The following is a 118,413-nucleotide window of genomic DNA, read 5'->3' as shown; positions in this document are numbered from 1 at the left end:
TAAAACCTGTTCCCCAAAAAATAATGACGGACGAAGGTTTTGGAGTCAGTGTGCAAACATGATAAACATAACATGATAATATATTTTGTTTTAAACTTAAATTTTGGACGAAAACAACTGACTTTGTGTGCAAAGACTTTAGGAGTTATTCATACAAGTGCTGTGATTTGATTGATCAAATGTATGTTGAATTAGCATTTTCAATGTGGCGACCGTCAATGAGGGGCTTCAAAATGCCTCCTCAGAAACCAATTGTTGATGTCACTGAGACTACGTCCATGTTTTATACAATATATATTTGTTATTGGGAGTAACTTCTATCGTTCCTTTTTTAATTGCAACCTTGGAACAATTGTGTAAAGAAGTTGATTGTGCTTTATGTAATGGGCTACAAACTTGAAACATGCAAAGAAATGTGATTTGGCGTGGATATGGGGTATACAGTGTTGTTATGCACCCCTGCTTTCAATCTATGATAGTCTGAATTAGTATTTTGCTCTGTTCATGTCACATTAGAGTCAGTGTGAGTTGAAGTAACCATTTTCTAACTTGTACTGTCTGTAAAAATTTCCCAATTCCAGTAAAAAAGAATTATGTAGGCAGTAAGATGACGCACTGTAATTTGTTGACAAAAAAGGGAAACAAACTGTCAACTGAGGTAATCAAATCAAAATCTTACAGATAAAGCATTAGTAATCATTGTACGGTATGGTGCATTAGAGTTCAAACCCTTTTAAAAATTTAGTTTAAAGTCCTAACCAGTATTTCATTTCAAATCAGGGATTGTTTGATACATCTAGTGGAGAGTTGTATGTGTTAGTCAGGCAACAGTCGTCCTTTTAATTATCCTCTATTGTAACTTTGTCCACTGACAGCACAATGTTTCAAACGGCCTCGTTAGCTTTGAGGCACACAAACTCTCTCTCTTACATAATGGTGATGAGCAGTAGTTGCAGTAGTTGACCATAAATTCATGTATATGAGCACAGTTAAGTACAGCTGCAGCCTTGTCGCTGTTTAATCTGATGAAGGTTAACTAAGAGCTCAGCTGTGTGGATCTAATTATGATATCTCTGCCAACTGTCACATTAACCCCTCTGACAGATAACTGTTTTATGTATTGAACAGATGCACCATGCCCCGCCCCACTCATGTTACATTTGAGGCAGAGGGATGGGATGTTGTGTAAAGTTTCATTCTTATTCTTGTTATTTTAATGAGATATACTGCCAATAGTACAAATATTTTGTTATTGTATGTTGGTGGAGTTTTCATCTATGACAAATGGTTAACAGACTGCATCAACACGCTTTACACTACAAAACAGTATGCACACAATCACACATACAGTCATCCCCTTATGCATGTAAATAGACGGTATAATACATGGAAATGCTGACTCGACGTAACTTTCAAACATTCCAGAAATAGGCAAAGAGTGATAGCTGAGGAAGGCCTTAAAGGTATAATATACAACTATCAGTGTAATGTCTAATAGATGTTGCATTTTAGGACCAGTCTCTCAAACAAAAAACATAGCTGTCCTGCTATGATTCCCCTCCTCCCCCTCCCCTCCCTCAGTGTTCAGACCAAGTTGTATGTAAGACTGATCTCCATTCTGATCTGCTGCCCAAAGTTGATTTGGTTTCTTATTTCTTTTAAATATTTTAGACTAAAACACGTCTGATGGTTCTCTTTGAATTGTACTCTTGTGGCGAAACCCTAGACTGTAAACAATAGTGGACGAAGCCTGATTGACATCACCCATTGGTTTCAGACATTAACTACTAAGACCAAAATCTTCTCTTTTTTTTTAACCAGGCTGTCAACATGTAAATTCCTGCTGTCAAAATTGGCATTTTAACATAGTGTGTGTATGGGACATGGTTTTAATTCAAATTTTGCATGATTACATGTCAATTTACTAACATCCAACATATTGTAACCTGTGGGACATAAATCAAAGAAAACAGAAATCCTTGATGTATCCGTCATTGAAGGTCAAGCAGGATCAACATAACATGGTAAACTGATGTTAAAGACGGGCACATTCCAACAGACAGAAGAAAAACTTGACCAAATGAAGGTGATACCATGAGGAACAAGGAGAACTTGGAGCAACATCAGTGATAATGAACAAACTGCTTATGATTTCAGAGGAGGGACCTTTGGTGGAGAAATGGTCATTTTTGATTTTTTTTTAGGAAGGATGATTTGATTTAATAGTTTCCAGAATGTGTTGTGAAGTTATGCACACAAACAGCCAGCAGTGATGTCCTTTAGAGACTGTTCTTTTTGAGTTTTATTTCAGTCATGAACTTCAAATTGAACTTTTTGAAACCGTTTAACCTGCTTTTTCCCGACTTAATAATGTGTGTCCTTTTGCCACCTCTGGATAATCTAAAGTGATTTTTTTATGTTTTCCTCAGCCAAGGAGAAAATGTTTTTGTTGCTGTTGCTTTGTCAGCTTGTATGCAAAATGACAGAAAAACTTAAACTCCTAAACTGCTCTACATATGGTGGAAGGAAGAGTCATCGTGAGCAAAGGACAATATATTACATTTTGGTGTTGATCTGTGTGTGACTCAAATGAAAAATTGTCATGTCTTTGCCACAGATGAAACTCAGAAACAGACATTTTTATCAATTAAATTTGAATTATTTTGGATGCCTATCATTTTATCGTAATCATCTTGTCTGAGCTTGATGAAGCTCTCATTTGTTTCTATCAGATTAAGTCAACCTTGGCCTCAGATGGTCTCTGTCCAGAGCCGCTGCCTCATCCCTGAGGTCCATGATACTCTGATAGTCACAGCTGGACTCGGACCAAAGCTCACAATCCTATTACAACACTACCATCTTCCCAGCCCCAATCATGCTTTAATTAAAGTTGTCAGTCATGGGACCAGAGACCAAAGAGCACCAGTGAATTAGTAGTCAGTGAGGGAGGTGGAAGAGTTTTTAATTTGTGGCAGTTATTGAGCTCACTCTGGGATGTTTCAGTGATACTCCAGGTTATTTACAACCTTTACATAGATTTGTCCACTACAGTAACTTCAAGTCATTTTCTTTTTCTTTGTAAGAATCCCTGTATACTTTGCTGTAAACTGTAGGGAGTCCATAAATAAAAACTTTCCGTACATTGAATGACTTGCAGAAAATGAAAAGCAGCCATGGGGGGCATAGTAACACAATGCTGCAAAAGTGATGCTATTTGTGGCACAAGCAATGGCTGCCAGTGCAGAGCTATGTAATGTTTCATGTCTAGATGAGGTATTGACTGTAAGCAGAGATGACTGGATGTAATCTCAGAGACACCATGCAATTTCTGCAGAGCCAATAAGACCATCCGAAGAATCAGCAACACATTTTATCCTGCTGGACACTGGACATGTGACCCACTTTTTTTCGTAACTCTGAAAAGAAAATATGAGGCAGGATTAAGTTCTAGTATGATCCATTTGAACTGAAAAAACCTAATTTTGCAGTTTTCACCTAGATCACTTATTCTTCTAACTGATCACTCTTTTTCCTTTTTATTCGAGGCTTTAATATGCAGATTTAAATGCATGATGACGTTTAAAGTCATTGATGATCTTTCAGTAGAATTAGTTTCCCTCACATGAATCCTCCTGATGAATGTTCACCGCCTCGAATATATGTTCTTGTTGTATTTATTCTCTGACATGTGAAGGGGCCATCTGGGATTTGCACTTTGTTCAATATCAGTTTTACTTTAAGCCAGAAATCTTATGCAATGTTTTTTTTTTCTCCATCAGTACCCCTCCCTGCCCCACAAACTGTGGGAATACAGTTACACAAGCGCTGTTGAGGGGAAACAGTTGGCATGCCAACTAATCCAACTCCAGCCGAGAGAAAAAAATACACAGAAATCAAGGGATGTCTGTTTCAATTAGGATAACATTCGGATCATTACGTAATAATCCACCACTAAACATGCAAAATATCTGAGCTAATGTTCTCTTTAGTGGTGGACACAGCCAGCTGTGGTTTTGTGTGGTCATGAAATTACGAGCATATCGGTTCAGGGTGGATTTTTAACACCACATTGTGTACTTAATACTGCTCTCTGGTCCAACCAACAAATCCAGGAAGTATTAAGATGATACTGTATGAGCGAACCATCCAGAACCCCCAACTTAAAAAAAAAAATCCAGACTTTAATTTAAAAAAAAAAAAAAAGTTACGCATTCAACGTGTTACTCAACTGTTTTTTTTTTAAAAGTTTATTATTTGATAATTATTACTGATATTCTGCTACTTAGTTAGTCTGCTACTATTTGAAGGCTTAAACCATAATTGTGCATGACATTTTGTACACTGATCTTTTTACTTTTATTTTTTATTTTTTTAATATTTATACTTAATATAACCAGTAAAAAGTGTTAGATAAATAGAGCTGAATAAAGAGTATTTCCTTTTTAAAACATAGTGGAGTACACGCAGAAGAAAAATGGAAACTAAGTTTAATATGTAGTGTTGAACCTTTCTTTGCATGTGTTACCACTAAACATACCACAGCACTATGGCGTATTACTGTAATGAAATCAGATCAGACAGAACTTATAAGTGACGATCTCTCACAGTTGATTAAACCAAGAAATCACACATTTGTCCTCTGTGGTGAATAGAGAGGATCAAGCTAAAGGTATACAAGATTATCCAGATGGGAGCTTACATAGAAGCTACATGGAAATTGATTTGATGTCTCATATACTTATAGCATTATGTATACTCAGTGACAATGTTTTCTTTTTTGCTGCAGTAAGTTCAAAGGACGGCTGGAACAGGAGTCACGCACAGTCCATGAAAACTGCCATGGAGGCAGCCAGTGGAGGAGACAGTGAGGTGCTCGACCTTGTAGGTATTTAGGGCGACAGTTCTGTCCAAGCATTAGTTGAAGGGTCGTATCTTAACCGACCTTTGTACTAAAGCATATTGAAAGAAATGGCCAGATGTGAAGCTTGATGTTATCCTTTTACCAAATCTGCATCATTTTTTTTTTTTTACAAGAACTTTTTTGGGGGCTTATTCCTCTGAATTGAGACAGAGTGAAGCTGCTGTAAACCTTTAATTCTACAGTTGAACTGAGACTCAACAGATGAATGGGTTTGCGGTGTGTTTAATGGGAATACTAATATTGTCATAACAATACCATTGCAATTTATTGTACAACCCTCATAGAAATGATCTATTTTTCAGGATGATATTATTATGTTTGGGACATTTTTACTTTTCAGTAATCAACTTAAATATTTAGGCTGGTTGCACCATGTAACTATAAACAGCTTTATCAAAGCCAATTATTGTTCAATTGTAACAATCCAGCCAAGCTAATGTGTCGCCCCTTAAAAGCAAATATGTCGTGACAACAGAGCTTGAAGATGACTGTTAAAAATGTTTGAAGATATGTAGGAGCAGCTTGTCTTCCCTGAATATACCCATGAAGCATTCTGCTGACATACACTTAGATTTCAAATGCGCCATGTAGGCTATGATTTGATTTGGAGCACATATATAAGTTGCAATGCATTATGGGGTCAAGGTGGCTCATGCAAACAAGTGCTTCCAGCTTGCAACTACAGCAGAAGAGTGCACTCAAACTGTAAATGTTGGATCATATCCGCAACACCTTACAAGGTGTGATTTCCACAAGATGTTCTCCTAGTTTTCTCATATGACCAGACATTACAATCTGTTTCACCGTGTTGTCTTCTATTATCACTGCTCAGTGGGAAACAAACCTGCAGCCAGAAGAGTGCCACAGGCAGCACACACACACACACACACACACACACACACACACACACACACACACACACACACACACACACACACACACACACACACACACACACACACACACACGCACACACACGAACACACACTCATGCTGCAATTGATTTTAAAAATGCTCTTTATTAACTCTATTTACCACTGAATTGAATTCACTGTGCTCCTGGTGATATTGGCTTCCTCCTGTCATGTGTGAAAGTGATGACAGAGGAGGAGGAGGAGTAGGACGGGAAGGGAGGAGGGGGGGGGGGGGGGCTATCATGATCCACATTATGTAAATAAGGTGCAGGGGCATGTGCCAGTTAAACCGCAGTGCCGTGCGGAGCGCGAGGAAGAACAGGAGGCTTTGGACGGCAGGAGACGGGGCCGTCGGTAGATGGCGGTAACCCAAGAAACCTGATCCAGCGGCTTCTCGGGCTCCCTGTCTCAGTTTGCAGCACTCACACTGAAGGCAGAGGAGCTGAACACTTTTGAAGGACATTAACAAAAAAACACACACACACACACACACACACACAGGAGAGAGAGAGAGGGAGAGAAGGAGAAAGAGAGAGAGAGAGCGAGAGAGAGAGATCTCACGGCGAGACCGGAGCGCGGAACGCTTTTTTTTTTGCCGCAAAGACGAAGGAGAGAAAAACGGGAAAAGTCCAAACACCATGGAAGAGAAATCGAATTCGTTCTCCAGCAGCAAGGAGGAGAAGGCGGACGGGAATAATGTTTTTCAGAGACAAGACTCGATACAGAAAAATAACACGGGCAGCCAGAAGGACCATGGCAACTCCGTGGGCTTCAAGGGGGAGCGGGAAGAGGCCATGGTCGGCTTTGACGATCTGGAGGCGGCGGCCAGGCAACACGGGTTTATGCAGAGGCAATTTGGGGCCATGATGCAGCCCGGAGTCAATAAGTTCTCCTTACGTATGTTCGGCAGTCAGAAAGCGGTGGAGAAAGAGCAGGAGAGGGTACAAACGGCCGGATACTGGATCATTCATCCATATAGCGATTTTAGGTAAGGGCTGGAAAAGACACCTTTACTCCTCACCCCCCACCCTCACCCATCCCTCCTCCCGTCACCCTAGGGTCTGCAAGATATACACGTTCACACATAACGCTCTGTCATTGGCACACACACACACACACACACACACACACACACACACACACACACACGCACACACGCACAGCCCAGAAGCTCTAATCTACCTCTGTGTTCAGGCTATAAGGATCCTCAACGCGCTCCGTCTGAGTGTGTGTCTCATTGCGGTATTTCTATTCTAATATAAGGGAAGCGTTACTGCTGTAAAGGTGTGTGGAGGAGATGTCCTTGGAAAAGCATGCTGAATGTCATCATTTTAAACCCACACACACACTCGCAGGGGAAGGCGCACGTTTTCTGTCTGGAGCCACAACAACACACGTACACACACAAGAGCCAGGTCCTCATTGCGACATGTCCCTGTGTACCTGGACACAACGTGACAGTGGCAATGCACCATCACGGGTGTAAACATTTCATTGTATGCGGTCGGTAGACAGCGACGGGGCCTGCACACCGAAATATATGCACAGAATGCGGAGAAAAAAATCGTGCAGGAAGACGATTTAGGGGGGAAAATGTGCGTGTCTTGCATTAATTAGCCAAAATCAGCATTAGAATATATTGGTAGAAATGCACAAAACATTTAGCTGCACTAATGCATGCGGGTTGGACAGGAAATGTGATGGAATGTGTTTGAGAGGAGCTGCAGGAGCATCCTGCAACCCCTTCCTCTGTTGGCTTTATCTAAATGTCACATACAGTAACATTCTTTAATTTTCACTAAATACAGTATAGATACTGTACATTCAACTACATTTACATACTTTAACATTACAAGACTTAACGTGTTATAAATGAACAAGAATCAGCATTAAACCATGCTTCATATTCTATTATAACACTGTACAACACTCTTGAGGCAAAGCTGCTACAAGTAAATAACAATACATTCACAGTTAAAAGTTTAACAGTGAATCTCAATAAGTGTCCATTTTTTCCACCTAATGAATTCCAGACCATAGTGCATTGAACTATTGTCCTTAAAGATTGGCAATGTAATGACAAACTGTTTTAAAAACAGCCCGATGGAAACTGCATCCATGTGTGTAGCAGATGAGGCCGGTCAGTTTGACTCTAGACAAACTGCTTCTCATTTGTTTCACATTTCCAGCACGATGACTCCAAACAGCAAAACAAATGAGATCAGGTAGAGCCCAAGCTGGTTCTCCACAAGCTGCATGTTTACAGTTCACCACTCAAACCAATTAAGCATCTCATCTGGCCCAGTCTGTGCACCAGTGTCCCCCGACACAGCTTGATGGTGACAATCATCTCTGTTTTCCACTGAAGCTTCATGTAACGTGTCGGGGCATGTGGTACTGGCCTCTGCCTTTAACACGGAGCTGTCCATGGTGCTGAACTCACAGCAGGCCTCAGTATGTGCAGGGCTCAGTTTCAGAGACTGTACGCTGAATTTTAAAGTTACTGGTCCTCTTCCTCAGACCTGTGTAACTATGGAGCACTGCCTCGCTGTTATTGATACACCAATATTTAAATAAAAACCATTAGATGTTAGGATAACACTCCATAGTTCTGAACTGCACTCCTATAATTAATCCTCACTGGGATGTCCTGTACCCACCCAAACAAAGAAGCAGGCATATGCACACGCCCATCTGCACACACAGATGTACAATGACAGTGGGCATGGATTAAAAGCCCGAAACAACAGTCAATGGGCTTAACAGTCTCTGAAAACAATTATGTAAGGAGATTGCCCCCTCTGAAAAATGACTAAAAGGCAGGAGCTGAGCAGTTCTGTCATATTGGGTTGAGTTAAGTTTAGTTTATTTGTTTCACACAAACATTGAAAAATTAAGGTGCTATGAAAGCATGTTTGTGGATGTTGTAGAAACCTGTTGATAGCGTGTATGAAAAAACCCCAAAGACACATGAAAAATCATACCAACATACAAAATCACAAGTGCAACCTTAGTACAAGAATCTTATGTATTAAGAAATCAAAATTTTGACTTGCCAATGGAATGACTAACCATATCTTAAAGTGGTCATTATTGTTTCCAGTTTTATTTCTTTTTGGCAGAAGGCACTTTCTGAGTATCGTTTTTGGAATGACAAAAAGGAATTGAATAAAAAGATTCAGAAGATAACTCAACGGTATTTGATTGAAAACCAACAAAACATTTATTTCCAGTAAACTTTCTGGCTTAGGTGTGTGTGCTGTATTTTTAAACTACGGTGGTACAATTTTGGGTCGGGAAGCACGGGAATAAAAAGTTCCTCATGGGAAATGATGGATTAAGTCCATGTATGATTTAAAGCACAGTCAGATTATTGAAACGAGGAGACAAATATAGCCGTAAGTGGGCATCTTTTGATGTTATCCTAGCACAAGGAGATTGGCCAATTTATTTCTGCTGTATTGGAAACTGTTTTAGTGATTGCAGCCCTCCTCAGGTTCCTTCCACATGACATTTTCCAAAGGGCGGTTTTCAGAGGCAGTCCTTGTCCTCGAGCCACTTTAGAGACACAGTCCCTCTATACCAGAGAAATTGCCTCCTGGCTTGAAAGTGCTACGGTGCTGTGAGGTTACATCCCTTTGCTTCAAGCTGCCTCTCCTGCTGGTTCATAAATGATGGAGGTGAAGGGTACACTTTGTCTGGCAGCTCCTCTTGTACTGAGGCTTAGAAGGTAATCTGTTCCTCTACTTTAGGGATCAACTTAACCATCTAATTATTTTTGTCGATGTGTTTTTTTTGTTGCTGCAGAACTTCACCACTAGGAACCCTTATTGTCACATCATATATTAAACATTTAGTGTGGCAGATCCATGCATACCCCAAAACAGGAAACAAAACACACAGCGTGGTGCTTTAATGAAAATTCTTACGTAAGAACGGTCCCTGAATGACACCACCATTCACGTGGGCTTTATATCGCTTTGTGCGAGTGTTTGAAACTTAATATCCGATATATTCTTTATACACAGTGGCTGCTTAAAGTTTAATGGCAGGTTAGTAATATTCATTATTCATAGATTTTCAGAGAGGCCTCATGCATGGCCTCATCCACCTCTGCTTATACTAAGGAGAGGCCTTTGTGGTACTCTGAAAGACTCTCAGTGATGTCTTCTTTCAGAGTGGACACATGGCTGTGCTCTGAGCCATTACAAAGTAACATCTTATTATACTCATACAGTAGCTGGTAATATGTCCTCACAATCACTTTTCTCGTCTTTTTAAATTGCCCTGCCACTTAAAGGGTATTGTGCAGAACGTTAGGAACATTACATTTCTTTTAACCTCTAGAGGTCAGATAGAAATGTGTGTTTTTGTTCTTATAAATGACATTCCTAAATGTTAGATTTGGGATGTTGGACGCCCTAAATTTAATCGTACTTAAATGTGCAGATATAAGGATTTTTAGAAGTTTCATTCTGTGTTAAGATAAGCCTTATAATAGATAGAGGACGTTAAGTCTTCCATAAATCCACATTTTCTCACTGTGAACATCCATTAAGTAGATAAAAGTTTGGAGCACTTGTTACTTCCCACATTGGACAGGGGCAGACTGAGTTAGATTGTGTGGGGTTCTCTTGGCTGCTTGACAGGAGAGCTCTGGACTTGATTATTTTGAAACTTATGAGCTGAAAGGAACAGGAGCAAAATTGTTCCGATAAGGATTCTTCTACCTGAGCCTGATCTGGTTCTCTGATCCGTTACAAGGGTTATGCGCTAAAGTAGGACCATTAGAGCTTCAGGGATTGTCTTTTTGGAGGTTTCACCCTTCCTGTTGTAGGTAGGTTCAAGGATGCAGGTGACTGCAGCGGCTTGATTATCTATGTTCAGCTACTGGTTCAACAGGAGCTTGGGTCATTCTAAGAGGTGGACCTTTAAAGCAGGAGTTGAATATAAATGAAAATAAATGATGTCACATGTGTGGTTGGAGCAAACTGCATTGGCCCACCTCGTGGCCTGCTGTTCATAAAGAAAGGGGTAAAATGCAATTAAAACCAGAACCATCTGAAAAGCTCTTCATTCCTCAGAGACGAACTTTGAACTTGGTAAACATAGTCTGTCTCATGCAGCCTGGCTTGCAGTCTACCATTTTCTAGCTTCTAAATCTAGTAGTGAAACAATGTTTTATTCATTAGATGAGTGGGTGTCTTAGAGGTCATGAACAGTATAAATACCACCTACTCAAGCCATCAGAGGAATAGAAATGTCATGGAAATGTGGGCACGTCGTGGGCTCTCAATTTCAAACCAAAGCTTTTGTTTGGATTCATATAAATATATAATAACATTTTGTATGACTATACAAGTTTTGATAAAAGAAGTTGTTTCAGAAAACTTTTGCGATGCATGACTTCACACCAGATCATAAACTTTATTTTTTAGGGCTTTATCTTTACATTTTCCCATTCTATTTCCCCTGTTGTCATAATACTACTCTGTTTTAACTATAGTGAAGTAAAGCTTAAATTAACTTAAATAGGGATGTTCCTAGCGACTTATTTCCCTGTTGATTAAACACACATTTAAATTCAGAATATTCCACTAGTCTGAAGTTAAGAAAACATTCACAATTAAAGACAGTCTAGTTAACACAGCTAAAAACAGGAACACAGTGTCAGCAGGTAGACAATGTCAAATCGATGTGCCGAATGTGTCAGACGTTAGCAGTGCTAACACCACCAGCAAGTGGTTTTATTCAACCTTCACCTGACACAGCTTACATCCAGTACAACCATTTTCCAGATCTTAATACTGCCAAACCCCTCCGCACTACAGATGCCATCAGTCCACTGTACTCGTTTACATCAGGCAGCATAGTGGAAGCTACAGCCCCAGCTAGTGGCTAGTGGCTGCGTTAGAGCTTACACACAACATTTGACCCGCATTGGCGGCCTGAATTAATGAAATTAATAATTAGTTTAACCAACTAGTAATTGTGCTGCTGACTAGAGAGGGTAATGATGTTTCATCGATAGTCAACTCAACACACTTTAATCACAATCTCACCCTTATCTTTTGTTTCCTTCAAATATGGAATATTTCTATTCAGTCTTGTTTTATTATGAAGCAAATTAAAAAAATAATTATTGCAGATGTCTTTATGGCAGCCTCTTTATAAGCATTTAGATATAAATAACATTCGTTTCTGACGTGTCAGAGTAACAGGCATCAGTAGACTGAAAGCCTGACAATAGTTCAGGCTAGTTCTAAGTGATCTACTACCATCCAAACTTAAGAGGAATAGCTAGCACACATAAATCAAAGCTGTTCTGCACTTTGATGTGCCACTCAGGGTGTTAAGTCAATCTCCATTTAAAGAGGCCACTCAGTAGGCCCCGGTTCAATGCCTGCTGGTGTAAAAATACCTATAGTGGATATTCTGAACCACCTAGATGGCTGCTGTGTGATTGAAGCGAAGACAATTATCGGACACATGATCTGTGGATATTTATAAAGCCAAGGCCCCATCTTAACTCATTCAAACAGATCCATTACTGCATGGACGGTCTGCCAGCCAGACAGGCAGCCTGCCAACCAGCCAGCAAGTCCATTTTCATCCTGAACATCAGCGGCGCACAGGCAGCAAGGCAGAGCAGAAACAGGCAGCGGTGATGGCGTCAGTGGAGAGTTTTTAGCATGAGATAGGATTCCTGAAAGCATCTATTTTCATTCATGGCTGCTCTGCCTTTATCGAGGCCCGGGACACGTGGTGAATAGAGCAGAGCGGGGTGCTGATGAATCACCGCTGACTCTGTTCATCACAGGACAGAGGGCAGAGACATTAACACAGTCAGAGAGGGTCTCCTTCTAAGAAGGCCCTTAATACTTACAGTAAGTGCTAGCCTAGCAGCGCTTTTCTCCGTGTCCTTGAATCATAACTTTGTGCTCTATCTGACAAAAAAGAGGTTTGATAAGAACACTATCCGACATAGCTGTCATAGCTGAATCTATTACTCATCATATTACGCCTATTGTAGGATAGCATGTGAGAACTCCTAGTTATCTGCATATCCACACACCTCAGTCTTGAACATTTTTCCTTTCTTTTTGTTTTTATTTGTTCAGACACATTTACCATAATCACACAGCAGCCATTTCCTCTGACGTCAAAAAACGAACCCTCATGCAGTTATAATGTAAATAGTCTTGTCCTCTTTGTTGTTCAGCGAAGAAATGTAGGGAAAATTGAGGAAAAAAAACCCCAAAGTTGACCATTTCACTGCTGCTAGACTGAGAAGCAACTGAAAAGAGAGTGATCAGTGGAGATCTGCAGGCTTATTTTGGCCATAATTCAAGGTTAAACAAATATTTAAAAAGCTGTTTGGTCATATGGACCACGCTCACAGTAGAATTCTTCTGCAACGCCTAAACGCAGAAAAACCAATAATACACCGGAATCAAAATGAGTACACAAAAAGGTGATAACAGCTAAGTTATGTCTAGTGTTTAAAGAGACCAAAGGAAAACTGTAGTTCACTCTGATTGCTGCTTCAAGTACATTCTATTGATATGAACTCTTTCTATTTTCTACATGTTTTCTCTCTTGCATTACTGATTTATGTCTCGCTCTGCAGGTTCTACTGGGACTTGATAATGCTCATCATGATGATGGGGAATCTAATCATCATTCCTGTGGGAATAACCTTCTTCTCAGAGCAGACTACCACCACCTGGCTGGTCTTCAATGTGGCCTCGGACACCATCTTCCTGGTGGACCTGGTCATGAACTTCAGGACGGGGATCGTCAACGAGGAGAGCTCTGAGATCATCCTCGACCCCAAGGTCATCAAGATGAATTACCTGAAGAGCTGGTTCGTCGTGGACTTCCTCTCGTCCATTCCAGTGGATTATATCTTTTTAATAGTAGAGAAAGGCTTTGACTCAGAGGTATATAAAACAGCCCGCGCCCTGCGAATCGTCCGCTTCACCAAGATCCTCAGTCTTCTTCGTCTCTTGAGACTGTCCCGACTCATCAGATACATTCATCAGTGGGAGGAGGTGCGTATGTTTGTCTTTGTGAATATCATCAAACTACAGAGAGTATAGATTTGAAAGCAAATCAGGAAAGAGATGCTGGGGAAGGTTTTTATGGTTTAGTTTTTTTTTTTGTATTCCTCTGTTTGGGTGCTTTCCCCAGCAGCATGGTAACAACCTTGAAAGGTTACTGCACAGGATATGACTGTGCACGTATAAAACTAATAGGTGCTGTCAATCACCTCTAGTCAGGGGGCTTATCTATGGATAACAACTGGTAATGCCAGTCTCGGCTCATTGATGGGTGAAATTAATTCATTCCTCCATTTTTTTTTAGACTGAAAAGCTCTACTTCTTACTATACGGATGGTGGTTTGTATGGATTCAGGCATACATTTCTGTAGTGTACCTTTTATGTGAAGAGGTATCCAATAAGGAATATAAGAGGCGACATTATCTTCTGTCTCAGTGATCCGCTGGTGAAAGCAGTTGTAGTTGCCTCTTGTGCATTTGGTGCAAACATCCACAAGGTCAAACCCCACCGGACATAACTGAGAGTGATATGTTATTACTCTCCATTGAGTCATTGCACTCCCTGACTCAGACTATTTAACAAAGCTCGACTCTCCCCCTTCTCCTGGTAACAATTTCATTACGCACTGATTGATAGAAAGATTGTGCTTCTCTGCATCGTGACCGAATCACTCCAGCAGATGGATACTTTTTGCACGTCATGACCAAAGCAGAATAACATCCTATCCTATTTGTAACGTAACAGAGATAAAAATATAAATGGCTGACTATAAAGCCCTTATTTTTTAATGAGCTACCCGCTCTCTGACACACCTCGTCCTGAGCGTCCTTGCCCCACAGCGCCCTTTTTGTCCCTTGCCGTCTGACTGTGCCTGTCGTTATAAGCGCTGTTATCCAGGCTGTTTGTTACACTGGATCAAGCAAATTGTGTTGTTGTTAGGGTCCAATTTGAGATTACATTCTTGAGAGGACACAGACTGCACTGTTTGAAGATATCTCTTTAATAATGGAGATTCAAAATGTTGCTCAGTTTTCAGAAAAAAATAAAGTACAGTCATAAAAGACGGAGAAAATATACAAGCTAGGGATGGGCATTTACAGGAATCTAAATGCTCCACTTCTCACATTATGAACTAGCACTCGGGTACTCTTGGTTTTTCTATTTTTTTTACCACAAAGTCGGACACAGACCCTCTGGCAGACACAGACGCTATGTTTCCTGGGGTTTGTCGCTCATCAGTACTGTGTTTCTGTACGACATCAGCCTTTAAATCCCCGTTCTGAATTAAATGAGAAGTGATGTTAAGATATGACTCCATGGAGAGAGCTGTCCCAGAGACTGTAGTAACAGACACTGATGTTTAGCACAATTCTGCTGCTCTTTCCTTATACATCTTTTCCACTCTCATAACAGTTGTTAGCCGTGATGGTACAGTAACTTGTACTCCGGCTCGACAAACGCCATCAAATCGCAGAAGTCTTCTTCTTCCACAACACTTAATGGGACCATATCTCCAATCACTGTTATTTCGTTATTAGCTTGTCTGTACATACGGCTCATGTTCTCCGCTATGGTATCATCACAACGACGTGTGCTAACAGGGTTAGCAAATGATATGGCGGTTGTCTGTCTCCACTGGATTCTCCTTGTGTTTTAAGATCATGTGGTTAATGTGACTAAACATCCAACTACAAGTTTAACGCCACTTATATTGCACTGTACTTTATCTTCATCTTTTTTTTCTTGTATGTCCTCTCGTCTTTGGAGTGTTCCTATAGAGTAACTGTAGCTGCTGAAAAGCAGTTGTAATGCGGCTCGCTGCACCGCGCTTCACCTGCTGCGTATATGTTAAATAAAGCTGAAGAAGTGACACCTCTGTGTACCGTTTACCATGTTCTCACTTCTAGTATTTTCAGCAAGGCAAACCCAGAGAGATGGTTACACACCTAACGCTAACTGAGTTGAACGCAAATGCATGCACAGGTGTGCGAGTAATGAAACGCTACCCGGGTAATAACATCAACTCGTACTCGAGTACTTGTACAAGCAAACTAAAAGCTATACTGCTGAACATTTTGTGCCCTAAACTTATTACATAAATATTGAAATCTTGCAGCTTGTCCAATTCCCCCTGTTACGGATCAGTGAACATTATGGAGCGAGAAGAGATCATCTTTGTGCTCAAATACCTGTGAGGCAGCAGACTTTTACAGTGTTTATGCTGGCTTATGTTTTATTGTTAGTGTGTGTTTTAAAGTGCGCCGTACTGTATTACCCTGGGTGCATTAATGTGGCATTTAGAAAACAAAAGTATTATTCATGCTTCAGCAAAGCCGGATTCAAGCTTTGCTTAAGTATTTGAAATACGAGGAGAATATTTCAGTAGAAAGAGATAAAAAATAATCCCTGATTGCCAGATGTACCATAGAAGTGATATAACTGTCCATTTCTGTAAAGGATTTCATGTTAATCAATATTTTTATAGAAATAAATCAGAGGTGTTAATATGAATCAGAAACAAATGAGATGTAACTTTATGTTAAAGCACAGACATGTCTACACTGCAAATCATTGTATGTTAAAATCCTGTAAAAGAGAGGATAAGGAGGTGTCTTGTAGAAAAAACATTGTTGGTTATTTTTCAAACCTGACTTTTCAGAATTTAAAACTCAAATTTGTATTTGAGGCTGGATTCACGGACACATGCGACCCCTATTCTGAAAGAGAGCTTATCTTAGACATGCACAACATGTGGGATGTTGATTATGAAATCCAGTATTCCGGTATATATTGCTGCTGTTTAGTTTGCACAGTGGGAGGATGAGATGGTATGGACCAGGTTAGAAACACAAATAGACGGTGCCTCAAGGTTAATGTGATTCTGCAGGGAGCATGCAGGGCGGCAGGCAGTGCAGTATGTGGGGATGTGACAGAAATGCTCGGATATAAGAGCAGAGCTTACAGCCCTGCACTCTCAGCTCGTCTCCCTCACGCTCCGTCATTCCTCTTTGTCTCCGTCCTGCTTATCAAACTCTGCCTGTTTCTTCCTCTCTGGCTCTGCTCCTCGCGTGCCTGTTCTCACTCTCACAGCATGTCATACCGCTCTGCTTTAGCCCTCTTTAGCCCCTCTCTGGATGTTGTTGTTTCTGACTCCAGTATGCTCAAAAACGCAGTATAGAAACTGGAAACAGTTATTTTGGTGTGGCCTCATAAACTGAATAATAATACAACAGTGAGTCAGACACATCTACAGGAGACTCGAGAGGAAAGAAAAGGCATTGGGTGGAAAAATTCCAAGCTGTCGTACCATGTTAGGTGTAGGATGCTGGATTAGCGCAGTAATGGAGGGACAGATTCAGTCTCCTGCCATCATAGTGGGTTTCTAGCAGCGCAGCATCATTACATCAGCTTTGGGATGGACTCTGTTAGTTAATCAGACTGTGAGTTTGGACTATAAATCATCCTCCAGCCTGTGTATCCGTCACTCCTTCATCTGTCGTGTGCTCCGTGCCCCTCCACCATCTTTCACTTTGTCACCATCTCTTCCTTCCATCTGCAGTTATTATATATATCAGCGCAGGCTGGACAGTCAGAACTGAGCTAAGTCAGATTTGTTGGTTCATCAACACTGTCTACTCGAGTTCTTCCTCCATATTTCTCATAGATCTAAATGTCAGACACGGCAAAGGTCTCCAGAGAGAAAAATCTTTATCTCTCAGGGCTGACACCCCAACAAGGTTAATTCTTATCCCACAGGAGAAGATTTTTTCTGTTTAGTCTGATCAGATCTGGAAATGCACTGTTAAAAAAAAATATTCCCAAGAGTAAGCTTTATCTGTGTCGACATCAGTGTTGTTTCAATACTTATACAAGTGTCAAAAAAGCCTCCCTTACTGCCTACAGTGGAGCGAGTATGGCAGCTAATGCAAGGAAATAGTACCATATTTTATGATTAAAAAATATATATATCAACTAGATTCTTCTTCTCCAAAACAATAAACTAACCAGCAATAATATAATTTACGGCTGCCATCAGCAACTACAAAATTTCAGCTATCAGTGTTACATAGTCAGAAATTTGAAGACCGTATAATTTATTGTTTTTAAGTCAAAAAATTAAAACCAATATAAAGCTCCAAATAAAGAGGCTTATTTAATACCATGTTTTTTTTATTTTTTTTTATCAGACTAGTCAGAGGGAAACTGGGTATCGCCCAATTCTTAAGTCTAGGTGGCCGATTAGGAAAGGAAAAAGGTACCCGAATATTTCGCCTGAGGTAAAGTCCTCTTATTTTGTCTCTAATTTTTCAGCTTTCATTTTTAAAGTGCTTGTGCCAAAGAGAGGAATCTTGGACCTCTGGAAAGTGACTTCTGCGTGTTCTAAATAAAAGAGCTGAGTGTACACAGCATTAGTGGCCACAGAGGGACTGCTACATTTAATTTAAGCAACTCACTTGAATGTCACTCATTAGAGAAGGAGAAGTAGATGACTCCATCTGGCTGTGCCAATTAGTCAGAGAAATAATGACGTCGGTGTAGAAGTCTGAATGAGAGTACTATCTCTAAAAGATGGATCCTACAGGGTCTGAATTCAGCGTATTTTTGAATTCTACTATTCCTATCTGCATGCCTGATTCTCTGTTTGTTCAATCATGCATTCATTTGTTTGCGCACACATAATTATTGCATTGCACATTGCTTTGGGAAATTGCAGCGTTCAGTGTGAAGGTCATGCAGAGTAGTAAATACGCTTAATGCTCAAACACCACAATTTAGACCGGCACTAACCAAACAGAGGTTCACTGTTTGCACGTCTGGAAGGAACTTGATTTCTCTTGTTTCCTTGTGGCCATTTAAACACCAAACTTTAAGTAATTCTAAACGACATCAACATGGTTTCACTGTACAATATCTGTGGCTCCATATTGTGTAACCTGCACCCTTTCGTGAGAGCACAGAAAGTGTTTGAGGCATTTTGAATGAGCTTTAGAAAGGGCAGTAAGAAGTGCAGACTAAGTTACATCTGGTGCCTAGGGTTATGCTTTTTCAAGGGCATGTTGTTTTGCTTCTTTGACATGGTTTTAAACATCTTGGCACAACAGTGCACTTTGTTTGAACTAATCTTTACTTTCATATTAACCTCTAACTACAGACCTCCTCAGATCTAATGGGAGTTTTAGCATCTTTCATCTCATTGTTTTGGTTTTAACCCCTTCCAGCTTTCATTTATCCCTTTTCCAGCTGTTGTCAGTGAATACAATTTGAGAAATACCATTGTGTGCTATCTACTCAGCAAAAAAAACAGCGATAGGTAGCATGGGAATGTGGTGAAGTCTTTACAGAAGAATCTGAAGCACACAATATTTCTCTCAGGAGCTCGGGGAAACCAAGCATGAGCAAAAAGTAGTTCATTAGATGGACAAAAAGAGGATTTGAAATGAATGATAATGTTGCTCTTGAATATTTAGCATCTGTCTGCAAACATTTTACAACTTGAAAAGCAGCCATAGTGTAGGACATTTCCTTCAGGAACTGGTGGCGACCAAAAAGGAGCAAAAAAGGAGAATAGATTTAGGACATGATTTAATCAGCTGGCGAGAAAAAAGTAAAAAAAAGTGAGTGTTTCTCCTTTTTTTGCTAAATGCATCCATGTTCACATCTATATTAGTTTTAATAAAAAACCCTAGTCATGGGTTCCTAACACTCACCTATATCAGCCTGCAGGGAAACATATTTAATGGCTATTTAATAATTCAATAAAATAATGAGCACAGTAACAGGGGCATTTTTTGCCCTTTTATCTGTAATTTCAGGACTTTTCAGATCTTTCAAGGACATTACTGCCCCCTGCTCCTATTCCTTTCTGAGTCTGCTTCCCTCATGTTTTGGTCTTTTTTATTTCATGTCCTTTCAGATACAGAGCTAATTATCCCAGTGACCTCACAGTCCCAACCTCTGCTGTAACGTTGACACAGTGCTGAAATCTTCATGTAACCAGCAGAAGCTCTCAGATACCAGTGCTAAATTTGGTTCAATGTTTTCAATAATAAATGCAAAAGCAGACAAGGAGTCAAGGTTTTCAACTGCGGTAGAGAATCCCCTTAGCTCCCAGTGCCACATCTGGCTCATCACAGCCACCAGACCTCCCACCAGATCCCAGCCCAAGGACGAGGGCTCAGGTTGGGCTTGTGGCAGCGTACCAGCCCCCATGGGTGCATGTACCCTTTCTGAATCCCCGGGCAGAATCTCTCCTTTGCTGTACGGTTTAAAATATATCCATTACAAACCATTTTAACTAAGAGCATCTTTATAGCATCACATTTAATTTCTGATATAAGGTATCACTAAATCTATTTAATGTCTTACTCTACATAGAGGCATATCTTCTAACTTCATACTGTGTAGTATTCTGTCTATGTTCACTGACGGGTACATGATCACTGATGATTAGGATTGAAATAGTCAAAAATAGGAAGTGCAAGCTTTGGGCTCAAGATTTTGAGATGCCTTGTCTACATAAAGAACACATCACGGGCTACAATGTAAATATTGGATATTGTAATAAATATAAGCGAGTATAATGTCGGAACTATAATAAATTCAAAATTTTGTAACAAGCATGCACTGTTCAAACAAAGGACATTTTAACAACATCACACCCTTTCTGTGAGTAATTATCAAATACACTCCTCAGAACAATGAATAAATATGTAATAAGTCTTTTGACACATTGCCTGTCCAGCTCAGGCCTTGTTTTCATCTTTAATTAAACAGATACTGCAGTGTGTCACTGAACATGGTGTCTGGTCATGTTGCAGAGTCAACTGTACTTTGATACCGTTTGATACATTGGATACTCACACTTGGAGAGTTACACAACACTTCCCTCATCATGTTGTCAGCATAAACAAACTACACTAACAGGAAATGAGGCAATGTTACCAGTTGCACCATCTTATGTGATACCGGCTACTGTAGATACATCACAGTACTATTTATATTTATTTTCTGTGTCAGAAGAACTGCACAGCCTCATCTATAAAACATACAGTAGGGTTCCTGTGTGATGCACTTTATGCTGTGATGAAACTGTATCGTCAACTCGTGCCATTGTGTCATCAGCAGAAATGAGTTGTGGTATAAATATGCCCTGAAGAGCCGTTTTCATGAGCGCCTGCCAATCAGAGGCTCAGTATACATTCGAATATCATAATGGGGCCTTCCCTTAATCAGTGATTCATTTCATGAACACTCACATGCAATTAGAAGTATATTCATAGGAATATGAACTGAATGCGCATGAGGCACTTAGCAGCTGTATGTAGGAAGTGGCAGCTATGCTAACCCCTATGTGCAGTTTCACTTTGTCGGCGGCAGAATCATGAGGCTGTCGTGTGCAAAAGTACAACCTGTTTCTGTGAGCACTAATGCAACGGATTGAGTCATGTCTACATGAGCAGATGTGTGCACTCATTCACCTCAAACAACAGTTAGTATAAAAGGATAACTGTTTAGATTTGTCTTTATTTATTTGTTTTTTAAGATTTATTTTTGGGCCTTTTATGCCTTTAATGGAGAGACAGGACAGTGGATAGAGTCGGAAATCAGAGAGAGAGAGAGTGGGGAATGACATGCAGGAAAGAAGCCACAGGTGGGATGTGAACCCGGGCCGCCCGCTTGAGACGACAGCCTCCATACACGGGGCGCGCGCACCAACCACTGCGCCACCAGCGCCCCTAGATTTGTCTTTTTAACTCCCTCTGTTTTGCTGTTTTGTTTACGAGACACAGGAGACCGCAGAGCATGATGCAGGTGATCTCTTTAATTATAGAGTCTGCAGGGAGACCTCGGCCGTGGCAAAGGTGCACGGTTGATTCCCCGGCTAAGTCGGTAAATTGATCTGAAAGGAGGAAAATGTGAGCCAACTGACCTGGGTATCCAGTTCAGTGCGTGGGAGCAAGAGAGGAGACTTTACAGACACTGGCTAAATTTGGTTCCCGTTGAAATAGCCCACACTGTTGCGTGACAGTGAGACCACAGACCTGTTTTTAACTCTTCCATCTTTATACATAGAATGTCAACACTCTCACTGTGGAGGTGTGAATTTTCGCCTGCACCTTTACACCTTGTCAGGTTATTGTGTGTGATAAAAAAAAAAAAAACAGAGCTGTAACCATTTATTACTCTGTTGCATACCCCGCCTGTATCCAACACAAATCTTTTACAAAATCAGATGCAATAATGTAAAGAAATGTATCTGCATGTGGGTTATTCCCATTCATATTTTCCAGAAGAAGTACATTTCTTTAAGGTGCTTATGAAGACAAAAAGAAAATACTTATATTTGAGGAACTGGAAATATAAAATGATTGGCCATTGTGCTTGATAAATTACTTATGGAAAAAACAGACACTGTAATAGATGTTCAAAAACATTTTCTCAACTTTGCCAACTTTACTGTTTGTTAATAGGATACCTTTATGATACAACTAAACTACTATTCTTTGACAGTTTTAGGCTATACTACTGACCCTCATTAGATGCAATAGTTTACCTTTAACTGTTTTTATGACCTGGTTCAGTACACTAAAAGCTAACTAAAAAAATATTAGAAAACCTTCAAACAAGCTAAGCTAACCTAATGTTAGCTGCAGCTCAGATAGCGTCCCCCTGACATCCTGTGTGTGCCTGATAACTTATTTTTTTCACGTAAAAACTATTTTCTTTTTTGTTTTCACCCGATTATCTAACATTTCATTGAAAAAAAAAGATTTAAAATGTTTAATTTTACCGTCATCAATTGATAACATTTTTTCTCGCTCTAGCTTTTGTTAAACTCTTTGCTAGCTGTGAACTATTCTTCCCTCCTGCCCTTGAACAGTAGCTGCTAGTCATACTACACAAACTGTAGGTGGGCTAATAGAGATTTGTCATATGAGCATTAACTGGCGTCACTTTAGGCAGAATCAGAGGCATTTCTGACACCTGTATCAGTATCAGAACAACTGCACTGTATTTTAAAGATTCATTTATTAATTTGTTGATTTTATTTTGTTTCAGCACTAGTTGAAAACAAATACTCCCATGGTGGTTAGGTCAATGAACTGACCGAGGGCACAGGCAACGTAAGGTGAGAAAAGGAGATCACGAAGAAGTCACTGTGTTCTGTAATTTGCCACCTCAGCAACAGACAGGTTGTGGCTAAAGGAGATTAGTCGGCCTGGGTTTATACAGTCTGAATAGTCTATGCCAAGTCAACAGAGCCTTGAGGCCACCGCCCCTGTCTCATGCAGGGACACAGGTGCAGAGGAGTGCACACACAAACACACACGCACACACACGAACACAGACACACCCACACACACAGAAGGTGCGCTGAATCATGAAGTGCTGAATCATGTGTGCGATTGAATGAGAGAGCAGGAGAGAGAAACACTGATGGAAACAGATAGAAAGAGAAGAAACAAAAGGAAGAGGGCCGTGTGTGTGTTACACTTTATCGTTGTGCACGTCACACTGCAGCAACAGTAATTCCCGTACTAAGTTACCCTGATTGATTTTCTATTGTAGTGACCCTATTTCTCTCTGTAATTGCAGCTTGTAACCAAAGTGAGCACACAGGTTTTTAGAATGTGCGTGTTTGCAGTTCGGTACACGCAATCGACCTCCTCTCTCTTAAAGCTCCACGTACAGTACATGCAATTCATCACAGTGACAACGTGAGCCTATAGAGAAAGTTAACATGCATTCATCATAGAGAACAGCAAATGGCATTTATGGGAGGATAATTAAAGGAGCCTGGCCTCATTATCGTCTTCTCTCCAATGGCATTTAATCGGAGGAAACACGTACGGGAGTGCAGAGAATGTGACGTGCTGCAGGAGTCCGCGTCAGAGCTGCGTTTGAGCTGAAGCTGGGCTGATGACTATTTGCAACTGTTTCCTGTTACGTGCTTTGGTTTGATGTGATGTGATGTGATGTGATGTGTGGGGCTCAGGATTGTCAGGAGAATGTGTCATGTTGAGGTGTTTGTGTGTGTGCATCCGGATATTTCATACAGAGTAGCCTGAAGGCGGAACACAGAAATTTGCTTGCACAACGGATCTGTTTAAATGCTTATTGAATACACAAAGATACATGTCATTTTCTGCAACCAGAAACTCTGTAAAGATCAGCCAGCCATCCAATTACCAAATACCTTTTGACTGCAGCAAATTATGGGGAAAAAAAGACTAAACAATGTGTGTGTAAAGTTCAGTTTTTAAATATTGTCCCCCTGATATTGCCAAAGTTTTGTGTATCTCAAGTATGTAAATTAATTCGATCTAGTACCATAACCCATTGGTTCCCCAACTGGAGTCTGCGCCCCCCACCCCCCATGATGGGGTTCACCAAAGACCTCACCAAAGGGGGCTGATCTATTCTACATGCAAATGAGGGGGTCTCTGAGGGATAAAGGTTGGTAACCACTGCCATAACAAATAAGCCCCTAAAATCAACAGGTCAGGTAGATTATTGAATGAAAACAGAAACCATAATCTTGCTAGATTGTAATGTCAGGCAAAGCCATGCTACATGTCAACAATCAGTGTTTTTCTACCAATATGTAAGTATGTTTTTCTTGATGGTACCAGCAGGGTACTCCAGGACAGCCTATACTCGAGACTAATTATCTTAATCTGTGTCAGGAAGGAAAAAAATGGTAGTGGAACATCTCTAGTTTGGAGGCATCAAAACAATAACTTACTTTGTGGCACAACTCAAAATAATGAATATTTTGCGTTGAATGTTAACGGTCTCCGAGAATAAATCACAACATTGCTGGGTAAACTGAAAGGAATTCTGTGAGGAGAAGCAGCTAGCAACTTCCACTTTCGAGCAGGTGTTTCATAGCCTAGATTCTGAATCTGCTGCTGCACATGAAGGTGAAGTGAGGCTGCACAGCTGGTTGGATTTAAATTTATAGTCCCACCAGGAAGACCTGAGGACATTGGACCTTGCTTTGCTGACAAAGGTCTGCTTTGACTTAGAGGTATGTTGAGGACACTGAAGGAGGATGTGCCTGTGCCTGGAGACAAACACGTCATTTAGAAAAAGAAAAAAAAACATTCATCAGCTGTTGATGAATGGATATGATTCTTTCTACAGATTTCATGTTTTTTTTTTTTTGTAAGGCAGCAACCTAAAAGCGCAGTTTGTGATCTGATGTCCAGCCGATGTATGATGAGTGAAGCTAACTTTTGTTTTAAATGCATCATAGGAAGAGATATAAATCATGGAATAATGCACAAAGGTCAGTCACTTAAACGTTTGCTCCCTGCCGCTACTTCTTGTGCCATTTAATTTAATCAGAATGTCTATACCAGTTAGGCATCATAATGCATTGCAAAAATCTTTCTGTATACTTACACATAACTATGATTTATTCAGTAAAAGATCTTGAATGGTTTTTGCAGGTGCAGATGGATTGTGGACTGTTCATCTGAGCCTGACGGACAAATTCCAACACTAAACTGCAGCTTGTGTGAGCAGACAGTTGGCATATTAGCTGACTTACACCAAACTTAATTCCCATTTATTAAGAGGTGTGGTGGATATTTGATCTGTGGGTTCACAAAGCATTTTAGACCACCAACAACAGTCCCAGAGCTGAAGATCGGTAACATAATGTGAGGAAACTAAGCCGCAGCTCTATATGATGTCAGTAGACAGAAGTGAAGTGTGGATGCTAAACATCCATAATTGGACAGATTTCATTTGTCACTAAAGCCGGGGAGAAGAAGCACATTCGCTGTCCAGTGCAGCAGCACTTGGCTTCGTGGTAGTGAATTCACTGTTCCCTCTTCTTCTCTCTTGCATTTTTCATCAGTGTTCGGCTGTAGAGTGGTGTTTGTGAATGTTTCATCCCGTTCGGTTGAGCAAACCTTAAAACTGCAGCTCCCCTTTTCATGAAAAATGCTAACAGATTAGCATTTTTCATGTTAGCAATGGCCATATTTTGCATCTTTAGTATTTAAGTTTGGCTTTCTGACAGGATAGCATGTGATCGTGTTTGTTCTGTATTCAGAGAAGATCATTTTCGCTATGGATTGGATGTGAGTGATGATAAACATGTTTTTTTTTTATTCAGAAGACGCTCAAAGGCTATTGTAGCCTTTGTTTGGGAACCCCACCCTTCAAACAGTACTGCAGAGCATGACCGAGCAGGCTGTGGGGAGGCGAAGCAGACATTTGTTGTCTTGTTTGAGGGAGTTGCAGCTTGCGGGGGGCTAAAGAGCTCTGTCACGTGTCTTTATGTGTGACAATCTGCCTGTCACACATTTGACATGTTGTGAGGAGAGGGACTGTTAAACTAAGAGGCAGCAGCAGTGTCAGAACTCACTAACATCAATGTTAAGTACACTCGAATAATGATCAGTTGTTTTTTTCAATTATTTGCATTAAAAATACAAAAACATACAAAATTTGAATTGCCCCCCAGGGACAAATAAAGTTTTTTGAATTGAATTGAATGGAGTTATTCAGATGTTTATCTTCATATTTGTAAGGTGTTAACTGGATTTGAGATTTACATTATTCTTTATTAAACTATGCTGAATCTCACATTGATTCTTATCTGGTCCTAAATTTAGTCTTATTGATTTTCTCCAAATCTCTCTCTCTGTCCATTTCCCTCTTTCCCTGTCACTCATGCACACACACATGTACATCAGTGAAGTCACACACCCACACACACACACACACACACACACACACACACACACACACACACACACACACACACTTAAGCCTAATGGACTCCTCCAGTCCAATTTTGCCCAGCAAACAAAAAATGAAGGACAATGCTTTTCCCCTCACATGCTGCCTGTGTTCTTGTCCTCTCTGTTTTAAGACGCTGCTCTTTGACGATGAACGTAATGTGCTTTGAGTCATGCTCTCGCTCGGCTCACTGGGGGAAGCTCGCTCTCGGCCCACGGGGTGCAAAATCCCAGCATCCTCTAATGCCTGAAAGAGGGGAGTTATTCCCTCTTCTGCTCCTGTAGATTTAACCCATTTTTTCCCTCGCCAAGTCGCAGGGCGCTCCTTCTGTTGCTAGTTGGTCTCGTTAACTGCAGTAGAAAGTGTTAATTGGTCGACCATATGGTTTCGAGTAAGGGGTTAAATGTCACACGCTCGGTGTAGAAGCAGGAAGAAAATAGAGCTTTAAATACGATGATGAGAAGAACAGCTCTGCTTTATGTCTGTGTTTTATTAAATGAGGAAATAAATATTTTATCCCATACTGGTAAAAACCTGTAAAAACAAGGAGGTCATCAAATGAACACCTTAATGGTAATGCCTGCATAGCAACTCCACTAAACACAATTTTATTAACGTTACAAATTTAAAAATGTGGATTGCAGTGGCAATTCATTATTGAACGTATCACACACTCAAGACCAGAGCCTGTGTTATCAATACTTAATAGAAAATGAATAATGAGAGGGGAAGATAAGCATTGAGCACTGAATTAAGACTGCAAATAATAATACAAATTGATTATACTTCCACAAACAACCAACTCTTCCCTTATGGACATTATTTTAAGGGACAGAAAAACAGATCTTGTACGAAGTTTTGGAATTTTTTCATATCTTAGACAAATAAGATGGTTGTTTTTTTGTATCCTCCAGACTTGACATTTGGGCTCTTAAGGCTCTAACCAAAAATAAGAGCTTTCAAAGATTGAACAAATTGTCCTTATTGCTACCAAGCATGTCGTCCATCTATTTTCATTTTGAGATTTAGCTCCTCTGATGGATTTAAGATTGCTTTCTCTGTGAATCAGCCTTTATAATGAGCAAGCCTTTGTGATGCTGGAATGGGAAATATGTTTTTTTTTTAAAAAGGGCATGAGAAACACAAAAACATGCTTCCATGAAACTCGGAGATCAAAACAAATGTATAGTGTCCCATGTCATGTGAATGGAGCTAAGGAAGCTATGAATATGGTTCTTAAAAATCTGTTTTCAACGTGCAGGTCAGCTGCAGTTAAGGGCACTCTCACTTTGGATGCCAGCATTTAATGACATCACCTCTGTTCATGTTAATGATAGAGAGAAACCAAAATGTACTGAAGATTTAAGATACATACAGATCTTCAAACGCATGTTTTTCACCAAAAGCTGCCATGAGCGAAAGAGGAAGAAAGCACTTTGTTTGCAATTAATGGTATTTCAAAATTTAAACGGAATCTATATTGTTTGTTTTTTTTGTATTATAAAATCAATATTTAAAATTCCAGTAGAACCCTAGATGTTTGAAAATAAAAAAAAAACAAGCTGCTGACAGATCACATTCATGGAGTCGCATAAGTCAGCCTTTAGTAACCAGGCTTTATAGGTCACTTTGTATTACACTGTCACTGCGAGCTGATGTATGACATTTCAAATGTTGTATACTCCTCCACTGGGAGTACCTCCATTTCTCTCTGGCTCTGGCTCTATGTCTGTCTCTGCCTTTTCCATTTCTTACAGTCCCCGTCAGTCTGTCTTTCCGCTCGGCCCTTTTCTTTTATTTGATGTTAGATAACAACAGACGTGTCCGCGCAGTGGAGACACAGAGACGGAGAGGTAGTGACACCGAGAAGCAGAGACGGAGAAGAAGAGGACGGTTTCTCAGGACAGGAGGCACAAACTTTTTTTGTCATTTGCAAAGAAAAGTGTTTTTAAGCCCTAAATATGCCGTGGAAGACAAATAGAAGCAAGTTTTTATGCAACACAACTCACTGAATCAGAGAAGCGATACATGCAATGTTTTGTTTTGGAGCCTGCAGGGGTTCAACAAAACTAACATCTGCTGCTACTTCCAACATCTGCTGCTTATTTTTTTTAGCTTTATTCTGATATTCAGTTCAAATATGATTTTTTTTTCTTCTCATATTAACCCCATCCATAGTAAGAAAGCAGTCAGTGAAAGCAGCTTTGATCTTGTTTCCATGCCTGTGGGATATCCCCAAGTCTCCTTCAGCATGGTGTGCAGCGTACAGTGAGCAGACAGATGACAGATACAGTCCTAGGAGGGGGCTGAGGTGATAAGTGTGGAGATTAGGCTAATCTCAGCTATTTTTGCTCCCTGGGCTGTTGTCAGGCGGAGGAATGCGGCTGGGGGTTGGAGGTCGCGGTGAAGTAAACCCACCACCAGGGATCACCAATGCATGGGTGATCCCTGGTCGCTAGCTTGGGAAAAGCTCTCCATACTCCACTGATTCTCCTTAAGGCTCATAATGATGCCTTGTGGTATTTAGAGGGGTAGCAGCACCACTCATCGCACACATCCGGTAATGATGCCTTGTGCAAAATAATTAATTAGTGACTAGCGAAGCATTTAGGGTTCTTCTTTTTTCACTTCCCAAGAGTTAATGTAGTAGAGGATGGATTTACTGAAGCACCCTCCATCCATCTGCTGCGTCGACAGCTGTGCTCATCTTCTATTCGGGCCTCGCTGTTAATATGAAACCAAACTATTTTATGTTGTTTGTGTTGGTGTATCACTATAGGGATGAACTATTTTTACACCATGGCGACAGAGTATTATGGATGCCGTTTGTTACTACAACACTGATAAGATAATGTTGCTTATCAAGTGTAGTTTGTCATGATGCCACCGCTAACAGAGCTTTGATTTCTTGCTCTATTCTTCATTATGACTGCCTATAGGTTCATTATGGTCACACAACACTTCCCTCAATCTACCATGTTTTATTTATACAATGCCAAATCACTATTAAAGTTACCATAAAGAGCAGGTCTGAATACTCTTCATCATAGTATTTACAGAGACCTAACATGAATGAGCTAGAACCTGGCAAAAAAAAAAACCTTGAACTCAACAAGACTCATTGTTGGACAACCGTCTTCCTCGACTAGAGGGGTTGAGAAATGGATGGATGGATTTAAACAAAAAGAAAGACAGGGATTTGTACGAAGAGCAGCAAAAATAACAACAGACACGACGGACTCAGAGTCGCGTTGGGCCTCATTTACCGATGTCTCCAAACAAACGTGTTTTCTTAAATTTGTTCTTCAGAAGACTCAAATTTACGTTTTTTTAATCCCATGAATTTTTCTCGCCCCGCGTCCTTGGAAGATGAATTCTTGTGAGGTGCACAACACAATTTCTGAGACACTTTGACAAATTGATTTATAAAAAAGGATACATGGAAACTTGTTGTTTTTGTAAGTTTGTTTCTTTTGATAATAAAACTGTTTAAATCACCTCTTTAAATCATATTTTAATGTAATCAAAGATAGCTCAAGTATGTCATCAATCAAATGTCCGTAAGTGTGTTTAGATTTTGTTTTAACTAGAAACCAATCCCAAAAAAACAAAAACAATCTTCTAGAGATTTGCCTAAGTAGGCTTAAAGAGTGGATGATGAATGAAGCCCGAAGAGTTTTCTGTTTATACTTCTTTTTCTTTTTACCAAATTATTGATAAGTAGAAACATGTCTACAGTTTGAACCATCCCCCCCTCCCCCCCATACATTGTTGCGTCCTCGCTGTAAAGTGCGGAAGGGTCCTTCATGTTGATGTTTACACGAGCACAGCGGGTCACCCTGTGAAATCCGGTCAAATCCCTCCTGCTCTCACATGTGCACTAATCTTCCCCGACTGCCTTCTTAGCATAACCCCGACTCAGGCTACAACTCTCGCCCTTCCTCTCTTTCAGTCTTCCCTGACCCTTGCAGAAACGGCATCTTGCTTCTTCTGCTTCCCTGCCTTCCCGCAGTATATATTCACCTTGCTGTTAATCGTACATTAAATTCAAAAATGCCTGCACAAGTCCCTTGACTTGAACTCCAAAGTTTAAAAGTCCTTTATTTGTATTGATAGATTAGATGAGAAGATTGAGTCCACTCTGTGTATGTGTGAATAATACAGCCAGAGTTGAGAAACAATTAGCTTAGCTTAGCTGAGCATAAGTCCTGGAGTCAGGGGAAAACAGCTTTGGCCTGTTTTGACCTTGGGCCTGTTCAGTAAACAAACATGTCAAATCCAGAAACTGTGGCTTTACATTGGGCTTTGTGATGCAACTATTTTTTTTTTTCCGACTGTCGCCAACTTCAAACTTGGGGAAAAAGCCAGGTAAGCTCTTTAGTCCGGTAACTGTGTTTTTATTTAGCCAAAGTTAGCTAATTGCTTCCTGGCACGGCCCCAAGCCTTAAGACACAGACACAAAAGCCCTGCATGTCAATCCTTTCTTCAATCTGTTGGCAGGAAGACAAATAACTGAATTACTCAGCAAAAAGCCAACAGTTACCATCAAAAAAAAATCTTTTTAATATTATTCTCAGTATTTAATTAAGACCAAAAAGGAAACTGAGCTATAAAGGAACTGAACTTACAGTATATGCACCGGGTGAATAGAAACCTCACTTGTGTTTTTTTCTGGAATCAGCTGGATTTGTAAATGACGACTATGTTGATATATTGATAATACGTTAATGACATATTCACAACTTCATTCTGATGTGGCCAGAAAATCTGTAAGTTCAGATGTAATTCAACCAAGATGTTATATGTAATATTAACTCATATAGAGAATTAGAGCTGGGACAAGTGATACTATATTACCATTATTGTATCACTTGTGCCAAATATCGATGTCTGAATAAAAAGAAAATACAGCGCTCTAAACAGATTTCTCTGTCAATTTCAGTCAGTGCGTCACTGGTGCTTTAGACATGGACAAGGGTGATGTGAAGAGGAGTTAATCAAAGACCGCGGGATAATGTTGGTGAGCGGTGAAGTGCAGAGATGAAGCATGATAAAAGAGGAAACTGACGTCAACAAAAGCTGTGAATGAGATCACTAATCCTGCTTTAAACCTGCGTAGAGGGCAGTACATGTTCTTCAGTTTATCAGAAATCATGATTAATGAAGATATGATTTGTGTTGCAGTTTATCAGATATCACAAAACTGCTGAATCGTGATACTATCGTGGGCCACGTACTGTATAGCATATTGTTTCATTTCTTGAGTTATCCTACAAGCCCCCCCCCCCATTTGAAAAATACTTAAAGAATATTACACACTAAATAGGGAAGAGGCTTTACTATATACATAAGAAGATGTGATAAAAGACATGGGGAATGTTGGTAAAAAAAAATGATTTAAAAATTGTTTGAGTGAAATGTCATGATGCATGCAGAACACAATATCTAACTTTACAAATTTTACTTTTATGTCCGGTGAGCAGTTGTTAAAATACATTGCTTTTGTTTTTTTTGTTGTAGTTTTACATCTGCACCTTCGACAGACAAATAAAGCTTCATGAAATAAAACCTTTTTTTTTCCCCATAAAAGAAAGTATATACCATTAAACACTTAACAGAAATCATCTGTTTGCTTTACCGTGGCGGCCAGCTGTCTTTGTCTCTTTCCTTATTCCCCCCATCAGCCCTCTGTCACAGCCCGACAGACTGAGGACACTGATTTAATTCCTGGAATGATGTTGTCAAACTGTCGCCCTCAAACAGACTTGCATAACCAGACAATTGGAGGGGAAAATGGGTCATGTGGGAAAAGAGTTGTTGAGTCTATTGGCGTGCTTTCTGAACAATATGTCCGCACATATTGCAACAGTCTGATTGCACTGAGGCATTATCACGTATTCCACTTGTGTCTGGTGTTGTCATTCATGTGTTGACATGTTTTCTTAGAGCGGCGCTGGTTTAATTTTGTTACTGTGCTCAGGTTTCAGGTACAAATCAATAGAACATAAAACCTCCTGCTCAGCCATAAATACATTTAGTTCTTCCTCTGATGCCAAAGCCTTTTTCGTCAGAGAGGAGACTTTAATTGGGATTTCTATACGAATGTGCATAAATTAACCGCATACATTAATCCCTGCAGACTCTCAGAATAATGCAGAAAATGTGACGGTAAAAAGGGCTTATCCTAATGGTTTAGAATCTAAAAGAAGCAAAGGATTCTTGTCCAACTTTTGAACTCAATATTTTCGCTCTTACATAAAAAAAATAAAAAAAAACACAACATTTTCCCAAGTCCATGCAGAAAACATCCTGAATCCCATCCCCGTAGCCGTGCAAGCTTCTGCCCCAGAGAATGCTGCCCCTGCCAATGCCGCTCTGAATGGTTGAGCGCAGATTAAGGCAGAACTGTAGTGTTGAGGTTATCACGCTCACACGACCAAAATAGACGCAGAGCGGGTGAGACAGCGGGCAAGGCAGCTCCGCTCGCAGTACAGTGTGATGTGCTTAGTGCAGGAACGAGGAGAAGAAGAAGAATACTGCTGACAGACAGAGAAATGATGGAAAACAGAGCGGATGAAGTCCCGCAGGAAAGAGCTACATGTGCAGAAAGAGTGTTTATTTAAGCTCGTGATTGACGCATCTACAAGGGAGGGCTTTTCCAGTTAAATTAACGCACTGATTGATGGTTAGAATGGGCTTATCTTGTAAAGAACCGTATCCTCCCCAACACCACGCCTAGCATCTATTTGTATCTGACAGACTCATGTTCAGATTTGATGTTTGAGAAGAAATTAATTATCTCAAATATGTTTCTGCTGCCTTTGTCAAGTATTCAATACTGTACCTATTCATCTATCTATTATTTGATATATTCAATCTATATCTAAGAAACTCCCTAAAATAGTTTTAAAGAAATTCAAAATTGTGACCTCAGCGTTGGAAAATAATCATCCCCGGTCTTTTTTTTTTATTGCTTAGTAAGAAGGAAAGCCAGACTTTCAAAGAAAGCCAAGTGTGGGTAACACTTCAATGTGTTATTCCCAAAGAGTTTTAATGTGTTGTTTAGAGCTACAACTCTACTCCGTGTGGCTTATCAGTTTTGGCGACAGCAGTGGTGCCGATATTTCATTGACTTTGCAAGAAATACTTTGAAGGAAAGAGACTGGCTTTTTTTGTTGTTAAGTTGAGTTTAGGAATTCAAGTGAAATCAGGTTTGAACAACTTTAAATAGTAATTAAATATATAAATACATGGCACAGTGTACAGCAGGTATGTGTAAGGGATGTAAAGCATTTTGTAATTTTAAAGCATTTTTTCCCCATAATTAGTTCTACGTCTGATAGAAAGTAACACAATACTGAAGAGCTGATCTTAAAGCTATAGGAGGATTTTTTAAGCTTGTTATGAAGAAGACTAAAATCAACACATATGTCTCTTTATGATCTACAAAAGCAAAAAAAAAAAAAACCATCAGCCACAAGATTGATTCATTTTACAAGGTAGTTTTTCATGCCTGAAGCCACGGCCTGGGGGTAGGTGTCATACAAAGTGTAAAGCTGCATTCTGCTGAAACAGCCTTTTTTTCATGTTTTCCTCAGCAAAGATTTCTGATGTGATATATTTGTCTGTCAAAAGAAAGCAGGGGAAGACCTTTGTTCAAAGACACTACCTACACATATTCGGTCCAAAATCAGCAAAGAGATTAGATGTAGCGCTCCACAGGTGTCGACTGAATTGACACAAACCAGATGTTCCTCACAGGAGCTTTAAGTAAATCATCAAGGTGTTGAGGATGTGAGGATGTTGTCCCTTCTTTATAATTCTATTCCACTTCATTTCAGGGGGAAGCATTGTACTGTTTTACCCCAGAATTAATTGTGTATTTGCAGCATGCAGGGCAGGAGTGTTTGCAGGGAAGAAATAATGACCTCCTCTTTAAAGTGCGTCGCTGCTACATTAATACATCACTACTTGTTTTCTGCCTCTGTAAAGGCCCCATTGATCACCACCTGCATTTTAATTAAGTCTCTGGCTACAAATTACTGTTGGGCCTCATTACCTAAATGTACTGCCGCTCGGAGCTGAAGATCCACAGCTTTTTATGCAGGGAAACATGTATGCGGTTGTTGTTTTGTTGTACACTGACTTCTCATGGCTTGGCAACAACCCAGTTCCATATATAAGATTATATTCCTCCTCTTCCTGTGTCATCTTCTCTATCCTAGTCTGTACTGTAGACAGATTTGTAGACTGATGAGCTTTCAGAGTGTACAGCATGCTGCCTGAAGCACTGAAATAATGCCAACTCTATTAATGTTTATTTATTGCTGACCTCTACATATATGAACATGATTACGCATAGGGCATTGCAGTCATGTGAAATGTAATTACTTCCAGCAAGATGCTTTTCTTTGGGGGGGATACTGCAAGTCTATTTCCAGCGTTACACTGCATCCTGCATGTACGTATAGCACTCACAGTCAGCTTTATCTGCTGTGACATTAATTGTCTTTAGGAGGGTTTTTTTTTTCCGTCATATGGCCATAAACAGAAGAGTAAATAAAACATGCAACTCACTCAATCCCAGCGAATTCTCTGCCCGTGATTATATGATTTTCAGTTCCAAGTTGAACTGCAATTTTGTGATTAAGAAAAAAAAAAAAAAAAAGCAGGCGAGATCCAAAAAGGAGATTTACAAGCTGATTTTAAGCAGGAGAATTCCAGATTTTCCTGAAAGCAGTTGTGTCATCCTTCAATGTAATAGCCAGTGGTGGATTTAATCCCCTCAAATTAGTCCCTTGCTAATCCTCACTAACCTCAAACAGAGGTCACTCAAGTCCAATTGCAAGATGCATAATGAACGCTTCGTAGTTGTGCGTTGGAGGCTCCGCCGAGCATGCTCTTCTTCACGATAACGTCAGTGTACACAGCATGCATCATCCTGACACATTGTGCTGGCCTTGACCCCTTTCAATTAAAACACTTCTAATAACATTCATTTTGACACTGACAATTATTAAAAATCAATACCCACCCACCACCAAAATGACCTTTGTATGACCTTCGTTTGGCTTCCTTAAGAATGAATGCAACAGTTCTAAATACAAAATAATATATATGGGAATTTTTTAAGATTGTTATAATGATTGTTATGGAACTATAATTGCATATGTAAACAACACGTGAAAATGTACTCTACTCTACTCGCTGTTCTGCACTGTTGAATGGTTCCAAATATGAATGAGCACCGTGCTGGCTCCACACATCGAGCGTGTGACCTTGTGCCGCTATCACATCACATCTTGGCTGTGTTTCTCTCCTGTATTAGAGGATTATGCTGAACTTTAGCCTCGTCTGCGGTCAAAATTTAAGCTTCATGCACTTAATTTTGAGCCTATATTTTGCCAATGCCAGCTGTGAGTAATGGTGGTGTGTTTGGCTTTCAGTCCGTGCTACCTATTTCTCTGAAACACTTGCAGCTGATGAGAGCTTATAGCACCAGAGGGAGGGAGCGCTACCGAATGGATTCATGGTGTCTAGGACTTCTGTTCTTGTTGCCAGGGTAGAGAAAAATGGTTTGATATGATTTGATTTTACTGTTCTCCTTTTTAAGTGAAAACTCAAGTCTGTAACATGGTTAACAGGATCTCTTTTATCTTTACGTCACAGGTACACTCTGCATATTTACAGAACAGATTCACTGCAACAAGGAAGCAGAGTATGTCAAAATGAATCAACACGTCAATGAGGGAACAGTACATCAACACAAACAGACCCCAGAACTGTAGAAAACAGGGTCTACGTGATCGAGGTGTTAGTGTAAGCTTATAACGATGTGCTTTTTCACACTGAGAAGGGCGACCACACTCCAGGCTCACAGGGTTGAATATCATAAGCCAAGAATCCCCTGAGAAAAGCGACTTGATTTTATATTTCACTTTTTTATTGTTTCGGTAAGATTCATTTCCTGTTTTATGTTTCTAATAATTGTTGATTAAACTTTTTAATTGACAAAAACCAGCAGTTTGAAGATTTCACCTTTGGTTCTGGGAGATTACCTCGTGCAATTGATACATTAACTATTCAGCGTAAAAATATTGAACAAATTTAATCATGAAAATAACTTTTGTTGTTGTCAATTTTTTGTTATTATTATTGCCCAGTATACTTTCCAGGTCCAGAGACCTTTTTTTTTTTTTTTAAATCAAGCTAGTCGTGTTCTGGTTGCTAGTTTGTATACACACACACATTGTCAAAACATTGTCAGTACTGTTGAGCGTTCCTCTTCACAACTGGCTTCTCTCACTTTGTGTGTTTGACAAAACAGTGGCATGCTTTTATTCCTCAATAAAGCCTGAGGGATGGTACAATGTGTGCATGTTTGCTAGTTGTGGAATCGAGGACGGTTTAGCATCTTTAGTTTTGAGATATATATCCTTAGCATGACATTCATAAAGGATCATAGGCCACCTGAAAGCCTTCAGTTCCTTCAGTAAGTCACACTCTCACCCAAAGACAATAAAATGTGGATGTAGTTTAGGTGCTGTCACCTATTGGTTTTCTGCAGAGGTGTTATGAAGCCTTGTGTTGGCATTCGCAAAATTGGAAATACAATCTCCACCCAACTTTAAAACCTTCTAAAAAGAGACAGCCAAAGAGATTGTGCTTCTGTGGGCGTAAATGTAACATGTAAGTTGACTCAGTCACGCCCAGATGTATCACATCACAGTAAAGGAGATCCTGTATGACCACTGATCTACACCTGGAGCTTCTATAATTAAGAGCTCTATTTTTAGACAGCTACCGCTCGACTACCTGCTGCCACCAGCAGATTTGTGACTGCGAAGTACAAACCTAAACAAATCCCACACTGTGTTAATGAGCTCTTGCATCTTTTCACTGTGCCCTAAGTGTGACCCAAAGGTTGTAGAGGCTTCTCAGCAAAGGGAACGATCCCTGGGAATTTAAGACTCTCTCCATATGTTTGCAGAGTCTCTTGTTGAGTTTCTTTGCTTATGAATCTGTTAAAAGAGAAAAGGCCTGACAAGCAGTCGACACTCTTCTATTTCTGCCTGCTGTGAATCATTTGTAATTGTCAAAGAGGGACCAAAGTGTTGCTTTCTTTTTTCCATCATGTTGCAGTCCTCCAGTAACGTCTACTTCTTTTAGATACATTTACATCTTTCTGTCTTTTTTTTGTCTCCCCTCTCCCTCTCTGTGTCTGTTATCTACAATTATGTCATCAATCTATGATGAATGTAAAGACACACAGTCGCTCGACATAGGGACAGGGAGCTCTTCTATATTAAGAATAAAAATGTAGGCAGCAGAAGAGATACTGGGAGAATTGAGACAGCCACCCAGTAAGCTAGTGGCTAATTTTAGCCTGTCAGGGCAGTGCACTGTTTCTCCCTGTGGATGAGTTGAACCATAGAGGGATCTGAGCATCAGCTCAGCCTCTTGTTCTCTCATCTGTTCGCTGTGTGGACACTGTCCTTTGTGCAGAAAGGTTACAGGACAGTCACAATGGACCGGGGTGGAGAGATGTGGATTCAAAGAGCTTTATCAAACACCTGGGGTTTAGCAGATTTTGCCTACATGTGGGGAAAAAAAGGGATCAGAATTAAGGCAGAATACATGTCAGCACAAAATGAGGTCCATGCTCAAGCCCTCTTTTGGTTTCTGGAGTGATTGCACTCTCTGAGAAGAGGAAGTCAGAAGCCTTTGTAATTTGGATAGAAGTGGTCACTATTATTCCAAATTCTGTGGAGAATGCCAGATAATGCAGAAATAGAACAAAGGATGAAAAATAAGAGAGAGATAACACCACAAAAAAGATTGGATTTGATGTTAAATATAGAGTAAAAGAGAAAATCAGAAAATAGATTTTATGTTCAATATAGCAAAGTACTGCTGATTTAATCTATTAAACAATCTCCTATTTGAGTAAAAAAAAAAGGCAACTTAAAGCAGTACAATATTGCATAACTAAAAACCTATCTCTAAGCTTTTATTTATTGAAATGAGTGATTGAGAAATTGCTCTGGTTCAACTCAATAACATTTTAGTTGGAAATAAGCTTTGGGGAAGATTTCACTCTGTCCTCAGATAACATCACATCACTGGGACTGCACTGATAACCATGTTGAAGGATTGTTGTCTAAAATCTGATTTAGGTAAAACATCCTTTTTGTATTGCTTTTTTCTTTGTGCTGCCTTTGATAGGGTCAAAACAACGTTCTTCGTCTTGGTACAGGATTGTGTTTTGGACGCAGACCTCAGTTAGTTCAGGTCATAGGTCAGGGGTATGTTGTTTCCACTGGTGAAGATGAAAATTTGGAGTCCGTCTATGTTCCATTCTTAATGAAACTATACCGTCAAATCCATACACTATAAAAACAAGGGCATAGTCTCAGCGAGTTTTGTGGTTACAATGTTTGAAAGGCTTTCCACCTCAACTTTGATCAATCTAGAAACAGGCAAAGAGATGGAGCGGAGGCGGGCTTTAAGATTTTTGGAAAACAGATACAACGCTCCCAACTGTCTGTCAACTAACACAGAACCAAATAGATTGACGCTGCTTTAGGCTAGTATTCTGAAAACAGATGGAACCAGCCGATATCAAATGTATCCACCGCCTCGTCACTTTTAAATCAAAGTTTAAATATCTGGTTTCTCCTTTAACCTTTCTTGATACTTCTCCATACTGCACAGCTTTGTTCCACTTGGGGCAGCTTACAACATACTGTTATACTTTTACTGTATGTCACATATTTTACTTTGAATTTATCCAAATTTTACTCGTGTTATGTTTTTTGTTAAGTCTTAATGGTTTTGTTATTATCACTCATACTTTAAATGTGGTCAGAGAGTTTACATTTCGCTGCCTTTGTAAAACAATTGAAAACAGAATTGCCCCTGTTTGAATATAAACTAACAATGAAGCCGTCTTGCCTTTTCTTAAACATTTCAATAGATGATTGATCGTGCAGTGTATACTGTGTGACATCATCCCTCTTCATACCTCCTTTTAATGTGTTTATCCCTTCAAGGAATGCTTTTTTTTTAAATTTGCATAATTTACATTTTGGAAAGTCTGTTAAATCTTTTATAACTAGTGAAGAAAAAAACACCAAAAATATAAGATTCTTATTAAGTGATTTGGTTTGATTTGTTAACCTAATGGCAGTGTGGTGCACCAAACCCTGAGGCCCAATCAAATTCCTATTACACTCAATCAACTGAAATAGGTAGTTAACAGACAATGAAAAGCCATCAACTCAAAAATAGATAATAATGAGCTGAAATCTCCTCGACAAATTGGCAGATGAGGCAGGTTTATGTTGCAAAACTCACCAATCAGCAATTACCGATCTTTTTTTCCTCATTTGACTTTTTTTTTTAAGGAGAAATTTAGAGGGTGAGGGTAATTACGGAATAACTAACCTGGAGAGAAGAAATGGGACTCACGCTAATGGGAAATTCCGAATTAGCGTAAAAGCCAACCAGGCGTGTGTCATTTCTCTTCGCTCGGATCCCGTGTAAATGAAACTGTTTCACACTGTGGAGTTGCTTACTCACCCAGCTGATGACTTTCTATTCTGAAACGTCCTGCTCTGATTACATAGCCACACCTGCAGTAAGACTCGCCTCAGCTCACGGTGTTTTATACACACATACTGCCTGATTACCCCCGAGGTCCGCATATCTTCATCATTCAGTATTTCAATAAGCTCGCTCTATGAGGATTTTCTCTCCGCTGGTCAGTTTGTTTTGGAGAGCAGCCATGTTGAATTATGCAGCTCAACATCTGTGAGACGCACACATGCACACAAACACACACTTAGAACTCTCTGCCACACACACAGACACAAACATGCTCACCATGCCCTCCACTTCAAAGGTGACTTTGTACTTTTGTGAACATTGTGAGTGTCTTTTTATCTAAAGGAGTCTTTTTCTTATAATATACTAAATCATGTGAGGTTTCAGAGATACTAACAGATCTAAGTGTGACCACTTTGTCAGCGTTGTCTTTCGTTTCTTCAAGTTGCATGAATTTGCATTTTCAAACAACAAACTAAATATGAAGGCGGTCTAACCGGGTCTTCTCTGTCTCTCTTCTGCAGATCTTCCATATGACTTATGACCTGGCCAGTGCAGTGGTAAGAATATTTAATTTGATAGGGATGATGCTGCTCCTGTGTCACTGGGATGGCTGTCTCCAGTATCTGGTGCCGCTCCTCCAAGACTTCCCCCCTGACTGCTGGGTGTCGCTAAATGGTATGGTTGTAAGTATTACCCTCTCTTCTCTTTTGTTTGTTATTTTGCCATTTGTTCATACTGTATGAACTTTTTTTTGGTCAGAGCAATTTAACACAGGGTATCTTATAATCGCAAATCAAAATGTGGAAAACTTCTTGATTTGTGGTTGAGGAGGAATTATTTTGAACTTGTGAAAAGTAGCAATACTCCAGGGAGAAACATGTTTTAAAAGAGTCCTGCATTCACTCAATGCAGTTTTTTAAATTCAATTCTGATATTCAGTTAGAAGACGTATTTTAAGAATATTATTAAAAAAACAGAAACAAGATGTAATCAAATCTGAGAACATTTGGTATGTATAATTAACATTTGGTGTTGGATCTCTGCAGTTTGAAGGGCCAACCTCAGAACACATGCTGTCAGAGAAGCAGAGGCTTTTCCTGCTGCGTCATTGTACACACAAACTCACTGGATGATGAACGGCTTTTAGTTTTAAAAACCCTTTGGTGTCTCACAATTATATAACCGTCGACCCAAATGTCAATAGAAAAGAGCGAGAGGTGATGGAAGAGGAGTGTAACAATATGCAAAGCGTCGCCCTTTTCACCCTATCCTTTTTCTGTCACCGCTCTGCTTGCTTGCAGGCATCGTGCTGAATTCTTTCGACCGCTGTTCAACCAACCCTGAACCACTTGTTCTACCGCTGCCCGGTGTAAACACCACTTCATCTGCCAGCGCTGCCAGAAGCATTTAGAAAACATACAACGCCGCATATGGCTTTGATTAGAACACACATTTTGTAAACTACTCTCGGTGTGAAAAGAGTCTGATTTTTTTCCATGTCAAAAGCTTACAGTTCTGTAAGATGCAAGTAAAAGCTACTGTAGGAGACCAACCTTACAATGATCTGGACTGCAGAGCCATCGGGTAGAGATCGGGCTGGTAAATAAATGAAATAACGGACGCTCATGTTGAGTGACATCACGTTCAGGTGCCGAGTGTTGAGCCCTGTTGGCTCAGCTTCTCGTAGATGCTTTTCTTAGGGGGGTGGAAGGGTCCAAGTAAAAAAAGGTTGGGAACCACAGATCTCACTGATATCAGCCTATCGTAGATATATCTGTATCATTGAGGTCTCCCTGTATGGACAATATGGAAATTATTTATTTTCCGAGTACAATGTAGAAAAAGCTTGAGGTGATGTAAAAAAAGATGTCTGCAGCAGATGGACCACAGAATCAAATCCGAGCAGGCATTTTTGAGCACAAGAACTTGCTGAAAAAGTTGCCTTCTGAGTACCTTTGCATTGTCCTATCAGTGCTCCGTAAGGATCTATTTTTTTAATTGATGTTCATCCAGCTCAAAACATTTGAAACAGTGAAACCTGTGGCAATATCAGTTGCTTAAAAAAAAAAATGCTCCTAGTGTTAAAATCAATAAGAAGGTGTCGGGTGTCGGACCTTAATCATCATTTGTTGCAATTTTCTTTGTTTTCCTCTGACTTCTTTTCCCAAAGAATTTGCGCTAATGTGTTAAATGAACCTTTTTTTTCATACATACAGTTTAAACTCAAGTCTGGCATTCCCATTCCCATTACCCTGAGAGGATTTCAATACAGTAAATCGTTTAGTTTTTGGCATTTATTGGCCTGTCTCCTCTCTGTCTTTTTATCCCACTTATTTTCTGTATATTTCTAACTCCCCCCCCCCCCCCCCCCATTTCTCTGACTGGGGGTCAAACAAACTACGGTTTCTGCTCTCGGAGCGACATGACAGTGTAGAAGTGTGTACGGCCCTCCTGGGTAATGCTGATTGTAAATGCTTGCCCAAGGAGCTCCTCTGTCTGCTCATCTCTCTCTCTCTCTCTCTCGCTCTCTCTTTCTCTGAGACTTAGATTTCCGCTCTCCATATGCACACTGACGCCTTCCAGGCATCAAGCTGGAGGTGCAAATGTCAGCTTTCCTCAACGTCACAAACTCTGTATCCCAGTCTCATATTTACTTTGAGGCAATGAGTTGCCCAAGTGAGCCCGATACCAACTAGCATGTGTTATTCATCCAAACAGACATAATCCATCTCTGTTTGCACCAAAATGAATGTGCAGTGAGATTATTTCCCACTTAACTGTCACTATTCATCCGTGCTAATGGGTATGTACAAAACAGGACAAACACATCCCTAATTTACTGCAGCAAGCACACAATTATTAAACTTCCCTCTGTTGGCACTGCTCTGGAGCTTAATTACTATCACGTGTTGCTCTCCTTCTCAGTTTAAATCAGATATATTCCCTCTCTTGTATGCAAATCAATACCAAATGGGAGTCATGTGAACGGCTAACTTACTGCCCCCCTGCGCTGCGCAGCATCATTCACGCTGCGGAAATCTATAGCCATAGCGCCACATCGTAAATGGACCTCTGAAGCCGAGAGCTAATGCTCTGTCGGAGAGGCGAGTTCAAATGACGACTCATTAATCTCAATCCTCTCTCCTTAGTGGGACAAAACTGTGGAATCATTTGTGTTCAGCGTGTAGAGACAACATAACAAAGATGTCTCCCAGCGCCGAGCAGATAGAAGGATTGTGGTGACACGTTGCGACTGCAGCTGCAGACTCTCGCACCTAAATATAGAACCTCACAGAGTTCGTCTGTGCGGGAATCTGAAGGCACAACAACACTTTCACGTCTCAGCAGTTTCTGTTACTTATATTCCTGGATTAAGATTTCCATATTTTTCAGCATTCCAGTTCAATTTTACCTGACGTCTTGTCTTATTCTGACTTTGACAAGCAAGGAGACGGATGGAAGAACAAGTCTGTTAATCAATACGTTGATATAAAAGCAATCGACATCTATTGATGATTTATTTTCAACGTGTTTATTAGTCATCGGAGTATCACAATAAAAACATTCTCTGCTTCCACCTTATCAAATTAAAGTGTTTGTAGTTTTTGATATGACTGAATGAATGCATCTTTATCTTCGTGCCAGGCCTCATATGGCCCATCTCTTATTGGATTATTTAGACACATTTAAAGAAAACCTTTCCTGATGCCATCACACTGACACAAAATGCAACTAATACAAAAATTGTAAAAAGATGAAGTATACAATTCAACACCAAAAACACTGGTGTAACACGATAAATACCTGATACATAAAGAGAGAGCAGGAGGAGCGGTAGAGAGAGAGAGAGAGAGACTGTATGTTTTCAAATACGTACATTAGTTCATTCAAACCAAGGGCAACGTTATGCTGTGGAAGATCCACTGCTATTATGCAAACGTTGTGTGTTTCCTTCTGTTCAAGGCTTTATAAAAAAAAAAGTTTATGAACAGAAAATAGAAGTTATTAGGTTTTTCAGACTGTTGGTTGGAACCTGATATTTAATGAGTGCTGATTCAGGACTTCTCAGGGACTCACTGCACCTACAACACAATGCAGTGTCACAATAACTAAAGTAAAATGAATCCTAAAGTAGAAACAAGTTGTGTGTGCGGATCTGTGAGTGAACAATGATGTTCACAACTAATTCTCAAATCACACAAAATAACCAAACCAAATGTGAAAAAAAGAACGATTCTCCCCCACCTTCATTTGTTATCACTGCAAATTTGCTTTTCAGAAACTTCTTGTGCCACTGCGAATGAGTCACAGGAATTTAAAAGCAAATGTAACCCAATCCACTGGAAAACTAACTTAAGTGAGACATATATAGTCACAGGATACATTTAGAAATGTGATCTTTATGTAAAGTTCCTGTGAGGATGATTTTGGTGCCACCTGTGGACATACTGTAGCGGGACCTCCTATCTCTTTACATGTGTTTTCTCATCCTGCTTTCTTTATTGATTTCTGTCATTTTGACTGATTGAGGGATTCTTGCCATTTAGAAAAATGATCCTCAGACTCAGCCATAAATGAGCCATATTAGAAGCAACATCTTTACGCCTGTGTTTGTTTCACTAGTAAGTGAGCTCATGAGTATCTAACGTAGTGTTACTGACTTTGATGTGCTAGAATGAGCAATTTGTGAAACCTCTTCCCTGTGGATCTGCGCAGAACTAGAGGCCTGTGTGCTAAACGTGGCCGGCCAAATCCGAAGTGAAAAGCCCTGCCTGCATGAGAGATTCCTCTTCTCACACCGTCACAACACATTAGTGCTCATGAGCTCAAAGTCTTGATGAGACTTTTTCCCTGTGTTACTGCAGGTAAAAAACACATAATGTGAGGAGAGAGGGGCTGCCCAGGTGAAGGTTGTGAGTGTCTCTCGGCTGCTTCAAATTCACGTTGCGTCACATTTTATTTTCTGTCGCGTGTTGGCTCTGTACTTTGTGTCTCCAGCTGTGAGAAGAAGAAGAGCGGGCCCGACTAGGACTGCAGATACTGCTGAGTGCTGCAGTACATGCAGGGTACACCACTGTTATCTTCCTGACTAATGGCCTGAGAGTAGCTTCTTACTCTTCAGAGGCTGCTTTTACTTAATCACCAGAGCAGATAGTGCTGCTGTCGCTTTGTCGGCCCGGGCCAGAGGGTGACCTGCTGCTGCTTTGGTCTGCATGTACAGAAGATTGAACAATGTGTGTGTAAGAGTATGTTGTTTGTATCAGTGTGCTAAATGCTTCTCTTCAGGCTTCAAACTATGAAACATACAGACGGTTGAAGGTTATTGGGGTAAGAGCAACCCGTCTGCAAAAATTAAAAAGTTAAATCACCAAACAATGAGGTCCATCCATTATCTAGACTGCTTTTCCTGTTCGAGGTCTCATGAGGGGGTGGAGCCCATTTCCAGCTGTCATTGGGCGAGAGGCAAAACTTGAGCTATTACATAAAAATGTTAAAATGTGAAAATCTATCTAAACAAAAAATGTAATTAAATAATATTTATACTCAAATATTTACATTTAACTTCAATCTAGTTTGCAACATTTTTTTTGCAGTTCATTTTCAGACCCAGATTTGTTTTTTTTTAGTGTGAATACTTTTTTCGACATTTGAGATACAAACTTAGAATAAAATAAGATAAAGATTAAGAAAACAATTTTAGTTTCAGTTTCAAATATTAGTTTTCTTTAAGTTTTCTTTTCCAAATGGACAAATCTTTTGGACCAAATCTAGCTTTATAGCTGGATTAGTTATTGGGTAACAACTAAAGACTCATTTCATTATGAATGTATCTTATGGTCTATGAGATATTGTGGCAAAGTAGAAAAAAAGCCCTCTTCCTTTTGTATTTCTTGTTGGGACCAAGAAACGGTCCAAACCTTTAAGATATTCAGATATCATTCAGCAGTACGTGTGACGAGCATTACAAAGTGTTCTATATATACTTCAGGATTCATGTTTCAATGAGACACTGTAGGTAGTCAGACCCGTCTAACCATCTCCCTACAGCTTCGTTCACCCTTCCCTGGCCTCTTTTATCCCTTGACCACCCGCATCTCTCCATCCCCCCCACCCCCCAAACCTCTGGATGAGTCACAGGCGCGCCCCATCCAGAGGTCATGAATTAATCAATCTTTCTACCTCTCTCTTCTCTCTCTCTCTCTCTCTCCTCTCTCTCTCGGGGCCCGTCGGTCAACAAAGACAGAGTGGTTTCATAAACGTGAAATACAAAACTTCTTTTTTTTTCCCCAGATCTGAGAAGCTGTGATTTGTTGGTTTACTACTGTTGACTTAAGCTGTAACAATTAATAGATGAAGAGATAGTTTTGGAAAATCCCTTTATTCAAGGAAAATTCTTAATAAAAATATGCTGGTTGCAGATATTCTTATATTAAGAATTGGTGCTTTTTTGAATGAACAGTATGTTTTTTTTTAACTGAGGCTTTGACAAGAGAAACAATTAAAAGACATCACTGAAGAATTTGTGAGATTTTGATGGGAAGTTCCCACAACTTTGGATCTTAAATTTTTGTTAATTTTGTATTTAAATATCTTATTTGTGCTTAATGAGGTTCTTAAAGTTCTGTTTTGAACCCTAAAGGCACTTTCAATTGCTCCATGTACGAGTGGTGATGTCAAACTAAACATATCTTGCCTTTATGAAATGAATTAATGAAACAATGACTCGGGGTGTCGAGTCTATGCTGATGACATGAGAGTTTGAGCACGCTGTGTTCAGAAATGTGGTGTTACGAGGAGCGCCGATAGCTTAGCGTTTATGTCGCGCGCACCATGCTCTAAGGCTATAGTCCTCACAGCAGCGGCTGTGGGTTAGAATCCGACCTTGCCTGTGCTGCATGTCATCGCCCTCTCTCTCCTCCCAACATTGTCTGTCTCTCTTCAGCTGTTCTATACAATGACGGTAAAAAGGCCCAAGAAAATTTATTAAAAAAAAGAAAAGTGGTGTCAGAATGTCAAGAATGGACACTCAGAACTGCATCGAGAGTGAAACATAAAACAGGTTCACTCCTTTCTTAGTTTAACCTCTCTGATTGAGGGAGAGCTCGTCAGGGAAAGTGGCCGCTGCATGCCTGATTGCACATGATTGGATAGAAAAAGAAAAAGTAGACTAACTTCTCATACTGCAGACAACTATTTATAACACTTTTTTAAAGTAAAAGGAGAAGGATAAAACAAAGGTGTCAAACTTCATTAACGTGTTTTGTTTCATGTATTTTACAAAATACATTCTTTTGTTATGTGCTTATATGTTCAGTTTGGGTCCCTATTTTCAAGCTAAAGATACCTTTAACTTACACATGTCTTGACTGTTTTTGGGCGTGAATTTTTAAACAAGAATGAAGTAGCCTGAACAAAAAAATTGGAATAAAGAAGATCGAGATCGGTACATAAATAGATCACAAATTAGATAACTTGTTAAAACACATGACAGTCCAGCATAAACTACTGCCTAACCTAACCTATAAACAAGTACAGCCCAAACAATTGGTTGATTCATTTATCAGTGGATCAGAAATGTAAAATCTTTACATGCTCAGGCTACTCAAGTGATGCAATTTGTTGCTTGTTTTTGACTGATCAAGTATCAAGCTGAATATGTAATAGTCTTTGACCTTGAAATGCACTTAAGTGTACATTTTATGGGAATTTTCCTCAATAAAAAAATTATTAAAAAATTGACCAAATGAGAAAATAATTGGCAGAATAATTCACAAGTAATTTGTTATGATGAAAGTAATTGTTAGTTGTATCCCTACTACTAACCAAACCTTAAAGGGACAACCTACAAAAAACAGGAGAGACCTCTGCTAAACGAAGCCTGGACATGCCAACTCACTAAACTATTCTTTATGCAAGCTTGAATCTGAAGAGACAAAGAGAAGCGCCTCCTTCACACTGAGACTCACCGCTGTGAGTCATTTCTGTTGCCAGCTAACAGTTTTGCTGGCGTTCTTGCCCGCAGACCCCTGTGCTTCCTCGCTGATGTGTTCAAAGACTGTGGGGCCCTTCTGTGCCCTCCCAGGGAGAACAGCTTGTAGTTTGATTATGTAATTGAAAAATGAATATTGTGCATCACATTTTTCCCAATGCATTAGACAGTTTGCTGTGTTTCGGAGATATTTGAGTGAGTAATTTAATGTAATTTAGTACGGATATTTTTGTGTATGTTGGGAAAAAAAGTGCGATGAAAAAGCTGATACTAAATCAGACATTTGCAGCAATCCAAAAAGAAGCTAGTGAAATTCTGGTGGGATTGATCAAACAGCGACCGAATCAGTGTTGGTCTTTGGAAGTACAGATGAGAAACCTTTTTGCTCTGTCTGCCTGTGAGATCTTCTTGTCTGCTCCTGTCCTTTCAGCTGTGGGTTAGATCCCGTCGCTCTCATACTTCTTTGTTGATCTTGCAACAACCGACACCTCTGGGTCCCACTCAGTTCTGGGATGATGGTGAATCATCGATTGCCTCTCTGGTCACATAACCAGTAACATCTTGAGTCATTTCGAGGCTGGATGTTGTGACTAATGAAATGAAATGCGGGCAAGTTGTTGAAGCACAGTCTAGGACTAATTATAGAACTTTAAGTTGTTGTTGTGAATCGTCTGACAATTGTGTGGGGTTAGATTGGTGTTAACGCCAGCTGCATAATGAAGCCTGTGAACTCACTTTACTGCTCGGCTTGTAAACAAAGACCGAGCTGCTGGAACATGAATATGCAGTAACTGATGTCACTTGTTTTGCTGCAGCCAGAGCTTAATTATATTTGAAGCTGTGGAGGAACTGAATACATCTCCTGTGTTAGCCACATTTATTAAAATCAAGGGGATTGAAAAAAAAAGAAGAAGTAGAAACTGCATTCTGTGGTGAGAATGTGTTAATACTGCAATGAGTCACTCTTCCCTAGAGGACATAAAGGCTACACAGCAAGAAACCGCAGCAAAATAACTCTTGTCAATCTCTGAGATTTCTGCAGGTTGTCACACTTAACGCAACCTCCACATACTGAGGAAAATACATGTTTGTGTTCATCCTGATTTCTGCTATAGGTGAACTGAACATGGGAGTGTAGTGCTGACTGCAATAACAATGCACCAGACCAGCTGTGAGTCACTTAATGGCAGGAAAAATACACACTGGAATCAAACCAGTACTTTTGCGGATGTTATTGCTGCAATCTTCATGCATTATGTCTCAGAATGACTGTGGACTTTAACACTGTCTCTGAATGTTATGGAAATGTTATTGAACCTGCATCTGTGAGATGCTTAACCAACTGCTGGCTGTAATCCTTTTTTATTTTTTTCTCTTTCCATGTTTGTAGGTCTTAAAGGAAACATCTGCAATGTGCCACAACACATGTTGCAATAGTCAAAGTATGCAACTTACTGTATAGGAAAGCTGCTTTGCTGTTATTTTGTAAATCTGCAGCTGGGTAATCATCTTGTAAATTAGCATCTGAAATACCTGCTTAAAATCTTAACAAAGCCACTCATGGCTACTTAAGGAGGCGCTTCACGTTTTAATCCTAAAAGCTGGATGGATGAGTAAAAATTAAATAGATGACTTCCTCCATAAAAAGTTACTTCTCTGTGTGAGTGTCTGACTCGATGTGTTATAAAACTGGACTCAAAGAATACTTCATGTGTTACATTATGATTTCTACTGATGTGATGGTATCTAGTTATATCAATAAGGACTTCTGGTGATCCCCAGCTCAGTTAGAATCAAGAAAGCGGACAGTGATAGAAACTTTACATTTTTAGCGAACCAATGAGCGGCCCAATGAGTAAACAGAAAAATAAAAATGATTTCATATCAAAATTGCAAATTGAGATAGATCATGGAATTATGAAATTTTGGTTTTTACTTTGTGCCAACGTAATTGTTCATACACATTATTACTAAAGTTTAGATGAACCAGCTGCAGTGAACATCTGTTAGCAGTGCAAACATATTCAGAATTAACATTAGGTGACGACAATGCAGCACTTCTCAACAAGCAAATTATGAATGTTTCAAATATATATTTACAGATTGAAAGGCTCGGTTAATTATATCCATCCTTCAATCATCTATACCGCTTTACTGTTCGGGGTCAGCTATATCTATACATATATATATATATAGTATACCTGCTACCTACCAGTTCTGACATAGAAGCAACTGCATCCTATCTTCTTTCTATAAAAACATTGTATGGTGCAATGACATGCTACACCAATTCCAAAGCCATATACCACCAATACAACAATAGGATTATATGATGGTCTCTCCTGGCGCAGTTATTCCCTGTTGGATGTGTTTATCTGTGCATCAAATGTGAACACAAACAAAATGGCCAAAAATTGCAGCGAGTCGCCTCAGCTTTTCTGTGTTCATTTGGCAAAAACACATTTCTCTGTTTTTCCATGCATACAAATGTCAACACAAGCATTCTGCAGTGTTGCTCAATAACCATCTCAAGCACGCACGCTAAATGTACGCATGTGAAAGGACACCTAAGGCCCATGACCCCACAAATGGTATTTGTTCCAGTTTCATGCTTGGGTGGGTTTGTTATCTCTGTGTGTGTTAAAAGATTATTCAGTGTGTGTGTAGTGTTCAACTGTAGAATACCACATTACTGCTCATAAAGTTTCTACAAATAGGACTGGACGACATGGCAAAATATAAGATTGTGATATTTATTTCTATTTGAACAATATTGATTGTTTGGCAATATGTAATTTAAAAAGATGCAAGTTTGAGGAGCATCAGTTTAATGAAGAAACTAGTTATTTTGTTAAACTTTTAGATATACTCTTTTAACATGTGCTAAAATAACTTTTAACCCAGTTTTAGGGCTCTATTCTTTTTTGGTGATTCCGACATTTCTATCATAGTCACATCATAAAAAAAGGCTTGTGCTGCACTTGGAGACAGGATCTTGTTTGTTCTTTTGGAGAAAAACAAACACACTAAACTCTGTTTATTAATGCTGACGTGTAATTATCACAGTTTTCTAATCAGTATGGAGATGAGCCGGTGAGTCATCCAGGGCATGTAAATTAGCTGTAAATTTACACAGTTACTAAATCCTAGATGATTAACAGTGTGGAGTCGAGCAGAATGTAGACCATCGTGACAAAAGGAGGCATGAAGAGATGTTCTATATTACAATGCAGCATGTTACAGGAACTGTATGTCAACCAGTGAGAAATAAAACAGATTACCTTTATTCTCTGGAGGTGTTTATCCTTCTTTCATTAGCTATTCTGTTTTGGGAGATAGGTGTTGTGTATGGAGCATTTCTCAGCATTTCCTGCTATAAGAGGTTAAGGTGTTTGAGGAGTCAGCAACTCGGCTGTGATTTTCAGCCTGTACCAAAGAGGTGTCACTTTAGCCTCCAGTTAGGAACTCACTCAATTTCACAGATGTAGCCTTGATGGGCCTGTTAGTCTGCTCACTGGTGATTTTGCATGTCTCCAGGCAGAAAGTACAAGATTGACATCTACTGTGTCAATAAAGAGTCTAATCCCTGCTGTGACTCTGAGACGTGACTTTTCCTGAGGCTGAAGGCATCAAAAAGCAGGAGAAGAAAAAGAAATCACGATGAAAAGGTTGATTATAGAATTGAGTTACAGTACTTGTGGGCTCGGGTGCACAAAAAGAGAGGGGTCCTTTTTAGGGGGATCCATACTGATTTCAGATTGCATGGCGAAAAGAACACATTTCTTTGAGAAGTCTAAAAGATTTGCTTTAAGTTGTATGTATGCTTGTCATCAAATAGTTAGTACAATATGTGGTCATGTTTGAATTGTAAAAAGGACAAATTTGTGTAAAGATTAAACTCAAATTGCCAAATTTCTTACTTACCAGTCACTTGGCAAATCACTGTGAAAAAATATAATGAATATCACTCTGTTCCTGTAAAGTTACAAAAAATGGTTGGACATAGCCCCCAAAATATAATATCATAAAAAGTGTGGTGGGAGAAGATTTAATCTGCTTTTTTGATTGTCAACGAGACCTTGCTTTAGACGGTCTGACCCCCGAATCCCTGACTTTCATGCTGTAAGAAAAATAAAACTTGTGTAATTTCCTTGCCATTTATGTAGGTCCAATAGTGTCACTTCCAATCTGCTAATAGATATAATCAAACTATAACTTTGTTGTCACTTGATTACCAAAGATGGTCGTTGGATCTTTTGGGAATCCATACCAAAAAAACCTATTTGGCATAAGAACCACCCATTCCTCCAAATACTCCAGTCCTAGAGTGTATATAATCTCAGAAAGTGTATTATCCATTAGACTTATATAACTATGCTATTGATATACATGAAGAGTCATAGAGGCTGATCCTAAGTGGCAGCATTAAACTCCAGCCTGGCAGCATATCTTCTTGTTTCCCAGTCGGCAGCGACTTTTTCAAACAACTTGGTCTGACGAGACAACAATGAAACGGCTTCTCATAAACCCAGCTGGACACATTATTAGATAAGAGCAGCCTCGTGAACTCAACTCACAGTCATTGTGTAGTTAAAGGAACATGATACGTCACTTTGTGGGCAGAACACATGTTGAGAACGATAAAAGGGAACGACTCTCAGCCAGCACAAATCACGTCTTCGGATTGTAACAGAGAGCTGTTCAAGAGTCCTTGGTGACAGACTTACTTTATCTGCAACAGAAAGCCTGTTGTAGGTTAAAGCAGATATATTACGAGACTGTCAGCTCTGTCTTCCCTTCCTCTCAACCCTGTTTGTCATCTCCTCTGCCTCCAACACACCGAGTCCTGTGACTCCTACGACACTTGTGAAAACCAAACCTCTGAGAGACGGCAGAACAATCCAGGGCATCCCGCCCCTCCTTTCTCAGCGCCGCATGCTGTGAAGGAGGGTTTTAAGCAGGGCCTCAGACGTCTGTAAATAATGCAACTTTGAGCACTTCAAATCTGAGCCGTTTTCCAACCATGGGGTGCGGTGGGGTGGGGGGGGAGGTCAGAGAGGATTTTAAGTGTTGCATATTGACTCCAAAAAAAAAGACAGGTAGAAAGTTCAGCAGCCTAGTGCAGGCTTTAAGCATAGACTGTAAATATTAATGGACGAATGGAGTGGCATGTGCAACCTGGAAAACAGCAGTTCAAATTATAACGTCATTTGAGCTCCCTAACCTTACTTAGTAAAGTAGTGCGATGTCTGTGGAAAATGGCCGATGTGTGAATTCTGTGAATGAGGATTATACTGTCCAAGTAATTGGTAGAGGTTCTTTGATCCATTAAAGGGAAACCTGTCTAAGTGAGGAAATGAGCATGAGCGTAATTCAAGAGGAAGATGGCATGTGAATATAGTAAATGAAGAGTACACTGTCCAAATGTTTGGTAGAGTTTCAGGTAATCAATCAAAGGGAACCTGTCGAATAACCTTCCTTATCAGATTTGCCCTGCAGTAACTCCCCCCTACCCCTTTCTGTCTCTCCATTCCCCTTTTGCTCCATCCTTGCAGAATGTTTCCTGGGGAAAGCAGTACTCCTACGCCCTCTTCAAAGCCATGAGCCACATGCTGTGCATCGGGTACGGTGCCCGGGCGCCTGTCAGCATGTCAGACCTGTGGATAACCATGCTGAGTATGATTGTAGGGGCCACATGCTACGCCATGTTTGTTGGCCATGCTACAGCGCTAATCCAATCACTGGACTCTTCACGAAGGCAATACCAAGAGAAGGTAAGAACCAAACGGCAGACATTATTGTACAAAATACCTGAGGATTTGCATGATACTGGATGGAATTTCAATCAAGTAAAACATTTTTGAAAAAAAGGAACACAATGGTATGAATTACAGATCATTAATGTGTTGAGGTAAGTAAAACCCACTGGGAAGGTCTTAAAGTATTATTCTAAGGGGTTTTGCTCTTTACAGCTGCCTACATTTCCTGCTCATGGAGCTTGACTTAAATAAATTAGGTGATCTCGCTGTGGACCAGGGCGTTGAGCTTTACAAATCACAATATGCGGGGCGAGGAACGCGAATGAGGATTTTCTGTTCCCAAGCAGATCATACAAAGCCATAGGGTTGAAAAGGTCTTTAACATAACCGGCCACCTCATTGTCTGAATGTTGCCAGTAAACACATGTTATTCTTTACCTTCAATTCAATTCTGCCATATTACATCACTTTTATTTTTGTTGCATGGAGGGTGATTATCCAGCGCTTCAGCCGAGCCGCCATCTGTGATCTGCACTTGGGGGGGGGGGGGGGGGGGGGCTGGCTGATTCCCAGAACACAAGGCCATGACTGATGCACGCAAGTGCCTGATTTCGACCCCGAAACCTTTCCTGTCCTTACATTGCAGATTTCCATGTGCACATAGCATTGTAGTGCAGGGGATTGCAGTTCTCTATGGTTTGTTTTGATCTACTTAAGGAAATACTGTAGTTATGATTAAAACGAAGCGCTGATCCCTAACCTATGTGATTACAGAGATGATGTAAGCTGCAACAGACGGATCCATCCAACATACATATAGGAATTTTCTAATGCAAATGGAAAAGTGACTTTATTCAAGGTCATTGCAGGATGATGAGTCATATAAAACAGAAGTTGGTTTTTGTTTGGTTGGTCGCTGTCAAAAGAGCTAAAGCAGCTTCATACAAATAATGAATTAATTTATCCAATTTGAAAGCAAAATCTTAAAAAAAAAAAAAAAAAATGTTATGGTATAATCATGGAAAACTGTGATGTGTTTTTTTTATGCCATGAAATAAATAGACAAAATTAATTGTTCACATTGGAGTATATGGTACTATTATTTTTTTTCATTGGTTGAAAGACCTTTAAACACAACTGTTTGCAGTCTATCAACTTAAGGTTTCAGCTCTATATCCAACTAAATGATGCCAAAAATATTTTTTACTAGTTACAGCCCTGTAATATGTACAGTATATATGTGTGTGTCATTTCAGATACACCAACACACACACTGAGGCAGGCAATTGACACACAACGCACACTTCAGTTATCCTTCAGAAGGTTGTAGCCATAATTCTTATCAGGGAAGTGGCAGAGTCACCTTGGCCATGACTATAACAGGCCATGCTAAAATACCAGTTCATTAATTTACACATGCACATAAACGCATTTAAGCATTATCAATCCATTCTAAAACGATGGCCTGACCTTGCCAGCTGCTTCCCACGGTCAAAGCAATTCAGAGAAACAACCCTTCTGTGTGCTTTTAGTACAGTGTTATAGTGTTGTTATCACAGAATCCAATAAGTAGTGAATGTTGCCTCATTCTCAAAAGTTAAGTATTAAACCTGCATTCTCTAAACAGTCGACTAAGGTCTTATTTGATAAAGCACAATGTCATTTTTTAAATAATGGTTACATAGAGTTAAATCAACAAGAGAGAAGGATATGCTTTGGGATTGTGATTGACATGTCTCTACCACAAAATCCTGTATGAAAAATACAACCATGAAAAGGTTGGGAACCACGAAAGTAGGGTACGGCGTGCACCATCAGATGGAACAAAACAAATGCGGACACGGTACGCAGCAATGCTGTGGGGTCTCTGCGTTACTCTTTCATTCAGTCTGTGGTTGCACCATAAAGCTCAGCATCAGGAATACAATCTGTGATTACTTTTAAAAGATACAAATAGAATTGCTAAATTTTAGTAAAAGAGCCGACCCACACTTCTTATTAAAAAGGGGAGGGAAATACGAATGAAGAGAAGAACCTGAACTAGTCATGCTAAACAAGTAAAAGTACATGGGAGCGTACGATTTCACTCTCTGATAGGTGGAGAGAAGGAAAAAGATTTTGATTGACTCAAAGCATAAGGGCAGAAGATGTGGATGTGGTGGGACGGAGCATGCTCAGTGAAAACCCTTTTATGTCTGACAAAAAAAAAACAACACTTCACAAAATGTTCCTTGAATCAGTGGCATGGTTATTTAATTCCCGCCAGGGGGGCAATTTCTCCATGAATTGAATTTACTATAACCCAAAATAATTGTATGATTGATAGGATTCACAGATGTCACAGCACATTCCACTTAAAAAAAAAACAAAATAAAAACAAGACAGCAGGTTGCCTAAAGCAAACAAGTCAGCCGATGAAAGTTTGCATTAGTGACATGTGTCGTGCTCAGTACGTATGTACATCTGCTTCCCGGCAAATCTGCTTAATCTACATCCCACTCTGTCCCCTCAGCATCCCTGCAGACATTGAAGTGACAGCTTTGAGGCTGTGAATGCCATGTTCGTGGTAACAGAGCCTCAGTGTGGGGCCGGATACGGCGAGGGCTGATTTGCTGCGTGGCTGTGCATATCATCGGAGCAGGCTGACGAGCAGCAGGGATGAGTTCAGGGTGCTCAGTCATTACATCTATCACTGCCACAGCTGCGGGGGGGGGGGGGGGGGGGTTGGATACACGGCTACAGAGATGGATGCCGGTGAAAGGTTAGAGGTTAGCTTAGGACAGAAGATGTTTATGACAAGGACAGAAGATGAGGAATGGAGAGGAAGAATGATGAAAGCAATCATTCTTGTCTTCTTCAGTAGGCTCTACTTCAACAGCAAAAACCATGTCCTTAGGTGACTGGAACTGTATAAGAGTAAAGAAAATATGCAAACAATATGAAAATAATTAATAAAAGATGGAAGGAAAGAGGAGAGGGGAGTGATGATGTAAAGCATGCATAATCTCTAGACATGCCTGCTGTGATGCCCTGGTGCTGAATCACTGTAAAGCAGCATACAGCTGTGAGTCAACCAGCAGATGTAGAACTATGCCTGATCTTATATACTGACTAAATCAGTAATGTAAACCCGACTTAACTACCTATCTGTCCTCATATAGACCACTTTAATGCCTAAGGACATGACAAATCACAAACTAGTCTGTAATGGTGCACCTGGAATGTGCAGCAATCAGTGTTAAAATATTTTTTTAGATAGATAGACTCTGAAATCTGCATGCACCCATGTCAAATCAAAATACTTTGAAATATGTACTAGAAATATAGAACTGTGTACAAGCAAGCAGTCATGCAATAACAGAACAAAATTTGTTCACCATATGTTAAAAAATGAAGCTAGAGCAAGGAGCTTTTCATTCAGCCAAATTTTGATGATGGTTCATCCCGTGGTGAATGTAGGCCTGACTATCCCAGACAGACAGAATGAGAGAAACAAATAGAAGGACAATGGTTAGAAATGGAGTCAGCATTGATCCATCATGATAAACCAATGCAATTTTCGATTTGTGTGGGAGGGGGGATTATGTCATCATTATGAAAAGCTTATATGACCTAAAGCTGGAGGACTGACTGTGCCGATTGACCAGCCTGTCAAAATGGCCTTGTTGCACCTTTTTCGCCGACGCAATCCCAGAATCAGAAGAGGACTCAATGAGAGGCATTCACCATATCAATATGGCAACTATTCGCTCTGATGTCACAATTAGCCTCGGGAGCTCAAGTGATGTCATGATGTTGTTGCATAGTTTTGCAAGGTTGCAATTCAGAGACATTTTGGGAACGTGACAAATCTCTGCTTCCTTTTTGATTAGTAATCAAAAAAAGAAAGTAACAATTCAAAATGACATTTGGCCATGTTTCCTTTAAAAACACGTCTGTTAACTCATTCAGCTTACATTAGAAGTCAGCCACTTCCTTTCTTACATCACAGATGAATACGTGATGATATGACAGGCAAGCCTGAAAAACAGTGAAATGTCTGCACACTGCTCTGCTCCCAATGGGCAATATTATTAAAACATGGCAACATTTTAGATCTACAAGATCTTCCTCAGGCATGACAGGAAAGGAGTAAATGTTACTCACTGCTAAGTCCCAAAAGTTTAGATTTGAATCAATCCAAATACTAGATTTTATAAATACTTACTTTTTATTTTCTGACACATCAAGAAGAAACCAATGATTCCTACTCTCATAGATTTTGCAAACCAGGACTATGGCTGTCACCTCTGCAGATGGTGCCAGAGAAAAACTGTTACCATGGTGACTGGTGAAAATATGGTGGATTGAGACTCCATTGTCTGTGGGCCATATTGCACCAAACTGGCCATAGAGCCTGAACCTGGACTTGGCTACAAACCTCTCTCTGCTTTTGGCTCTCACCTACAGCTCCACTGTGATTACCAGAGGCAGTGTGAGAGACAGTGTTTATTTTCAAGTGTCAGGGACCTCAGACTGTCTGGGAAGATTGTTTTCACAGCTCTGTCTTTGGAAAAAAAAAACCCATGTGAGGAAACTAATCAAAGTAGAGGAGCTGTAAGTATTTTCTTTCTCCTCTTCTCTGTCCTTAGGGCCGACACTTGCCTTGAGGTTAATGTAGACAGATTTTTTACTCCGCCTAAGATTCAATTAATTACCAGATACAGGATGGTTCTCCCATCTTTATTAGTGGCAGTATTGCACAACCGGAAAGGTCCACCATCAAGCCATGCATGCACAATACAAAAAAAAAAAAAAGTACAGTCACCGGCCATCTGGCTTTCTGATAGTGTGGCCAACAATCCTTCATTCTTTTCTTAATTTGTATTTCCCTCTCTATTCCTCCTTTCCACTTTGTCCCCTCTTCCATACAATTGTGTACTAAACTGAAAGGATGCACGAGTGCATGTATTTGTTTCATATTCAATCAAGCTTCTATGAAACATATATTTCAATTGAAAGGGTATACAGTATCTTGTGCTTTTTGGGGACTTGTCTGTTGAGTAAATAAAGTAAACATGATACTATAGTTCTGCTTCAAAGCAGTGTATACATATTAGAAAAAAATAACATCTTGGTATTTTTTGAAATGTTACATTAGGTTTGTATCAGTAAGTATTACTGGAATCATCAATTGAATTTTGACATTTTCACAAAATATTCAACACTAATGCATCATAACAACATCTTCATTTGGTAAACAACAGTGATCGTAATATATTCAATTTGTATAGGGATTTATAAAGTAAATACATTTTATGACCTTATCTTGTCATATTAACACAATATGTGAGGACATTTATAGTCATTTAATTCTATGATCTTGCTAAATATTTTTTAAGAATGTGTATTAAAGTTTCTCATAAATAACACATTCACATTCTTTAAGCAAGGCCTGTATGATTGTTTTATTCAGTAAGTGAGGAAGAGAGAAAGTGAAACTCTGGCATCATCTCCGATCACCCTAAAAACATTACTGTACCCATGTGCTGGAATAAGAGGTATCACAATAAAATATTCAGGTGAAACCACGCAAATAATTATCACTTCATCAAGCTCTAAAATCTCTCCAGGATATCAAGTAAACGTGCTAGTTCACATCAGATCATAGCTCACTTTCCTATTAGGATGAAGCTTCCTGCATGGGCGAGATAATCAGAACTGCTACCTTGGTCTGACATAGCCGCGGGCTTGTACTCATTCGTTCACCACCTGCCTCGCTTGTTCTGTCTCTGCCTCCACACACAGAACCGGGACGTGGCACTGTGACTATGTGAGAGCACCGATTGTCCTCAGTACAGAAACATGAGGACAGATTATGTGAAGGCTGCATTTTCCAGGAGCTATGCTGTAGATTCATGTGTACTAACCCTTTATGTACGCTTGTTGTATGCTCGCTTGAACTGAAATCTTTCTGTTTCTGTGTTTCCAGTACAAACAAGTGGAGCAATACATGTCCTTCCACAAGCTTCCAGCAGACATGAGGCAGAAAATCCACGACTACTATGAACATCGCTACCAAGGCAAGATCTTTGACGAGGACAACATCCTGAGTGAACTCAATGACCCGCTAAAGGAGGTGAGACAGCTTCTCTATAAAACTGAATTCCGGCACTGGTTCTTTCACTTGGTGACATTTATAAATCTCTTTGAGGTTTTTTCCATTTGAAGGCTGAGGTTGTATTTTTAGAACAGATGATAAAAAAATAAAAAAAACACCTAAAATCTGAAAAAAAAGTAGTGTAGGGGGGTTTAAATTTGAGGATAGACTCTCTCTTAGATAGAGAAAAAAACATGCCAGCTCCTATTATAAGGTCAGGGAGAAAAACAATGAATATTGAGTGTCCTTTACATCTAGACTGAATCCTGACTGATATAAAAATAGAAAAAGGAAAAAAAATACTGCACAAAAAAATGACCAGCTTGTGATGAACAACCAGAACTGAAGCGATGTCTTTTGTCTTTACATTATTTAGAATTCTGATGCTTTACAAAAACCACTCAACTCAACTGGGAAACCCAAAGTGCTTCACATTGAACAGTCAGCAAATGAGAACTAAAACCACAACAAAATATAGTTGAGCAAGACCATAAATAATAAAGGTAAAAACGAATGTGTTAGAAAAGGATCAGTAGAAAAATAGACTAGTTATTAAAATCAACACAACGAAAAAAGGAAACTACAGTAAAAAATAAATTATACATTAAAACTTAGGGTTAAAATGTTATATCTGGGGCACCGGATAGCAAAGTGGTTATGTCCTGCACCCCATGTTCAGAGTCTATAGTCCTCATCGCAGCGGCTGTGGGTTCAAATCCTACCACAGCCCTTTGCTGCATGTCATACCCGACTCTCTTCTCCCAACGTTTCCTGTCTCTCTTCAGCTTCCTGTCCAATAAAGCCTAACATGGCCCGAAAAATATCTTTAAAAAAACAACAAGTTATTTTATTCCTCTTTGAATACAGGCAGAGTTTGCCTTTTTGATGTCAAGATGTAGTGGTTTCCTCAGTTTACGGGAATTAAAAGTAAAAAGGGCATGCCCCGGGAAATTTATCAGAAAGATTATCAACATTTTTTTGAAAGAGCCAATGCAGTACAGGACCTTAGTGATCTAGCTGGAACAGTAAATAAAATCAGATGTGCTGAGGAACAAGGTTGTTTAAAACTCAATAAACACATAAAATAACTTTAAGATTAATTGTGGTTATGTGATCCATTTTCTCACTTACTGTACATCATTTGCTAAAAGAGGACTAAGAGGTAATTTGTATGTTTTTTGTGGAGTCAGTAACAATTTTGAGTTCTTGGCTGACCTCCTCTATCAGCAGATTACACGGGTAATTATGCATAGGTACATGGGAGACAGGAGGAGTAAAATTCAGAATGAGTTTGGGATTCGTGACCATCCCTCATGTAGCCCCATTAAGTCACCTTGCAGAGTGGAACAGTCGCTGCAAGATCCCAGACACTCTCAGGGAGGTGCAGGGATTTAAAGGTACGGCTTCCTACACTGAAAAAATCCTGCAGGCTTAGTTGCCAGTGCAGAGCAAGCGAAGTTAAAAAAAATCTGCATAGCGACAGTGTCACATACAGAGGGCTGTATGCCCGCGGGACTGACTGGTAAAAACAAAGTGAGTCTCGACAGAGCAAAAAACAGGGCACGGAAAAGTAGCTTAGGTTGCTGCTTTACTGAATAACTGTTCTCAAGAAATGTCAGGTATGTGTAACTTCAGCAGTCTGTTCCTCCAAGAGACGGCTGATTCAGAACCTATTGTGACTCCTTTTCTACATACTATACCCCTGTTAAGTGTTGTTTCTATCAAATCCCAGAGACTTGAAATGACTTTAATGCTTAAATAATGCTACAATTCAAAAAAGCAGTTCCCCGTTCTGTTCTAAATGAGGTCCCTGTGGATCTGATACTTTTCCTGCATGTTTACCAGCTACACTGCTGTGTCTCACTGTTGGCTCAGGGTTTTTGCACAGGAAGATATGAAAAATCTGAACACAGTTTGTACTGCCAACAGAGCATCTTTTGGCTGGTTTTATAGTCTTATTGATTGGGGAACTGCTATACTGTGATAGTTACCAGATGAGATGCATTGGAGTGTTTTTTCTAGCCATGCATCATAGAATTATGTCTTTGAGTATTGATCCAGTAATATATCCATCATCTTTCTGTTGGCAGTATGTGTTATCATCCAATTTGGTAATAACCTAAGAATAAAGTAATACAGTTATGGAGGAAATACAAGAAATCTTTAACTTTTTAGAAGGAAGTTTATTTAACAATGTACCAACATTACAGGTAAAATACAAATTCACATTTATTGGTCACATACACGATTCTAAATAGTACAATGAGTAGAGTAAAGCTTTAGGTACCTGTCCAGTCAAGGTTTTGAACACATTATATACATAAAATACATTTAAAATAGAAAAACAAGTGTAGAAAAATAAAAAGTGAGAAAGATTAAACTATAAATATAACAAATAGAGTGCAAAAACAAGTTTATATTACAGTTTGAGACATATGGGAAAGACTACCGACGTGTTGTGCAAAATACAGCACAGAAGTCGGCAATTGGTGCATTTCAATTGTGCCAGTGCAACCTGAAGGGGGGGGGGGTCGGGGAATGGGGGGTTGAAAATGTGTTTTATGCAGCATCAATACCGTTTCAGATATGTAAAGGTGTTAGAAAATGTTTGACTACAGCCAAGAAGACACTGCCTGACCTCCAGACGTTGTCATTAGCCGATTTTAACTTCAATCATTTTCTATTTTTCACCTACAAACCTGCACCCCTCTTTCTTGTTCTTAGAACATCATTTTTAGAGAGACAAAGACAAATGCCAACCCTCATGAATATGCCAATGCCACCTCTCTGGATGACCTTGCTTTTGCCATTTGAATCATTTTAGACTAAAAGCAACTGTCACACTTTACAACCAGGAATAAATTAAAGCTGACTTAATTAGATAGCTCATGATTTGTCAGCCTGGCACAGCTAATGGCACCCTCTCTGTTATGTGAGGTTCAGCCTCTTTGACCTCTTGTAAAGAGTCCATAAGTTTTGTTTGGAGAGCTACAAAAAGCAGAGGGCTTTTGCTTTTTTTTTTTGCATCCCTGCAGGCTGTGTACTAGTCCCTTACCATTTAGCTCCAAGAATCAATAATTCTCTTCAAGCCAGCCAATTCCTGTTTGACAGACTGGGACAGTATCAGAGGCTTAGTGCCACTAAGTGTTGAAAGTGTTTTTCTGCACCATTTTTGGGGTACTGACTTAACGGTCAATGTGGGATCAGAATCAGCTCCTCTCAGCAGCACTCAGCCTGGTTTTGGTCTGAAGAAGGGCTGTGAAATCAGTCCAAGTATACTTCAGATGATTTTGGCAAGTCGTCTATGAGTCTGTGAACCAGGTGTGCCCGATTCAGGCGGCTGTTGGCTCAGGCAATTATGAGTATAACAACTGTGCTTCAGTGGATGGAACAGCTCTGGGGTTTGGTGTAGGGGTTGGGAAGGTTAAAGGTAATGAAGCTTACAGCAAAGTCCTCAGTTAATCATCCTTCTGTGCAGCCATGGTGAATGGTAGAATACATTTCAAATTGGATCTGCTGAGACATGAGATGTAGTTTTACCTTTCAGGTGATTTTTCTTTATTTTAGTTTGTCACTGGGTCTACAAATTCTTCCAAATAAGCCTCTGTTGGTTTGTTTTGGCCATGGAAGTCAATATACAGTGAATTCAAACTTGCTGTGGCAGGTAATCCATCAACTTTAACTGTTTTGATTTAGTACCGCCATTGTGGATAAAACACTTTAGAAGTATGCTTGGTGTTGCTTTAAAGGGCGCTTTTATCAACAAAAACTTATTATAATGGATTTCATTTTTCACCATAATGGAGATTTTTACAGCTCCTGAATTCTACGGCTCCTAACAGAGAAAAATAATGAATTATTTGAGAAATTCTGATTTTCAGGGATATTCCGTCTTTGTGGAAGTAGTATGTCTTGAGTAGAGAAATAAAACAAGAAACTGACTGCAAGTCGGATCTCCTCTGACAGTCCGGGGACTCTGACAGCAAAAGCCCTGGCACCTTTTGGTTTTCAGCCTGGACCTTGAAACAGCAAGTAAAGCACTACCAGACGACCCCAGAATGCACCCTGGCTCATGAAATGCTCAGAAATGTAGGGAGGAGCCAGCCCATGTTGGGCCTCAAATGGAATAAGATCATTTTAAAATCAATCCTAAAATCAGCAGGCGGTCAGTGTAGGAATGCTGAGAGGGGGATGATGTGGGCACATTTGTTAGTTCTGGTTTAAAGCAAGCTGCAGCATCTTGAACTGTCTGAAGTCGGTGGATTAACTTTTGACTGGTTTCAAGCGAGTTGCAGTAGTCGAGGCAAGTGGAAATAAAAGCGAGGATGAGTTTCTCCAGATCTTTGGCTGACTTCTGATCTATTCAGAACAGGACTGTAAAACCTTCTTCACCTAATGCTTAAACCAAAGCCCTAAACAAAGATCACACCAAGGTTTTCAGCTAAGGCTTAACATAATATGTTAGCTCTCCAAGGTGATCAATGATTTGATTTCCTTTTGACGGGTGACTGATGACAATAACCTCAGATTTTGTGTCATTACGTTGTTGAAAGTTGACATTCATGATTTTTTCGCTGCAAGACACTTAAGGAGGACAGTAGCTATATTTAACTGGTCAACAGGTGTAATGAGGAGATAAAGTTGTGGCAATCTAAAATGAAAATTGACATTATGTTAGCATATTGTACCTAGAATAAATACATAGCGTTCTCTAAAATGTATAGCTAGAATCTAATGGGCGAGCGATGTGACATAACTGCCAAGCTGTTTGGCTGCCCCCCTTTCTTTCCTCTTTTTCGTCTTTATTCCCTGCCATATGACAAATCTTTAAATAGGCATAGCCAAAGATTGTTTCCCCACGAGGCCTCCTGGCTGGGCATGAAAACTGCTTACTCTCTAATTCATTAGTTCTGGTGCATGATTGAGGTCAAAGCCCCGTGGCATTAGCTGACACCGGCATCTGAGACCAGTGTGCTAACATTTCTAGCTAGGAAGCGTCCCCGAGATTGGTTATCTTTCTGTTAATGTCCTGTTGTCACTGGAGGAGAGTTATCCGTCACAGGGGGGTCAACAACACACCACAGCGAGATGCCAAATGCCCCGGCGCTCCATCTGCACAGCAACAGAGATGTATGGGTAAACAGACAACACGCTCCTAATCTCCTGCTGGGTCTGAGGGGACAGGATGAGAGCCGAGACGTGGCCTGCAGCCGGCACCACAGGGCAAACTCATCAGGATGTGGCACCCGTGCCAAAAAGTTTCTTCTCAGGGGCGATGGGAAGTGCTTTAGAAGTATTAGGGATAAAGAAGCAATATGCATCCAATTCATTTATACCCAGAGATAAAAGCAGCAGACATTAAGGATTTGTGGTGTTTTATGTCTGACTACAGAAAAAAAGCTATTTTTTCTAGTCTGAAATGCATATTGCTGAATTATTTGTGCCATCTTTTTGACCAAATCTTCCCTTTTTCTTCTGCAGGAAATTGTCAACTTTAATTGCCGTAAGCTCGTGGCCACCATGCCTCTGTTCGCCAACGCAGACCCCAACTTCGTGACGGGGATGCTGAGCAAGTTGAAGTTCGAGGTCTTTCAACCAAACGACTACATTATCAGAGAAGGCACGGTCGGGAAGAAGATGTACTTCATTCAACATGGTGTTGCGAGTGTCATCACAAAGTTCAACAAGGAGATGAAACTGACGGATGGATCCTACTTTGGAGGTATGAACAAAAATGTGAAGATCGGAGAAGTAGATTTATCTCAAAGGTTGTATTTGCGTTGCATATAGAAGATAATGGCAAATCTTGTATAAAGCCATTTTTCTAAAACGTTGTTTGCTAAGAGCTTTCCTTAAAACTGCAATGAAGGAAAATGAATGATGGCTAAATTTAAAAGACTGAAAGTTAAGGAAACTAAAGGAAGATTTACATCATAGTCAGTTTGTAAATGTGTTTTTAGAGGGGATTTAATTTCCTCGTGTTCAATGTTAGCACGTATTTGCAAATGTGAATTATACATGTTGGTGCCGACTTGCATTTACACCACCCTAACAGACACACATGCTTCCCTGCAGTGTGCTCACATGATTATGTATCGAGACGTGATTTTAGCCCCAGGTCATGTGTTTGATGCTCTTTGAAGTTAACTTATTGTGGATGAAGATTTTCATTAACCAGTGTTGGACGTTAGTCAGTTTCCGCAGTTATATAACCTCTCATCTGGCTGTTGGAGTAGGCCAAGGCGTGGATCAGGCATCCCTTAGGACACACAGAGGTTCCTCCCCCACCCTCACACTCTGATACACATGCATGAACTCTTCTCCCCTCCATACGTTCCTGCTGCTGCCTATACTTGGCGCTGACAAAGAGCAGCATGTCATTCTTTCCCTGCAAAAATCAGAAGCTGTTTCCTCACTCTGTTCTCTGCTCTTTCATTTTCTGTCTTCCCCCCCCTCTCTGTTTTTTTTCTCTCAGCACAAGTCCCATTACCTCTCCAAAACATTACAGACAGCATTAATGATTTAAAAGTCAAATGTAATTTCAGTGAAAGTTGTTTACCCAGACATGACATAGTCTGTCTGCAGATTTTGTCAATGTGAAAGCAAAGCAAAGTTTCCTATTCTAGAGGTTCTTGCATATTTTATCTCACGAGTTCATCCCCACTATGGAAGCAGGCTGAGTCTAAGAATACCTTCGCTTTGGTGTCTCTGCTGCATGCAGTGCTCGTCTCACAGGCGAGCTGAGTAAGGCAGGGAATGAAAAAGAAAGTGTTTGATTTTCTTCTTCTTGTTCAAAACACAGAACTGCTGTCAAAGTTTCGGGTTTAAAAAATGGGATTGCCGGAAGACGAGGGCATTTGAAATTCTGCATGGAGTGGACATGTCATATAGGAAGATATGTGCCAACAATTAATCCCGTGGGACTGCAGCTCGAGAGACGTTATGCCACAGAGCCATTGTGGCGCAGAACAAGTCGACCGTGTTGAGGAAACTAAAGCAGAAATGTCAGGATAAAACCTTGGGCAAATAAGGCTCTGATAAATGCATCATAATGGCAGTGGATGTGGTTGCGTTTATCAGGGAGTTTGAATGCTTTTGTTTCCAGTTAGAGGACAGTTAAATTAATGGTAGCTGACACTTCTGAGTTTTGGACTCTTCTGAGAAAAAGACTTAGCATTGAAGAGGACTAAAACATAACATTTTGTACATTTCCCCTGGTTTGATTAACAATTCATAGCATACTTTAATTTGCAGTATTGCAGCCAACTACTCTCTTTTTTTTTGTTTTAAGTCACATAACTGTTATTGTTATTTAACAAGATTCATTATTTTCAGTGAATGTGATGGAGTTGGCTTGCAATTTTAGGGGATTAAAAACAAGAAATTACCCAGTATTGCGTGTGCCTAGAACTTCTATTTTTTGTTGTCATGGTATTTGAACAGGTATGGATATCGTTTGACTTAGTAGTGTCATATCTCAGTTTTATAATCCTGGTATTGTGACAACTCAAGTCTCTGTTGGGGCATTTAAATAGCCAGATTTTTTATTCAGTAGTTTTGGGAGACCAGAAAAGTGAGTTTACAGAATGAAGGTTGGTCTTGTGTTATTCAGGTGGATAAAAAATAATCAAGAAATGATGTGTCTGCTTAAATGGATATTAAATAAGTACAAATATTGCCAAATCAACTAAAAAGGAAAATATGTCAACGTTAGGTTGTTTTAGTGCTGCTTCCAAGTTCCAAAATTAAATAAGTCATAACAGCTTTTTATTGCGGTTTATTTTCTTGAGATATAACTGTCAGAACAGGGTGAGAAATGCTCACACAACTTGTTTTATCTGTTCTAAACAACAGTGTCCAAAGTCCTGTACCTGTACTAACAGCAGTCTAAACAAACTGCTCCCCTGAAAGCTCACCCCTGGAGGGAGAAATTCATAAATCTTGGAAATGTGTTCAGGCAGTTAGCTTATTGTGAAAGCTTTATTTTAGCTTTGAATAAAACATTTTGAGGCTTATGTTGTAACTAAAGCATTATTTATTCCTTTTGAAGTTTGCTGTCTGGTGTGGGATCTCTTCATGTACAGAGATTCCAAATTATAGCTCTGTCCATTTTGAGTCAGCAGAATACAATAGGAGTCTAAAAGTCCAATTAGTAAGGCAAGAAGCTGAAGGAGCATCTCAAATCTGATCAACAAAAGAGAAACCAACAAACACATTACGCATTAGATGTTCTAATTTAATCAAACATTTAATCTTTTAATTAAAAGACGTGTTCTATCTGTCCAAATAATAAGGGTGCACTTCTCATTTTACCCTGTTCTGTTGGTGACCGGCCACCTGCTGTTGTCTTCGGCCCAGCTGGTATTTCCCCCCGTTTGTTGGCATTAGCCCTGGGTTGGGAGCAGCTGTTTGTGCCATGCACCTCACTCTTCTCCCCTTTTCTCCGATGATTCACACTCGCCTTACAACCAGGCCAATACGTGGCCAGAATACGAAATCAGAGAGACAGAAACAGGAAGGGAGAGCAGGTAACAAAACCCGAGCCAGGCCACACAAAACTATTAGCATAGTAATGAGTAGGACATCTATGAGGACAGTGGGTCAAAAAGCACCTCCATCCACGGTCAACACTACGCCTGCATGCTAAAAAGATATCATAGTAATCACTCCTGGGCCACTGTGGATGGGATTACATATCGCTCTGCAGTGAAGTCACTTTGAGAATAAGAGACTAATAGAGTGTAATGCTAGGACAATGACAGCCAGTGGATGAAAATCCCTATTGGGCTTGAAAGTCTGAGTCATGCGGGACTTCCTCTCCTCAGTCCCAGCCGTGAGGGGAGAAGGGCAACAAAGGCGGGGTTGGTTGCCATGAGAGTATGTGACACATGAAGCGATGGCAAATTATCAGCAATGCTCCCAGGGTCAGCGGTGACGCTCTGTGGCGAGGCAACTGACATGTGTCAAACGGTATTATGGGGTGTGTTAACAGATCCTTGCCTTACACACACACACACACACACACACACACACACACACACACACACACACACACACATGCACACACTCTTTGGAGTACAGATGTGCACATGTTTCTTTTAGATGACAGAGCAAAGAGGTTTAAAATGATGTGCTGCTAGTCTGCATTTGACACCTGCCGGTCACAGCAGAGGGTAAAGTCGGCGCTTAAATTGTGCCTGAAGCATTTCGGCTGCAAAAATCAGTGGAGCATTATGGGAAGTGAAAAGAGAACCAGAGATGTAAATTACTTAGAGAGTCCAATCTTGATTATAAGAGTCTGATTTTGTTTGACCATCACCTTATATATAGACGTTTAGCCCAACATACTGTCTGTACTGCATCTAATGTTCAAAACACAGAGCCCCAAAACACAGACTCTCCTGCTCTTTGTCATCTCTCTGTCAGCTCATTGTCAGCGTGATCCTTTCATGTTCCCAAACAATCACTCACCACTGGAGTTCACTGTAGCCTGTCAGAGTGAATTAGCACAGTTTGAAAGTGCTTTTCCAACAGAGGAAAGCAAAACCAGAGAAAAAAAAAAAAAGTTTTATATCCGACTGTTGCTTGAGCCATTAATCTGCTTCTGGTAATATTCAGATTCTCTGTAATCAGCAAAGACGCCTTCGATTTGATTCCTGATATTGTAATGTCTGGGTTGCATTCACGAGTGGGAAGCTGGCAAGACTTTTTTATTCTTTTTGTTATATCAGTTAAACCCACTGGTAGGTCAGGGTTGCCTTGGCAAATCTTGTAAAAACACGTTCTTGAAATCTTTTATTTGTTTTTTACATTCAGCAAACAGATTTTCAAATATCTAACATTTTGGATAAATATGTTTATTTTCCGACTTATTGACGATTGTTTAGAGGTCTGTCTCCACTTTGAAGGCTAAATTTACAACTGAAAAGAAGATGGTTAGCTCAGCTTGGCTTAAAGACTGGTACGCAGCTCTAATCAATGTAGATAAACATCTGCTAACAGCATTTGTGAATCCAGTAATTGTTTTTAAGGTAACATATGCAGGACTGTATTGCAAGGTAACCATTAGAACCAGACACTTCTGAAGTTGGTAGAGACCAAAAACAAAGCAAAAAAAAAGGGACTTAGAATTGGCCTATCACAGAGTAGCTGAAAAGAAACATACCACTAAAGGAATCATATTGCATCTGCTTCATTGGATTTGTAAATAAGTTCCTTTACAAATACATTCACCTCATCCATTAAAAGGAGGCATTTGTGCTGCCCCTAAGTGACAAATTGCAGGATTGTGAGTTGGAGCAGAGCTGCAACTAACAACAATTCGTATTAGCTTAACAAGCTTTTGTTTCATCGTATTCGAGAATACAGTAAATGCCGACCTAAACTAATGTTTCCTATTGTTTGTCTAGTCTGAACAAGGGTGACTAAAGTGCTCGACTGACAGGAGTCTGAACAAACTGCTCCCCTGAAACCTTACCTCAGGAGGCCTTATTTGTGTATCCAGGAAATGACTTTAGTCAGCTAGACAGGAAGTGCTCCTCAGGGACTTCTGTATGATCTCTTTCAGCTTTGCATGAAACCTTTTGAAGGTTGTTCTGTTATTGTAATAAAGTTATTACAATACAGAGAAGGCAGGGCAATGGCAAATAGTCTTAGATTTATGTAAAAATAATTTAAAAAACAGATGTGACATATTTTAATTAGCCATCTTTGAAAAACTGCCCAGAGGAGAGCTCTTTTCCAGCTGTTTCTCGTCTCTATGCTACACTAAGCAAAAATGTCAACAACTTCCATCAAATACGGAGCTTCAACAAGGCAGTTTAGCTTAGCATAAAGATACAAAGCCGGAGATAACATCGAGGCTGATACGATCCAAAGAAGCCATTTAATTACCTTGAAGTACGTCTAATGCTTACTTACTCTGTACCAGAGTGTAAAGACATTTACACCTTTAGCAATGGCCAGGCTAGGTGTTTTTTTTCTTACTGTTACAAATCTTTATACTAAGCTAATAAGCTGATGTCTCTACCTTATTACTTAATGTTCAGGTATTCAAGTGTTCTAAAAAAAAATACTTCACAAGGAAGAAAAAAATACATATTTTAAAAACTGAGAATTATTCATTTGAAAAGTTTATTTTACAGTTGGAACTTTATAGAAATGCTAATACATGATTTCTGACTGTACATAGATGTTGGAACAACGTTTCTATTGGTGAAAGGTACTTTGTTACATTAATGGATTGTACTTTTCCATTTGTATTAGAGATTTGTCTACGGTATGAAATATAATGAAAGCATGTGGTGCTTCATCATGAAGAACTTCATTTGAACTAGTTGTTAGGTACCTGTGTGCAGCATTATTCCAGGCAAGTTTGTGGACTCACCATCAAGTTTCTTATTTGACTCTTGTTTCTCCCACTTTTAGAATTTGCAGTCAACAGAGACAGGCTTTTCTTTCTCTTTCTCTTCTTGTGTACATGATGAAAAAGGATACCACTTATGGAGACGAAAAGGGAGCATTTCCATTATTGCAGCACTGACACCTTGTTCACACCCACAGCTTGAGGGTGTTGCTCTCACACCTTGCACACTCTGTGCACTCTTTTCATGACAGCTCATGGCATGACCGAGAAAGATCACACCATGACAAGTTAACATTTAACAATTCAATAAAGGTGGAAGTTGTAGATGTACAGTAGATCGGATGGACGTACACAATGTGTATGGAGTTTGGGAGACGTGGAACAAGAATGGAAAGAAACAAAGGGCACAGGATGGGATAAATAAAGAGAAGGGAAGAGGCAGGATGTGATATGAATGAGTGTATAGGTACGGTGGATTGTGCACTTTCTGCCTTGTGTAACTGATTCATGAAGCAGGAATCAGGCGTTGTTACGATGAGGTGCTACATTTAACCTACTGTAATTCAATTCAGTTCAAACTACTTTATTAATTCCTCTAAGGGTAATTGGTTTGGTTCAGCCTGACTGATATATCAGATGGCAGATATTATCAGGCTGATAAAGTCCTCGATACAACAATACAATCTCAGATATTTTAGTGAGCACTGTAGGAATACATCCCAAACGTCCCGTACCAAAATTTTGCAAATCAACTCATACAATTTAGACAGTGTTCAGGAGTGTGCTTGCAATCAAAGTAAAACATTAGAAATTACTTATTATGTTGCCATGGTATTTAAAAAGGTATTAATAAAATTTGATTTTGACTATCACATCTAAGTTTTAAATTCTGGTGATCTTTCCAGCTCGAAGTTCACCAGATCAGCAAACGTATCTGTGAATTTCTCTACATCTAGTAACCGTCGTATATATTATCTACTTTTCCATAATCATTTAAATGCTGATCGGATAATGTTGGTACTTGAAGCAGTATAAGCAATGAGCTCTTCTTAAAGACAAATTTCTGACATATTGAACTTCCTCTTGAGTAAGTGAGCAGAATTAGGCTTTGCATGTTGGGTTTTAGAGTGGGGTCCTTTCAGATGTTTTAAAACCCTGTTGAGTTATTACAACATTGGAATTTGAGAGGGAAGATGACACCCTAAGTGACACTAACAACCTAAGATGAGGTTGTACGTTCATGATCATTTGTTGTAGAGTTATTAGACGACCACTGGGCCAAGTCTTGTATGTTTTGCTTACATCTCTTCACAGTATATCACAGTGACTGTGCAGAATACAGGAATGCAATGTAACCATTCCCATGGTTGGTTGTACATTACATTCGAGAACTGTTGCATTGATGCAGCAATGCCTGACAGGCTTTTCTTCTAAAGCTGACTACTGTATGATATTATGGGTCCATTAGGCCTCAGCTGGATAATGAATTATCTTGGTGTAATTCAAATGACAGCAGCTCTGATGGGCTGCTCATTTTATTTACATTCCCGTTAGCTTCTGCTCCTGTACTTTTTGTTCTCAGGGTTCATCTATATGGTAATCTGTGTTGTGATTACCGGGATAATTTCCTGATCGTCCCTGTGCACTCTCCTCTTCTGTTACTGTTTTGTTTCACCTGTCAAAATGATTTTTCCTTTGTCCCTCTCTTTTTCCTGCAATACAGAGATCTGTCTGCTCACCAAGGGCAGACGGACAGCGAGTGTGCGTGCAGACACCTACTGCAGACTCTTCTCCCTCTCTGTCGACCATTTCAATGAGGTGCTCGAAGAGTACCCCATGATGCGACGTGCTTTCGAAACAGTCGCTATTGATCGATTGGACCGCATTGGTAAGACCTGCCTACATCTAATTCTTGTCCTGTCCTTCTTGGTTGAATCTCTTGCTTGTCATCGTGCCTTGTTGTCTTGTCTTTATCAGTATTTGTTTGCCTTCTTTCATCATAAAAGCATTGTGTCTGCCATCTTGTGCTGCATGACCTGTATGCTATTTTGTTTTTTGTTTTTTTTTTGTTTTTTTTTTTACTTCCGTCTCTTTGTCCTAAATAACAAAAAAAAAAAGAAAAACTGTTGTAACCAGCTTTAATCCTTCTAAAGAACCAAAGTAGTGTTTTGTGGTTGGATTAACTGGAAGGCAGTGCATGTCGCTGTCCGGGAGGGAGTCAGTTCGCCCCCTTGTTGGTTTGGTGTTGACCCCCCTGCTGGATGTCAGCGAGTGGATGGAAGCTAACCTCACGTGCATGTGTGTCCGGCCCTCTTTCCACTCATCTGCACTCCTGGGTATGAGCAGCACCCCGCCCCGTATCAGAGATCTCCAAATCAACCAGGCCCTGTCAAAAGAAAACAAAGAGAAGGGCCAGGTCACATCAGGGAGTTGTTTCAGGCAACAACAGTCCCTCATACATCAGGTCTGGCCCAGTTTGCCAAAAGACAGCTCTCATTAAGCTATAAACCCTCCCCATCAACAATGCTTTCTTATATCCAATGTCTGAAAGAGCAACATTTATAAATGTTGGCCATGACAGGTTATAGCTGAGATCAAACAGGACATCTCAGTTCTTACACATAGGGTTGTTACCATTTAAAAAAGGGGCACATGTATGTAACACAAACAGGGCAATAATTGGTTAAATTGACCCGTATGTTGCATATTCTCCCAACCCTTCTGTAATAGTCTGCTCAAGTACACTAATTGGAACTGACAAATTCATAAATAAAACATGAAGAGGATACTAAGTTGATGTGAAAGTGTTGTCTAAAAGGATCATTTTTGAGTGACAGGCGTAGATTGTACGTCTTTGTCTTAGCTTATGTTTTGCTGCATTAGTTTTTTGTATCTTTTTGAATTAATGTTCTCCCTTAATAACCTTTTATGTTTGAATAATTGAGAACATGTCATATAGAGAGACATTTAGGCACACTATGTTACACCTACATTCCTTAGACATTTTAGTGTGTAAATGTATAATGATTTTTATTATTACCATGTGTTTATCTATCAGATACTACGTTAATGAACATATTCTAAGATCCTGTATCACAGTCTGTCTCATCCCTGTTTATTACTGGCTAAGAAGTGTGTTGTAGTTCAATATTCTTTTCCTTGTTGCACACCTGATGTCTGCCTTCAATGAGGTCTTGTAGCAGAAAGTAATGATACGTGGTAACTCTATTGTTGGTGTGCCATACATATTTTGGTTAAACGTTACCAAGTTTGTGACAACCATTGAAAAACTCTCATAGTTGTTAAACTTATGGATAGCTCGCTCAGAATAAGGTGGCTAAATAGACAATAAGCGATCAAAAAGAAAAACTTCAACAGTGTGTTGCTGTATGATATGCCAGAGAAATGCTATGATTAACCACTGCAGAATTAAACTTATGGACAGATCACTCAGTGAAATTTTGTTCTAAACTTTAAACATGAAACAAATCAGTCACTGTAAAGGCTGTAAACACGAGGCATTGACCAAATTTACAACGCTGCTACAGTTAACGCCTCTATTGTCATCTCTAGTACGTAAAGTAAAGTAACCAGAAAGTCATCAATGTCTTTATGAGCTGTTGTCTTACAGCAGCCAATGGGCATTCAAATATACGTTTTTCTTTAAAAATAAAATGGCCCAATGTCCCTCCAGATTTTTTATTATTTTTGGTCTAATGTTTTCAATTTCAATAATTAGGAGGCAGTGAAATTATACTGATTTGTCAGATTCTGTTTATTTATTAGAATAACAACCTGAAACACCACAGTTCAACATTATAACAGCGGTTGAGTTTCCCACCCTAAGGGTGATATCAGGGCCACTATGTGAATATTATACAAGACCTGTTAAGATACATCAAAACATTTTTGTAACATGTTCAAGTGAATTAATCAGCAGGCAGTGTGCTATAATATATCAGCATGAGTATTCATAACATCTGCAAAATATTTTTTTTAATTGCAGGTGGATGCTCAACACATAAATGAATGTTACAATAGTAATTCCATTGATTGCTTTAAGAAGTGGATTAGTTAAATAACCACTTTACATATGAGTTATGGTTATTGTTGCCTTTTATGGCATAAAACAGTCAAACTGTCTCAGTGCATAGCTTCTGGCTTTACCACTAAAGCTGCCTCCTAGTCATCAAAACCTGCTAATAAAACGCTACAGATGATAATGTTTGGGGATTTGTTTCCCTAATTTATCTGCCAGAAAACTTTATGGCCTGAAAACAAAATTAAAGTCGACTTTGCATAAAGACAGTGTGCCAAGGTTTTCTCACATCAGTGGTTTAGCTTGCCGTCTGTATCTACTTTCTCTAACTGTTGTTGTTATTGTTTTTCTTTGTCATGGCTTTGTATTTGTGTATTATTTTGCCCCACACAGGCACGTATACATTTTATATATATATATATATATATATTATATTTTACAACAATTGCACTATTTCAGTGTTAGCGACAAGTACCAAACAACAAATTCAGAGCCAAACCATTAAGAGCTAAATCAGAAACTTTTAACAGATGTGTGTCACTGTTGAGACAACCTTTTCTCCTCAGTATTGCATTCATATGTAACTAGGTTTTTCGAAGGGAACCCTAATGACTGCAGGTTGATCGGACTATATTTAAATATCTGACAAAACAAAGCACATATCCCACCAAAATTCATATAACCCATGTCAGCAGTTGTTACTAAGCTGCTATATGTTCACTAGGGCTGGGAATCTTTGGGTGTCTTACGATTAGATTCAATTTTGATTTTGACTCTTGGGGTCACGATTTGATTGAGAATCTATTTTGGATTCAAAACAAAAACGAACGAAAGTCTATTTTTGAATGAGTACATACTTCAGGATCGACTCCAGTCATCTGTGAGATTTCTTGCTGCTCCATTTGGCATTCTACTGAGTCAAAGAGCTAGTGTTAGCGCTTAGCAGGGAGTGACTGATTAGCCCAAAATAAAAATAAAAATTTGGAAGTAATGAATCTATTCAAAATCACAGAAGAGAAGAATCTCAATTTTTACACAAACCAAGTTTTTCCCACCTCTAATGTTCACTATCAAGTTTTTATTCCAACAATATGTGCTCATGAATGATTAATGTAAGGCAAATTAAACTGCTGGGCAGAGTTGAAGGAAAGACTGTGGTCATTAGGGGTAAGGGATCGCATCAACTGACCCACAGTTACGACAATATTACAATGCAGTAAATGGCGATAATTATTACATTAAGACAGACAAGATGATCAAAATGTCTGATTAATTGAAAAATCCAAAATGCCCCTGAAAAGTGCAGGATCAATGTATTTGTTCACTGCAATTTGGTTTGAGTTTCACCTGTTAGCACGTTTCATCCTTTAACTTCTTTTCACCTCTGTCTGGTGTTATCTAGCCGTCAACTTCTTCTTTGACCAATTCACTTTGGCTACCTATGTATTGGATCCAAACCTCCACTTGCATGTCACTTTGTATCAATGCTTTTCTATATAAATGTCTAACTTCTTCTCACATTTAAACTAATAATGAAGTAGTTACATATGAATGTAATTAACAGGAGACAAGGTTGTGTGTTTTGGCATAAACTCAAAAAATGAATCTTCATTTTGCCCTGAAGTGATGCGTATGGACCTTTGCCATACCGTATATGCCCCCAACAGTCCAAATCTACATTTGCCCTTTTACTTAGCTACCAGCTGAGTTAGGTTTTCATGATAGCTAAATAATAAAGCAGCCCAAATCTGACCGACACTTCAGAGAGTGACATAGATTCGATCCATCCTTTCAGACTTACCATGAAGGGGGTTTTGTCTCATACGAGGGAAGATACTTTGTCATGATCCGTGCTGGTTGTATCGTTTCTATATATGAACTGCATTTGGTTACATGCTTGTCTTGCTCAAAAAAAGGAAAGAAAAATACAAGTAACCATGCTTTGAAACCAATAACCTGTTGCACATTTGACATTATCTTTTATCTATCTAAAAATTATTTGACCAGGAGTCCGTCTTGAGACGAGCACATCTCGTTTTCAAGAGTGTCCTGGCCGACGAGTAGGCATCAGGTAAACACTTTATTCCAATTCCAATATTCGAACAGGGACAAATTGACCTATAGAGGTTTGCTAAATGGATCCGGTCTCAGATTCATCCTCCCAAGAGTTTGACCTCTTGCTGAAGGTTACATTAACTGTTTAATTCCTGCATCAGTGACACATAACTCAAGTCACCCACACCAGTCCTGCAGATATTTTGACTGACACATTCAAAATGTCAACAACTAAGACAATCAAAGAAACAAAGATTTCCCATTCAGTGTCACATGCCATGTTTATTTTGTAACACAATAATCAACTGGATTATGAACACATGCTCAGCTTTTTTTGTGACATTATTATTATGGAATCTTTGAATATATTTGTTCAAAGTGTGTTCACAAATGAACCCATGTCTGCAGATTAGTAAAGACTTTACTAATGCAATGCCACACACAGTTTCTGTTACATGCCGAAATCCCATTTCATTTTTTATTCATGTTTTCACCAGTAGAAAAAAGTGTTTTGTTTCTGATTGTCTGACTTTAAATAGGAACTCTGTCTTTGTTTAAATAGTCAAGGAGAAACTTCAAACTTCACTGAAGATAATATTAAATAACAGCCAATCTCATAGTTTGTCTGAAGCAGCTACAGTAATGTTATGTTAGAATGCATGTGGAGGGAAAACTTTAATTTAATCCATAAGGACGTCTTTTCTCTGACCCAATAAGTCAAGTTATCCACTGAAGAACTGAACTGAAGAAAATTTCCCTGCAGTGACTCGTAAAAGAAAAGAAACCTTTAAGATAAAAGTTGAACTTTTTTATCAAATAGCAATGAATAGTTTCTCTGTTAAGCCTTGATTGCATCCCAAAATGTTTGTATTATGTAGCGTTCATTAATTCTGATGTTTGTTTACATTATAACGTGTGTGTTTTGCTTGTTTTTTTTGTGTTTGTTCAGTTCGTAATGTGGCTTTTACGCAGTTTAAAAAAAAAGTTTTAGGGCTCAGATATGGGTACAACTGAATGTTTGTTTAGACCTTGAATACTGGACTCCATCAAAAGTTTGTTTAACAGAACTAAATGTTTTAATGTCAAATTGTAAATTTAACCCATATCCGATCCATTTCTCTTCAGTGAATATGTTTAATTTTGTATCAAAAAAATATTTTATTTATGATTGGTGGTTACATGTTTTTGTTGTTGTTGTTTATCATTTTCTTTTAAAGCGGTATTTCTTTATAATCTTTATGATTTTCTAAAGTTAGAATTTCCTCCAAAGTGTGTAGGTCAGTCAAACTGCACTTTGCAGAAACAGAATATTTTTGTACAGAAATAATCAGTTTAATCTTAAAGTGTCTGTGTCCTTCCTTATTTGTGACTCCGTCTGTAGACATCTACTCTGTAAATTGTATTTTACAGAGAAGATTGAAGTAAAATACGATTTAACCATCAGAGCAGGCCAATGTATCCATGAGGAAAAAGGTGTAATCTAAAGCTCAGATGATATGTGACTGTAGGTGTGTATATATATTTCACAGGGGGAAATTTACTGTTGTGTAGAAGAAGTACGACTTAAATGTTTTCAGCCTGGTTGGCACTTTCTTTAGCTGCCTCTAACAAGCATTCTTTGTGAGGCTGAAAATGGAATGCATAAAGTTGACATAAGCGTTATTTGAAGTTTTAAGAAGATATACAGTAAATCTATTTCGTAACACAACAGACTCGAAGACACTCACACTATTGTTTCTGTGTTGCTAAAGCTATGGTTAAGCATAGACACTGCAGCTCTAGAACAATTAAGTTGGGTGTTTTTATCAAGAAACTTTAAGTTTATTAAACCTTTGCCGCCCAATTTAACTTACAGTTTACAAATACAGCAGCTTGTTCAGAGGACCACTTTCAATTATGACCATCTAGCTACCCCACTACTGTTTGGAACATACAATCAATGCTGGCTTATTCTGGAAGTTGACTTTTTGAATGAAGTTCTATAATGTACTTAAGTAATTTGTGTTTATTTTACTGTTTAACAATGTGTTATATAATTAGGTTTAGTTATTTGCATGCGAAAATGATGCAAAGTGGGTACCATCGTCATATTTTGGAGCATATGGCGTCTAATCAAGAGGCCATTTTTGATGATGAGGTATGACAACATGTTGACTTTGACATAACCTTCGCTGATAAACGAAACAAAAACTGTGAAAGAAAAATGTAGAGAAGCAACGTGAGCAGCAACAGTGAGAAAGAAGGCACACTGTTTTGCTTTCAGTCCGATTAGACGTTTGTTTGCACACAATGCAGCGGCACGCGGTGGTAATTGTCCTTTTGAGATGCTGAAAGTGATGCCTGTTGCCATGGATTCCCGAACAGTATCCCAGTCTCTAACTCCCAGCCGACATTCAGCTCCTCACAGGTTCTTTCTGGAAAGATAATAAACATGTCTTTTGCCTTCCAATCTACAGAGTTTAACCCCGTCACCTTTAAAAATGCAATGAGCGCAGCCTTGTAAGTTTACAGTAGTCTGTGTAATGGGTGCTTGTTTAGTTTTTAACTCCCTGACCCTGTAGCTATTGTGTAAGTCAAAATGGACCACGTCAGAATGGAGAACTTGATTCTGAGAAAGTGCTACCAAACACAACATCAATCCGTGTTCAGCTGTTACAGCTGTGAGAGTCCTGTCTCACAGCTCAGCGCCCGGCTCACTGGCAGCCTTGAGAGGAGAGAAATCCGTCCAACAAATGCTGCTCGACTGTAAACTCTGTGCAGAAATCTTCTGCCCTCAAGGACGGGGCTTAATGATTGATTGACTGAGGCTAAAGCCTTCAGCACACTAAAAGTCAACTCTGTCTTCTTTACTGACAAATAACGCCTCACAGCCTGTCGATACACAAGGTCAACAGTAATTACGGGAAACACATCCTCTAAATATATTTGGACTCAGTCATTCAGATTAAACATGTTTAACAGATCTTTAATATTATTACAGTCAAACAAGGAAGTTCTGTCTACTTAAGACCAGCATCAAGACGTCTTTCATGCTTTTAGAACCACTTAGCATTTTACCACAGTTTGCTCCCAAACTCCCAAAGCCACATAAGTGTTTGGCCATCTGTCAGGCTTTTATTTTCACAGCCCATGACTTGTGGCAAGCTAAGGAAGATTATCAGACCTGTGGGCTCCAAATTCCCTTTGCAGTGCAAAAATACACCACTTTTAAAACTAATTTGTTTACTGTATTTAAGAAAAATTACATCTGTTAGTATTTACGTTCGCTGCCTTTTTTCCCATAGAAAATCAACATTGAATTCAGTGCACTTGTCCATGATAAGGTTTAATGCATTCTGTGGTAAGATGAGTAAAATGTAGTTTTCCATACAGGTTTATAAAATAATTATAAACATTACCCTATAAAGGTGTGTTTAGAATAGATCTTTATGGCTTCCTATGCTTGTTTTTATTATAAATAAAATAATAAAAGGGTCACTCTTTAAGTCCTTGTGATGTTTTTACAGAGTTGTTGTGATTCAAATACAGTAGAATGGGTCTTAAAATTTACACTAGAGATTAGAAAAGTCCAGTAGCGTGATGTGTGGGTGTCAGTATTCTTCTGTGTTTCATTGTCCACATAAGCACCTTCACAGTCTACGCTCTCATGTCACACCTTCAGTAATCTGTCTCCTTATGTGTCCTTCACTCCTCTCAAACTGTATACTTCCCATAGTCATTACCACTCAATGTCCTTCACACTCTGTATTCAATATGACAATATGACTTAGTGGATGTTAAAAGATGCAGCTTGTACGGGTTGAAAGAAATGGAGGGAATTCATACAATTAAGTGGGAACATGAAGATCTCCTATTGAAGATACATAAAATGCAAATAAAGCTAATGTTTTCCTATAAAACATACAAGCTGCATCATCATCTCTACAGTTGTGATTCCTGCTATTTTCCTGTGGTGTAGAGAAACCAAAGTTTGCCACTTCTTTATGTGCTCACCTCTCCTGACTGAACCCCAACAGGGAAGAAGAACTCCTTGCTGCTGCAGAAGTTCCAGAAGGATCTGAACGCTGGCGTGTTCAACACGCAGGAGAACGAGATATTGAAGCAGATTATTCGTCAGGACAGGGAGATGGTGATGATGGTGGACCGCAAGCAGTCGGTCACCGGGATGAACTCAACTCCAATGTCAGGAAATTCCATCATTAACTCACCAGCCCAGCCGCCCTTCCCAACCGCCTTCGGCACTAACCAGCTCCAGCAGTCCTCAGTGCCCATGACCTTCAGCGCTTCAGCTATCGCTAACGCTTCTGCTGCCCGTATGCTGCCGGCCGCTGCCGCTGCTGCTGCTGCAGTGCAAGGGGTCTACCCTGCACCCAGTCTTTCCCATGGCAGCCTCAATTCTTCCTCCATCAACCCACAGACCCCGCTCCAGCAGCAGGGAGCCATCATGTCGCCCTGCTCCTTCACTGCTGCAATGTGTAGTCCACCAGTGCAGACCCCTTTGGCTAACCGAAGCTTCCAGTATAGCTCACGCACGGGCTCCCAGCTGTCGCTCATCCAGCAGCCCATCCAGCAGCCCATTGCCCAACCTTCTCTATCCACACAGCCGCAGCTTCCCCAGCAACCTGCGTTGTCATCTACAGCCACAGGGTCAGCAACACAGCAACCACAGCAGGCGTCGCCTCAGCAGCAGCAGCAGCAACAGCAGGTCCCATCACCTCAGCGTGGTGACCTCCACAAGAGCACACAGGCTCTCCAGTCAGGCAGCTTGAGCAGAGATGTCAGACACTTATCAGCCTCCCAACCATCACTGCCACATGACACATCTCTGGGGCCCCGAGCACACCCTGCCTCAGGAGACTCTCTGGTCTCCATTGTGCCCCCCACGGCGGTAGCGATCCCAGGTATGAGTCTGCAGAGTGGCATCCGCACCACAGTCCCCCAGCGGGTCAATCTATTCCGCCAGATGTCGTCGGGAGCACTGCCCCCGGTGCGCTCAGCCGCTGCTGCAGCGGCGGCGGCGGCAGCAGCAGCAGTATCATCAACATCATCCTCAACCCAGCACAGGGAATCCCCTGGATCTAGGAGAGATTCTGTCCTGAGCAGTACGGAGACTGAGCAAGACAAGATGCGTTTTGCATCTAATTTATGATCCCATTTTTTTCCCTGGTTCATTTTTTAAACCTATATATCTTTCAATTCATTTTTAAAAATGGAGATACAAACAAAAGAGATAAAAATGAGGAACTTCTGCGTTTTTGTTTCTCTCCAATCTTCTTCTAAAATAACCTCATAGAAATCCTGTACATACAAGCCCTTGTATTATATTTTAGACACATTGTCTCCCTCAACTTAAGAATGTATATTATACAGATACATCTCTCTTTTCTTTGCGCTATATATAAATATATATACACACATTTATTCATAAGTGTGTGGATATATATGCTGCTGTATGTATGGGAGTGTGCATGTGAGAGTGTCTGGGTGCGTGCATGTGACTGTGTGTAAAATCCAACTAGAATATTTGGCAATGGCAATTTAAAAGCTGTAGTATAAAACACGAGTCTTCCTTTCAGAGAAATATAAAGAATTATATACAATGTATGAGGATTTTTATTTTATTTTTGCTTTTTTTTTTAACTGGAATGCATTGTGGATTCTGACAATGACTTTTCCTTTTTTTTACCAATAAGGAAGAGAAAAATTATCTTGTCTATTAAGCAGCTTTAGGCACCACTGTGGAATAATAAATGCAAGCGACTCAAAATGATTAAATAATCTCCAAAAGCACACGCACATAAAATGAATCTCCTGAATCCTCATCTCAGAACTCAACACAGATACTGTAACTAAGTGTTATTTTGCTCTTGGCAACGAAAATACAGTCTGCTGAGCCACTCTGCCCCCACAGCGGCTCACATACAAACCATGACAGTGTTATGGGTCCAAAGGGAATAGATAATAGAAATGCTGCTTACTTTTTGTTTGTTTTTTTGAACAGAGTGTCATGTGGAGACCGATATGGATGGATGCTATTGTTTTCTATTTCTGATTTCAGATGGCTGAGATGTTATGTAATGTTGCTTAAATTTCTGTGTATATTTATAATATTTATAAACTAAAGATTATCACCATTATGCAATAGACTGTGACATAAAGATTACCTATATGTGTGCTGTAAATAGTTTTGTAGATCTAGTATTTACAGATACTGTGTGGTGCATTCTATCATAACAATGTCTTACTTCTATCAGGAACCTGGATATCATCTATACGCGACAAAGGTTAAGCAACAAAATACATATGTTTCATAAGAGATGGACAAACCTTAATGCAATAGCTAGCTGTACGTGATGCTGAGAAATGCCTGATTGGAAGACTTTTAAAGGATCTCTCTCTCTCTATACTTCTCCTTGTCCTGGTATAAATTTTAATTTCACATCACGTTAACATACAATATTTACCTACAATACAAACTTTTTTTTTTTCAAATCATCCTACAGAAATGTGTCTTTCTCCTCATTTCCAAAAATCTAAACAAATTGTTGTCGTAGTTGTCATGCATTGTTCAAGGACAGAAATTAACCTTTTTTTTTCAACCATTACACCTTTTACTTTAGATCTACAGTTTAGATTTTGGGTGTGCTTCATGAATACATTGTACTGTACGCTGTCCTATCACAATCACTGTAGCTAAAGATCCTGGCACAACATTTTTCCAACACAAATGTTGGAGGTTAAAGACGTCGGGTATACGGACATTTACACCCTGAGGTGTCAGAAAAAGAAATGCTGGTTTGCATTAAGGTTTCTGTCTCATGTAAATCCATTATGTGGGCTTAGGTACTCTAAACTGACCTAGACTCGAGTTGGGAAAAGGGGGGGAAAGGTCAAGCCTGAATATTATGACTCTATCACAAGAGGAAGCTATCTTACAATAATTAATGATGATGACTCAGCTGAAATGAGCCATCTGTTGTGGCTTGAAGGAAAAATCCAAGCACATACAGTAGAATGTCTATGGCCTCCCTGCGGATTAAAAACGTCTGTCAGTAATGCAGAATTGTTCCTATAGAGTCATAGTTGTCATGGCACCAAGTATACTGTCAGTTCAAAGTGTCTAAGCCCTTTGAGCTACAGTTTTTAAAAGATAAGTCTTTGCTACAGATTGTGTCGATAGTGTACCAATGCAGTCAACCCACCAATGTCATGAAAGCATGCACTGTCACAAATACTTAAAAAGATACTATCTCAAAAATGTTGACGTTAAATGTAATGTTAGATTCTGTTTTGTTCATTGTCTGTCTGCCTAGACGTTACCTGTGTGTGAACAGAAGCATTGACTCTTCACATGGACATTTCTTAAGTATTTGTGCCTAAACTATAGCCATGTTCCATCCTTTGTTATGAGTGTGAGCTTGGTGCGTACAGGGGACACTTCTGCACACAACTGCGCGTTCATTCTTACTATACTCTATGTGTTCTATGTCTCAGTGTTTTAGACAGGAAAGGAGTAAGCAATGATGATGGCCAAATGTCTCACTTTATCCAATTGGTATATTTACTTACAATGTGAACTCCTAGAGGCAGGTTTTTTTCTAACACAGCCAGTCAAGCTATATAGAATATTTAATGAGTTGGTGTACAGTTAAAAAAACAAAAGTGCAATCTTTAGACTTGCAGTCATATCACGCTCAATGAGACATTGTACAAATTCGGAGCACCTTTATACCTTTCTTTGTAGCTATAGCGACTGATGTTTGGGTTGAATATTGATGTGTGGAAGGAAACTGGCCAAAGCAACATTCTAAGTCATTGTCTTTGTTTTAAATTGCACTTTCTGATTTACTAATAAAAAGGGTGTGGATTCTTGCACCTAGCTTAGATGTTGAATGAGTATGTAAGGCAGAGATTGACCATATTCCCAAAGGGGCAGTTTTCCTCTGGTGTCATGCTCAGGGTGGGAAGCTCAAATGTTGTAATAATGCCATAAATTCTGTTGTATTCCAGGTTATAATACAAGTTTCCAGGTCATCTAAAGTTAGGGCAAATGGAAATGTTTATTTCAACACTTCTTGATGGATGAGCAACTGAAAAGACCATTTAAAAATACTACCATAGTTCAAGAAACAACATGATTTATAACTTAGCTACAGTCCGACAATAATGAAAGTCAGCATTCAGTCACTATCTTAAATAGCTTGGTGGTGGTGGTGGTGGTACACAATTAAATAGAAATGACATTTATTCAAGCTCACATAATGTTTGCTAGGAATAGGCCTAATGTCACATTAGCGAGGAAGTTGATGAATGGTAATGTAAGCTGTATCTCATGGGTTAGTAATATTTTATTTTAATAAAGGCCTCACAGCCAAAAAAGGATAGCAGGACACAATTATGTGTAAAAGTTTGACTAAAGTAGTGTTGTCACAATACCAGAATTATTACTTCTACAAAATAAGCTGATAGGAAAAATCAATCAAAAAAAATAGAAGTCCTAGGTCATCCAATATTGGGCTAATATATCTTATTCAATTTCCATAAATTGCACACAAACTCCATCACACCATCTAAATTGCATAAGTATTTTGCCAGGACGCTGATAGCCTAACGGTTAGATTACACCCTATGTACAGAGGCTACAGCCCTTCAAGCACACGGACCAGGTTCAATTTTGATGCCATATTCATCTTTGGCACTTCTTGTGTTTAATCCCTTGGTAGCTAACATTTGTTATTTGCTAGTAAGTACATGAATGCTAACATTGTCTGTTGTTGCAGAGTAGCAAACAGGTTAACACGTGCTGTTTTACTTGAAATATGACCTAATGTCTTAATTAAACCTGGTATACAGTAGAGCAGCATTATACAAGTATTTTAGCTTCCCATGTTGAGTGTGATGAAGGAGAAAATGGATATATTGTGGGTATGGGGAACATCCCTGAGAGTTTGTGCTGCCCTGATCCTGTATGAGGTTCTTAATGAGGGTGGGAAGTGTTCTATTTACAACTGAGAGCGCTTAATTGTGAATATGCCATAGTGTATAGGAACTAGTACACAGTCGAGATGGATAGCAGCACTGTTAGTTTGTGCTGTTCTTGATACATGCCTTTGGAGGGAGAGCTTCCCAACTATGTGCTTTTTTCACTTTACCAATCACAAATAACATACCGGAATGGGCATTAATGGTGATGTAAAACACAAACTTACAAGCTTACATATTAGCAGTATAGCGACTCAACAAACCAGCACATATATTTGTATATTTCTTTTTTGTTTGTTTGTTTTGTTGGTTTGAGAATAAAAATAAAAAAAAGAGATGCAAAAAGAACTGAGGATAATGCCCAGAGGGGACAAACCAGATGTTCATTTGGTTTGCGTGATCACAGGTTTCATATGTTTACTGATGATATGCGTAGTGGAGAGAGGGGCAGAAGCCACAAGGAGCTGCTCAGTCCTCTTTAACCCCACTCACATGGTCATTGTTCAGCTCATTTATGTAATCCAAGGCTTAGACAAAACGAACTTTCAGTTGGTTACTTGGTACAGACGAAAGAAAGATACATGTAAACTTTCTTACAACAATATGCAGACAAACAGTGTTTGTCAAAAAATCTTTTTGATTTTTTTTTGTTTATTTTGTTTGTAAATAATAAACCTTTAAAATATAGAAAATAAACGACATATTGTCATCTTAAAGTGAGTTTGTGTGTTTCTATCATGAAAGTGTGTAGAGCTGACCTTGCTGACCGAGCTGAAATGATTTTGGAGATGAAGCTGTGATGAAAGAGAGCTGAGTGTGAAACATCCCTCCATGTGGTATCAAGGAATTTCATTCAATAAGTCAAAGTCATAAAAAAAAGTATCTCTTGTACTGTTAGTACAGCTAGTAAATGCAGGCTAGTCTGTTGCTTCTATAAAAGCTAAAATGTGTTTCAATAGAGCAACAGTATCCTGATGTATTTATATTTTTATGTGATAAAAGATGCTGCTTTTATATTGTTTGTATGCACCACCTAGCACCTACTTTCAATAAAAGTATGACTCTGGAACTACATTATGTGATAGACAATTAACTAATTGGCAACTTTTTGTGATGATAGAATGAAGGTTTTGTGTTTTTTCTAGGAAAAAAACAAGAAAGATAACCAGCTTCTAAAAGATTTCTCTTACTGAACGTTGTTTTGTCAAATGAAGTAAACCATAATTGTTCACATTGGAGTTTAATTATGCCAAAGCAAGACGGTTTAACTTGTCCACTTGGAGTCTTTGATATTTCAACACACGATTTCCTATTTTCTAATATTTACCAGGAAAAAAATATTGATAAACTTTACAAATAGAGAAAATCCTCTTCAGCTAAATCAATAATGCGTGCAGCCCCAATGATACATTGATCAGCAAATTTGAACATTTCCAATGAATCTGACAGGCATCAACCCCAAGTTCTTAACACTGCTGTGTTGCTCATTTTTTTTCCCTCCAGTACAAAGTAGAAGTTGAGCACAGCTCATATTGCAGAGGTGGTTTGCAATTACCTTTTGAAAGCCAGACTCACAGGGGTTACACGGAGGTGACACACGCTTCAGCTGATCTCCCGTTCTCAGAGACGCTGCCCTGAATTAGGCTTTAATGCCTCATTAAATGTGAGTAATTGTATCAAGGGGGAATTAATTTTTTAAGCAAGTGGTTGTGTGTTGTGACTGAAGATATTGAGTTTGTTATGTCCTTAATGGAGCTTTGTTACCCTAGATACAAAGACCACAGCCTTTACATTCATTTTACACAGAATATATTGATATTCATTCAGACTTCATGGATAAAAACTGTAAAAATAACATTGAAAATATTGAAAGTATTAAATAGTATACAGTACTGGTACTAGTAAATTAATTTCAACTAGAGCTCGACTGATTAATTAAATATTATCTGAAGATTTTTAGCATATCAATTATCGTATCGGCTAATTGTAACGCAGGTATCATGCCAAAATTACACAATATTTTTACCAGTCAAATAGCATTTCATTTGAGTATTGTTGAATTCTTTCTGGCTGTCACCAGCAGAGTGTTTTATATGGATAACAACATGGTGGTTATCACCCTCCAGAGCATCAAGCTGTGATGCACGTTCATGCCCAGTTACTTTCCAGTTGAGTGACCGTTTTGTCTACTGTATATCTTTCCCACAAGCGTTCGATAACTGCATTTGAGGTATCAGCGCAGTAAATGTGTATATTTATACCTATCTATCTCTACAGATCAAACTTATCGCCTGATATATTAGTATCAGATTGGTATCAGAGCATAACATGTGTCTTTTAATTTGTGTTTCTAAAGATATTATTGGATGTGGTTCAAAACTATGGCTCATTGAAGCTTGAGTTAAGATACATTTTTAAGATAAAAACAACTTTTCATTATTAACTGTGCAATATTTGACACACTGATCATTAGTCCCTTTACTGATTAACCAGGTGTGCTGGTGTACCTTATTTAAACAGGTTGAGACATAAAGACTTTGCTCTTACATACAGTATGTCCTTACAATCATACACCATCAACTATCTCTACAGTGTGACAGTTAGTGCCAGGCCTTTCTAAATCTGTTACTGTTCTGGGAGTTTTACAGCGCTCTACAGGAACAAAGCCCATCCATTCATCTTCCATTCAGCTGGTAAAACTGTTCAACTTCTGTTTAATTACAGAGATAGCGAGACTTAATAGGATGAATGAACAGCCTGATTAGCAGACTTAAACATGGGAAATTGAACCACAGCCAACATTATTAGCTGCCATAAAAAAAATAAACCTGATCCAAAATCAAAGCATCCATAAAAAAAACATATTATTGGTATCTGTTTTAATGCTTTCAATATCCTTTTATTTTTGCAACCACATTTATCTTAATTCTCAAGACTTAAGGCAATCTTGTAGACTTTAAAAAAAAAAAAAAATTTTACTTTTGTGCATCAACTTAGGTGACCTGCATCCCTGTGTAGAACGCTTTCCAAATATTAATGTGTGCCAATGCTAGTCTTGAGGACAATGTACTGAAAATACTGGAGGTATAAAGCACAACAGCTGGAGTGCAAAACCTCTGAAAAGGGTACGTGAGGTGATCTAAAACCATTTAGGAGCTCATGCACATGTGTAATGGGCATGCATGAAATAGAGTCACGACCAGGACTGAAACCTGCAACCACTGCGATGAGGACTAGAACCTCTGTAAAACAGGCACCTTCCCTTCCAGCTGAGCTTAATCAACACCCTGACTGCTCACTTTTTCTACAAGTTTGGTTTTTTTGGGGGGGGTGGGGAATTTCTAAATTCCCTCTAACCTGAATATACTGACAATGAAGCACATATTTCCAGAATCACCATGACTTGAGGCGATATTTACAATGTCGATTTCAAACTATAAACAAATTTAGACACTGGACTTCTCATGACTTCCAATACCAGTTTACCCCTTTTCTTCAGTATCAGTTAGCGATTAACATGTTAATGCAGACAGCCCTACCATAAATACTTTAAGACCTTTCTGTTTTAGGGAATTGTTTTAAAATGCTACATAAACTATTAAAACAAATAAACAGATAGTCTTTCTTGCAGGTTCTTACAGAGGCTCTGACCTCTCTGGCAGTTTTAGCCCTGTAAACCTTATTTTCAGGCATTAATGAAAGAAGGCTAAACTAAGGTTAGAGGCTCAGCGTGGAACCTCCCTGATTTTTTTTTTGCTTCACATTATCTGTAAAAAATAGGTAGTATTAATTATACAGATATTCAAAGATGTGATTTGACAGCTAAAATGTATTCAGTGAGGTAAAGTAGAGGTCCTTTCAAAATATCCATCTGTGTAGTAATTGTGTGATGTTGTCATTTCAGTATTACACTGAAGGAACATGCCGTTTAACCTTGGTATGACCATGATATACTTGTGACCTACAAATACATTTGCTTGCCCTCTAGAAAGATGTTATCTTACAAATTCAATTATTTAAAATTGTATATGAACAGACTTTATATATCCTGCAGCACTGAGGTCAACAATCATGCAAGTTAAGTTGTACCAAGGACAATATATTACAGTATATGGTAAAGACAGTAGAGGAGTGTTGTAAGGTTTAAACCTGTGACCAACAGTCAGTGATGGAATTAAAGATTGTGGAGAGTTTCCAGATGAGAGATAAAGGATTTGATAGTTCATTATTTCCCTATCCACATATATCAAATGAAACTAATTAGTTATCCTACAACATTTCTACCATTTACCAATGGTTTAATTAGCTTCTGCCGCACACCAAGTACTTTAATGGGTTTGATTGCGTCTTAGTGTTTTAAAACCACCGCTGTGCTCTATGACACCAGATCTGTGGGAGTCTGAAAATTAATCATGCTTCAGAAAGTCACAGCAGCATAACAGATAAAGGATAACAACCTTACAAAAGTAGAACTATTATAGCGTTGCACTGATGTTGCTGTGAATTTAGTATGTATTACTATGCTTTCCCAACTTTTTCCCCAAAGTATTTTTTAGATGCTCTGACAGCTTTATTTAAAAAAAAAATGTGATTAAAGCTTTTGATGAAAGCATACTAGATGAGCAATGAGATTAATATTCATAGCTAATACTGCTTATACTTATATAAGTAGTGGGACATGGCCTCTGGGTCTGAAAAGTGAAGCCAAAGCAGAGGTGCCTTTAACTTGCATGCTTTCTTATGACCAGGAGGGGGCGACTCCAAACGTTGCAGAAAGTTTTGCGAGTTTTGGAAAAAATTACCCGAATTATTACTTATATGAACATTGATTATAGTTTACAGATACAATTGTTTAACTTCAACTTTATTCTCCCCAAGGGGAAATTTGTTTTGCAGCCAGGTGAAAGAAGAAGAAGAAGAAGAAACATATGGAAAACACAGGCACATAAACATGTTAGTAACATATATTGTCCTCAGTAAAGAATAATCTTCATTTTTGAGTTTTGTTCCAATTAACGTGGAATTTGTGGATAAGGCATAGTATACACTTCCTTGTGATTTACAGATTATTACCACAGCTTTGTTTTACTATTACAATTCTACAATTCATTTAGCAGACACTTTTGTCCAAAGCGTCGGGAGTGAGTAAAGAACAAGCAAGGATCTAGAGGGGAGGAAACAACGTAAGTAAGTGCAAACGAACAGCTTTAAGTCTGATTGGACACAGGTGCTGACAGGCAGTGCACAGATGAAAGGCACAGTTTTATATTATACTATCATCATCAACAACATTGACATTTGCCATGAGAAATCTAATCGGCATCAACACCATCCTAAATATCATCATTGTCCTCATCAATATCATCAATATCATGGTCAGTCCCCTCACTATCATTAAGTCTGAGGTGTTAATTAAAGAACAGGGTCTTTAGCTTTTTCTAAAGGCGGTATAGTGAGTCATCGTTCCAATCTGGTCATTTCTGGCTCTAAGAAACCAAAATAGCTTAACTTGAGGTTTCAGAACACAAGTATTAAAACCAATGGGTGATGCTATATGTACTTTTCTAATTCCAGCTATGAAAATGTACCTGCAATGAAAGTAAACTAAAACATGTGTATCTCTAAAAGATGACAGCTTAGAAAGTTATGTGAAATGGAATCTTTTTTTTCTCGTTCTGTGAAGAGTTTCCCACCATTTAGTTTAAGATGACAATAAAATATTGCATTATGCTCTTCTTTTATCCTTCTCTGAAACAGTCGTCATTCAAATAATTACTTCATGTGCACCAACACTTCAGTCAGTTAAGAAAAAGGCAGCCCCTTTATTATATGTCCTCTTTGTCCCTGTGATCAATTCATCATGCCAGTCCAATCAATGCCAGCTTAACTCCCTTCCCTCGGTCACATTTCATTTCAGACAATCATCCTCAAGACATTTGTGACATTTGGAACTGAGCGACTGTACTAAGGTGCTCATGTAAGGTCACGCCTAACAGGGGACACAACCACAGTAATCCAAAAGGAGATTTGGGAGGTTTAAGACAAATTTATGCAGCTTTGATTTCAACAGCAGTCCAGAAATTGATTGTGAACCCGTTTAAGTGGGGTCATCTCATTTTCTGTTTGTCCCACGGTCAGCCGGCTCTTTCCCATCCAATATTTCCCCACTGTCATAAGTCAGATTCATTTTGTTCAGTCAATGTGTGTATTTGTGTTTACTTAGTATCTGTACAAGCACTGATGAGATGCACAATGTCCCGGCCTACTGGGTGAGAGCTTTGTGGGACTGAAAACGGACGACTGATTAGAATTCAAGAGCTGTCCTTTGCTGTTTGGCCTCTTCCTCTGCTGCTTTGTCTGTCTGTCTGTGTCTGCTCACCCTATTTGTCTACAGATCACAAACACACGCACACACACACCCAGCACACACACCCCAGCCGGTCTATTTGTGCTCAGGTTCATGACCCTTTTAACCCTTTGAACCAAGGCTTTGAAAATCCTCGATAATTTCAATACTATGCATTTTAAAACAATACAATCTCCTTTACTTAATTCACGATGCATCGTATTAGTATTGAAGCTTTTAAATTACTTTGGATTTAGAGTCATATTTCATACAAATGCTCCAGTGAGCAAAATAAAAAAAATGAATTCCGCAAATATATTGCACATGTTTGTTAATTTAGAGAGTGTGCAGGAGTTCGCATGCAGTGCTTAGTCTTTTAAATCAGGAGTTACCCAATATTGGGTGCTTAGGACTTCTATTTTTGTTGCCGTGGCATTGAAAACAGGTAACCAATACTGTTTGATTCTAACTAGTATCACATCTTACAGCATGCAGAGTGAGCTTCAGCAACAAAATCTACAAAAAACAAAAACAGCCTATACGAGGGACACAGCATGAAGCAGTGCAACCCAAGAACATTTTTTTTACCCATCATTTTTGAAAAGTCATCCGTTTGGATTTTTTGAGGGATAAGCGTTATTCACTATCTTACACCATATCACTATATTTCCAAACGCCCCCTGCAGTAACAAATGGGTGACCTCACTCAGGCTTTGTCCATTAATATCTACAGACTATGGTTACAACACAAAAGTCGATCAAGAGTAAATATGTGACGTGTCAGTCTGCTCTTAGGGGTGGCTGTTTTTTTTTATAATAAGGGACTGTCACACTGAAATAAAAAATACAATTTGGGAGGATTGCTCTTTACATGAGTTTGCTTTTGGAACCCTTGATCTAATGTTGATGAAAGCAACATAAAACAGTTCCCTGTGTTCAAAGGGTGATTCCGTTGCATTAAATTCAAAAATGTTTCTTGAATTCAGAGTGATGAGTGCCACTTGTTTTCACCAGTTTCATCAGTATTCCTGAAATATTTTTTTCCTTAAATGTATTATTCATACTTGAAGACAAATCTGCTACAACAACAGCCTTTTCTAGAAGTAAGAACCACGGACTACTGTGTGAGCATACAAAAATCCATATGAATATTCACCAGATTGGCAGAACAGGTGCTAAAATTAGAATCTTTGCTCCTCCATATCCATAAATACATCATCGCTCCCGTCTTAAGTGAAGATATCAGCATATCAAGAAACAATCTGTGCAACTAAAAAAAACTGTGCAACTGTAAATTCAATCACGCCAGAGCTACTTGTGACCCATCAAACTAACTTTTCTCACCTCTTCAGCAGAACTTTGATGTTTAAGTTTTAATGGATTAATCCTGATCGGAATTGTTGTTTGTTACAGGCGGCCAATAGAAACAGAACTATTTATTGAACAACTAGCAGTGTGGGATGTTAAGAAAACCTTACTGTTGAGTAAGGTTTTGTGACAGGACTTGATTATGTTGAATGTGATGCTACACATGTCAACAGGATATTGAATGATGTTGCCTCACTGCAGGAACAGAACCCAGAGGCTCCAGTTTCACTTTGGCTCTGTATGGCAGATCACCTTGTTCTGTGCGTCTTACAGCAGCTGGCACTCTCTAATATAAATAGCACTCAGGTATTGGCACTTTGGATCCAGTCCAGAAAAGATGATTAGCCTTGTTTTTATAAATAGATGCTTACAGAGGTCTATGAAGGTACACAGGTGTTGGCCCCACTGGGCATGCAGCCTATACTCTGACGGCACGTACTTCAGCTCTTTACATGATTATGAACTCAAGCACTGATTGGTTTGGCACAGCCTCAGTGTCAGTTGAATTTTAAAACTGTATTCTTTTATAACTTAAGCAGGCCAAGGACACAAAGGCTTCTTTTTTTTTTACTACACTGCTCAACAAAAACAACAGGAACATGTATCATCACAGTGTAACACCAAATCAGTTAAACTTCAGGGATTTAAATCTGTGCGTTAAGAAAGCACAAGTAATTGGATGGATTGCTTTGGTGCAAATGGAAGTGACAGCAAGTGCAATGGAAAAGCAAAAAGCAAGACAACTCCCAAAAAGGGAATGATTTTGAATGTGGTAGCCAATGACAATTGCTCTTTCCTTATATTTTCTGACTGATTATGCTTTTGTGTCCTTGTCACTACTGGTAGCATGAGGCCATACCTGCAGCCCAATCAGGGACTCAGGTGAATTTGAAATTAAATATTTCTGCACTAATAAAATTCTACGATCAGACACAGCAAATAAATCATGATAAACATTTTTACTTTAACATCCTGAAGTTTGTGCTCAGCTGAGACGGCAACAATTCAAATACCAGACAAACCATAAGACAAACCAAAACGATATGTTTTCCAATTATTTGATTAATTTACACTTCTTTCTGTCATTAATTATTTTTTGGCAACTCATAGCTGACCTACATTCTTGTCTGTTGTTATTTGATGGCGGCACAGTCTTATCTCAATGATTAACTTCACAATATTTGCATAGGATAGAAAAGCACATGATCAGTATTTTCTGAAAAAAAAAAAGGCTATATTTGCCGTACAATAGAAGGGAAACTTCCTTAATCTAAGTAATCAATGCAAACTTTTGTTAAGAAAGGACTCAGTAACCAGAAATTTAAAAAAAAGAAAGAAATAAAGTACTTAGTTGATTATTGATTGCGTCATTGACTTATTATATTCAGTTGATTGAACTATTGATCCTTTCAGTAAGTTCAAATGAACTCTTGTATGATGAAGCAGCATGCGTGCAGCAGCAGCTCTTCTCTGCTCCCACAGGGATCAAGCTGAAGACAATTGACATTTCCTCCGTCTATAGCTGGCTTTCTTTTTTCTTTTTTTGTTTCTTGCGTGTGGTACCCAGATGTGCTGTGAGTCACTTTGACCTTTCACCAGCACCTTGCCTTCACATAGCATTTAACCTCAGATATGACTGCAGGACGTCTGTGCTGACCTCATGGAAGAGGTTAGAAGCGTCTTGTTATCTCACACACTCTCGTTCTTCCTCGTTCTCACGCACACACACGCGCGCACACACACACACACACACACTCACACACACAGTCCTATAGTCTGTTTGTCCCTAGTGTCCACACACATTCACTGCATATGATCAAGCCTAGTAGGACAGACTACTACACGTGCACAAAGAGCATGACAACGAGCTAGATTGCGAAGCCTGCCTACATAGCTGAAGTTAAAAATGAGTAAACAAAAAGCACCAGAAGACAAAACACAAGTTACCCAGGGAAAATAGTTTAAAAATAGTCTCAGTCAATACCCTTTTAACTATAGGGTTGTGTTAACAGATGACTGACAATACATAACAAACTATAATAATCATGCACATTCAAAACAATGTTTCGCTAAAAAGGAAACCAAATCTATAAAAATCCATATTCTTTTTTTTTTCAACTAGAAGATGTTGACAATAGGACTGCATATTTAAATGATGGGTAAAAAAGATGGATCAGTCGGGATTTGTTAACATGTAAAATGTACTTATTTTATTTATCCAGACTGATAAATCCCTCTACTGTTGCCGGTGCATTCAAAAGAAGACTCCTTTAAAAGGTTCATTTTAGGTTTTTTTTGTGCCTTTAGAGAGACAGGACAGTGGATAGAGTCAGAAATCAGCTTGAGAGAAAGTGGGGAATGACATGCAGAAAAGGAGCAACAGGTCGGAGTCGAAACCAGGCAACCGACCACAAAGCCACCTTAAGGTAGCCTTAAAATGTGGTCGTTTCTTCGGCTTGTTCAGTCCTATTTGATGCGAGTTTGAAATTTGACTGACTCTTCTTTTGCCTGTGCTTCACCCTTAAGTGTCAGAAACACCACGGTAGTATTTCCATAATCCTGCTGACAAACAGGGACACAGACTAAAAGAGGTGCGTCACAAAACTAGCTACAGGTCGTAGGTAACCAGATTAAAATCATGTCAACATCTGCACAAAGTCAAGCATCAGTATGCATCCATGAGGGGGCTAAAAAGATTAAAAAGGCACAGAGAGGTTTGCCTGTCAGTCCAACTGCACCTCCCGATGCAGAGATGAAAGCTGTATAAAGTGCTGACTAACTGCAGAGAGCGAGATATTAGATCAGATTCGGTGGGGGGGGGAGTGTTATCGGATTTATTGAAAAATGTTGAGCTTTTTCAATAATCATTTATCTTCATATGCATGCACAAATGCGATTCAGCCTTTGTCGTCTCTCTGGTTCCTGACAAGGATTAATATGTCACTGTGGGTAATAAACACCATGAATTCATAAATTCTATTCAAAGATTCTTGTCTTGTGTCGTATTTGATATCACATCAAACACACAACACACTCCCCTCCCCTGTGGATGAATTAAAACCCTTGGAGACCCTCAATATCTTGAGTCTATCATCTGAATCCCTCCCTCTTATTGACTGGCAGCTTTGATCCCACACACAAGGCAGCAGGGGTCCTCTTAGAGGGTCTCCATCACCAGATTATCTTGTCATTGCATCAAGGACAACATACAATATCCCTTTACCAGAGCCACTCTTCTGCTCTCCAACGTTAATCTGTCTGTACACGACAAGATTCATATTTTCCCAGAAAGTCCAGCACACAGTGTGAACGAGTCATAGCGCAGGATAGTGGTAAAGGGAAGCCGCACTTCCTCCTGCTCATCCACCCAAAAGGTCAAGACCTCGACAGGCATTGTTAATGTTAACAAATATACACTCAGTGAGCCTGAATCAGTCTAACACTGAACTGATACAGGTTTTTATATCAATTAAACACAATAATTGTTAAGTCTACCAAACATAAATGAAAAAAAACATTAGTTCCAGAAAATGCAGTGGTCTTTATGCCTTTCAATTATTATCCGTGGTGTGGTCATACAAGAAAAACAGTTAGTTACTGCCACATGCATAACCTTGGACAACCTTTTTGATGTTTAAATAATACAAATTCACTTTGTCAAGGTAATGAGGGGAGGAATATATGATTAACATAACTGTTATTTGCATCAATACAAAAAAAGGATTGTATATATTCATGGTTGTACTGCTGTCAATGTTTTATTTTATTTTTTGTTGTGTTTTTTTTTCATGGACAAATTACACTTGCATAATTCTGGTTAAAACAAGTCTAATGTATTTTAGACTGCCAGCTAATAAATAATTATCATGACTTGCCGCCCAGGCTCGGATCATATACCTTTAGGAGTTTTAAGCAGCTCGCCTCCCTCTTCAGAGGAGTGAGGCACACCACTGGGACATTTGCTTTAGTACTTTTATCTCTTCTGAATCAGTGTTAGGCGAAATCATGACTACCAATACATGAAAATGAGATAAAGGCTGGTCATAATCAAACTTAAAGTCATGCTTTAAACATAATAACAGCAGTTCATAAATGTAGTAGTAGTAAAAAAATGTTTCTACAAGTGATGTGCAAAGAGAAAACACACCCAAAACTTTAAAGTAATCTAATGCTACATTAAACTCTACTAAGGCACACAAAACTTCACTTGTACAACTGACCACAAAACAGACTAAAACTATGGATTAATGAAACGTAAACGGAAGTCAAGCATGAAGACTCTTACAAAAAGATCTTCCTCCTCGGATTCAGATCTGGCGCCCAAACCGGAAGACAACAGTTCTGAAAAAAGTCCCTCAACTTCAAATTTAAGGTAAGTTTTAAAGATATGTGTCCGACGCTCCTCTGGCTCAAATACTTCACTTAAACATTAAAAGACTTTTACGTCGGTGAAAATGAATGCTTTTTTCTTTTTTTCAAACGTCCTGAAGTCACATTTTAAAGCCATTGACAGGTGAGTTTGCTACCTAAGGTTTTGTGACAGGACTTGATTATGCTACCTAAGGATCTCCCCCTTTTTCATCATGTGGGCAAGCTAGGAACACAAAACAATCAACCACTAAATGTGTTTGAATTAAGGATTTAGTGTAGACCTGTAAGCTTTAAAAAGTGTTGCTGTTTAACTGTTAATATAGTTCGAGTTGATGGTGGAGGATGGTAAAATATTGGTTTTTATTTTATTTTTCAAGTGAGGCCCCATGTTTGAAGTTCCTACACAATGTTACCATCTGCTTACTTTATACTTCTACTTCATTGGCTACTTCTACTCCACCTCATTTTAGAGAGACATTTTGTAAATGTGATAAATGACAGAAATACTTTGTATCTAAATTCATGATTAACATTGCCTAAAAAAAACACGTTTTTTCAAAGTTTGCAACTCAATGTTAAGTTTTAAGAGGGGATAGTTAAATGCATAGTTAAAATGTATTTTCCATTACTGCTCGTAACAGTTCGAAGTAGCCAACAGTCTCACATTTTTGAAGCTAGAAATACAATATGATTATTTTGTATCATCGTGATAACAAAGGTGGTGGAAGGATGATTTTTAGCGCAGATAAAAGTGGTGCTCATTTTGAAGACACTGTTTGCTGCTGTGTAGTCAATAATCTATTGCAATGCATCATATGACTTCATATATTTTATAAACTGATATATACATTATAAACATCGTTAAGTGTCAAACAGGTAGATCAGTAAAAAACAACGAGTGTATCACTTTAAATTTCAGTTGTGCTTATAGCATGAAAGTACAATTCCAGGAACATTAGCCTAATTACTGAAATAACTGATTAATGCAGCATACTTTTCATTAATGGTGACACATGCTCACAACCTCAATAACTAATAAAGCTTCCTTTGCCTGGAAAAGAACAGGATTTATCTGCAGCACATCTGATCTGATGTTTACCATCTATTACCAAGCATGCAACCATGCGTGACTATTGAATTCTAATGTAATGAAAGGAAACGATATGTGGTTACATAAGAACATCACAGTTCATGACATTATTTTATATCATCTGTTTATAAAGGAAAGGAACAGCCAGTTCTTAAGGTCAGTCGTGGATGAATCTCCTCTTTTTTTTTTTCAGAGAACTGCTTACAACAATGAATATTTACAGTGTAATATGGCAGGATTATATTAAATCTGAGGGAATGACGTCCGCATTGTTTTTGAGCATTGAATAAATTGAATCCTGTCTGACAATCTCTCATGTGAGGGCATCTGTTAACAGCATAAAACACTGTACATAGATCAAATGTTTTTGAAAAATTAAACAGCAATGTTCTTTTTTTTTTAAACCGGAAGCTACTCACAATAATTCTAGGAATTTATTTAGGATATAAAGGAGTTATTTCCATGCAGATGCCATTGTCATTATGTTGACAGATTTAGAAATGGGAATTCAAAACATGAACATTTTAGTGTCTGTGTTTATGCATTCTGTGTCCTCACATGTGTCTGTATGATTGAAATCATGATCATTCAGACTCAGTTAGTCATCACTAAAGTAAACTATAATCTGGTCAGTTGGAGGGCAAAAGGATGAAAGAGGTTTCCCTGTGGTGCAGGGCGCTCTCCCTATCCTAGACTCTGTGGACATGTGACACCAAAGCCTCCTGCGTAACAGTAAATAATCCTGCCTTCATTAAACCCAGCCAGATTAAACAAATCCCTTATGAATTGACTTTTTGTTGTTGTTTCTATAACCATATTAATGATGACGATAGTTTGATTCTCTCACTCTTTTTGTCTTCTGTGTTTTATCATGGCAGGGAGGTGAGCCAACTGTTTAGCCTGTTTTGGACAGCACATAAAGAGCAGAGTCAGGCCGACGCCCCATGCACCATAAAGCACAGCTGCAGAGAAGGTAACTAGCTAACGTAGCACACGGCACATTGAGATCAACAAAACATGTTTGAGTAATTTGATGGATTGGGAAGTGAATGACCTCTGCAGCCGGTTTCGTCTAAGCTGTGGAAGCCCTAACCGTCTGTTAGACGACGCATAAGCCTTTATTTTATTTATTTTTACCCCATAAAAATATGAAAGGGATCGGATGTAATTATATCATGACTCTGCTACTGCTGCCTGCTCACCTGGTACTGCTTTTACTAGAAACTCTACTAGTATTTCTTTGTTGTAATGACTTTATTGGATTTTTTTTGGGCATATGTGTGATGCTGCACTGACTGTTATCTGTAAGAAAATGCACTTTTTTAGACTTATGAATGCACTGATATCTTAAACTCTAACTAGCAAGTTTTAGGTCAATGATACTGAAATGATTGGAAGGAGAAGGAAATACGTCTCCTAAAAGATTTGTGAAAAAATGTGTCCTTATTAGATTGTCTGCAATGTTCTATCCATCTTTGGGAAAATGGCTTTTTGTTCATCTTAGTTTTCTTTGAGAAGCAAATCCTCTGAAAGTACCCGTTTTACAACAAGCATACATTTCCTTAAATGAAACTCAGTTTCAATCAGAAATAATTTCAGCCAGAATCCCTCTGCTATCTCCCTAACGATAACAGAATAACTCAATAACTCTTAGTCCTTTTTATTGTAGCATGTCAAACAGATGAACACATCTTAAACTCTCCACTTCCCTTTCTAAGGTCAACAGATTAATTTTGTTTTTCTCTGAAATTGAAAGTCATATTGTGCAGTTTACTCGGATCCTTGCATGACAGATGTTTCATGCAATCTCAATATAATCTGGCATTAAGGTCTGACCAATGGAGACTTTCTCTCTCTCTCTCTCTCCTTCTCTTTTTTTAATGTGTGCCGTCACAGTCGTCTTAAGAAGTAGATATTTGTGTTTTTTTCCACATGCAAGCCCTAGATTCTGAGATTTGCGTCAGATGGCCCATTAAGCACACTGAACTACTTTTAAAGACAATAAACATTACTTATTTCTATTTTAAGGTTTTGCAACAGTTGGATTAAATGCTCTATATAATTATTTTTTATTTTTTAACATTGTGCACTAAGTGGGTCCTATATTTAACATTTTGAAAGGCACAGTAAGAAAAGGGATATAAGTCCACTTTAACAAAGAGATGCTAAAGTCTTATAGTCATCACTACTTAGAACATCTTATGTAGTCATGAGATGTTTCCCGAAATTAAATGGACTACAATCTTGACAGTAAAAGAAATGACATCGAAAACTGTGGCGTCAAAAAGAATCTTGTCATGTTTGTGAAAATCATGAATATTAAAGAGAAAACGAGTGGACTCTCACTGGGGAGGGTAAATCCTTTTACGGGTGAAATAAATCATTTGAAAACTTCAATATGTCCACCAAAAAAAAAAGGGGTAAAAAAGCCATCTGTGTGACCTCAAAATCCCCTCCCTCGTGTCGCAGAACGTTCCCGTGATGGTCTAACAGAAGCGATGTGATAATCAGATTGTTTCCTCTGTGTGTCATCAGGAGGAAGTATTACATCACAGAGGATATGGACATGTACAGATGTGGTGTAAAAAAGTAAGCAACCTCAAGCTGACGATCAGCCTGAGGTAATAACGCAGGCACACTGAGTGGCCATGTGGCTGTTACGAGAGCAGTCAAGCCCTAACATCAAGGTTATACGATTTAAACCCAGAGGTGCGTTAAATAATGCATAAAGCTACCAGTGGTCACTATTTCTTAGCTAAAGGGGTTCTGCCAGCCTGTTGTCATCGTGTTATTTAGACGGCTTCACTCAACTTTTCCATAGGTGGATGGAATAAATGCTTATTAGCTGGATGTGAAGTCTAAATCACAATGTTAAATGTGGTAAATATCAATTTAGCTTAGCACCAATTTAACCAATGTTAGCATGTAAGCATGCTGACAATAGTTGGACTGAACTACTCGCTAGGCTGTAAGTCGGGCCACAGCAGCAGGGGAGACATAGTATCTTTAACAAAATGTGTCAACTGCTTGCACCATTACAGCTTCACCTTCATGTCCAAATGTTGTCATTTCTGGCTCCCAAAGTCCCAAACTCAAAGTTTTGGAACGTAATTCGACAATAACAACTCTTCGGCACTTCTTAGAGGCTACATCCACTTTTTATATGCCATCTCTGGATAAACAAAAGAAAATTAATGCATTAAATGTACACATTTTCACCTTTATTTTAGTTTTAAAGTTTTAAATTGGAGCTAAGTACGATGTACATTTAAAAAAATATATAAATCAACCTTTCCCTATGACTGGCAGCTTACTTGGTAGAAATTATTTGAGTGAAAAAGGGCAGCTTAATCCTCAGAAAATAGTTCCTATAGTTTCTATAGAATCAGAAGTGGAGAGGCCCTGAGCTCTTGGTTCTGTGTGACGCCCTCTATTTCACACCCAGCCCATTCATATGCATCCAAGCGTGCCCTGACGATTTACGAATCTGACACGTGGCTGCCATTAATCAGGTCTCTGCTCGTGGCTGGGGATGGCGATAAGAGCAGTGGTTGAGGATGAATGTGGGTTGGAGATGAAAAAAAGCATTGTATTTTCCCCCCTTTACAGTACATTTGTCATATTGATTCCATCGATTTACATAACAAAGAGCCAGGTGAGCTATCTGTGCCTCTCTTGAGTGAGTGTGTGCTGTGTGTGCGTGTTGGTGTGTATGTGTTCTGGGCTCTGATGTTGCTGTGGAAAGTTTCTCTTTGTCATCCTGACATTGGAGGAAAAGCTATTTCTGGATCAGTGTTTGCTTGTGACTCTGATGTAGCATCCCAGAGGTTTATTGATGAGAGGGAAACTGTTGGGTTACTTGACATACACCAATGGCCAAACCTCAGATGACCTGAACACAATGCCCTTAGAGAGAAAAATCAATGATTATTAATAGGCAAGTCAAAACCATCCTTTTTAATAAGCCTTTACAGAGCAATCTTATTCTCCCAAAATGCCAGCAGGTTGCACTAAATTAGTGGCTTGGTCCCCCCCGCCCCCGCCCCCACCCAGTATTCAGAGTTTGATAGGCAGTCTTCCCCATAAAATGATCCCAGTCATACAAAAAACTTCTGTCTGGTTTTGCTTCAAAGTTCTCCTACAGAGGACCGACCTTGGTTTGAACCTGAACATGTCAGTGTCAGACCACACCACTTCAATCAATAACAATCACTTTCTTCCTCCCTTTCTTGATTTTCTCTCTCAAAAAGTGGTTCCTACACCAGGTGTAAAACTCCCAGCTCAGTTCAGATCCAACACGAGGAAATTATTTTTGGCTGTAAGACATTAACAGAATATATGACAGTACGAATATAAAAAGCTTTAGGGTTGGGCATATGTCAGAAATGGCTTCTCTTTTTTTTTTTTTGCAACTGTAATCTTTAAACAGAGGGGAGGAGGTTTTAATTCCTCAAAGGGAGGATAGTCTGGAATTACTTTGATGCTATTCAGCTGACGGTGCAATAAACTGACTTAAAGGCTGCTTCTTACCAATGATTGAACTTCACAATGTTTCCTCGTTGATTGATGTTATGCAAATATACGTTGTAATTCTAATAAACCACAGAGAATGTCAAGATGTAAATTACGTGATGGATCCATAAAACGTTTTAATTCATTGCTAACACTTTCTATATAAAGCATCACCTTCAGAAAAAAAGGTCTAGTCTCACATCTCTCACATCTCTTGTCAGTATTGCTTCGACTCAATAGATTATCTACTGTTGCAAATTAGCTATATATCATGTCACTTTTCGGAGACAGGCATGCAGTGAAATGACTTATTTCCATGAAGCAGACTCCCCAACACTCATATGTGAATTGAGATACTGAAGCTCCATTACAAACCTTTATTCTTGGAGACTAGAGAAAAGTGGTGTGGGAAAATCAAGTAAAAATTTTATTTTTTAAAATAATTTCAACGATACTAAATCCATTCAAAAACGTGAAAAAATGAAATTTTTCTAAATGTACTTTCTTTCATCCTAAGTCGTTTTTCACAAGCAGCCAGTTTGAGCAGGGCAATCCTGCTGCTGGCATTTTCATCCGTGCACCATTCCCACCTTCCTTGGTATACACATGCAGCAGAGAGTGTGTCCATCCTGGCTTGTCAGTCCTGCTGCTAAGATTAGCTAGATGTCAGCATCAGTAATGTATGGCTGTGTCACACACACTCCTGTTCTGCCTGTGCTGTCTTTGGAGCAGTAAGACATTCAGCCTTTCTCATCTCGTTGAAGGCAAGTGTTGTGGTGCACTTTGGATTCTACAATTTCCTGGGAAAGAAGAAGCATAACCCGAAGTATTAAATATGCAAGGTCAGCAAAATGAAAGTGAAGTACTGGATTGATTTAAATGCCCATGCTCACATCATACGCCACCACCCAGAGTTGATAGAAGTGGAAGAGCCACACTATGCTGATGGACGCAGACGGCATCACTTTACTGATCTGTCAACGATCATAAAAAAATAAGCTCCCATCGCCTGTTTCATTTTAGAAGACCTTCATCCAGGCTGCGTCGTCAACAATGAAGGCTTTAGATTTACGATTGCCTCCTTCTCTGGCAATAAAAAAATAAAAAATTAGCTTGCTCACGCCCCCAATTTTATCCACAATAAAGTATTTTTTTTCAATCATAAATAAATGTCTTTGTTTCAGGTTTTTGTGTTCTTACATGATTGCAATCAGCTGCTCAAATACAAAAGCTGCAATTTTGTTGGTGCTTATTACAAAATTGAAGCTTCTTAGTCTAGTAGATGCTGAAGGAAGAAGCATTTTGTGACAATTGTGAATGTATTATGAATCAAGAATCTGTTTGAATCAGAAATCAATTTTGAAATGAATCGTGACCTCAAGAATCAAAATCGAATCTAATCATGAGTTATTTAAAGATTCACGCGCTTTAGAGATAATATTGTAGTTATGACAGGACACAGCCTATGACCCTCAGAGGTTCTCAAGTGAGGGAGTCCAAATCCGACAGACTAAATTGAATCCAAATGTAAAAGATAGCACTATTTGAGACAAAATGAATGGTCACCATAATGGTCATGGTGCTATTAACTAACATTTTTCAAATTCATCTGTTGAAAATTATATTATTTCAAAGCTTTATGACCAACAAAAAAAGGGACTTTTTAAGGCCCCCAATACACACACAGATTTATATTCAGCATTTGGATGGGGATTCTTCATCATCCATCCTCTTGACACTTGAGGTCTTTTAAGTCCTCATAGTCCTGTGATACACAGTCCAGCACGACATCTGTGTTTCATTTTCTGCAACACACACAGCAGATTTCCAGAGCCTGTTCTTGCTCACGAGAGGCTTGCTCGGCAGAGTATCCTCTCTCATCTCATCTCACAGAACAAAATGATTGCCGTTTGTTCTTGTCATCCTAACAGACAGAGGGAAAAAACAAAAAGCACAGGGAAGCAGTATGATGAAGGAATATTTGCTCCTTCTGTGTGTGTCCTCAGGCAGAGCATGCTCTGTGTTAGTGATGCCTTTTATCCATATTATTACAGCAATACGTCAATGATCTTATAGTAAGTAGCTTTCAATGCAGACTAATGGACTCATAATAAGCATGTAAGTACAAACATGCATTCTTTATCATAGGATCCTTAAGGGTACTTGACTTATTAATAGACTTCATTGCTCCTAGATGAAGTCACTTATTATAAAAAATTGGAATTGAATTTTCGTCTGTTCATGTTCCTAATTTTGATCTGTTTGCATTTCTGCTTGGAAAAAGATAAATGTATTTTTGTGTTTCTCAATGTAAATTAGCAGAGGGATAATGGTTTTTTTTTGTAAATACATCTAAATGAATCCTGGTATGAGGATCTATTTCGAAGAAATCAACAGTAAGTGGTTGGGAAGCATCATCAGGCACATGCTTCACAGGTGCAGTGGGATTGAATACAAAGCAGCAGTAAAGATTTTACAACGCTATTTGACAGCATAAATGTACTTTCAAGTTGGTAATGATACAGCAACATTTCAGGGAAAACGTAGACAGGTCAGAGCACAGCAGCATTTACACTGTCAGGCTTAACTTGCTCTGTATATCAACTTGTAAGGAGAACCATTTCCACCATATTGAAGACAAAACCACACTAACAGAGCCTCTCCTATATGCTGAATGCTGTGGACCATAAACCCCTGTAGTTCATACATCTGTCATCCACATACCATGAGGATGGTGTGTGCCCTTAGTCCATCGACGCCATAAGTCAGCTTATGAAGCCAAATGGAATTTTGATAAACAGTTGAAAAGAGCTGACCTGATGAAAACCAGTCATGCATTCATCTCTTAACAGTTGATTTACTGCTTCTCTGTACTATTGCCTCGAACAAAATCAAGTAGCAGGTTGTGGAAAAATGGTGCAGAAAATTTAGAGAAAATGAAAAGAATATGTATCTGAAAAAAAAAACACAAGGGTTTTCATTGGATTTCTCAGTTACTATTACCTTCACTTGTATTTTAGCAAATAATGTTAAGGAAATTGCCCTCCCTTGTCTTTCCTTTTCTTTGCTCAAACCTTTCAAGTTTGTCACCATCTTCTGTCCTTGTGTCAGCTCTCAGGTTATTCATTAATTAGAGATGTGAAGGTACCACATCAGAATAATAGAACTAACATTCCTTCAATTTACCTATGTTTGTTTATTAACTTTGTTATCCATGAATATGCATGGCCTCATGAAGAATAGGTGGCTTGTGAAATTATTACAGTTGGTATGGCCCAATGGGAGCACAACCCTAACCAAAAAATATCTACAGTATAGTCAGGACTATATGTTCCATTGGAAGAGACATCCCTTTATGACTTTAATAAATCCATGTTGAATCAAGGATAAATGACTGGGAGGCCTTGCTGGGGATATCAGTACTGATTAGCCATTGCAAAAAAGAAATCTTGGTTGACTTTTCGAAGTGGACGAAAATGTGTTTCATGTTACCACCCAAAACTCTCATGATATATGGATGACAAGAACAATGGTATCCTGCCCAAATAAAACGAAAATGATGTAAAAATAAAAGTGCTCTACTCATCACCAAGATCAACAAGATAATCTTGATCGATGCATCTAGAGGACCACAGCAACATAAACTGTCTTTGTATGCAGATGACCCACTGTTATATATTTCTGAGCCATATATTTTCATTTTCAGCATCATCTCCAAATTTGATCTATCCCAAGATAGATAATTAACATTCTCTATTAATCGGGCCTTGCACATATGACTGAAATCATTTTGAGGCTGTTTGATTGTAATATGAATGTTATTATCTGGAATCTTTAAAAATAGTCAATTTTTATGTTATGCGTTTCATTGATGTAGCACGCCATGTCTGAAGCTGTCCCTCCCAACTACATTAATTCACTGTGGTCGTAATTTTAGTCAAACCTTCTTTACGTGCATCAAAATAAAGTTAAGAAACTGTGGTTTTAGTGGGATGTGCTATTATTCTCCATTTGAAAAAGCCCCCACAGCATTTAATTTATACCATCTCTGTAGCCATCTCTCACTGTCTCGTGTTAGGGAAGGATTCATTAATAGTTCTGCAGTGGAAGCCTGGTGTCTGGCAGGCAGAGTTATTTAAAACCCCCTAAACTATACATTAGAATTAAGCTTAGAACCTTAAGTTTTTAACTGTATGCTTTCATTTCCTCCACTTAAAAAAACCCAGTCATAGTTTGGTTAAAACTTTGTCTTTATGACTCAGGGAAACTAGACTAGTAGTAATTGGATTGAACTGAAGTTCTATGAGTATGTGCGTAGCCACTGAGGAGGAGAGAGACGAGGACAGGAGGAGCTACTGTAGGCCGGCACTGGCAGATGAAAGCCTCAAGCCATCGTATGTTTCATTGAATTTTGACTTAACGTCCAGACAGTTAATAAAACTTTAGTTTAAAAAAAAAGAATACTGAACAAGAAAGATCGAAACAGATTAAATTACAGTATGCAGAGGTAGAAATATGTTTCATAATTATTTATATGCCAATAGTAAATCAATTTGATGCTTTGAAGGCACAACGAGTGCATTGCTAGAATAAACCTGATTTCCTTTAATCTAATGGTTATTTGTGATTTATGTCCGTTTTTGTCTTTTATGATTACCTAATTGTTGCAAGAAAGCTGAAAACACCCGCCTCAGGTATAAGCCACATCTTATATTTATGGTTGAACAGAAACAGATAATGACATCCCTGCACACGCCTCCTTCCTTCACCATCATCACCTTTGCCAGTGAAGCCTCTCATCCTTCACTTGGTCTTGTTTCATTTTCTGCTAGGCTTTTTGTCCATGTGTTGCCTTACCTCCTCCTCTCCCCCTGACAGATTTCTGTCTGTCTCCTCTGACTTTCAGCTGCTTCTTCTTTCTCCTGTCCTTCCCTCTCGTGTTCCCCTGTGACTGTAATGTGCTCTTCTGTCTCCCTTGTAACCCTTCGTCTGCTCACCATCTCCATTGCTCTCAGGTCCTCTTTCCTTTTCTCCTCTGGAGTCAGTTTCATCAAGCTTTTCTCGAGCTTCCTTGGGAAAATTAGCAAACTTTCTTATATTGGGAACATCTTTGTTTGTATTGATGCTCTTGTACTACTGTAATCCTGATGTTCTCTCTATATTCCTAAAGGTCCCCCCCCCCTCCAGATGTCTTAATGTAATTGATCCCCCCAGACAGGGTGTTTTCAGATCTGTTCCACAAAAAAAGGTGCCCCAATCATATAACATTCATGCAAGTAAACAGTCATTAGTCATAAATGTACAAGGCATTAAATATTCTCAGCATGCAGTATATACTTTGAAGGGACTTTGACTTGTTAAATGACCCCTTTGCTAAAGGGAAAGAAAACCCTTTTCTGCTCCAAAACTCTGTTAGGTCCATTTCCTGGCCCATCTCACATTTTTCTCAGCATATCACCTAAATTATTACTGTCCTATACGGAGCACAGCAAATTATGCCTCTGAAAGAAGCATTAATAAATGATAAACCAGCAGCTGTGAGCGTCAGTGTTATGCAATCATGCCCTGCCAGCAGAGTGTGTGTGAAATTGTTTCTGTGTGTCTGTAAGAGAACGAGAGAAATGACCATGAGGCTGAGGTGAGAGAGACAGAGCAGAAAGTCCAAGACTCCAGCGCCGTGGCTGTGTGAGTCTTATCCATACTGATGCCATATTTACCACTGCTGCCTCCCCACATTGACCTAAAAGTTACTCTTTAATGCATTATTGAAGAGGCTTGAGGGCTTCAAGTGTTCAGGACAATATAAGAAGTGTGAGAAGAGTTTAATAGTATATGCCTTAACAGCAAACACGTATATTTATAGGCATGTTTGCTGCCTAGTTAATACTGGTACTTTCAAAGGTGCTCATTCTGTAAAGAGGCAGAACTCAGGAAGTGAAAACACTTACTGATTAACAGCCTGTACTGCACAGAGCTGCACAATACAAGTATCCATGAAGAGCCGTGTGTGAAGTGTGAAAATGATTTCAAAATGATGTTTATGCACATCAAGTCAGCGGCCAGTTACTTAAGCATGTGTCATGCTGTGTGCCTCTCTGCTATCGGTCGGCTCATGAGCATGACGCATCACCACACATCACAGTTAGTGAGGTAGTGATTACTTTTGTTGCCTGCACAGTACAAACAGCACATTTGCACATTGGCAGTTGGAGTGTAAAATGACATGGCAGTGTTGTCCAATTGTGGTGGGAGACTGTGAATGTATGCACTGTGGAGGGGTTCAACACTGGCAGTCTACTGTAGATGCAGGTCATTCTAATGACTAACCCAGCTCTCTAACAAAAAACTTTGGACATTATTCTCAAAATTGGAGTTGACCCGAGGTGTGCCCGAACTCTCATTTATTACCTTTAGAATAGGTCAAAGACATAAGTGTGTGTCTATGTGTGTTGTACCTTTTGTGTTCAATGCAGTATGTGAACCAATCCCGACAAATGCAAAGGAACACATGCCTTGAAGATTGAGTTATATACATAGAAGAATCAACATTATGATACAAAAGGGGGCCTGTGTTTCAGTCAATTCCGCGTGGGAATGGAGACGCAAGATTAGAAGCACGAGTTCAAAGAAAGTTGGCCTTATGGGGTTATTCCATTACTTATCTATTGTGACACAGAGTGTAAAGCTGCATCAGGGCCACATGTCATAACTAATCAAGGTGAGGTTGCTGTGAAGTATTTCTACAATATCCATGCATTATCACTGTATGTAGATGCCGGAGGTAAATTCCAGCTTAGGTGTCCTCAAGGATGGAAATGAAGCTTAACGGGAAGTCACAGCAAAGGTGCGTGTTGTGTGTTTGTGTATGTTGGGACTGTGTAAGTACAGCACATACATAATCTTCATCTCAACTTTTAAATCTGAACTATCTGTCGCACAAAATATCAAGTGTTTGTACTTGAGGATTTCTAACACCTGAATCCACGCAGCACGTGTACAGATTGTGACCTACTCAAGACTGTGACACAGCTGGACTAAAACCCACAGTGTGAGATCCATAATCATTTCTGAGCAGTGGCCATCACCTACGCAGCCAGATTGACTTGTTTGCTTTTCTCCCAAATGTTGCCACCAACATACTGACATTCAAAATGTATGACCAATTAGTGACATTTATGAAGGGTAAATCAATCGATGGAAGAAATATTTGAGAGCTATTGCTGGCTGTGTGATTGACACCTTGGCAAGCTCACAGGAAATACAATTAGCTGATATCATCACCTCTCAGACAGGTCAGTCAAACAGTGCAGTAGTTTGCTGTATAGGTCTGAAGAGGGTTTTTGTTTGACCAAATGAGAGGGATTTAAAAAAAAAAAAAAAAAAGATTGAACAAGAAGGTACACAACTCGATGAGGAATAATCTGATTCAGTAGCTGTTGAGTGAAAACCTGTCATAGTGTGTTGGCAGTAATTATATTATCAGGGGTTTGCAAGTGTTATTGATGAAAGCTGCCAGTCGCTCCACCGTTACAGCTAAGATTTTAATCTCTCTATGAAGCAGCCCAGTGATGCCTTCATGCTTTTATTAACATCTCTCCCAAAAGATATTTCATGAAAACAGGGAAAAAGGCACCCAAAAGGAAATATTTAATGTTTACAAAATGTTGCAAAGTACCTCAGCTATGAAGCAGGGAAGCAAAGCAACAGAAGACGGAAATGGAGTTTCTCCTTATTTGTAATACATGTGAATACATGAAATTACTGGCAACATTGGGGAAAGAAAGTTAATTGGGCTCATTCAAATTCATATCCCCACCTTTTCCAAACATACTGTATTTTATTGATTGTGTTTTTATTAGTGCTAATAACTTCATTAAAATAATGTATTTGTCCAGTAGTTTGATACTGGCTTATTCTAAAAAACCTTGTGACATTTAACGCCTGGATAGATGGCATTTGAGAAGTTTGAAAGAGTCCAAAGATGGGGCATTGTAGATGTGTGAGGGGAGGGTTTCCAGAGGGTGGGGCATGTGACACTGAAGGCCCTGTCTCCATAGGTGCAGAGACTGGGGTGTGGTATGGACAGCAGGTCAGTGTCAGAGGACCAGAGGTTTGTGGGACGTGTTGTGTGGGTGTAGGAGGTCAGAGAGGTACTCAGGGGCTTGGGCATGGAGGGATTCATAAGTGAGCAAGAGTATTTAGTAGTTGATTCTGGTTTTAATTGGGAGCCAGTAGAGGTGGATGAGGGTTGGGGTGATGTGCGGCGAGGGCTTGGCAGCGGAGTTTTAAAAGTATTGGAGCCTGTCTATGGCTTTGCTGGTTACCCCCAGACAGGACTCCATTACAGTAGTCCTGACAGGAGGTCATAAAGGCAATGATGAGGGTTTCATGCCCTCATGAAATAACCAGTCAAAGACATACTGAATTTACAGCAGCTTGGTCAAACCATACAATCTAGAAGCATGCAGAATATATAAAAAATACCATGGACCAAACGTGTTGCACACAATTAGGATGACACAACAGTGTTTTCCTGCTGGAGGTGTCTGGTTCAGTAAAAGTGAGACGGATAAAGACAGACAAGGCAACCCTTCCAGAGGCAATATCCTCACCTTTGTGTTTACAGCTTGCCGAAAGTGATCACAGTATGAGTGAAAGCTGAGCTTCAATCTACACCGAACTGTACACACAGGTCGACCTTGGACCCCCCCCCTACACACACACACACACACACACACACACACGCTTCTGAACAAATCGAAACACAATGTAAGATCGGTTCTCACTAAAGCTGCCTCAACTGAACTCACTGCTGCAAACTCGGAAAGTGAAGAGAAACAAATGGGAAAGCTAATAACCCTAAAGCTCAACAATATGGCTCTGTGTAGTGGTGCATGTTGCCTCAACTGGGCAATAAATTAACTGATACCCAGGGCCAATTCTGCCTAATGCTTCAGAACAAATTTAAATGATGATGAGCAATTTACCTGACCTGTGGTAGGTGAGAAAAGCAGCGAGAGATAGAAGAGTGGAAGATAAAAGGGAAGACAGAACCTTTTGTCTGGAAATACTTGAACATGAAAAGCATTTTATTTTTTCATGTAGATAATATTTTGTCAAATTCTTTATGCATTTCCTTTTAGATTAAATGTCACAGAATCGAAAGCGTCCGTCTGGGAGAGAAAGAACCCTATCTTATTCCCGTTTTTGCCGCATGGCTTGCCACAGTCCAACCATCTGCTCCCTTGCTGTATTTCAGTGCATCTCACAAAAATATGCAGCACATTCTCTGTGTCTTTTTAAATTAAACCAACCATAAGACACAGGAGCTGTCAACAGTCCTGTGATTTTTCTTTTGTAGAAGGTCAAACAAATGTCTGAGTGGATCTTTTCCTCTCATTTCTCTTCAAACACACACTTTGTCGTAGAGGGCAATGAGATAATACAATGATTCCTTTATTTATACCTTTTATATTGACGATATTCAAACAGCGATTAAATGCTGCTGTTTATGCTTTACTGCTGTTCCAGGTTTGTAAGTTATATACATTAAGAGTGTCTGCTGAATCATTATTATTTCATTGTGCACTGACCTTGTTGAGTGCATGTTGCCAGTCAGAGTCAGGACCTGCATGCAGTTGACTTAATGTGCTTAAGCTAGTAGTTACAGTATCAACACTTCATAATCAGTCAACATGGTCTTGGGCAATATTACCCAAATAAACATGATCTCTGCAGTACACTTTGGAAATGGAATTTTTTTTTTCTTTATCGTTTTGCAATGTTATCGTTAGTGTCAGATTATTTATAACATAATGCCTAGGGCTCTAACAAACTGTAGAACTGCCATCCAGCAAGGAGGTTATGGTTTAATGGTGTGACATGATAAAGCTTTAAAGCCCAAGGTGGCAAAGAGTTTACAAGAAAGTACTAATGTCACACTAATGTTACATTGGGATTTACTTCATAGCTTACATTACGTGAGCTAGAAGCTAACGTTACATTGCTGAAATAAGCTGTTTTCCAACTGTAGCTTATAAATGATAAAATATTTTGTTTACATTTCAACACCGCTCAATAAGAAATTCCAAGATTGTCAGTTACACTACATTTACACTGAAAGTTGTAATGCTGGAACATAGCAGTACATTATCATTTGAGCATCCTATGCTGGGTGTAATGCCAGAGATAGTCACACATGTGAGTATCTGGATCAGAAGAGATAGGATTCATCCAAGGAGGGATGCAGTGGACGGTGTGCATATGTGTGTGTGTGTTTTAGTGGTGGGCGGAGACAATGAAGCCAGAGATCCAGAGGAGGAGGAGGACCATAATGACAGGGATGGGCAGTGAATTGTGGCCATCCCAAGGACACTCCACTGAGGTTATGTTTATTGATCGCAGCACTGGTGTGGGGACATGTGCAGTAACATGCTCTGTACTGGAGGGAAATCCCAATCTTACAGATAATTGTCGTGTTTTTTTGTGTAGTAATCAACATGGAGCAAGTGCTTTAAATCGGCTTAACCAGATTTAGATTATTTAGACCGGGAATCTCTAAAATTGAACTTGTAGGATTTTAACAAAGATGAATACACAAAACTGTATTCTCTTATTTACAAAACCCTTTTCCGACTTGATGATTATGTCCAGATGCTTGTGTGGCTAAAGACAAAGAACATTATCATAGCCATCCCTGTGTAAGCATTTTTCTTATTCCAGATCACTTCTGTGAGTATGGGCATGTTTGCAGCAGCTCCAAAACAAGACTTCCTCAAACGTCACATCTCTTTACACCTCATGTGACTCACCAGTGAACCTTTCAACAGCTGGCGCAAGTGCAGAATGAGAGCGAGGGAGCGAGTCAGAGTGACGTGTGCTGGAGCATCGTTCGCACTAAGATGACAGGAAGTAAACTCTATATTAAACTGCTGCCACAGCAGGGAAGGAGGATGAGCCAAACTGATGATGGCTGTGCTCCTCTTGTTCTGTTTTGCTTTCCTCATGGGGTTGCTGTTGATCATTAACACGGGGTTGCTGTTGATCATTAACACAACATGTTTATAGGACAACCTTGAAAAAGAAACAAGCAATGGCAAAGGCAGCTAAGTTTTCTTTTCATGATATGGCTTGACACATATCATACGGTTTCAGTTTGGTTGTAAATTGAAGCCTATGTACACAATTTCTCATGTCAATATAATATAACATACTCATATCTTCATCGAAAAATTTACATTTACCAGTTTGATCTTCCTTTCCCTAATTACTCAGACTACTGAACCCTTATTATACTGAACGTTATTAGCATTGGCTAACTTAAACTTCCATGAAAATGCTATCGTATCAACCTAGTGTTTTTGATTCCCTTAAAAAGGGAATGCTAAACAAATAAAGAACTGCTTTTTTTTCCTTTGGTGGACCAGATACTTGCATATAATTGGCAGTTAATGTTAATGCTTTACATATGGAGAAAAAAAACAACCACCATTGTTTAGGAAAATCTATTTCAGGGGAATCAGAGAGACACATACACTGTATAAAACATGGACGTATAGTCTCAATCCAGTGGTCCTCCCCCATTGGTTTCTGAAGAGTCGTAATGAAGCCTAATGATGGTGGTCCCCATGTTGGAAATGCGATCTCAACCTGACATTTAATCAATCTAGTCATGTTGGAAATGCAATCTCAACCTAACTTTCGATCAATCTAGTACCAGACAAGGAGGTCGGATCGGGGTGGGTTAAGCTGCCTGGCAAACAGGAAGTCCATCAGTCAGTCAACTCAGCCATGCCCTTAATTATATACATTTATGAATAATCCTACATATCATCATCAAAACTGATAAGCTAAACACTGTTTTACAGTGTAACAGTGTAACAAATGAAAAAAAAGCTACTGATACCAAACTCGTTTAAAAACAAAAGACTGTATACATGTTTATTTCTGCGGTAAAAATGTGATAGTAATATGGGACTTAATGGGGATTTGTTGACAATCGCAAAATGGAAACTCAATGAACTGCAGTGTTTTGCACTTCCACATTGGGTATATGTTTCCTCACTGTGGGTTACCTGTTGAGAAGACATCATGGTCACAAACAAGTAAAAGTAGTATGCAGTGCATGTTAAGTCACATTTATTATTGTCATTTCGTCTATTGACATATAGCTTCAAATTCAATCAGCACATTACCAGTTCTCTGATTTCTAGGATTGGTTCCTTCTTTTTCTTTTAAACATTTTTATGCAGATGTTACATATAAAGATATACGTTTAAGGTTGCAATTTTGTACAAACAGTGGCTGTTGATGATGTTTTTCCCCCTTTTCTTATTTGGTTATTGCATTGGGGAAAGATCTTTTCATGGTCCGAATGGAGAGGAGGAACATGTACACCAATCAGTAACAGCTGTTTCAAGACTCACTTCGAAAAAATGTGAATCTATCCTTTGAGACCATTTTCAGACTATTTCTCCTTCACTTGGTCGCCCCTTCGTTCTGTCTAATGCAGCAGAAGCAGTATAAAATGTTGTGAAAAAAGGGATACATATCCTACTTGTTTTCCCTTCGATTTTCCAGCCAAAGTAACACACCCCCGTGTATCGTTTAGTTTAGCCTTTTTTACAGTGAAAGGTCATTTGATGGTATTTCTCTTATTTATTCATCCATTGATTTACCCTTCTGGCGAGTTATGAATCATTTTTTTATATCGTCTCTGTAGCATTGCTCTACTTTTGTTCTGACTATTGTAAAAGGGCAGAAATTAATAATAGTCTTTTGCTTTGCCAAAAATGTTGAATATTAGAACAAAACATGCAACAACCAAGAATTTCTAAATTATATTGGAAATAAAAGACACTTTAATTTTTAGAATTAGAAAAATGTGCTTGATTTATTATCTGATTGCATAAATGATGGTATAATCTAGGTCCCTATGAAAACACTTTCACTTGTTAGGTCTAGTTGTTTCATTAAATATTTATATGAAAACACAGAGATGTAAACAATTAATAAAAAAAATGTGAAATGAAAATTTAAAAAAAGCAGTTTTCACATACGCACTCCTGACATTTTCTGGAGGAGGGCGGGGAGTCGGATCCTCATGAGACGGGACGTGGCGTAAAAAGGACGCTGCTATCGTGATGCTATTAAAACGATATCCAAGATTGTAGGTGGGTGAAGCAGAATCCCACGCTATATTAACATTGACAATGAAAGCCCATTGGCGATGACAAAACCAGTTGCATGACGTAAAAGTCATCATTCCCTCCCGTTCACACGCAATGTTTTTTTTCTGAATGTCAGCTGCCTTCTGCGTTAGCACATCCGCTCAACCCGACCTCACACCGAAATTTTGATAGGAGGCCGAGAGGAAATGTCTGGGTAAAGTCAGGGTGTAAAATTTGGCCATTTTCACACATATAAAAATGTGATAAAAATGATATTGTCAGAATTGTGTGTATGTTTAAATACAGTAATAGGGAGCTACTGTATATAAAGAGTTACATAGAGTGCTGGCTTAAAGTTTTGTACAATGAATGGTCATGGAAAATGAGTGGCTCTAATAAAAAAACCTGACATTATTGACTGAAGAGGAGTGGGGTGCTATAAATCTTAACTGCACTGTTTCTTCTGTACTCAGCAGTGGGAGGCTGAGTGACCTTGAGACAAAGAAAGCCCTGTAAAGCGAAAGTCACAGGTTTGATTCTCGTGACATCATAAGTGTCAGCGTTGATGCGATTAACATTTCAAAAATGTCACAGATGAGCTCATCTTCGGCTCTGTTTAATATGTGTATTGTTCCTGATATAAACACAGCTTGCAGGAGTACATCAAAAGTGTCGGTGATGCAGCCTGTTAATATTTCTGGTGAGCTCAAACTTGCGGTGGCTCTCTCCCAGTCTGTCTGGGCATGTGCAGAGCGGCACTGCAGTGCTGCACTGTGAGGCGAGAGGAAGACTGAGGGAGAGGAGTTCTGACAGAAGGGTGCTCATTCCCTGTGATTCTCTCATTCCCATCCCATTTGTAAGAGTATTAAGAGGTTAAAAGACAATGTTTGAATGCATCCCAGGATTATTAGGCATCTCGTAACCATAGAAGGTGTATGTCAATATAAGCAACCAGAAGTTTT

At 39.2% G+C, this 118,413-nt stretch overlaps 1 protein-coding gene across 1 annotated transcript; it reads left to right on the top strand.

Moving 5' to 3' along the window:
* Positions 1 to 6,109: 6,109 nt before the first annotated feature.
* LOC109990782 (potassium/sodium hyperpolarization-activated cyclic nucleotide-gated channel 1) lies at positions 6,110 to 87,311 on the top strand. Its single transcript, XM_020643002.2, has 8 exons — positions 6,110 to 6,823; positions 13,466 to 13,889; positions 40,788 to 40,949; positions 53,812 to 54,030; positions 59,987 to 60,133; positions 65,636 to 65,876; positions 73,243 to 73,407; positions 81,630 to 87,311. Exons 1-8 carry the CDS (start codon positions 6,474 to 6,476, stop codon positions 82,760 to 82,762), a joined length of 2,841 nt encoding a protein of 946 aa, XP_020498658.2. The 5' UTR covers positions 6,110 to 6,473; the 3' UTR covers positions 82,763 to 87,311.
* Positions 87,312 to 118,413: the final 31,102 nt, after the last annotated feature.

The sequence above is a fragment of the Labrus bergylta genome, chromosome 17, assembly GCF_963930695.1.
Source record: "Labrus bergylta chromosome 17, fLabBer1.1, whole genome shotgun sequence".
In the NCBI taxonomy this organism is placed as follows: Eukaryota; Metazoa; Chordata; class Actinopteri; order Labriformes; family Labridae; genus Labrus; species Labrus bergylta.
This window is presented reverse-complemented; position numbering and strand designations above follow the sequence as displayed.

Coding starts and splice junctions, on each gene's coding strand:
- LOC109990782 (XM_020643002.2), top strand. CDS start 6,474: ATGGAAGAGAAATCGAATTCGTTCTCCAGCAGCAAGGAGGAGAAGGCG. Junction 65,877..73,242: donor GGATGGATCCTACTTTGGAG/GTATGAACAAAA, acceptor CCTGCAATACAG/AGATCTGTCTGCTCACCAAG. Junction 73,408..81,629: donor TGATCGATTGGACCGCATTG/GTAAGACCTGCC, acceptor GAACCCCAACAG/GGAAGAAGAACTCCTTGCTG.